Raw genomic sequence first — 137,114 nt, forward strand, 5'->3', positions numbered from 1 at the left:
AGGGTCACAGGTTCGATTTCCAGTCGGGGCACATGCCTGGGTTGCGGGCCAGGTACCCAGTAGGGGGTGTGTGGGAGGCAACCGCACATTGATACTTCTCCCCCTTTTCTTCTCCCTCCCTTCCCTTCTCTTAAAAAAAAAAAAAGTTAGATGCCTGAGGTGTGACTACCCACCAGGGCCCACCCAGTCAGGGATTTATGATCAGATCACCCTGTGAGGTTACTATCCATAGAAGCCCTTTTTTGGTCCACAAATTCTACTGCCTCCTTTTGTAGGAAAACTTTATGATTAAAGCATATTCACCCACATAATCTAGGGTGATCTCCGCTCTGCAAAGTCCCTTTTGACATGTCGGATAACACAGTCACAGGCTCTGGGGACTGGGACATGGACATCTTTGGGGGCCTTTATGCAGCCTACTGAAAATAGTGAAGTCACGTCGGTGTAGGTACGGCAGTGGCTCAGTTGTCCAGGCACAGCTGGGGGCTCAGTTCTCATGCCTAACACCTGCCCTGACTCTCGGGGAGGTGGGCGCAGCTCAGCAACGTCTGCCCCCTGTGGAGGTCCCGCCAGGTGCCCCGTTTTGCGGCACCCCCCCCAGCTGGAAGGCGTGGCCACACGTCCCCATTTTACAGACCGGGGCTGTTAAAGAGCAAACCACAGGCCCGATATGGCATCACTTGTGCTAAAAGGTCATGATACCAAACCTGGATTTAATACCGGAAGGAATCGCGGCTTAAGCGTCTCTCTTAATCAACCAGCCAAGAGTGCTCTGGGTGCTCTGGTCGAGCGCCGGCGACATGTCCTGTGGGCCCGCTCCACCCCCCGCGGCCCCCATTAGGAAGAAGAGGCACCATCATGATGAAAATGCTTTCCCCTCCCTTCCCCCCAAAGATTTCTGGGCTTCAAAATCAGCCCTTCTTTTCTTTCACACTTAGTTCCCTTGTCCTTCCCGACCCCCCTTCCTATAAACACCTTCAATTTTGTACGCCCCTTGGAGCACCCTCCTAGTTGCTAGCCAGCCTGATGACCGACCCATGAATCCCTTCATAAAGCCAATTAGAAATTCAGATTTAGCCCTGGCTGGTGTGGCTCAGTGGATTGAGCGCCAGCCTGTGAACCAAAAGGTTGCTGGTTCGACTCCCAGTCGGGACATGCCTGGGTTGCAGGCCAGGTCCCCAGTAGGGGGCATGCGAGAGACAACCATATTAATGTTTCTCTCGCTCTTTTTCCTGTTTAAAAATACATAAAATCTAAAAAAAAAAAAAAATTCACATTGACTCCAGTGAATCTTGTTTTATAAACAGGAAAAGATTAAAAAGTGGGAAGGGTTTGCCGGGGAGGGGTGGACAGGGGACTCCCCCAGGCCGCGAGCTCCCCCAAGCACCTGGGGTGAGAAGCGCCTTCCGCGGCTGGGAGGGGGCGGTGCCGGGCGCAGCCGGGCCTCCTCGCCGCTCTCCCCGCCCCTCTGGCCCCAGAGGCAGCTACAGCACAGCCGCGAGCTCGCCGGCGTCTTCGCAGAGCTCCCGGGCCGTCGCGATGCCTCCGTCCGTCCTGGCGATGGTCAGCGGCCAGGCGCTCCCGGCCTTCCTGCTGTGCGGCACGCTGCTCGTCCTCAAGATGTACGTGCTGGCGGTCATCACCGGCCAAGTGCGGCTGCGGAAGAAGGTACGTGCCGCCCGTGGGCTCCCTGTCCCGCTGCCAATGGGGTCTCAGCGCTGGGATGCGGGGGGGCCGGTGCCTCGCCCAGTCCGCAGGGACAGCTCCTCTGGGCCCCGGGGTTCAGCAGGATCCGCACCGCCCTGTCCTCTGTTTCAAGAACTTTCCTCCCTCGCTCGCTCGCTGTGCCACCAGCTCAGTTGCAGGCACGACGAGACTCGACGAGCGCGCCTGAGCTCCCGAGACACGGGCCCCCGGGGTGGCGCGAGAGAGCAGGAACGCTGCCCCGACCTGGCGGCCTCCCAGCACAGGAGAGCGGGGTTTGGGTGGAGTGGGAACCGGCGAAACAGGACCCAAGAGCTCCCAGTGGAAATTCCCCGCTCGCCGGCCGGGCTGCTTACAAACCCCCCGCGGCCTCCGGAGGCCGGGCCGGCTCTCAGCTGAACTGAGCTGGGGCTTTTAGAGAGGAATTTCGCCCTCCAGTCCGAACCTCCGAGCCCCTGAGTCCCAACAACGAAGTGGCTGAGCTCTGAGCCAGGGCGAGTGGGTGCAAGCGGAAGCCGCTCTCCCGGCCGCCAGAGAGAAGCTGGGGGCCAGGCTCGTTAGAAGCAGAGAGTCCCCGGGGGAACCGGCTGGTTACCCTCCCTGCGATTTCAGCAGAGGAATCATTCAGGAACGTGTGCCCCTTCATCGAGTTCAAAGCAAGGTGGGGCTGGCTCTGGCACACCCCGCCCCACTCCTGGGGTCGCAGGTGGGCACTGGGGAGCCGGGCCCAGCCTCCTGGAGGCACCTCACCCCCTCCCTCCCTCGGCGCACCGCGGCTGCGGGGTGCGGGCGCCCAGCAGGGACAGCTGCTCCCACTCACCCAGGCCGTTCTCAGAGCCCAGCACCAATAACCCCCACCAGGGCCTTGGGGTGGGCGGGAGGAGCTGTATGCACCTGTTTTCCAGGTAAGGCATCTGGACTGGAGGGGAGATGCTCATGAGTCAGAAGGGCGCACAGCTGGGTTTGAACTCAGGTGTCCGGCGGCAGGGCTGGCCCCGGGCTGCAGGGGGATGGGGCCTCGACAGTGAGGAGCAGGGCGGAGTTCTTCCTCTGACCGTGAACTCAGGGAAGGGAGGAGACATATCCATCTGAGTGCCTGTCAGCCTGGTCAGAGGGGAGTGGCAGAAGGAAATGTCCCCTCAGACTGACCTAGTCCACCAATTTCTCTCTCCTCGATGCTTGGGGAGGTGACTGTCGCAGGCGTTGGCTCCGCTGCCCACCGGTCTCGAACCCTGACAGGTCTGGGAGCCCGGTGTCCTGCGCTGCACACGCAGGATGGTGGTCGCAGGGCCAGGTGGATCCAGCGCCTGGTACAGAGTGAATGCTCCCACAGTGCACTCGCTCCTTGTAACTCGATCCCTGCGCGGGTGTGCCCCTGGGGCCTGCTGCGCCCCAGCTTCCATCTGCCCCACGGCTGACCCCTGGCTGGGCTGACTTGTATTCCAGTTGTCTTCCGGGTGACCAACCCCATGAACCACGAACTCTAAAGGCAGCTGCCTGCTGAATGCCGAGACCCCTTACAGGGTGTCACAAGTCACAGGCTGTGCAGAGCCATCAGGGTTGGTGATTCCATGACTTAGGGCCAGTGGAGAGAAGAATTCTGGGTGTGGGGCTCTGATCCCAAGACAGGCGTCAAGCCTGGGCCACATTCACCTCTGGGGGACGGCACAGAGGCAGGCCCACCAGGCAGGGCACACCAGTGCTTGGGGACAGATGCCACAAGGGCTCTTGAGTCAGAAGCAGCAGGGCTGGCCATTGGGTGGACAATCCAGGAAACCTGGTGGTGAGGCCGGGACTGCTGTGAGTGGGCGGGGGGGGGGGCAGGGGAGAAGGGGAGCTGGGTCACCCAGATGCCGGCAGGGAAAGCAGAGCGTGAGGACAGGCATGGGTCTTTGAAGACCCGAGCATGACCTTAAATCTTTGCTTTCCGTTGACGATTTGTTGAATGCTCATCTCGTTCTGATCCCAGGGCCTTTGCACATGCTGTTCCTCTGCCTTGATTGCTGGTGCTCCAGCCCTCCTTTCCTCTGGTTAATGTTGATGCATCCTTCAAGCCTCAGCTTTCCTCTCACTGCCTTGGAGAAGCCTTCTTGATCCCCAGGCTTGGGCGGGTCTTTTGTGAACGTTCTCAAGGCCAACCGTGTTTTCTCTTGCTTAACACGCACCACCTGGTCTTTCCTGGTTTATTAGGCTGTGAGTGTCCCACGAGCAGGGACCAGAGAGCCTTTGCCTCTGTGTGTTCAGCCAGCTATAACAAAATACTATAGGCTGGGCAGTTCACAAACAACAGAAATTCATTTCTGACAGCTCTGCAGCCTGGAAGTCCAAGGTCAGACCCCTGGCAGACGCTGTGTCTGGTGAGGGCCTGCTTTCTGGTTCTTAGATGGCTGTCTTCTCCCTTGTGCTCACCTGTAGGAAGGGCTGGGGAGCTGTCTGGGGTGCTTTTTAAAATAAGGGTACCAATTCCTTTCAGGGGGACCGCACCCTCATGACCTAATTCCCTTCCAAAGGCCCCACCTCCAAATACCGTCCCACCGGGGGTTAGGTTTCAACGCCTGAGTCCACAGCAGGGGCCCCGGACATTCAGCCCATAGCAGCCTTGTTAACCAAGAGTCCCAGCACTTCACACAGAGTAGGAGTTCACGGAGGCTGGGGAATGGGTGTGACCAGGCTGCCCCTTGCACGGACAGTAATTCTCAGCGGCCGCCTTGCAGGCTTTCGCCAACCCCGAGGACGCCCTGAGGCACGGAGGCCTCCAGTACTGCCGGAGCGACCCGGACGTGGACCGCTGCCTCAGGTGAGTGCCGCCGGGCCGTCTGAGCGCCGGGGCGTGGAGGGTCCCGCGGCCCAGGTCTTCTGCCTTCCTGACCCCTCACACTGCTCTACCCTGTTCATTGGTTTGATTTCTAATTGTGGAAAAGTAAGACATGCTGAAGGCCCAGGACTGCAGAGCTAGGAAAGGGTATTTCAGGGAATGGTCTCCCTGGCTGCTCTGACCATCGCGTCCCAGCCTGGCCTGCTCTCCAGGGCGGACGCTGTCACCCGTGTCCCCTGCACTTACAAACACAGGTGTTACGCTTTGTCCTGCGGACCCTCCAAGGGTCAGCCTCCGCTCACCGGTCTGCGCTGTGCGTTTTTCTCACGCAACAGAGACCATTTCCCATCAGCCCCCAGAGGGCCCCTTCAGCACCTCGGGGCTGCAGTGTTGATGTCATCGCCCTGCCGAAGGGACCCTCTTTGATGCGCCTAATTCCTCTCTGATGGGCACTGAGGCTGTTCTTTCTGTTATGGACAGAGCGCGTCAGGCCTCTCATGTGCCCCTGTGAGCGTGTGTGCGTGTGTGTGTGTGTGAGCGAAGCTGCAGGATGCAATCACGTGGCAGAAAGCACCGCCAAACGGAGCTCTGGTGCGGCTGCTCCCCTGGGGACGCATCAGCGCATCCGCTTCTGGGTGGACGCGTTGCCAACGTGACAGGTGGACATTTATGTCACCTCCTGGTTTTATTTTGCATGTCTTTTATTCCAAGAGAAAGTGAACATCTTTTCCTCTGCTTAACATTCCCCCTACTCAATCAAAAGCAATTTTTCTTATACAAAAACCAGAACTACTCATCGCGGACAACGCGCGTGATGTTGACAATACGGAGACAGAAAAAGGAAAACCACTCACGATTCTAATCCCTATTAACAGTTCCTTCTATCTCCTAGGTCTAAATAATTTTTATATTCTCTATAAACTTAAGCATGCATTGTATACCCAGTTTTGGGGGGGAGGTGGTTCTGATTTTTTTCAGTTAACATTATTTCATGAGCATTTTCCATGTCACTAAATATTACTCAAAAATAATTCTTTAAAAATGGCCGTGTAAAAATTCCATCAGAGACTAAGGGTTAATATCACGTCACCAGCCTCAGTGTAGGACTTCTGGGTAGCCTCCTCTCTGCCCTTTTACACCCGGGCCTGGAGAGTGGCGGCTGGCCGTCCCAGGGGCTGGGGGCTGTCCACGGGGTCCGTGGAGAGGTGGGGAGGGTGGGCAGTGGGACAGGAGCGAGGCAGGAGACAGACCCTCCCATGGGGTTCCTGCATCACAGGCCGAAAATGGGGAGATACTGCGCTCTTAGTAGCACAGAGTGTTTCCGTAGAAGAAAGTCTGTTGCTTTTTTTTTCAATTTTCTTGGTTACTGAAAATAACATACACACTTCTAGCTTTTACCTATTACAGAAATGTTTATGTAAGAAATGAAATTCCTGGCTGGTTCACCTTTTCTAATATAACTGCGGTATGTGGTCCTTCATGGGAGGCCCATCCATCTGTCCGTCATCCCGTTAGCATTTAATGAGCACCTACTATGTACAAGACACTTTGCTAAGACTCAGTTGTGCTTCAGTGAACAAAATCCTTACCCACATGCGAATCCATACTGGGGACCCTGTCCCACCCTCACCCTGGGTCAGCTTCCCTCCCTGGACAGTGGTGGACAAGGATAGTCGAGGCAGCAGCTGCCCAAACCGGGCAGCCTGAGCCGGCCCACAGCCGCCACTAGGGTGTTCAGCTTCTCCCAGGGCCACACTTACCTGTGGCACAGGAGTGGTTACGTGGGTTTGCAAACACTTGGTTTATTTTTACTGGCTGTAACCGTGTCCGTGACGGACATATCCGCCACCCAATTCAGTTTTTTAAAAAATCGATAGAGAGAGAGAGAGAGAGAGAAAGACATCGTTTTTTGTTGTTGTTGTTGTTGTTAGTTCTACTTATTTATGCATTCATCGTTTGATTCTTATATGTGCCCTGACCGGGGATGGAACCCGCAACTTTGGTGTATCGGGACAACGCTCTCACCAACTGAGCCACCCGGCCAGGGTCAGTTTTTTCTTCTGATCACAATTACCCACCACCTGCAACAGTAGTGATGTTAAAACGGTCGAGATTCAGTTCAGCACTTTCTGAGCACCTCTTATCTACTAATGTCTTATATCCATTTGGTGAGTATTTATGGAGGACCTTCCATGCCAGACCTGGGGTCCCTGGACCCCGGGCTCCTCCTCCTCCGGGCTTCCCATAACATCACAAACTTGAGGAGGGTGCAGAACTCAGAATCACATCCTGGCGTCCGCTCCTCGAGAGCTGGCTGGAACCGGTTTGGGGGCGGGGAATGCCCTGGAAGTGGAAACTAGTTAAATATTAGACCAGCGCTCACAGGGGGCTGGGCCCCCTTCTGCACAAGCAGGAAAGCCCTCAGGTCTCGGTTCTGGGAGGGTAGATCTGCCTTGCAGAGGAGCGCATGCCGGAGCCCAAACGCGAGCCCCGCTCAGCAGGTCAGGAGCCAGTTCTCAAGGGAAACCGTGAAGGCCACCTTCTAGGCGGCCCACCCAAGTCTCTGGCATCAGGCATTTTGGCCAAACCTGAGTCTGTGTGTATGAACCTGCAGTGAGGGGGAAACCAGAAAAGTCGGCGTGCGTGCTGGCTGTCACCACCAGACCCAGTAGGCAGCAGCAGGGATTGAATCTCGATGGGCACTTTACCCAGGTGGCCGGCAACCTGAGGAGCTGTCAGGTTATGTGCCCTAAGGGACCGTCTCACGTCTCCTTTCAAGCCAGCCTTTTTATAAGGGGGAAAGAGTGGAGGTGAGGGATTTGGAATTCAGGAGAGAGGTTAATCAGATAAAAGCTGCAACCCAGCAATTTCCCTAACATCCTTTCATCTGTTGATGGGTGATCTTCTCTCTGCGTCCTGTGTCCTGGGTGATTTTCTTTACCTGTGTACTGAGTGGTGGGATGCCTCTCCCTGGAACACAATGGTTCAGATACCTTCTTTTCTTAGATTTTATTTTTAGAGAGAGGGGAAGGAGGGAGAGGGGAGAGAGAGAGAAAGAAACAGTGATCGGTTGCCTTTCTTACACACCCCCCAATCAGGGACCTGGCCTGCAACCCAGGCACGTGCCCTGACTGGGAATCGAACCAGCAACCATTCAGTCCTCAGGCCAGTGCTCAGTCCACTGAGCCACACCAGCCAGGGCTCCGGTACTACCTCGATGGCTTTATGGTCTCTCTTGGAACACAAAGGTCAAATTGCTTGTGGTCTCCTGGAGTCAGGGTGGGCCAAACCTTCAGTTCCTGAAACAAGAGCTTTGTCCATGCATTGACCACTATGCTTATTAACTGTTCCCTAAAGCGAGCATTTTCCCACCCTGGAGTTCTCCCATCAAGGGGGCTGTCTGGGTGGTCCCAAAGAAGGGAGACAAATGCTTGACCAGGCCCTGAACTGTTTCTGACCATTTGGAGTGTGTTGACTTTATCTGAGTGACAGGAGATCGGGTCCCCAAATCTCAGCCCTGAGACATCAGCCTCTATTGCTTTTGGGGATGGTGAGTGGAGCCCCCGGAGGGAGGGAGGGAGCCGTGCCCGAGGCCAGGAAGCGAATCAGCGCCCGGGCAGGACGCAGGCTCCTGGCCCAGCCCTGCCTCTCTGCCGCTCCGCCCAGTGGTTTTTATTAATTTCGCCAAGGCGGCTGAGGGCGGTCAGGGGTCTGGCAAAGCCAGGGTGAAATTAGCTTCCACAGGCAGAGCAGGGGATGGTGCTGACGTTGACAGCAAAGAAGGCAACTAAGTGCTCCTACTCAGCGGCAGGTGGCGGTCTAAGCCCTTTTTTTAAGCTTAAATTTTATTTTATTGTATATGCTATTGTAGATGTCCCGTGTCCCCCCTTTGTCCCTCTCCACCCAGCCCCCCTCTTCCATGGAAGTCCCTACACCCATGTCCACGGGCATGGACCCTTCATGTGTGTCCTTGGACTAATCCCTTCGCCTTCTTTCAAGAAGTCCCACCTTCCCCTCCCGTGCAACAGTTCTCAGTCTGTTCCATGTGTCCATGCCTCTTGGTTCTACTTTGCTCATTAGTTTATTTGTTCACTAGATTCTTTTTATTTTTTACATTTTTATTTATTTTTGGAGGGGAAGGGTGGGAGTGAAACGTCAGGGTGTTGTACACCCTGAGCTGGGGACCTGGCCCACAACCCAGGCATGTGCCCTGACTGGGAATCGAACCAATGACCTTTCAGTTCACAGGCCAGCGCTCAGTCCACTGAGCCACACCAGCCGGGGTAAGATTCCCTGTGAAAATCATAGGGTATTTGTCTTTCACTGACTGACTGACTTCACTTAGCATAATAGTCTCCAGTTCCATCTAAGTACTTAATAGGCACCAAGCCCCTGGGCTCCCCCAGGGGCCTTCCCAGGAGGGAACTCTCGCCTACAGAGGGAGAAACAGGTTTGCTGAGTCCAGGAGGCCACCGTCTGCACAAAGGCGATTTTACTCTCTTTTACACCTGCCTGTAAAAGTAGGCAGCCTTCCTGATGTCCCAAACCCGATTTCCAGGGAATCGCCACCGTGTGTGCGGAGAGCAGGCGCGGGGAGAGACCTATGCTGCCTCCAGCTTTGCCTCCGGGGTAGCTAGGTCTCCCTCTCCCACCTCGCCCGATGCTGTAAAATGCTGCTGGTGTGGCAGCGGCTGTTTGCGGGGGATGGAGGACAGGGGGATGCAGGGAGCGGGCCCGAAGCCACAGGAAGCCCGCAGGAAGCCACAGGAAGTCCAGTCTAGCGGGGCCGCTTTGGATGACTCCTACATTAGGACCGTGGTGGTTATCGGAATGACACGTTTTGCCCAAGTGTCTCTCCATCCAGATCTTGGGCGGCGGGGAGGGGGGAATATGTTTTCTTGCATCATCCCTAATTTCCCCACGTCTCGCTGTCCGGGACACCGCTGTGGAGTGACACACAGCAGAGGGGAGGCGGGGCCTGGCCAGACCCCAGGGCCAAGCGCGCGAGCTCCTGGCGCTGCTCAACCCCTGGCCCCCCTCCGTCCTCACCGGTGGCCTCTGAGTCTTCTGCTCCCAAAGGCTGACGCCAAGACCTGGGGCTCTGCTCCCCTGCTTGGTTTCCTGCAGGGTCCCCTCCCACCTCGGGCAGGGCAGGCGCCCAAGCCTGCGGGGACTGTCCCCTCCCTTATCTTCTTCCCCTTACCTGCTCTTTGCGGTTTGGCCAACTAGTCTCTTAACTGTTTCATTTTTCCTGAAAAAGGACTCACTCTAAAACCCAAATAGATACTTGAAGGAAAAGTGAATGAATGGGTTTCCCAGGCTAGTTATGGTTTTCTTGAAGATTTTAGATAAAAATATGTAGCTATGACAAAAATTACATATTTACCTAAAAGCTTCAGGAGACGCGTAACCAGCCTGTGAAAACCATTCATTCATCCATCCATCTACCCATTCATTCATTCATTCATTCACTCACTTTTCCTTAATGTACGTCCCTGTGCCAACAACACCTGAAACCGCTGGAGGCAAAACTGCAGCTACCCTGTCCGAGAAGGCAGGGGACTTTGCAAAGGAGAGTCATGCCGGGGAACTAGAGGCCGCGGGAAAGGAGGGCCGACCGGGAGATGGGCTGACTCCACACACAAGCCACAGGCAGGAGTCTGCAGGCGCCGAGCAGGGCTGCTGAGGATGCTGTGGGTGTCACTCACTCACACGTGTGACACCCACGACAGAAATACTTCTCTCCAGGTGGCTTCACCTCGTGGGAGGGCAGACACATTCTGGAACACACTGACTGAACCTAAAACAGGTTTTCTGAATGCGTCCCTCTAAGAGCAGATGGGGGTGTTGGCACCACAGGTCCGTTCCCACAGGGTGGGGCGGTTTTAGAGGCGCGCTTGCCGCCGCCTCCCTGTAACTCACAGGTGAGGAAGGGACTTGCTTGATTAGAGAACTGGAAAGGTCCTTGTCCTCAGTTTCCCTCTCTACCTCTTCCCTGTGGCCAGGGTCCAGCCAGGGCCTCCTCTCTCTGGTCTGGGAGGCAGCAGCCCCGACCCTACCCCCACTGGGTGACCCCTGCCCAGCTGGAGACCGACTTTCCATGTGGCTGCGTCCCAAGGTTGAGATTCCAGGGAAAAGAAGAAAGGTTTATGTGGGCTCTAAGATACAGGGACAGAGACACCAACTGCTGTGTCCTGAGTCTGACCTAAGAAAGACCCAGGCCCCGCCAGGTTCACGGGAGCTTTCGTACGCTCAGGTTGAATTCCAGGCTCCTCACCTTGCTTCTCAGGCCCCCTCCGCACTCTTCCCCGGCCCTGCTTCCTCCCCTGCACCCTGCTCCAGCCACACGGGCCACTTTCCTAGGCCTCGAATACACTGTGCTCCTCCCACCTCAGAGCCTTTGCTCGGGCCAAACCTGCTCCCCCTGCGGGGATAGCCCCTCCTCGTTCAGGCTTCAGTGCAAACCTCCCCATCCCCGGCCACACCCACCCTGCAGAGACCCCTCTAGCACTGGATTGCCGGGGGCTCCAGGTCCCTTTCCTGCCGCGCCCAGCCCAGTTCCTTTCTGTCTGGCCACATACCACAGCCCTCACCTGAGGCTGTGCGGCGGGTCACCACCCAGGGGTGCTGGGCTGGGGCGTTCCAGCCGCAAGGCCTGGAGAAGGGGCTTCTGCTCCAGCGGAGTCCCTGTGCCTCATGCATGTGGCCTCTCCTGAGGGGGCGTTCCGGCCTGGGCACAGGGCTCCTGAGCTTCCAATGCGCCATCTGTGGCTTCGGTCCCTTGCTCAGTCTCTAATTAATGGGACCAACCTCCGCACCCCCTGTAAAGAAAGCAGCCCATCAGCAGGAGTCATGGAAAATGTGACCCGGCCCTTAGCTGAAGTGGGAGAGTTTGCTTTCTTGGTCATTTGTTTATGGCAGAGTTATACACAGGCCGCCCTGTGCCCCGCCCCCACCCGCCCTGTGCTCACACACTCGATTACTTTAAACAAAACAAAAAAAAACAGGACAGCACCGATGGAACAAAGAGCTTCGCCAGGGTCCGCAGTGGGTGGGTTCCAGTGAAGGGAAGCTGTTTTGTTATTTTCCCCGAAAGCGTGAGGGGATCCGCTTTTGTTTGGAGGCAGACAGAGAAGCAGGCACGGATTCCAGACGCAGGCTCCTACGCTCCAGCCCGCCACACCCAGGAGGGCCCAGAGACCTGCGCTGGGAAAGAGGGCGGCCTCTGGGACGCCGGGCCTTGCTGGTGAAGAGCGTGAACTCGAGGCAGACCCAGTCCACCCGGCTCTCTCTCGGCCCCTCGGAGCCCCGCTCTTCCCACGCAGGGTCCAAGGCCAGAGGACGAGGTTGGGGAGACTGGCAGGGACCCGGTCCCCGTGAGCCCCTGGGCTTGGTAAGACCACCCCAGCCCACCACCCACAGCTCCTCCCCTGGTGGTAGGGCTGCTCCCCCAGCTGCTGGCGGGGCCGCTGGGGAGCTGCCACCCCTCCCACCTCGGGGTACCTCTTGTCCTGTCCACAAAGGGACTTGAGTCTGGAGCCCTTGAGACGACTTCCAGTGATGCAGGGCCTTTCAGGGCAGAGGGCCCCAGCTTCTGTGACATTCTCAGAGCCGCCACCCACTGACTGCCTGCTCTTGCCTCCCCAGAGCCCACCGCAACGACATGGAGAACATCTACCCCTTCCTGTTCCTGGGCTTTGTCTACTCCTTCCTGGAGCCCAACCCTTTCGTGGCCTGGATCCACTTCCTCCTCGTCTTCCTGGGCCGCATGGTGCACACCGTGGCCTACCTGGGGAAGCTGCGGGCGCCCACCCGGTCCCTGGCCTACACGGTGGCCCAGCTCCCCTGCGTCTCCATGGCCCTGCAGATCGTCTGGGAAGCAGCCCGCCACCTGTGACCAGCAGCTGACACCTCGGCCGCCAGACTGCTGGCCACCATCCACGGGGCCGTACTTGGGGAACTGGGTGTCCTCTCGAGATTGGGATAGGCCCGGGGCCTGGTTTCCTAGCAACCTGCAGAGTGTGGGTTCCTGGGCCGGCTGGCCTGTGCACGTGCGCACCCTGGATGCCTGGGTGAAGTGGCCGATGGGAACCGCTCAGAGACGGGTCGTCAGGATTGAGAGACAATCCCTGCACTTGGGTGACAGCACCAAAAACACCACCCCGTCTCTCCTCCTGCCTGAGAACAGGCCGAGCGCGCGGAGACTCACCCAGGTCCCTACACCTACCGGCCGTTGGGGTCCAGAGCTATAATAAACGCAGCCTTCTCAGACCGCCCTGGGGGTTCTGGTTCGGCCAGCCTGGAGGGGAACCTGGGCATCCGCATTTTGAGTAAGCTGCCCCGTGAGTCCCGGCCAGGCTCAGGCCTGGGAGTGACCGCCAGCCCCTGCAGAGGCCCAGGGTCAGCCGGGGTGTGGTTTTGCGGTTTCTCTAAAAGTGGGAGTTTGGCGGGGTGGGGTGGGGTTTCTCACTTTTGTGTCCCAGTGACACCTCCCTGTGCTCCCCATATTTCTTGGCTGGATCCCTCCTCCTCGGAGCAGGTGCTGAAGGGAAGGGCTGAGGTGAGGTTAGCCCCCTCTCCCTGAGGCTTTAGTCGCTCCTAAGGGCTATTGGTCCAGGACCATGGGCTTTGAATGACCCGCCACTTAGACACTCCTGGCTCCTTCAGTCTCTGCAAGGTTTGAAAATCGCCAGTGTGCACCAGGGAATTGTGGGCCTCTCCTAGACTCTCACTGTGGGACACATGTGGCTGCGTCCTAACCACTCCATCCTACTGTCTGGCTCTCCCTACCACCACCCCTCCACCCCGGCCCTGCCCTTTACCCCAGGATCTGGGCAGCCGCCTCTCCCAGCGTTCTGCAGCCTCTGAACTCCTGCCCTCCCCCGGACTGATGGAGTGGGAGGGGGGTCATTGGAAATCCGGATGAGCCCCCTACCCCCCCGGAGCCCGGACCGCGGAGCAGGCGCGGATAGCACTGCCCCCTGGTGGTGAGACAGCCTCCACGCTTAGGCTGCCGCTGCCCGCGAGCAATCGAGCCTGCCTACCCTCTGGGTCTCCTGTCTAGTGCCTGCTGTTTGCCGAACACCTGCTGGGCACGGTCCAAGACTTTTTTCACTCCTTAAACCGGTCCCAGGAGGAAGGGGATGTAGATATGGAAGTAAGGCTCAGAGAAGCAGACGTCGCGTGTGTTTTTATATTTCTATAGTTTTCCTCCTAGGGGAAGGGGCTGAGAGGGCAACATGCCCAGCCTGGACCCAGAGGAGGAGGGCATCGGATGCCACTGGGACCCAGGTGGAGGGGGCGGGGCCACAGGGATGCTGAGCTCCGTGTGCCGCGGCCCATCATTCACTAGTGTGGCACCTTCTCCTATGCTGTGCCCAGCCTGAGGGCAGGGACAGCTGTGGGCAGTGGGACAACAGACAGTGACACCTCATAGTGCTCAGCACCTTAAAGGGGGAGATGGTGCAGCCGGGGTACAGGGAGGGCCCTCCAACCGCTGTTTGCGGGGAGCTTCTCAAGTGAGACGGAAACTCCCCTGAGATGCAGGGTGACTCACACTGGTTTGGGGGGGTGTCCAAAGATGGGCAGAGTCTGGGCCCCTGGGGTCTTGTTGCTGAGAAGCGGAGGGGCGGTGTGGGGGGTGTGGAGGGGCATGAGGCTAAAGGGTCCGTGGGGGCTCACTTGGGGCTTTGGGCTTGCTGGGAGTTCAGAGCCTCGGAGAAGGGTCGAGGAGTCGGGCTGGGACAACGTGCCTGTGTCCTCAGCGGACATCTGAGACGGCAGCGAGGACAGCGGCTACGTGGGGCCAGCAGTGGGCAGTGGGCACGGCGGGTGTGGTACAGCCCTTCTCCCAAGCAGCATGGACAGAGCGCTGGCTGCCTGCCCGGGAGCTGGAGGGCCTGGGGGGAGGCAGGCACGGCCCCGGGCATGAGGGGGTGCGGCCCAGGGGCACTGGCAGGGGGCAGCCGGCAGGAGCTGAGTGCTGTTCCCCCACCATGTCCGAGGCAGACCCAGCCCTCCAGGACGGGGAAGGGCAGGGGACTGCCTCCCAAACGCAGCAGTCCCTATGCCTGGACACTGGACCCAGGAGACACAACGCCTATCTCCCCCAGCAGCCGCAGAGTGAGCACAGCAAGTGACCCCACTCGGATAGGCGGCCTGGAGGTCAGGCCTGCTGACCCGGCCGGAGGCGGCCATCCTCAGCTGCCCTCTGAGGTCACAGCGGGCACTGCCAGCCCTCGGAGCAGCTCCTCCCTGCTGACCCACGGTTAGGGCTGCTGTGATGTAGGGGAGGGTGCTGGGCAGTGGCCTGGGGGCCTTGGGGCCACAGCCCCGGGCAGGAGGCCTGGATTTGCAGGCTGAGCCCGTGCCTGAGACGCTGCAGCCGCCCCTGGTTGGGGCGGTGGGGGGTGCTCATGTCTGGGGAGGCCAGAGACAGGCTGGAGGGTCATGCAGACCCCAGGGTCAGGGCGCTGGGCTGTGAGTGGGGTCCATCTCCCTGACACGCTGCCAGTTTGGTCTAATGCTGTAGACCCTATTGTGCCCACCCTGGTACACATACCCAAGGAGGAAGCCGGAGACAGGTACTGGCTGGTGCGCCCTGTCCACCCCAGCTCCCCAGCCTCCCATTGGGGCCCCTCCGAGGAACCCCTGGGGCTCCCTCCTTTCATGAATTTCTTGGCTTGAGGCTCTCAAGAGCGTCCCTCCTGTGTGAGGGACTGGGAGGCACAGACAGAAGTAAGGGAACAAAGGGGCCCAGTCTGCACAGTCTGGAGGCAGGGACAGAACCTGGGGACTCCCCGGGGAGGCAGAGCCCATTTCCCGCCTAAAATCCGGGGACCCTGGGGCCGCTGCCTGTCTGTCCCCAGGAGGCCACTGCTCTTGGGAGTGGCCTCGCAGACCGGCCAGGGCAGTCACAGGAGAGGGAGTGTCGGTCGGGGCAGGTGGAACTCCAGGCAGGCTTCCCGGGAGAGGCGGGCTGGAGCTGGAACCTGAAAGGTGGGTGGGCTTTTCAAAAATTGTTAATTACATGCGCTCACACATCATGGCCAGTGTCAAAGGGTTAGCACAGACAAGCTCAAAGAAGGAAGTGCAAACCTCCGGGACTCGCTCCATGCAGAGGCTGTCCTGTGTCACACTCTGGGGCTCAGGGACACCTGTTCACACATGAGGTCACAAAGGCTTGTGTCACCGCAGCAGCTTCATGATTAGCTCCCCACTCCATCCCTCCCACGGCCCCCCCCTGCCCCTCCCACCCCTCTCCAGCCAGAGGCGCCACTGCTGGCTGAGCAGGTGGCTTCTCCCCTCAGAGGGAGGCCCCGTGCTCCCTCCCCCACCCAATTCGCTGCCGCTCTCTTCCTCTGGCATGTGCTCCCCCGGGGACAGGGATGTGGGTCTGTTGTTCCCCGTGGTGCCGTGTCCCTGGATCTGGGACAAGCACCTGGCTCCTGGGGTGTTTCTATTCAGTGACTGAATGGCGTGTAACGTGAATGTGCATGTGTGTGTGGTACAGAGATGGGGCCTTGGGGCTGTTTTTCTCCAGGACGGAATTTCACAGCAAAAAATATTGATTGAGGGTTTCTTGGCACTGGGAGACACCGGCGTGTCGCAGACGGCCTCTGGGTTCAGGGCTCTGTCTCGCCTTTCGTCATGGGTTGAGACTTTCCTTAATAATGGTATGTCTGCCCTTTCTCCCAGGGCCCCTTCGGTCAACGTCCTGAATTCGAAGAGCTCCCTGGCCTTCGGTCACCCCGGACACGCTCCTCATTTATATGACCCGCCCTTGTTGTTGGTAATCGACTTCCCAGGCTGCCTCAGCATAGGCCGGGCTTTCTCGGGTGTTTTCGAACACACACCTCCGTGCACACCCACTTCTCTGAGGTACGTTTCTAGAAGGAAACTCGTGGGGCCGCAAGGCATGCCTATCCGTAAAGCTTGTGGTACGTGTCCTCCTCCAAAAAAGATCGCTCTGATTTGGACTGGATTTTTAAAACAATATGGGGGGGGCGGGGCACGAAAGCAGGCTTACAGTTGTTCTTACGGAATATAATACAGGAATTAATAAATAATAACACATGCATAAACTGTTTCATGTACTTGCAGTTATACACCGGCTTTGCCCCGCCCTGCCTTGTCCATTTGTAGCCCCAGCTGGGACATTTACATGGGCCTGTATCAGGAATAGAGACCACCCACAATCCTGCGTTCCTGAGAAAATCGCTGTTCCTGTTAGGGTTTGAGTTTCCAGACTTTTCCACGAGGCGTAGTAAATATATATGCATATTATATGTAATGAGCATAATATATTTATAGACGTGCATATTAAGGATCTATTATTTTGTACTAATTATAGGATAGGGATATATACACCCACAGTGTCTGTGTCTCCAAGGAGAGGGAGGCAGAGGTGGGTCCCGTTTCTCGCCTCTGCCCCCAGGAGACCCTGCCACGCCACCACCTGTGTGAGACCATGGATGCTCCTCTTGGTGCCACACTAGCCAAGGCTTTGAGTAGCTTTGCTTTTTAAAGTTTGAATTAGAAACACAGTAGAATTTTCCTTTCCATTTTCCAAACATAAAATTACCACATTGAATTCCTCTTTCACCTGGACCCATCTCCCCCAACGTGCTGCCGTATCTGCTGACGGCCGGAAGTTCACTTGGTTTGCTCAAAAGCTGACACTATTGTATCCCTGGTTGGAATGGGTTTTCACTGGCAGAGGGGCTGGGTGGGGGCTGCTGGGGGACCGTGGCGGGAGGGAGTGTGATGGGGGGAGGGGGCTGAGAGGTTGTGCTTGTCTGGAGAATCTGGGGCAGGGGACAGGGGGTGTAAGGCTGGGAGAGCAGGGCTGTGCGGCGCCTGGCCTGGGGGAGGGAGCGCTCCTGGGAGGGCCCTGGGGAGCCACCGGAGGCTCTGGGTGCGGGAGGGACATGGTTGAGGCTGTGTTCAGAGCAATTAGGCTGTCGGCTTGTGCAGAGTGGTCTGCAGGGAGTTACGACAGGAGGCCGTTGCTACAGCCTGGCAGGTCATCTGGGGCTCTGGGGGTACCACAGGCAGAGCAAGGCCCACCTCGAGGTGGGATTTCTGAGCTCCGTGTCCACCTGTGTTAGTTTTCTATGCTGTGGGACACGTTGCCTCAAACATAGCTTAAAACACCATTTTTGACCTTACAGTTTCTGTAGGTCAGGAGTCTGGGCACAACTTACCTGGGTCCTCTGCTCGGGGTCTCACAAGGCCGCCGTCAAGGGGTCCCCCAGGCTGAGGTCTCCCTGGAGCTCAGCGTCTCCTTGCACACTCGTTCAGGCTGCAGGCAGAGTTCGGTCCCGTGTGACGGAAGACGAGGCCCCACCGCCACGGGTGGCTCTCAGCACGGCCGCTGGCTCTCCGGGGCCGGCGGGGCAGCTCCTCCTGCTTTGAATATCTTCTTTCAGGAAACACCTGGATCCTCTTTTAAGGGCTCACCTGGTTAGGTCAGGCCCACCCAGGGTAACCTCTTCTTTGATTAAGTCTAAGTCAACTGACTAGGGACTTAATGACATCTGCTCAGACCCTTCGTCTTTACCATGTCCTCTTGCTTGGAAACATGTCAGAGGTTCCACCTCCACTCGGCCCGGGAGCCACTGAGGCGCGGCTGCCTCGGTGGGGACCCCAGGACCGCCGTGGCCTCAGCCGCCACACCACCTCTGCTTTCGGTTCTTCCGATTCCCAGGTGCTCCCTGCTGCCCCCCATACCCCAAGCTCAGCCCCTTCCCACTTCCAAGATGTGGACTAAGACTTGAGGAGCTGTCAGCCCTGGCTGGTGTGGCCCAATGCATTGAGTGCTGGCCTTTAAACCACAAGGTCGCCAGTTCGATTCCCAGCCAGGGCACATACCTGGGTTGCGGGCCAGGTCCCCGGTTGGTGGCGTGTTAGAGACAACCAATCTATGTTTCTTTCACACACTGATGTATCTCTCCATTTCTTTCTCCCTTCCCCTCTCTCTAAAAATAAATAAATCTTTTAAAACAAAACAAGAAAAAAAAGAAGCAGCTCTCAAACCCATTCTTTCCAGCACTTGCAATGTAAAAGTGGGGTTGGGGGGTACTGACCACAAAGCTTCCAGACCAGAGAACTGACTGTGCAGTAAGAGTTGAGCTTGGGACGGGGCTGTTCACTCACCAACAGGTATTGAAAAGATACGTCCAGCTCTGACTGAGGCACCAAGGGGGACAGAAACAGGAAGCCAGTGCATTTTGTCATCTTCAAAGGGCTCCTTATATAGTCGACACGGGTTATTCGTCCCATTGCAGAAAATACGGAGACAAGTGGGTGGTGAACCACTATAAAATTTAAGCGATTTCCCTTTTGGTGTGTGTCTTCCGAGATTTTTGGTGTTGCGTGTGTGAAAGGTGTGATAAACATCTTGGCACACGTTGTCCTCCACCCCCACCCCGTTTTGGAGTATTTCTCCACGTGGGCTTAGAGATGAAATCACTGAGCGAGTGTGCGCACATTTTCATGGTGGTTGGTGCATTTTTCGTTAGGCTCGCGTTGGTTTTCACGCTGGGACCCCTGCTGGTGGTTGGGCATTTGCGGGTTTCTTTGTCTTCCGAGAGCAGGAAGGCTGGTCAGGAGCCTGCTGGAAGCCCCGCGATCTGAGAGGGGAGGGGGCGGTGTCCTCTCGGCTCTGTGCCTGGTAGTGGCCCCACAGCGCCCTCCAGGGGTGGGTGGCGGGAGTGCAGGAGCTGGGGACAACGGTTTGCTTTTGGTTCCATTTGGCGCTCGACGGTTCCAGGGCGCCTGCACGGCATGTGCTGGGTTCCCTGGGCAGGGAAAGTGCCCGTCCCCCCCAGGATGAGGAGGATTCTGATTTCCTCAGCCTCCCCCTTCACTGTGCTCCTTCACCACAAACACCCAAGCACCCATTTCTGGAGGGCGATGTGCCAGCAGCCCTGGGAAGCGGCCTCCGTAATTACCCCCGTTCACAGCAGAGGAAACCGAGGTCCAGAGCAGTGCCTTGCCCAACATAAAACCCTGGGTTTTATTTCTCAGGTTTGGGGGTTCCCAAGAGCCTGACTGCCTTTCTTTCCATTTCTCTCTCAGTTTAAGTTCCTTTATTAAAAAAAAAAAAAAAAAAAAAAAAAAAAGCCGCTACAAAGGGAGACAGAGCGGCTTCGAGCTCTCCCAGCCTGGGATGGGGCCTTGGGTACCTTCCCTCGCGGAAAATTATATCCCGGGACTGGTGCCCAGGAAGCTCCCACGCGGCCCTGTAATTAGGGCCTGCAATACGACAGCAATGTTTGAATGTATTTTCTTTTACAGGGAGGGCCCCTGCGCCCCCTCCCTCAGCGCCCCGGAGCAACATGTGTAAACAATTAAGCCGGTTTGTTTTTTCTAGAGCGCTTGGGAGGAAGTGCCATCGACATACTGCACCCCACCGCAGGGCCAGCGCCTCTGTGGGAACCAGGCTCCGGCTCTTGCCGAAGCTGGCATTTCTGGGACCTGCCTCCCAGGCCCTCAGGCGGCGCCCCTCCCCCAGCCCCGCCCCGCGCCCCGCGCTGCAGGGCACCCTCCCTTCGGATCGCACTCAGCAAGACCAGCGGGCCTGCATCTGAGCTAGCGCCGGCGGCGCCCGGGTGCTGGGCGCCCAGCCCCTTGCTTGCTTCGCTTGCTGCCTGTTCAGCGCTTCCGGGGAGGAAGGAGGCACTCTGGCTGCCTAGGAGCTCGCTGCTCTGGGCCCCTGTGTCAGCCCTTGGCTGGGGCGAATCCCCTGCCCAAGGAGGGAGGGGTCAGCTCCTTGTGAGGGAAGACTCTGCTCACACCAGGACGGCCCCAGCTCTTGTCTGGGTGGAAGGGCAAGCCAGCGTTTTCCAGAGACTTCCAGCAGGCAGGATTCTTTCCCAGGGTTTCTTCCTCCTGGCACTTCCGTGGGCCTAAGCCAGATCCGGGTACCCTGGCCTCCGCCCTCTCCCCGGCCTGTCATCTAGTCATCAGCCTCTGACCCTGCTGTGTCCAGAACACCTCCCCGGCCTGCCCATCTGTCCCCAGCTGGCCCAGGATGCTGTTGCTCCTGCCTGGACCCCAGCCCCGGCCTCCCCGGGGATCTCTCTCCCTCCACACAGGGCCCAGGGTGCAGTTTCCTCCCCCATGCAAATCCCCTCCGTGGCTCCCCAATGCCAGGATGACATCCACATTTTTTGGTCTGGCCACACAAGTCCCGCTTGAGCTGGCTCCTGCTTCTCTTCACCCCACACCAGGGGATCCAGCCCTGGAACCAATGCAAAGAAACAGCTTCTGGCTTTCCCCAGGGCCTTCACATTTGCTGTTTCCTTAGCTAGAAACACTGTTCTCCCTCTCCTCTCTGTTTGGTGAGCTCTTCATCCTGCCAGGACACCTCCTCCAGGAAGTCTGCCTGGGTTAGACTAAGTTTGGGGCCCCACGTGCTAGGTGTGGTCTCTGTAGCCTAGGACCCTATGTCAGTTCTCTGCTCTCTTCTCAGGGCCTGGCACACAGTGAGTGCTTCATAATATTCATTCAGTGATAAATGGCAAATGAAGGCCCAGAAGACACTTCTCTACCCTAGGCAGAGGCCAAACTGAGTGACAAAACACGGCTCTAGCTGCATCCACCATCCCTGTCCAGGTGCAGGTCTCTCCCTTGTTCCGGCCTCGCCCTCACACTCAGGTGGGCCTGAGGCAGCTCAAGGCATCAGCAGCATGTCCCCTCCCACTGCTTCAGCCCGAGCCTGTGCCTTCCTGGCCCCCATTGGTGCCCCACGCTCTCCTGCTGACAGAGCCCCAACCACCCAGACACCACAGCACGCACCCCCACGCACGCCTGCACACGTGAGGAAGGCCAGGCTCCGCTCACAAGGACCGGGAGGAGTTCCAGGTTGAGAACAAGAAAGGCCTTCAAGGCGCGAATGCGGGGACACCCGGGGCGGGGTCCTCACCTCGCTCATGAGTGTAGTCACCATACCGTCTAACACAAAAATGGGGACCCTCCCTCAAGCAAGGCTTGGTCGTGTGGCTTCAACCTGTTCGAGGTCATCTAGATGTCGCTGTGGGTGGTAACGCTCGCACTTTGGGGGTACTCTGAGGCCGTTTGGGCCGGCAGATTAGGGAATATCAGCCCTACCAGGGTGTGGCCACTAGGTCACTGTGAGGGTCACCCGTACAAAGGGGCTGATCACCTTTGCACCCCTGGGGGTCAGGGAGTGCTGCCCTGCCTCCTGGGCACTGGCTGAGGTTTCAGAAGTGACCTTTTCAGTTCCTGGAGGACGTGCCCCTCAAAGCAGCGGCAGAAGGCCAGGTAGAGGGGGCTGGCTTCCGACCACTGCCCTCCCCCAGGTTTCCGCAGCTCCTCATCATTGGTGTCACTGGCTGGTGGCACACACGTCCTCTGTCACCCCCACTTACCACCTGCAAAAGGGTGGCTCGGGGGACCTTGGAGAAGGCCTTCTGGTGGCCTTGGCCATTGGGACCACTCCTCTGTCCTGGGAGCCTGCCTGGGACCTCTACTCTGCACCCATACTTTGTGGGCCATTTGCTCAGGCCCCTCCGCAGCCCAACCCTCAGAGGGGCCCCCCCGCTTTTTGTATGTGCAAAGCAGGGGATTTAATTTCAGCGTCTGCCCCGTACACCCTCTGGCCAGCCCACGGTCACCCACCCTGCCCCCGCCCCTGCCCCCTGCCATAAGGGTCACTTCCTGACCAGACGGGGAGGGCCCTCCTGCCCAGTCGCTCAGACACCTGCGTGTCCGTGGGGTGTGGGCAGGCCTCTGTCCTCCCGTCCCACCCCACCCTGCGGCTCTGTGGGGCGAGGGAGGCCTCCATCCGGAGAAGACAGCTGCAAGGGCGGCTGGCCCGGCCGGCTGTGGGCCCGAGCCGGGCCCGGGCAGCCTCCGGGGGCCCTGGACGGCCGCCCCCCGATTGGGTCGCTGCCCGTATCTGCCCTCCCACAACCTTTTTGGGCTTAAACAATTTTTTATTTCTTAAAGACAAAAGCTATTTGGTTTTAATACACAAAGTAAATGAGGTCCTTGGTTAGCTCCTGCTCCACCTTCCGGCCCGACCGCTCCAAGGGTCACGGGCCGGAGTCTCCAGCCGGGCTCGGGCGTCTCAGCAGCTTCCCCGGCCCAGGAGTCAGGGCTGGAGAGAAGGGCCAGGAGAGCCCCGCCCCCCGCCCCAGCCTCTCCTGGGGACAGGGACAGGAGAAGGTCACTTTCCTGCGTGTCTGCCCTCTTTCCTGTTGTTGTAGGCCAGGGAGGCAGCTGGGTCCCGACGGGGCGGGCTGTCAGTTCACGGTGGGCACCTGGCTGTGGTGCAGGCTGAACTCCTTGGCCTTGAGACGGAGGCTGGCGATGCTGTTGGCCATGTTGACCCCCGGGGTCGCAGGGCTTGAGCCTCCAGGGCTGTAGGGCGGCACCGTACTGGGGGCGACAGAAGACACAGGACATATTTGGCATGGCCGGAGCCCCTCTGGCTGTCAGTCCTGGACCCAGCCTCTGACCGCCCCGCCTCCTCTGCTCAGCTTGCTCTCCTGGGAAGCTTCCCCTGGGGGTGGAGGTGACAGCGGGGGCGGGGGGCTGCAAGATTTGGGGAGGAATCAGAAACACCCACGGCCAGCACAGGGACACGGGGCCTCTCTGGACCAGGAATTCCTGAGAGCAGGGCCTGGGTCCTGTTCACCCCAGCACCCGCGTGGGATACAGGTGAGTGGGCACACACCTGTATGTAAGGGTGCCTCTCAGGGGCGCCCAACCTTTGGGCATCTGTGGGCCACACTAGAAGAAGAAGAGTTGTCTTGCGCCGCACATTAAATACATTGCGACACGTAATCACAAAAAAAGTCTCATAATGTTTTAAGTAAATTTATGATTTTGTGTACAGCCATCCTGGGCTGCATCTGGCCCCAAGGCTGCAGGTCAGACATGTCTAGGTGATTCTCCTGCCCCAGGTAAGGACAGGGCGGGGGAAGCTGGGAGAGACGCCAGGCATCACGAGGACTCCAGTCCCATGAGCTGACCTGCTGGACCTCACCTTCGAGGAGACCAGGGCTCTAGCGGAGCTGCTCACAGACTAAGGAGCGGAGCGCACCCCCTGGAGTTGCGGGGACCAGGAACCCCATCCCTAGCACCCCTCCCTCTTCTGCCTCGCCCTGCAACCTCAGAGCCTTTTCCCCCAGCTTTGGCCAGGGGGAAACTGCCCCAGAACTTGGCTCTGGACCCCTGCCAGGGCCTCAGGACAAGGAGGCCACCCTTTCTGGCCTCCTGGCCTCTGTTTCTGTCCGGGAGGGTGGACACGGGTGCTGGGGCTCTCGCACCAGCCATCCTACAGGTTTCAACCACCTGAGAGTGACGTGGGTCCTCCCCTTCCCGTCCAGACTGGCCTCGCCCTCTCACCCTTCTGCACACTCATGTGCACATGCATGCATGCGCACACGCACACCCCTGTGCATGCACACAGGCCCAGGTGTGCGCGCTCACACTCATGCAACTCGCACGCATACTCCTGCAAGGCCCACGCGGGCACACTCATGAGCACACACTCGCACACTTGCCCACGCACCACCTGGTGGGCCCCAGGTCCCAGGGGCTCATGGGCGCCGTTCACAGGTGTCTCCAGATGCTCAAGAAACCTGTGCCCTAGCAGGCGCCCTGGGATGCCCCGGCTGTGCCCCTCCTGGCCGGAAAGGGTTCTGGCTCTCACCTGTAGGGGGACGAGGCTGTCCAGGAGAGATAATCTGGGCTCAGGGCGGTGGGCCGGGGGGCCACGGGCTGCTCGATGGCGGCCTCCTGGCTGTAGGACTTGAGCAGCGAGGCGGAGCGGTTGGCCAGCATGGCCCGCTCATTGCGGCGGAACTTGGCCCGGCGGTTCTGAAACCAGACCTGAGGGCGGGAGGGTGGGGAGCAGGGTACAGCCAGCTGCAAAGGGGACCCAAGTCCCTCTGAACCCAGGGTGTGCCTGCTGTGCTCTCAGCCCTGGACTGGCAGCTTCACCTCTCTGAGCCCCTTTTCTTGCCCCTGTAAAGTAGGGGTGAGAGAGTGTGCTGGAGAACAGAGGCGTGAATGGATGAACCGCGAATGAATGACCCCTCGCTGCTGTGACGTTATCACCGGGAAGCTGCATGGTGAGCGCTCAGCTCAGGGCTCAAAACTCTCTGTGGCAGGCACGGCTCTAAGCACTTCACAAATATATTAGCTCCTGTAATTCTCAGAAGAACGCTATAAAATAAACCCATGTTATCCTCATTTTACAGGGAGGTCCCTAAGGCACAGAGAGGTTAAGTAACTTGCTGCAAGTCACACAGCTAGTAAGTGGCAGGGCTTGGATTTGAACCTCAGCCCTGCTGGTCTCAGATGTTACTGCTCTTAAACACCTCACGTGGGCCACTCCCTAACCCAGAGCGAATGGTGGTGGCATGGCCCCACGGGTGGCCCACAGACCGGCCGCGCTCACCTGGACGCGTGCCTCGCTGAGGTTGACGCGCCGGGCCAGCTCCTCCCGCACGAAGGCGTCGGGGTAGTGCGTGCGCTCGAACACGCGCTCCAGCGCTTGCAGTTGGCTACTGTTGAACGTGGTGCGATTCCGCCTCTGCTTCTTCTTCCGCTTGGTGGCGCCACCGCGGCCGGGACTGGGACACTCACCTGCGGCGAAAGAACCCGAGGGTCAGCAGGGCGGAGGCCAGTGCGTGGTGGGTGCCCGCAGCGCCCCCACACCGGCCAGGCCGCCCCTGCACCCGGAGGTGCCGACAAAGGCACGCAGCCATCTACCTGCTCAGCAGTTGCCCTGAGCTCTCTACTTGGGTCTCCCTCCACAGATGGATGGCGCGGCCCTGAGAGCAGGAGCGCCTCCTTCCGTTCACTCCTTCAATCCTTCGTCCATTCATTTCATTCTTCAACACATACTCGCCCAGCACCTACTATGTGGCGGACTCAGGACCAGGGCCCTGGAATATGTAATGGTGAACAAGAGCAACCAGGCTCCTATCCTATGGAGCCAGGGGACAGGCACCTGCTGCCATGAGGGACAACAGACCTGGCCAGGGAGGGTCCAGGAGACACGGGGGTGTCCTTAGCACCTGCTCCAGGCCTTAGGGCATGGTAAGCCCTCCATCAATATTTGTTGTTTAATTATAATGATACACAATAAAGAGCAGCAAGAGTGGCAGTTCAAAGGGCCCACCACACCCAGGCTCCTTGGCACCTGCAGACCATCAGGTGCTCAGAGGATCCGACAGACAGGTGCTGTTACCCCATCATTCCCACTCTGCAGAGGGGCAGGAAGGAGGATGTTCAGTTACTATATCCACATTGAAATTTTATCCAGGGGCAGAAATGCTGACCCTTCCTCCCCCAGGGCCGGGCGGCTCACTGCCCCCACCTCCAGGGAGCCCTCCCTGACCAGCTGAAACCCCCGCCCCTTCACTGTGCTTGCCTGGCCCTTAGAACCAACACTGCCCCGTTCAGCACTACCTTCTGGGTCTGATTTCCTTACTACAAATATACATTTTAATAACAAGTAATGTCACTGCTTGTCACAGTAACAGCTTCAAACAACACAGAAGGGTATAAAGCAAAACCAAATACTTTCCTCTCCCTGGCTCCACTCCCTACACTTTATAAGACTACAAATATGCATTTAAAAAATGTACAAGCAACCTTGACCATTTGGCCCAAGGGGTTGGACGTTGTCCCACAAATGGAAGGTCACCAGTTCGATTCCCGGTCAGGACACATGCCTGGGTTCCGGGCCAGGTCCTTAGTTGGGAACATGAGAGAGAGAGGCAACCGATCAATGTTCCTCTTGCACATCACATAGATGCTTCTCTCCCTCTCCCTCCCTTTCCCTGTCTCTAAAAATAAATAAAATCCTTAAAAAATTATTTTCAAAAAATGTACAAGCATGAGATCATGCTGAACACATGGGTGCTTCAACTGGCCTATTTTTATTTAATAATATTCCAGGTACCATTTCATTCAGGAAAACAAAACTCACGCTTTTCTTTTTTTAAAAAATCACCTTTTAAATTATATTTTATTGGTTATGCTATTACAGTTGTCCCGATTTTTCCCCTTTTGCCCCCCTCCACCAAGCTCCCCCCACTACCTCAGGCAGTCCCCACAGCATTGTTCATGGGTCATATGTACAAGTTCTTTGGCTGCTCCATTTCCTATGCTGTCCTTTACATCCACACGGCTATTCCGTAACTACCTATTTGTGCTTCTTAACTCCCTCAACTCTTCACCCATTTCCCCACAACCCCCTCCCATCTGGCAACCATCAAAACACTCTCCGTATCCATGATTCTGTCTCTGTTCTTTCTGTTTGCTTAGTTTGTTTTTAAGATTCAATTGTTGATAGATGTGTGTTTATCGCTATTTTATTGTTCACAGTTTTGATCTTTTTCTTAAATAAGTCCCTTTGACATTTCATGTACTAATGGTTTGGTGATGATGAACTCCTTTAGTTTTTTTCTTGTCCGGGAAGCTCTCATCTGTCCTCTGACTCTGAATGATATGTTTGATGGGTAGAGCAATCTTGGCTGTAGGTCCCTGCTCTTCATGACTGAGTATTTCTTGCCAATCCCTCTAGGCTGCAAAGTTTCTTTTGAGAAATCGTCTGACAGTCTTATGGGAATTCCACTGTAGGTAACTAACTTCTTTTCTCTTGCTGCTTTTAAGGTTCTCTCTTTATCTTTAACCTTTGGCATTTTAATCAGGCTGTGTCTTAGAGTGGGACTCTGCATCCATCTTGTTTGGGACTCTCTGGGCTTCCTGGACTTGCATGTTTATTTCATTGGCCAAATTAGCAAAGTTTTCTTTCATTATTTTTTCAAATAGATTTCCAATTTCTTGCTTTTTCTCTTTGCCTTTGGGCACCCCTATGATGTGAATGTTGGAATGCTTGAAGTTGTCCCAGAGGCTGCTTACCCTATCCTCATTTTTCTTTTGGATTCTTTTTTCTTCTTGTTGTTCTGATTGGTTGTTTTTTGCTTCCTTATGTTCCAAATCATTGATTTGATCATTGAGTTCATTCACTCTACTGTTGTTTCCCTGTAAATTTTTCTTTTTTTCAATCAGTGTATCCTTCGTTTCTGACTGGATTTTTTTTATGCTACTGAGGTCCTCTAAATTCCCTGAGCATCCTTATAACTAGTGTTTTGAACTCTGCATCTGATACATTGCTTATCTCCATTTTGTTTAGTTCTTTTTCTGGAGTTTTGATCTATTCTTTCATTTGTACCATGTTTCCTTGTCTCCTCGTTTTGGCAGCCTCCCTGTGTTTGTTTCTATGTATTAGGTAGAGCTGCTATGACTCCCTGTCTTGGTTGTGTGGCCTAATGTACTAGGTGTCCTGTAGGGTCCAGTGGCACAGCCTCCCCTGCCACCCAAGCTATACCCTTTTCTTTGGGTTATTTTCCATATTCACTGTCCCTTCTTGTTCTCTTCCTCCACATGTAGGGACCCGGTTTTTAAATCAGTTTGGCTGTATGTTTCTAGCATTGCTTTTTGCAAATAAAATAAACTGCATATGACATTTTCTCCCCGTCTTCTATCAAAAGGCAGCATTCCAGGTACTGTTCTGCACTCACTTTTTCCTCCTTCATGGCCTGTCCCCGGATTCCTCCACCCAGTGCACAGACATTTTTCTGGTTCTTCTTCACAGCTCCGGAGCGCTCGGGTGTGTGACTCACGGCGGGTTATTTACCAGAGCCCTGGGGACAGTCACTCGGTGCGTTTCCAGTCTTTTGCAACCAGAAGAATGCCACAGGGCATCTCTGTACACACATAGTTTTCTGGTTTTGCCAGTGCATATTTGGGACAGAGCCTGAGAAGTGAAAATGTTGGGCCAGTGAGTACGATGCTCGATGTGGCCAAACGCACCGGCCGACGGGAGGCCTGCTCTGTCCAGCTTGGCTAACGGAGCATGGGTCAACCTTTTGGATTTTAATCCATACTTGTATTTTTGCTTCTCCAGTGACATTCCCTTTGTGTCCTATGTTCTTCTCACAGTGCTGTCCATTTGTTCAGCTGAGCCTCTAGAACATTCCAGATCCTGTAATGGACACCACTCAATCTCTGCTCTCAAACAAGCTCCCAGGTCAGCCAGGTTTACTGACTGTTGAGCAACCGGCTGATTCAGTCTGAGGCTAAATTGCTCCATGAGGCGGGTTAGTGCCTGTGGGAGGGAAGCGGGATGGGGGGTGGGGGGCGGTGTTGTCAGACCGGAACCAGGGAGGGCGCCTGGGAAAAGAGGACCTTACAGCTGGGTCTGGACCAGTGGCAATTTTGCCTTTAGGAGCTATTTGGCAATGTCTGGAGACATTTTTTTTTTCTTAAGATGTATTTATTTTTAGAGAGAGGGGAAGGGAGGGAGGAAGAGACGGAGAGAAACTTCAGTGTGAGAAACATCGATCGGTTGCCTCTCATATGGGGACCACACTCGGGACTCCAGGACGTGCCCTGACCGGAAATCAACCCTGCGACCTTTCGCTTTGTGGAATGACACCCAACCCGATGAGTCACACTGGCAAGGGTGAGACATTTTGGATTGTCAGGATTCGGATGGAATGGGTACAGGCTGGATGCTGCTAAATGCCCTTCCAGACGCGGGACAGGCCCCACATCGAAGAATCATCTGGTCCCCCATGTCCACCTCGCTGAGGGCGAGAAGCCCTGGTGGAGACCCATCCCCCGGGGTTCCGCTCAGGGCCTTTTCCCCTGTGGGGAGCCCGTGCTTGCAAACCCATGGACACATGTGGGGGTGGGCAGGCAGTGGCAGGGAGCACGGGGTGGCCCGTGAGCCAGGCTCCCCTCCTGGACTGTCTCCGTCTTCACTCCTCACCCCTTCCCTCCAAGAAAAGGCGAAGATGGATGAGGACGTCTGGTGCCTGTGAATGTCTCTCGGGCGCCCGCCCCCCACCCCCGTGAGCGGGAAGAAACCTTAAACCAAAACAACAAGGGCCCATGTGCTGAAAACTGGGTGGTGATCAATAGCCCCAGCCCGACAGAAGCTTCTGGAACACCAGCCATTGCAGAGTCAAGGTCCGCCCCGCTTCAGGCAATGCTGCTTGGGCACACACCCAACGCAGGAGGCGTTTCAGCCAAAAAAGGAGACTTTTTCGGGAAGTTTCCGAGCAATTCAAAACGGAGGGTGTTTAAATGAAAACCATTCTGCAGCGCTCGCCCCGCCAAGTGGGCGCCGGAAGAAACAGCTCGGCTTTTCTGCCAAACCGTGCAGGGACTTGGAGCCGGAACCTTCCCCCCAAAGCACTGACTGTCCCCCACCCACCCCAGAGCCTCCCACCCGTGACGACAGCAGGCCCCACGCGGTGGGCGCGGCCCTCGCGGGGTTCCCACTGAGGCGGCTAGGACGGGATGCGCCCAGCAGAAGTCGGTTTGGGCAGGAGTGCGGCCCCGCGCGCTTCCGTCCACTCGCGCCTGCCCACTTCACACACAGGGAGACTGAGGCTCCGGGGGGGGGGCGCCCAGGGTCCTGCGGCTGGGGTTGAAATTCACGTCAGCCTGCAAGACTGTGAGCCTCTGTCCGTGGAGGTCTCCTCCCTCATCCACCTTGCAACTAGGGGACGTGCCGAGGGGGTCTGGCACGCTCTCAGTCCCTGCTCTGGGGGACACCGTGGGGAGGGGTCTCCAGGTTCACCTCATCTCGCCGCAGTGCCCCCGAGCCTCCATCCTTGCGGGGGAGCGCCCTGGGCACCTCTTTGTTCCAAGGAAGACCTCACCTCTGGGAGCCAGGAGGGACAGTGGCTCGCCCCAGACCACACGAAGTCCCCTGGGGGGCTGGGTTCAACTGAGCGTCAGGAGCACAGTCTCAGCCGATCACTGCCCGCCGCCCTTAGTTAGCAGTGCCGCTCGTGTGCAAGCAGCCTGGGCGTCAAGACAAGCTCTTCTTCTGTCACCCCAGCCCACAGCACAAAGAGGGTGTCGGTCCCTGCGGCGGGCGGGAGAGAGGCGACGGGCGTGAGGAAATCCAGGCAGCATCTCGGAGGCGACCTAGGACTCGAACCCAGGGCCCGGGACTCAGCACGGACTCCTGGGCAGCCCCCCGCTCCCGGTGGATGTGCTGTCGCTGTGAGTTTCTGAATCCCCTCCTGAGAACTGGACTGCAGAGGGCGAGGACGGCCCCCTGGGGCTGGAAAACAAACAGACTGAGCCTCGGGCCAGGGAGCCTGGGGCCTGCTCCGTCCCTGCCAGGCTGGGCCCCAAGTTCCCTTTCCTTCTGTGAAAGCTCTGCTTTTCTCTAGGATTAAAAACAAAGCTGGAAACCGCCTCCACTTACCCTGGCCATTTAGATACCGTTGTGAGGGGTTGGATCGGGGAAGGGAGGGACAGATTCGGAGGGGGGAGGCCCGCCACACTCTCTCTGCCTTAAAACCAAAATTACTTCGTCCCCGATTATATTACAATGGAAAAAAAATGACTGGTGCGCAGCTCTCTGCCATTAAATTATTTCACACGTACCATTTATTTGGCTGACTGTGGGCCAAAGACATTTAAAAACCCTGCTCTCAGCCAAATGATCAAGTGTTCCTGGCCCCTCTCCCCAGCACCCATGGTTTTTCTTATTCCGTGTAATTTAAGGGCCTAAATAGTCTGGAGGGAATTAACTGCAAATTCTTCCCAAGACAAATAAACCCAGCCTCTTCGTTCCTGCCTTTCTCAAGCTGTCGGGAGACACTCTCTATTTGTTTTTGCTTCAAATAGTCAGTTTGCGCCTGACCCCAGGGCCGCCGTGAGCTCCAACCCAAATAAATAACTTTTATTAATTAGCATTTATTCTGACCGAATCAGCAGCCTCCCCGCCCCCCCCATGTGATCTCTGCCAACACGTTCACAAAAATAAACAACGGGTCCCCAGGACCTTGATGTGGATTTAACAAATTAACACTGGGCCTTGGTCAAAGGAGCTCCGGAGCTGCGGAGCTGCTGCGGAGCGCTTACAGACAGGGAAGCCTGAGGAAGGAAGTGGAGGTGGGGGGCGTGGAGAGGCCAGCAAAGGCTTTGCCTCTCCCCACACCCCCGGCTCTCTCGGGAGAGTTTTGGGTTCCTTTGCAGGGCCGCTGGGAGAAGAGCTCACCCAGGAATTCTGGGAACTGCCTGAGCATCTCTGAGGACGCAGGTGCTACTAGAGGAGACATGAGGGGGGATCTCTCCCAGGAAGTGAGAGGCAAAGCAGCCTCGCGGTTAAGGATGCAGGAGGCCTGGTGCGGGCAGGTGGAGGTGGGAGAACCCTTTAACCTCGCCCAGCCTCAGGGATTCGCTGAAAAAAAAAATGGGAATAATGTGAATCACCTTGTTGAACCCTCTTACCAGCCCTGAATGGGGGGGCTCTTAGCCCTATTTTGCAGGTGAGGAAACCAAGGCCCAGGGTTTGAGCAGCACACTAAGGCCACGTGGCTCCTGGAGGCGGGAGCGGGACTTTGACTCTGTGAATCGGCATGGTGCCCAGGCTCTGGGCGACTGTGGCCCCGCACCCTGGTCCTCATGCACGAACTTCTGAGCATCTCTCCAGCGTCTCAGGGCAGGGGAACAACCGCGAGGAGGGACGCTAAAGGCCACAGAAGCGCAGGAGCGGGGGTATGTGCTGGAGTTCCTAGGCATGCAGGCCAGGGGGACTTCCAGGAGGGGGAGGCGAGCAGGCCACCCAGCCTGTGAGACTTACCAGGGCAGGACCAGTGATATTTAAAGAAAGGAAGGGCCGGCAGAAAGGAGGGGGAGGAAAAGGAACATGGCTCCCAGGGGCCTCTAGAGAAGGGAGCCCGGGCTTCCGGGGGCTTCTCCCGGAGGCCGGCCCCACCCAGCCGGGATCCCTTGCAAGGGGCCCAAGGGCTGGTTTCATCTCCAGCCAAACTGGCCTCAGTCCCGGACACGCAGGGGCTGGGGACGAGTCGCAGAGGAGGGCTCGCTGCCCCGGTGACAGCGCACAGGCCCAGCCTCGCCCCCTGGGAGGTCCCAGCAGGCTCTGGAGGGGCAGGCAGGGCCGCCTCCCCAGGTCACCCCGCGAACTGGGGCCTTCGGCCTGCAAACTCCGGGCCTTTTCTTTTCTTGCCACACGCCTGGTGGCCACTCTGTGGCCAGGGATAACGGGGGGGCCGGGGGCCGGGGCGGGGGTGCTGCCCTGGCCCCCAGCCCAGCCCTGGGCAAAGCGTCAGTGAACGCGACAGGCGGGTGCAGCCCTCCTCCTGAGGGTCTTTCTGGCTCTATTCGTACTCAGGTCGCCCCAGTGGCAGAGGCAGGACCTGGGCCCTTGAGCTGCCTCAGGGCAGCTGTCCAGGGTCACTGCCTCCCTGACATCAGTGCTCACAACTCAACATGCCCACCCTCTTCCCGTGGACCCTGCTCAATCCATTCCCAGGCTGGCAACTTCTCTCCCTCCCTGGCTCACCTTCCGGTCTCACCAGCTGCACCACCTCCTCCAGGAAGCCTTCCCGCCCCCCACCCCCAATCATAGCCCTGTACCTACAGGGTAAGTGTGGGGTCACTTGTCAAGCAGGAACTGGAACTTACTGTTTTCTGTCTCTCTGGGACCTGTCATAAGGCCTGGCCCAAGGTCTTCACAACCATATTTCAAGTGTGACATGAATGAATGAGTGAACGAACGAACGAACGAACGAACAAATGAACGAACAAGGAGGCACTGGAAGGGTGCAGAGAACCAACAGGGCCTGCCCTCTGGCCTGGGCTGTCTCTGGAGTCCAGGGTCCTCCCTGAGGAGCCGTAAAGGCCCGGTGAGCACGGTCACGTGAGATCACCTCCTCAGGGCCTGGGGGTGGGGTCAGCCCCTGCCAGCCACCGCCCCTCCTCCTTCCAAGGATGTTTCACCTCATTAATTTTGAACAAAACCCAAGGTGCTGACACGTTTTTATAGCTACCAGTCTGGAGAAGGAGCCAGCGTTTCAGGAAGGAAGGTGAGGAGGGACGGTGCCGCGGGCGGAGGAGTCAGAGAGCTCCCGGGAACGCCCCCCCCCCCCCCCCCGTCCCCACAGCCTCACCAGCCTCCGTGCAGCGCGTGAGAAGCCAGGGCCTGGCCGCTGCAGCCTGGGAGGGCCGCCCCCCCGCCCCCCCAGCCCCGGGGCCAGTAGCCAGTGTGGCTACGAAGGTCTCGGCAGGCTTGAGCCAACCCTGGAGCCCAGAGGAGGCTGGCAAGGCTCCCACGTGGCCCCTAGAAACCTGGGCAGCACCCCGGAGGCAGATGGGTCTCTTTGGGGGCCAGGGCCTCCCTTACAAAGGACATGGCTTGCCTCCCACACTTCCTCCAGAGGGACTGGTGGGCCAAGGAGATCTGCCTCACCAGATGGCACAGGCGCCCACCTGCCTCAGGGCCTTTGCACGTGCCGCCTGCAGTGCTGCACCCCTTTTGCCTGGCGAATGCTTACCCACCTTTAACCTGAGCCTGACTTTTCTGCCCCGCGAGGCCTTTCCAGCCCCCAGACCAGGACGGGTCTCCTTGTGGGAAGCTCCTGGGCCCTGGCCCGTCCTGAGCGTCTGTAATTAAGCCGTTACCCTGCTGTGGCTGCCTGCCTCCGCCGTCTCTTCCATGCGAGTCTAAACCCCGGCAAGGTGGGGGCTGGCTTTGCCTTGTCGCGGCTGTATCCTCTGGACTGACCAAAAAGTTTGGTTTTGAACATATTTCTGAATGGATGACTATATAAGTAAAGGGAAGCCTCACTCCAGAGAAAGGGCTGAAGTCTCCACTTCCCCTCCAGGGATTTCTGAGGTGCATCACCCAAAGCAGGAGCCACTGAAGACAAAAGAGAAGCCTGACATCATCGAAATCAAAAGCTTCCATGAATGCCATCAAGAAAGTGAAAAGACAAGCCACAGAATGGGAAAAATACTTACAAATCATATATCTGATAACTGTATATAGAGAGCAAAGAACTCAGAGCTCTACAGTAAAAAGGTAAATAATGTAACTTAAAAATGAGCAAAGGAGCGGAATAGCCATTTCTCCAAAGAAAGTGAACAAATGCCCGATAAGCACACGAGAAGATGCTCAGCGTCATTCGCCATCAGGGAAACACAAATCACACTCACAGAGAGATCCCACCAGACCCACCAGGGCGGCTGGTATCTAAAGTCGGACAATGACAAGTGTCGGCAAGAATGTGAGACACTGGAATCCTGCTACGCCGCTGGTGGGGATGGGAAGCCGTGAAACCACTTCGAAAACAGTATGGCAGTTCCTCAAACGTTAAACGCAGAGTTACCCTCTGAGCCAGCAATTCCTCTACCCAAGAGAATCGGAAACATACGTCCGCCCAAACACTTGTACACAAATGTTCACAGCCGCATCGTTCATTAGAGCCGGAAAGTGGAAGCAACCCACACACCCATCAACTGATGAACAGATAAACCAAATGTAGTGTATCCACACAAGGGAATGTTATTCGGCTCTACAAACGGCCAAAGCACTGGTCCACAGAACACCGTGGACAGACTTCGAAGACGTGAAGCTGAGTCGAAGAAGTCGGCGCCACCTACGAGATCACACCTACTGTGCGATTCCACTTACAAGCAACGTCCTGAAGAGGCAAACCCACAGAAACAGAAGGCAGATGAGTGGTTGCCAGGGGCTGGGGAGGGGCCGCAGGGATTGGACGGTGGCAACTAAAGGGTACAGGTTTCTTTGGGGGTGATGAAAATGTCCTAGAGTTGACTGTGGTGATGGTTGTACAAGCAAATGTATTAAAAATCACTGACTTGCACACTTTAAGTGGGTGAATTGTATGGCATGTGCATTATAGCTCAATAAAGTTGTTATTAAAAAAACACAGGAAAGGGGGAGAGAAACATGGAGATCGGCAGAGACTGGCAAGAAAAGGGGATCCCCTGAAAGCCTGAGGAGACATCAGGAGGGAAGTGGCAGGGCGCGGGAGACAAGTGGCCAAGGCCCAGGCGGTGGTGGCTCAGCACTGCTCGGGACCCCGAAGCTGCCCTGGGGGGGCGCTGGGGACACTCCCCATGCAAGAAGTCGCAGGGGGAGGCTGCCACAGCAGGCCCGCGTGGGGAAGCTGGGGGCAGGGCGGGCGAGGGCAGGGCTAAGGCGCCTGAGCCCAGGGGGGGAACAGGCGAGAAGCTACTGAGCAGAGAACACACGTGTCTTATGGTCAGACGCAGAAGAGGACAGGAGGGCAAAGGCCAGAGATATTGACCAGCTCAAAGCCCAGGGATGGAGGAGGGGGTCTCTGGAAGCTTCCACCCTCCAGGCTTGACTGCTTTCTGCCTCCGCGCTCCACGAGCCAGGGGTCGCCTCTCCCGGCTCCCCTGGTCACGTCGGTGGTCAGCCCAGTCGTCTCCGCTCCAGAGGCCCCAAAGCCACACTCCGGAGGGAAGGGTCGCCTGGAGGAGCCGGGTGCAGGGAGGGGGGCCGGGAGCCACTGAGGAGGATGACAGCAACTCTCTGCTCAAAATTTGGTCTAGGAAGGGGGTCAGCGTCTGGTTTTAATCTAAGGTTGGTGGCCAAATGCCAAATTTATTGTAAAACCTACCTTTTAATAAGGGGCTGGTATCTGGAGGGAAGCTGCCCTCATTAACCACTTCCAGACCAGGCGGAGGTCGCCACTCAGGCTCCGTGCGGGTTTCCTCTCCCAGTTAAGAGCCGCCGGGCCCCTCAAAGCCCACAGCCAGCACCTGCGAGCCGGGGAGAGGCCTGGTGGCTGGGAACAGAGACGTTTCACCTCCTGTGGCTGGTTCTGACCCCAACCTGCAAACGGCTCGGGGCTTTCAAGCCCATCACTGTCTTCTCAAGGACTCAGACTCGAAAGGACCTTACAGGTCCTCTGTCAAAGCCCTTCACTTTTGCAGGTGGGGCAGCTGAGGCCCAGGGAGAGGCAATAAGTTGGCCAAGCGCTTGCGGCAAGAAAACACACGTCCCCAGGTCCCTCCACTGAGATTCGAACCTTGAGAACACATATTTTCCTCTTTCCTGCTCCCACTCTGTTCTTGGGTTCCGTGGAGGTGGGGGAAGGGGCTAGGGGAGCATATCCCTGACCCAGCAATTGGCCATGGTTGGGGGGACAACCGGCTGCCCACCCAGAGAATAAGTAATTGTCCCCCAAGCTGCTAAGAATGACGAAAGCATCTCCCCCCACCCCCCGCCCCAACTGTGCAAAAGTCAGGAGAGTTCTGGTCCTGGCCCTCCGCTTCACCCTCTGTGCACTGGGGTAAGAGTGGAATCGGTGCAAACCTCCTCGGGAGGCGCAGAGAGGGCGGGACAGCCCAGAGCTTCCCTCGGGGCCTGTTCCTCACGGCGGGCTACACAGATGATCTTAGCCCCATTACTATTGTGCGCAAGTAAAATTTAGGCCCTGGCTCAGTGGTTCCTCCCTGTTTTGATCATGAACTCCTTAGATATTCTGACAGGTTCTGTGGACCCTTCCCCAGAAAAACACAGGTGCACACAAAAGTTGGCGTGCAACTCGGGGGGGGGGGGTTGGTATAGACTCTGCATCTTGTCCGCTGACGCCACCCTGAAAAGTCAGCTTGATGGAGAGTCAGGCTTTTTAGCCCCAGAAAAATCCACCCGTCAGCCCTGTGCCACCTTGAGGTGCCACCTTGGGGTCCCCTGCCCAGGAAGCAGCCAAGATGAAGGCCATGCCCTCTGGCCCCTCTCTGAGGCTGACAGGCCCCCGTGCCCATGGCTCTGCTCTCGGAGAGCATCTGACCCCCCCAGGCTTCGCTGGAGGTTTTTGTGACCCACCCGCGGGCCCAGGCAGGCTGGAAAATGTGAGCGGCGGGCTCGGCTCTGCGAGGCTCCCAGCGTGTCTAGGGCGTCCTGCCTCTCTCCTGACCGCAGCTCGGGCCTGTGGGCTGGAGAGGTGGGCTCTTCCTTCCCCACCCACACCCCCCTTATTTGTTTGGCTTCAATTTCCCATAACCCAGTGCCAGGCACTGGGTTGCAAAGCCCTGCCTCCTAAAATGTGAAAGGCCCTGCGATGAAGCTTTGTTCTCAGCTGGGGACTGGGCCGGGGTCTGGGGGCGGGGGGCGCGGGGGGAGGTTGGGGGGGGCGGGCGGAGGCGGTTCCTGAGAGGTGAAGCAGCGACCCCTGTCCTACAGCCAGACAAGCTGACACCAGGATTCATGCCCAGGCTGTCTGTCCCCAAAGCGGCTGATATCTGGAGGAAAGCGGCCCTTGTTAACCATTTACCAAAGAAGGTGACGTTGCTGCCCAGGACCCAGGTGGGGCTCCTGTCCCGCCGCAGAGGCCCTGGGCCTCTCGAAGCCGGTAGCCGACCCCTGCTGGGCTCAGGGTGCGCGCTGGCTCTGGGCGCAGAGGCTGCTCCCATTTCGCACAGCTTAGCTGACCGCCCCTCGCTCCTTAAACCAATCAGAGAGCTCTGTCCGCACCCACACATCAGGGGTCCTGGTGCCAAGTCTGCCAGTCCTTTGCTGTGTCCCAGCCTCACCAGCGAGGCACTCCCTCAGAGCCTGGGCTGGAGCCAACCGCGGTGTCCCCAAGGAATCCGGGTCACGCCCTCAAGCTACAACCAACCCTGGCTCTAAAAAATCCCCCATTCCAGCCGGCGGTAATCCCTCTCCCTGGGGGTGCCCCTGCTTGTCCCAGGGTCACATGTGGAGCAGCACGTGGGGACTCTTCCCAGCACCTCCTTCCTAACGTTTGACAGCAGTTTTTCAACAGCTTCAGCCATAACTCTGAGAAGCTGCCCTGTCCCCCTCGCCGCCCGGTGACGCTGGGGGAGGGGCTGACAGAGGTTTTCCAGATCTCTCAAGGGGGAGTCCACTGCCAGCTTCCTTTGGAACTCGCTGGGAAGCTTGTTTGAAAGAGATGGCTGGTGTGGCTCAGTGGGTTGAGCGTCGGCCTGGGAACCGAAACCCCAGTTCGATTCCTGGCCGGGTGTTACGGTGGAATGAGAGGCCAGAGGGGAAATAAAGGCAGGGCCCTCACCATTGCAGTCTAACAAAGAACTTCATCCTGGAGGCTAAAAGCAGGGGGAGACACGTCTCTCCCGTTGGCCCAGGTCCTGAGCCTGGTCCAACAAGGCTGCCAGGCCTTCCGAACAACACAAGTAAACATGATGGTGCAGGGGGGTGGGGGGAGCCCCTGAAAGTCTGTGGGTATCGTCTCCACTAGCTGGGAAATGGGAAAGCTTGAGACTGTGTGTTCATCCCAAGGCCTGGAAGGGAGGCGGGGAGGGGTCCGCAGTGCCCAGAGAAAGGGCTCATAAGCGACTTTGGTTAACTGCCTGGCCTCTGTCCCGAAGGCAAAATGAGCAAACAGAGTCTGCAGCGAGACAAGGGTTCGGGCTAACAGACCCCCGCCCATACCTACTTTGGGTAGCCACACGCCCCCCGCCCCCGACCCGCCCCCGAAAGCTGGCACCACCTTTATCCGTCAGTCAGTAGGTAACTCCCTCACCCCAGTCCCGCCAACTACAGAAGTCAAGTCCTCAGGACAACGGACTCGCTCTCGGCCCTCCTGACCCTTTGTTGGCCGCCCAGCCTCTGGCTACCACCCTTGCTTTTGCTCTCCCATAGAACTTAGCACTAATAAATTTTGCTTGCCGCTAATAGGCTCGCCGACCCGTCATTCTTTACTGCGCGAGAAGAACCCGGCTTTCTCCGGTAACAGGGGCACGTGACTGGGTTGAGGCCACGTCCCCCGTTGTGGGCGTGGGAGAGGCAATCGATAGATGTTTATCTCACACGCGGTGTTTCTCTCCATCTCTTCCTCCTTCCTGCTCCCTCTCTCTAAAAAAAAAATAAAATCTTTTTTAAAAAGAGAGAGATGTTCTGATACGCGCAGTGCGTGTGTTGGGGGCGGGGCACCTGCCCTTCACTGACGCTTCAGGAGAAGCTAGGAAGCCCTGCTGGGTCACAGACTGGACTCACCTCTTTATTCTCAGCACCTGGCACGGGGTCTGACCCATAGTAGATGCTCATCCAGTAAATACTGGATGACTATCTGAATGAATGAATGGAAGGGTCCCAGTGGGGAAATACGCCCAATTACCTGTCTGTGCAAACAGGGGAAGACTCTCATGCACTCTCCATTGGTATAAACTGTTAAAAATCTGCCTGCTTTCCTGACCCTTCCCTCTGCGGAAACGAATTTCTTTATTGGTTTTTTAAATTGAAGGGTCAGGGCATGAGCCAGAGAAATCCCCTCCCAAAGGAGCAGGCTTTGCTCAAGGCCAGGGGAACAGGGGCGTCATCTTCCTGTAGGGGAGGGGAGACAGAAGGAGGCCCTGGGGCCGGTCTGCTGAGCCTGCCCTGCAGGGCAGGGACGGCCGGACTGGCCGGGGGTCAGGCGCTGGCCATCCGATGTCCTCTCCACTGGACCCTTCCTCTACCTCCTAAAGGTTTGGAACAAACGGCCTTGTTCTTTGAGCCTCCAAATGCAAAGGGGGTTTGATCTCAAGCCCCAGGCTGGTTCTCTGGCAGCTGAGCTGGGACCCTTCCTCCTCCTGGAGCCTGTCCCTGCCCCACCCCCCGGCCCTCCGTTTTCTCAGAATGCGACGGTTCCAACAAGATGACCGCGGTGCGAGGGGCAGCAGCCACGCGGCAGTGACACGTGGCCAGAGCCTCGGTCGCACAGTTCTCCCCTTCCCTCCCCACCCCCACCCAGCCTGAGCCCTGGAGACCCTGCAGACTTTGACCCCCGCCACAGGCACCTAAGAGAGGATTCATCTCTCCGTGATGATGCTTATGGAGCCGACACCCCCTGCCCCCCACTCAGCATCCCAGCCCCCCCATTTCCAGAACAGGGAAGGCAGCAAGGCTGGGAAATCCACTCTTTCCACACGTCTTCCAAGGTTTTCCACGAATCTCTCTTGGAGAGCCCGGCGGAAGGGCTGCCAACCCAGGGACCGCCCAACCCCAGAGGCCTCGGTGAGGCCAGCCTCAGGGCAGCCCTGTCTGTGTCCTACCCCTCCTCTCTGCTCTTAACGCGCCTCCATCTTCGTGGGACCAAAGCGTATCCTCCTCACCCACCCCCTCCCCACCTTCCTAACCTCCCCTGCTGGACGGGTCCTGCCAGGGCACCGAGGCCGGGCGGTGAGACCTGGGGGCCTCAGGGGTCAGTCCCCCTCACTGCGCAGGACCCCAGAGGAGGTCCAGAGAGAGAAGCAGCTGGTCCTGAGGAGCGCAGCACCCCAAGGCAGCTGCGGGGGCTGGGGGGCTCTGCTGACCGGCCACCAGGACTGAGGACCATCCTGTGGTTGAAGCAGATTTTGGTGCCAGGCTGGGACAGTCCTCAATGCAATCCTTGTATTTCCCCGGTGGGTGAAAAGTCCCCTTCCGACTCCGTGCGTTTCAAAGCCATCAACTCCTACGTTTCCTTCGCCCAATTTCCTGTGCCCCTCCCCCGTTTCTGGCATTTCTCAGTATGGTCCAAACTCTTCATCTTAGAGGAAGCTCTGACTCAGAACTTTAAAAAATTTTACACACAAACTTAAGAAAACAAACTTGGGGGCGGGGGATTGCGGGAACAGTCCCTAGCCCTTGTAAGGGGACGTCGCAGAGGCTGGGCTTTCTGAGGGGCCACCCTTCCCTCCCCCGGGACGGGGCCTGTGGGCTGGGAGGGCACCACCCGGGGATCCCAGTTTGCCCGGGGTTACATTTACATCTGGGCGGGACTCTGTCGGCCCGCGGTTGGTGGGTGGGGGAAGGGGTCTCTTTAACGCACAAGCGGGTCTAGGGTCGACCCCGAAACCCAGGGGGTGCCCGGCTCGGCGCGCCAGCCGCCGCCCACCCCGCCCGGCCATGTGCGCGCCAGCCCGTGCGTGCGAGCGCGCCGCGCCGGTGGCGGCCAGAGCGGCGCCGCGGCACATCTGGTTCCAGGCGAGCCCCTGGCGCCTGCCTCGCCGCAGACCCGCGGCCCAGACACACAGACGTTAATAGATCGGCGCGCCCAGCCCCGCGCGGCCCGCGCCCGCCGCCGCCCAGCCGCCCAGTGTGAGTGCGGGGTGGGAGAGGCGCGCAGGGTTGGGCGCGCGCGGAGGAGGGGCGCAAGGCACGGCGCCCACCCCCCCTTCCCTGACGCCTGACATCCCCCCCCCCGCCCCACGACACCTCTTTCCCCACCCTTGCTCCCCACTCTCCACTAGGTCCCGAGTTGTAGCTAGGACTGCCCCTTCTCATCCTGGGAAACCAAATTCCCGGAAATCCAACCGCGGTTAGTAACAGGCGGTTCCCACGTGCCCTGCGCGTCCCGCGGGCCAAGGGTTGGGCTGGGCGTGTCACGCGTTCTTCTCCGCACAGAATCACCCTAGGAGTCAGGTACCCTGCTACCCTCGCCCATCCTCATATCCTGGTCGGGGAAACTGAGGCTGGCGGGATCACTGGCTCGAGTCCACACAGCGATAAGGTCGTAGAGCTGGCCTGTAGGACCCCAGGCCCCAGGCAACTCCTCAACTCCTAACGCTCGCACTTGGAACCCAAGGTCACCTGAAGTAGGCCCTAACGCGTGCCCTCACCTGGGGCGACCCTCCCCTCCTCTCCCCCTTTCAGAGAACCTCTCTTCAGCTGCACCCTACCCCCCTGGCTGAGGTCTTTCCACCCGAGCACGGGGCGGGGGGTGGGGGTGGGGGGGAGCGGGCAGTGATGCGCCGTGGGGGACGCTGTGGGGGAATCCTTGTCCTTGGCAAGGTTCCAACAGGGCTGCTCACACAGAACTTCACTCTATATCAAACCTTGAACTTGGAGAGTACATGCTGGGCCCACTCTTGCTCCGAAAGAAATGTTCTGCTTTAGCAGCTCCTTTTTATTATTCAAGGATGTCTGGTGCGTTTTGCTTTGGAGAGGTGGCTGTGAGCTTTAGGAAGAGTCTCCATACTGGAGTTAAGGCACCAATCCGAGCGGGCCAGAGCGGGCCAGAGTGGGCAAGGTTTTACTTTCTCCCTCCTACCCTCTGTCCCTCCTGCTCTCGCTGTATCTCGCCCTCCCTGTCTGCCCCTACCTTAGGTATGTATATGTTATGTATTCATTCATTCATTCATTTCTACTCCGGCCTTCAGCCCCTATGGACAGAGCATGTGTGCTTGCAAATTGCAAGTAATTTGTTGGCTCCAGGTGAAGTTTTTGCTCCCCTCTTAAGTGTTCGCTTCCCCCTCCTCTGAGGGGACTATAAGGAAATGGGCCCACATCAAAATGCCACACTCACCCTTAAACGAGGGGAGAGCATTTTTTCTGAGCTGCTTTAGGACGGGGAAGGAATTCTGTGTAGAACCTTCCCATTAGCGCCCTCTGAATCCACTTGGAGGGCTTATTAACTCTGGCTGTCAGAAACTCGGGGGTTTAGAACAAAACCGCACTTTTAAACAGCTCCCAGCCTGGAGGTAATAAGCTCCGTAATGGCCTCGGTGAACGTGCCCGGGCGCTGGAAACCGACCGGCACAGTCTCTTTTCCTTTCCAGCCAAGTCCCACATGAAAGCTTCCCTGCTGGTGCGGCCCCGTCCCCCACCCCCAAGCATGTGGGGTCTAGAGGGGCACAGAATGGGGCGGGAAGCAGACCAGGGGCTCCTGACCTAGCTCAGCCCCCCACCCAGGGTAAGAGGGGCCTCTTTGCCCGCGGGCTTGGGAGGAGCGAAGGCCAGGCCACGGACCAGGACCAACCCACGCTGGCTCGGGTGTCATAACCAAACCAACGAGCGAGCTGCTCACATGGAACCTGGAGCAAGTGACAGAGCATTTGGAGGGAAGCCGTCCTGACAAGGCATCGGCCACCCCTGCCTCCAGTCTCTCCGCAAAGGCAGTTTCTGCTGGCACCAGACAGAGCCGGTGGCAGTTTCCAGTCCCCTTGCCTCCCCTCTCTCCCCTGTAGCCAGAAGACCCTGCAGGGGAGCTGATTGCAGGCACCTGTCCGCGCTCCAGGGCCCCGGGGTGGGGCGGGGGTCCTGGACCTGCCAGAACAGCCCCGATCTCCAGCCACGGTGGGGTGCCGGGTTTCGCCCTGGCTGGCTGGGTAACCACAAAAGATGAGCAGTGGGCGCTGTGGCCCTGCCTCTAGACTCTGTGACCAGCCAGTAGCGTGCCCCGTTTTCTGTGTAGTGGTCCCCTTTCGTCTGGATCCTGCAGATGGGATGGCGCTCATGAGGGGAGGGGCACTGAACTTCCAGGGCCAGAGGCCCCGCCCAGCCAGGAGGCCTTTGCTTGGCCACCAGGGCCACGTGTAGACACCATGGTGGCTATCATGATCCGGAGAGGGCGCCCCAGCTGCCCTCCGTGGAGCCCCCCGTGTGCCAGGCACGGAGCGCACGGAATCCTCCCACCTGCAGCCGTAGGAAACAGCTGTCATTATCCCCCGTCCTGCAGACAAGGGAAGAGGACCTGGGAGGTCTGGTAACTTCTCTAAGGCCACACAGCCTGTGAGTGGAAGAACGGGGACTCGCCGCCCACCCCGCACGTTGACGCCCCTACCCACTGAGATAACGCCGCCTTCTTACTGAGCCTTGGTGGGTCTGCGCCCAGCTCCTCCCCAGGCAGCGGCCTGCACGGACTGTGCCAGGGGCAGGGAGTTTTCGGGGCGCTCAGGCCAGGGCTGGCTCGCGCCGTCGTCCCTCCGGCACCTCTCCTCACCCGGGAGTAGCTGCTGGGAGCACGGCGTTGGGGAGGATGCCGAGGAGCGCTGGTTGGTCAGCTTTGGGCGCTGCGGACTCAGAAGGGGGTTCTGACAAGGAAGCAAACATTTTCCAGCCCTGAGCCTGGTTCTGTAGGTGCAGAGAGGGCGACTTGCCCGAGGGCACAGGGACAGGTCCGGACAAAGCCAGAGAGGGGACATGGGTGTCACTTCCCGCTCTTTTCATCTCACTACACCTTGGCCGGGGACACGTTCATTAGGAGGTCCCACAAAAGTCCTGGAAGTACATTGGACGGAAGCCATGCTCGGCTCTGGCTCCTTGAAGCAAACAGGTGAGCAGCAGTTGGGCATTCCCAGGTGTAAACCCGTGTCCAGGGCCTCGGCAGTGGTAGGTATTTAAAATAGGCACAATATTCCACTTCTTGCAGAGAAGTGCCACTTTGCTAGGTGACATCAGCAAGTTTGGCCCCAAGAGAACAGTTGTTTTTAACACAATCTACCATGTGAAAACATTTTTACAAAACTTAATTATAAACAACCTGATTTTAAAAATGGACCAAAGACCTTAACAGACATATCACCAAAGCAGCTATACAGATGGTAAGCAGGCATACGAAAAGACACTCCGTGTCACATGTTACATGGGAAACGCCAATCAGGCAACAGCGAGATACCTCCGTGCACCCATTAGAACGGCCGGAACCCAGAACACCGCCACCGCCGAAGGCTGGCAAGGACACAGAGTGACAGAAACCATCTCATTCATTGCTGGTGGGAATGCAAAGTGGCCCCGACACTTTGAAAGGCAATTTGGAGATGTCTCACAAAACTAAATCAACTCTTCCCAGGAACCCCACTTCTTGGTATTCACCCAAGGGAGCCGAAAACTGACGTCCACCCAAAGAGCCACACGTGGGTATTTATAGCAGCTCATTCACCACTGCTCGGCCCCGGACGCAGCCGACCGGTCCTTCGGTAGGTAAGTGGATAAGCAAACTCTGGTCCATCTGGACAATGGAATATTATTCAACAATAAGAAATAAACTATGAAGCCATGGAAAGATACGGAGGAGCTTGAAGTGAAAGGAGCCAGTCAGGTGAGGCTGCACGCGGTGTGATTCAGCTAGGTGACATTCTGGAAAAGGCAGAACTATGCAGACAGTAAAAAGATAAATGGATACCCGGGGCGAGGGGGGGGCCGGGGTGGGATGAACAGGCGCGACAGAGGATCCTTCGGGCAGTGCAACCGCCCTGTGTGATGCTATCATGGTGTATATCTGTCATCACAGATTTGTCCAAACCCTATGGACTTGGGGTGACACGGATGTGTCCGTTCAGGTTTATAGATTGTAACACACGTGCGGCGCTGGGACAAAGGGGAGGGGAATGTGGAAACTCTCTGTGCTCCCTGCTCAGTGAACCTGAGACTTCTCTAAAAAAATAGCATCTATTTGAAAGAGAAAAAATACTGGTTCCCTGGAAGGAGGGACTCTTAATTTATAATGTTTGCCAACGTCTGGGGTGTCAACATTTCCACCAAGGCCGATTTCTAGCTACAATGTGACAGCAACGAAGGCAAAATTGGGACGAGCTGAGCAGCACAGCAGGACACAGTATCTCCACCGCCCGGAAGCCTCAGACGAAACCTCCGGAACATAAACACTGATAGTAACAGTGAAAGGCTGTCACGTGACTGGAAAGAGGGGCGTTCTGAGACTATATTGCCCTTCTTTTAAATGTAATTTTAAATGTAATTACAACTTAAATGCAATACTAAGTTTACATTATACTCTAACTTTTGATAGCATCCATAGACGACAACCAGCTTTCAAAATTCTGACAACTTAACGGTTGCCTGTCTCGAGCCGAGGGAGCAGGGCAAGGACACCGCTACGATGTCTGGCCCATCTAAGGGCGGCGGGCTTGGTGTCACCGCTTCCCTCTTGTCCTTCTCCACAGGCAGGCATGTTTTGTCAGAGCCGGCATCGCGGTGAGCGGCCCACTCTGGATTTGGAAGCCAGGTCCTGTTGTGATGGTGACAGCGGTGTCTGCCCCAGGACCAGCCACCCCTGCCCTCGGGAGGGCCTGTCGGGTCCCCAGATCCTGCCCACCTTGTCACCAGGGTTCAGATTCTTCCCAGCACCTTGATGCAACATGTGTGTCTACAAACATCACCTGCCCTGAGCCCTGGGGGCCTTTCTAAGGTGAGGTGTTCCCTGAAAAGTCCCGCCAGTGAAAACAGGGCTGAAGGTTTCACGCCAACCCTCACGAAAAGGTGAGGCACCCCCCAAACCAGAGGCCAAGGGCAAAGGAGGAGGGGCTGAGGAAGGGGCGAGGGACAGGGGCAGCAGGGTGGAACTGGGGTCCTCAGCTCTGACTGCTCAATGCCGTCACTGGGAGGGGGGGTTGTGTGGGGCAGGCGGAGAGTTTAAAAATCAGATGCCAAGCGCCAGCCCCCTCCTCTCTCAGAGACTGACTCACCAGGTTTGGGGTGGGCTCTGGCCGTTGGTGTTCACGGAGTGCTCTCCAGGCAGTGCGATCACGCCGCCAGGGTGGGAGAGCACTCATGGGCAAGGCCAAGTGCATGGCCTTGGGGATCAGACCAGCTTAGAGCCACGACCACAGGCCATTTACCCCAAATGAGCCGCAGTTTCTTCCTCTGCGAATGGCGATCTCCCTACAGGGTTATCACCGGTGACAACACAGATAAGCAGGCACAGTGCCCGGTGCACGGCGGGAGGATGGGAAGTGAGGAACGTGAGGAGCGATTCCTGTGCGCCCGGCCCTGAGCCGAGCGCACTACCCAGGAGATAACACTGTCCCTCTTCCAGGTGAGGAAGCCAGGACTCAGAGAGACTGAGGGCTTCCCTGAGGTCACCCACCTGGCCAGTGGCAGTGCCAGGGACCAGACAAAAGCGGGCAGTGCATTACGGAAGACACGTGAGCTCCAGGAGCTCAGAGAAGAGCTGGGAGTGGACAGGGCAGGGGAGCTTGAAAGAGGAGATATGGGAGAGGAGGTGGGAGTATATGCTGAGGGCACAGGAGTGTCTCCCTGTGTGGGGACCAGCATCCCTAAGCCACGGGCCTCTTGGAAACCAACAGCATGAACGTCCCTGGCCTTGCATGTGCTTCGCCTTCTTCTGGTGAGACCCTCCGTGCTCACAACTTCTGGAGTCTCAACAGAGCAGACCCTTCGCATTCCATACTATGAATGAGAAGGAGGGTGAGTATGGAAGCCCAAAGCCACACAGGCAGGGGGTAGTACAGCAGGAACTGGTGAACGGTGGGCTCCTACTCATCCTACAAAACCCTGCTTGAAAAGCCCCTCCCCCATGCCCAGAACTCCTTGTGCACATGTCTGCTTCACTCATCACACTGGCTTCCAGGCTTGGTCCCCTGTCTCAAGCCCACTAGGCCGTGAGCTCCCAGGGGCCCCTTTGGACTCAGAGTACTTGAATGGTTCTAGACAGGACAACAGAAGTGTGGACCCAGGGAGCCCCTCCTGGTCTTTTTCCTTCTGTCAACTGGACCTTGTTCTGCCATTGATGGTGCTTCTTGGAAAAACGTGAGATTGATGTGCTCTTGCACATGTTCGGGGTGGCGGAGGGGGTGGACGCAGAGAGAAGGACAAGGACTGAGGGGGCAGCTCACAGTCAGTGCCCACGCCACGGAGCCCAGGGCCAGGGTGGCTCTTTATATGACCCCTCTTTGCACGGTCAGGGGACCCGCGAGTCCTCAAAGCCCTTTCTCCTCTGCCCTCAGTAACGGTGCCGGGGGACTACACTGTCACGTCCGAGCGCTGCTGGGGTCTGCCCGGCATGGCCCGCTGTGGCGCAAGCGGCAGCCTGTCTGCCTGCCCTCACCTCCTGGGCCGCGCCACGTGTCGGTTCCCCGCAGGTGGCAGGTGTATGGAGTACCCGGCCCCGGCATGTTGTCATGATTCCTGGGACTCAGGCACAGTGACCAAAAGGGGCTGTGAGTCGGGCTTCTGGTTCTGTGGCCTTGGCAAGTCATTTTGCCGTGCCGTGCCTCAGTTTCCCTTTCGGCACCGCACATCGCTCACAGGTTGCTATGAGAGTTCCATAGGATGATGTCTGGAAGGAGGTCAAGACATGGGACCCACAGGTGTCCCTGTGGCTGACCAGCACGAATGTGGCTCACCCAAGAAGGTGACCTAGACAGGCCAAGCTCCCTGCCAAGCCACAGGCTCCGTCCTTGTCCCTTCCCTCCCACGAAGTGCCCCTGAAGGCCTGGTGCAGCCCGCCTCACAGGCTCCCAGGGATGAAGAAGCAACCTGCCCCCTGTCACCCCAACCCCACCCCCGTCCCTCACTGCAAGAGACCGCCCCCCGGGGCTGTGCCTCAGCCGGCACCAATCAAATACGGAAAAGAGTCAGCCACGGGGTGGGCGACTCTGCTTCATCCTCCCCTAATGGGTGTCTGGTCCCGACGTGGGCACCTCTCGTTTCACTAACCTTCTGCTGAGGTCCCCCCCACCAGGCCCACCAGGACCCCCCACTCAAAGTATCAGGACATCGAAGGTTTTTTCACTGACGAGGGGAAGGGTGCTGGGGAGAGGAGGGGCAGCTGGCCAATTCCAAGCTGAGCAAGGAGGAGTTAGGGAGGTGCCATCTCAGGCGCGCCCCCGCCCCCCGCACTTGCAGGGCCCTGAGGGCGGCAGTGGCGGGCGCCTGCTTACCCTACGCCTCCCTGGCACCTCGCCCCCTCCCGCTGGCCCTGACCCTTGGCCCCCCGAGCAAGACCCAGAGAGGAGCCAGCGTGCCAGACCAGAGCCCAGATCCCAGCTTCGGGCGGGACCTCTCCCTCCAGCCTCAGCTGGATCCCCTGCCCCCCACGAGTCTCCCCCAGCCACACCGGACGCTTCTTGTCTTCGCACACACTATGCCCTCGGGCTGGAATCCTCCCACTTCATCAGGAAACCCAACCCAGTCTTCACGTCCTACCACTTCCTGTAGGAACCCTCTCCTCACCGCCCCAGAACGGCTTGGGGGCCCATCTGCCCCGCCCCTTCACTATCACTGATGAAACCTGCTTGGCCTGTTTTCCTCTGTCCTTCTCCAGGGCTGTCTGTGTCGATAGTGGAGCCTGGTACAACATAGGTGCTCAGTAAACACTGGGTGGACGGATGGAAGGGCAGATGGACGGGTGGATGACTGGCTCACATTTAGCCTCAGGCCCACAACGCCTAAGGCCCAGGAACGTCATCAAAGGCCCAGGAAAATGGGAGCCATGAAGTACAGCTTTTTACTGCTTCCAACATGCACTGCAGAGGGGCGATTAACAAGTGGCTGATGACACGTCGATTGCACATGTTGCCCATCTCCTGTTGGCTGGAAGCTCCTACGGCCTGATGGGGCGGATGTCTGCCCAGTGTCCGCTCATACTAGGGGCTCAGGAAATACACGCCGAGCGGAGGGGCCCCCGCTGCTCACCTGGGAAATGGGACCGCTGAGAGCCTGGGAGGACGGGGGAGCACAAGGCTTAGGCTGCAGCGGGGGCCCCGTCAGGAGGGACAATTGGCTCCCGTTAGAAAGGGGGTTCCAGCAGGGCCTCCCTGTGGACAGTGACTTCACCCAACGAAGTGACCGTGATAATGGCATGGCAGGCACTGGCACAGCGGGGAGGAGGGCAGGATGGGGACCATAGTCCGAGGCCTCCACGGTGGAGCTGGAAGCCAGGGCCCCTCCCTGGGGGGTCCCGACCCTGCCCTGGTGGCCCGGCTTTTGTCTGCTGTGTCCAAGGCTGAGTAGCACTGAAGACACCCAGGCAGCCCCCCAGATGGACGTGGCCCTGCTGAGAGAGGCATGGGGACACAGCCCGCACCCCCTGCCCCCTCCATTCTCACCCAGATGTGCCAACAGACAGTGGAAATAGACAAGCCCCAGCCCACACTGCCCCGCCCTGGGGTGGGGCCGGGGTAGAGGGAGACTCTTGCCTTAACCTGGAGCTAGTTTGGGCTGGAACCCTTCGCCGTGCGGGGAGAGGAGGGACCTGGGGACCAGCCGCTGCCAGGGTGCGGCCGGGTCTTCCGCCCGCCCGCGCCGAGGAAACTGCCCATGAGCTGCCATAACAGCGACAGCAGCAGTGGGCCAGGCACGGGGACTGTGCCAAGTGCCGCCTCTGTCTGCTTCCTCCCAACCCACGTGTCATGGTCTCCACTTTACAGGTGAAGAAACCGAGACCCAGAAAGGGGAAGCCCCTTGCCCCAGGGAACAAACTAGGGTGAGTCGGACTCACTGGCCCAGCTTGGGCCCTCCTCTCCCTGGGGTCCCTCTGGCCCATGAGGGGGTGCCAGCCCTTGGCCACACTCCCCAGAGCTGCTGCCTTTCTGACCAGGACCGTGCCTCCTCCTCAGGGACTGGCCTGTCCCTGAGGTCCCCACAGGGCAGCCTTGCTCTCCCAACCTTGGCCATTGATCCCGATTTGAAGGAAGCAGCAAATAGTGGCCATGACGCCCCCAGAGCCCGAGAAGCTGCCATGGAACTCTGCGGCGCCCCGGGATCCCCTGCAGGGCCCTGAGCTGCCCCGGGGTGCCGGAGGCGGAGCACGCCGCCTCGGGCCTCTCTGGTCTGGGTGATGGCTTTCCCCTCTCCTCCCTGACTGGGCTTCATCCCACGCGGTCCACAAACTGACATTTCCAGCGGGTCCCAGTTCTGGGCCAGGAGGTGGGGAAGCAGCGAGCTGGCACCCGTGGCGGTGGACCCAATAGGCTTGCTTGTTTCCCTGGCACCTCAAGCTGCATGCACTTCCTTGCCACCTGCCTCCACACACGCTGGGCTACCTGATCTTCCTGGACCCTGCTTCCAGTGGCCGCTTGGACACGGGCGTCCTGGGCAGAGGAAGAAGCCCGCACGGGGCGGGGGAGCCAGCGTCAAGATCAGCTCTCCCGCGAGTGCGGACCCCATGCGGAATGGGCTTTGCTGGAGCCCAGGATCGGCTGAGTTCAAGATGTGTGCATGTTTGTGTGTGCATGAGTGTACTGGTGCATTGTGTGTGTGATGCACATGTAGGCATGTATAAGTGAGCATGTATGTGTGTGCACACATATGTGTGTTGTAGACAGGTGGCGAGAACCCGTCTGTGGTCCCTGAGGGAGCATATCTGAATATCTCAGCCTTCCTCCCTGAGCCATATTATCCATAGACCTCCTAGAAGTTGCAATTAACCACTAATTTGAATTTTTAACCTCAAGTACCACATTATAAAAATAACTGTGTTGTGTTTTATAGGCGGCATTTGTCATGAAATTATGCATGGTTACTATTTGTGCCACAGAAAATAAAGCAAGATGCTCCTCTGTCACGGGAGGGGTCGGCGGTCCCTCCAGGCTGGGCTGCAGTGAGCCAACGCCGGCTGTCCTGAGCATGAGGGGCCGCAGGTCTCCGCACGCAGCTGCGCGGGCACGGGGCTGGGTCTTGCGCGTGCGCGCGGGGTTCGGGGCGGGGCGCGGGGGGGCGGTGCAGATGGCGACCGGGGCTGGAGAGCCTGTCTCTGTTGGGAACGCCTAGGTATCAGCAGAGGCCACTGGGGCCAGCTCCCGGAACCCAGAACCCGTCCCGATCTCAGCTCCGCCTCCCGGGGGGCCTCGGGAAGCTCTCCCGCTGCGGTTTCCCCATCTGTGAAGAGGGCTTCACAGTCTTAACCAGTGCACCTGCCTCTCCCGTTCAAGTGTCAAGGAGAGTGAAACGGAGAACAAACCGGTGCTGAGAGGGCGCCCCCCGGGGCCAGGCGGGTGAAGAGCCGAGCCCCCACTCACGTGATGTCGTCAGCTCCTCTGAACCACCCAGGACCCTGGGTCTCTCACTTACCCACTTTGCAGAGAAGGAATTGAGGCTCAGAGAAGTGAGACCTCTTCTCTTTTCCAAGATCACCCACTAAGTGGAGGTGAGGCCGGAGCCAGGATCCCACAGCTAAGCCAGGCCGCTCCCAGCCACATGACCTGCCGCGAGAAGGCCTGGAGCCCCTGGACCTGACTCTCTGCTTCCATGCCTGAGTCACCCTCCAGCTGCCTGGGGGGCGTGGGGGTGACCCTGTCCCAGCCGGCCTGGGTCGGGGAGACGCCTGGTGTCTGCCCAGCACCTCGGCTCTGCTGGGAGCACATCTCTCCCCCCACCCTTCCTAAACCAGCCTGGAGGGTCGGGGTGAGGTCGGAGTGAGCACAGTGCAGGGTCCAGGCCACCGGGGTGAGAGCCACACAGGGGACGAGGGCCTAAGGCCCAGCGCCCCCACGCCTTCAGTACACAGCCCGTCTTCCTGGGCCTCAGCTGCCTCACCGGGAAAACGGGGCCACAGGCTGCTGACCACCGAGAGTGTCCGAGAGGGATTCCGAGATGATCCCCGCACAGGGCGTAGCACACAGCAGGTGCACAATAAATGGTCTGCCACTTGGTGACAATGCTGACGATGACACTGATGAAGATGAGCATGCCCAAACGCCACTCCCACCCCAGGCTCTCAGCTGCAAGCAGCCCGAACTCCCTCCGTCCCTCCAGGGAAGCGGCCCTGCCGTGGGGCCGCCGGGGCCTGCCGTCCTCATCCTGCAGCGGGTCTGCCAGCGAAGCCCCGTCTCGGGGCTGCTGTGCACCCGTGGAACGAGCCCTAGCGTTGGGCCCGTGACGCCGGCACAGCCGCCCTGCGACAGATTGGCGAGCACGGCACTGGGCACGGGGCCTGCTTGGGCCCTCGTTCTGAGCGGCCCCAGAGCCTCCCCTCCCCGACCTGGAACCCCAGACCTCAGGGCGGCCGGGCTGGGGGCAGCCAGCTGGGGCTGGCGGTCAGCTTCTTTGGAGAGGAAGAAACCCCAGGAGACACCGGGCAGTCGGGACACAACCGCCGTCCCCAGTTAGCCATTCACTTCCCAAGTGACCGGGAACACTTGCTCACCAAGGGCACTGTGGGGAGGGCCTGGGTGCTCCGGGAGCCCCAAACACCCACGGGCACACAGGACGCATTCTCAGTGTTCTCAGTACAGAGTCTGCGAGGCTGGAACCAGCCCTCGGCCCTCGGGCCTCCCCCACCGTGCACCCACCCAGCCCTCCGCTCCTGGGACAGCCAAGTCCTCGCTCCCCTCTGAGCCTCTAAGGCTACTGCTCCCTCCCGCTGGAGCAGCGTCCCAGCCTCTCCCTCTGGCTAACACCACTTATCTTTCCAGTCTCTCTTGAAAGTCTGCTTCCTCCAGGAAGCCTTCCCTGAAGCCCAGGCTAGGTAAGGAGGCCTATTATCTGTTCTCCTAGCAGCCAGGACGTCTTCTTAGCAGGAGCCACACCTCCCTTGCTCCCTGCTGGGCTCCCAGTATTCAGCCCTCAGCCTGGCACTGAGTGGGTGCTTAACAACTACTTGCGGAAGGAAAGAGGAAAGGGCTCATGGGGTGCCACCCCTTTGTTCCTCCCTAGAGGCAGAGGCCAGTCCTTGAAAAGGCAGCCTCCCACCCCCAGCTCTGTTTGGCCTCAGATCTGAAGTCACTGCAATATCAGCGGTTGCCTGTAACCAACAGTCCCGCATTTGGCTGCATTAGACCTTCGCCTTCTCTCTTTTCCTTCCCAGAGAAACCAGAGCAGCCGTTTCTACTTCTTGTCTCCATCAATTTCCCGCTTGCAGCCCTGACACTCTCCTCGCCCGCCCGGTGTGGTGGCCATCGTAGTGGCCGGGCAGCGGACTCTGCCGGAGAGACCGGCCTTCCAATTAAAGTATGAGGTCTCTCGGAAACACGAGACCCCCGAAGGCACGGGCCCCTCCCCGGCCGCCGCCCCAGTCCCTCCGTCCCGGCACAGCCCCCTGCCCTTCTGCTCGGGGTCAAGCTTTGCACAGGGTGTCCCTGGAAACGTGGCACCTTCCTCAGGGCACCGCAGAGGTTTCCAGGTGAGAACCAGGCAGGCAGGAGGCACAGTCCCCCCCCGGCAGGACACAGTGGCTTCTGGCAAGAGGGCACCGAGCAGCGCCTTGAGCATCTGGGGACCCTGCACAGGGTGGCCGGTGTTACCTGGGCTCTGGGGATCATTGCATGTTTCCTGGGTGACCTTGGACAAGTCATTTCGCCTTTCTGAGCCTCAGTTCCCTCATCCGTAAGATGGGGATAATGCTCTTCCTGCTCCGCACCCTGCTTAGGGGCTGGGCCTCACCTGCCCACACCTGGGCACGGAACGGACAAATGAATGAATGAATGAATGGGTGAATGAATGAACCCCATGCAGTTTTCTTGGAATAAAAAAAAAAACAAGACATATGTTGGAAGGGGAGAAGCAGGCAGAATTTCACACGCCGTCTCTTTAGGGAAGACAAAAAGGCCAGTTTTCTGTAGCTTTATCGAAAGAGAGAAACTGGGAACAAAGTACCAGTTGGTCCTTTCCCCCACCTCTGGGGTGTTTTTCTGGACATCCCTCCCTAGTCTGGGATGCCCTTCTTTCTCCCGGCCAGGCCCCCCCGAGCTGTGGGTGGTGGTTCGGGCCCCCCAGGCTCCCAAGCCCGGGGGTAGTGGTGGGGGCTTCCTGGCCCCAGCGAGGGACAGAGCAGCCCGCCCGCCGTCTCTCGAAGGCGAGCTCACCCTCTGCCGCCGGCCAGGGCCGGGCCGTGCAGACCCATTCCTGTGTCCGCCCACTCGGCATGCCGCTGCCCTCTGCTCCTCTCTGCTCTGCTCCTCTCAGGATCAGGAAAGGGGGTTGAATCTGGGGGTTCCCTGCCTGCTGTGCCACCCTGGGCAAGTGCTTAACCTCTCTGAGCCTCAGCTTCCCCATCTCTAATCATAACAGCAGAAACCCTTTCTGAGCACTTCTCATGTGTTCAGCTACTCTGCTCCCGTCACCTCTTACAATCCTTAAAACCGCCCTGCAAGCAGGCACGGGAAATCTTCTCAGGTGACAAACAAGACTCGGAGAGAAGAAACTGTCAAGGTCCCACAGCTGGTCAGGTGGTGGCCGAGATGCCACCGTCCAGGGCACGGTCCCTGCACAAACAGGCGCTAGCTGACTGGATCACGTCCGCGAGAAGAGGGGGCTGAGTGACTCAGAGTGAGTCAGAGGAGGGGGACCCCCAGGTCCCACCGGGTGCCGGGGGAGGCCCAGGAGAGGGGGGGTGCCAGCCTCTCCCGAGGGCCCTGCACCCCCTGGGGTGGGGGCGGGCAAACCCTGAGCCCTGCCTGGCCGGGCTGCCCGCTGGCTGGACCAGCTGCCCACGGCACCATCTTGAGAGCATTAGGGGCTGCTGTGAACAGCTGTTTTCTGTTACGTGTTATTTGTTAGTCTAATGAAAGGAGGTGCACTCGCTTTCAAGACCTCTGCGTTCTGCGGGCTTTTATATGGGAGGCCGGCGCGGAGCTCTGGCGGCCAGAGGAGGCCCGCGGCCCCTGCCAGGCGCGCCCGGCGGCTCGGCTTTGATTCCGAGGTTTGCAGCCATCCGCGTGGTAATTCCAGCTCTGGTTAAATGTCATTTTTAATAACGCCATCCCTGGCGTGTAAACGTCTGTGCCCACGGCAAGAGGGAAGGCCAGGAGGGGAGGCCAGCGGTGGGGGAGGACAGCCGGGGAGGCGTGGGGGGAGGCTGAGGACAATACCTGGGCGAGGTGACCGCCCCCCTGGGGGCCGTGGGCGCCCCACCCCAGGGAACCGCTTCCAGGGGAGCCTGCAGGGTGTGGGGGGCAGGGCGAATGGGAGGGCAGGGCGGGTGAGGGGCCAGAGAGGAGCAGGCAGACAGGATGCTGGGAGGGGGCTTTCCAGTGACAGGAGTGACAGGGAACCTCACCCAGCAGCGAGGCTTCTGACCACCCCCACCGCCGCCACCCTGGCAGCTAGAGGGTGTCAGGATGCTTGGGGGGACAGAGAGAGATCTTCCCTAATGAACACCCACTTCGTTCCAACTCTCTAGGCTCCTGTGGTGTGGCTGGTACTCAGTAGGCACCCAATGAATGCGGGTGGATGGCCAAGAACCATTGCCCTCTCCTAGACCGACCCAGCAGGGCAGCTTCCTGCACGAAGGCAGGCCTCTGGGAACGCTGGCGGGGACACCGAGGCTCGGACCAGTGACTGAGTCACAGTGGCGGGGACACCGAGGCTCGGACCAGTGACTGAGTCACAGGGCAGGACGAGTTGCAGTTTCCTGACTCCACGTGGGAGCCCCTCCCACTGTCTCCTGGGCAGCAACGTCCCGGGAGGTGCCATACTCCCGCCTTGTCAGTTTTCAAGTAATCGAGGCTCTTGCTCAGCTCCGGGACAGAGGGGCCCTCTGCGGAAGCTTCCAGGTCTCCAGTCCCTAGGCCTCCTGCGTTTCATTGCCCCACACCCAGGACCTCCTCCAAAGGCTGCCAGGCAGCCCCCGTGCACCTCTCGGGCCTCGGGGTCCCAGCTCCTTGGCTGCTCTTAACTCGTCGCCCCCGCTCCCTCCCAACCCCTTCCACTGCCCCCCAAACCGGAAGGCCCCCATCCCACGCACAGAAAAGCAGAGCGATCACCAAGAGGGACCAAAAATAATGTCTTCCAGAGCCTGCTTCATTTTTAGGATGCAATAAAAGTTATCATTAGCCCTAAAAGGCCCCCTGTGAACGGTGTCCTCTCATCGTGGTGGCCCCTCGGAGCCAGGCTGGGAACAAGAGCTTCCCAGATGTGGAGGGAACACGGGGCAAAGAGGCAGCAAGAGCACTCGGGCCTTTTTAACGACTTTCATTCCCAGGACATCTTGAGATTCCACTCCGGGTTCTGGCTGGGCAGGCTCTGCCCTGAGCTCTGGGGAGGCCCCGCCTCTTCCTGGCAGCGGCTTTCTCCCTGCTCCTCTCCTCGTGGGCCAGAGAGCGCCCTGCCACAGGCCCCTGCCCTGCGTCCCCTCACCTAGCTTCTGGAGGCTGGCGGGCACCCTGTCTCCTGGCCTGTGCTCAGCATGGGAGCCGGCTGAGACAACTTTCCCCAGCTCCCCCTGTCTAAACAGGAAGCTCCCACGGCGCTCTCCGACTCACCACCTCACCAGAGGCACTTAACCCTTGGCCCCGGCCACCGTGATGTGGCAGCTCATCCAGGCATTAGCTGCCTGCGGCCACTCTGGCCATTAAAAGCTTGGCCTTGATTTTGGGGCCAGGCGGGAGCCCTCATGATGCAGAGTGTGTGTGTGTGTGTGTGTGTGTGGGGGGGGTTGTGTGTGTCTGTGAGCCTGGGAAAGCCAGTCCACCATGTGTTCCCCAAATGCCAGCCCACGACAAGCTCTCACCGACCTACCACGAAATGAGAAAAATCGGGGCGACATGCGAGTTTTGTTTTGTTAAGCTGAATTAAGTCAGTTTTGAGCACCATTCTTGACTCTGAGATGAAGATGCTAAAAGGTTCTTTCTTGCATAAACAGATGGGGCCACAAGATGGTAGCTGTTGTGAGTGAATGCTTTTCTTGGCAACTTTTGTCACTGCCCACTCTCTGCCAGTTCCCCTAAGTGCCGGGGAATTTCACCCGGGCCTGAAATCTGGAAGTGTGGGAAGGAGGTAGGAGCTCAAGGCCTGACACATAGTCGGCTTAAAAAGTGATGGATGAATGAATGAATGGACGGATGGATGAGGGGGGATGGGCTGGGGGGGCTGGGAAAGGGGGCCTGTCCTAGAGATGCCCTTCAGAGTCAGGGACCCTCCACAGGTCTCCCATGTCAGCTTGCAGAGAATGAGAGAGGCCATTCGGATGTTTCTGGGTGGAAGAAGATCAGAACTTGCCTCATACTCATACTTTTCAATGCGCCCAAAGTCTGGCAGTCCCCAGGCCATCCCTCACAGGCCTGTGACCCAGGCAGGGACCTCAAGGAGACCCCTCCCCTGGCTGCCTCATGGTGCCCCGGTGCGGGCGTGGGTATCGCTGGCCAGGCCACCCAGCACGTGGGCGGGGCTTGCAGGGCGGCTTCGGACGGTGCTGGAGAGTGAGCGCTTCAGAGCAGGACGGGCCCGGGAACGTGTGACCCTGGCAAGTGGCTCAACTCTGACCCGTCCTTTCCCTCTTCATAAAATGGGGACAATAAAAGGACCGGCTCCCGTGGTTAGAGGCGGGACAAGGAGGGGTGAGGCCTGGGGCGTCCCGGCCAGCTCGAAGTGAGCGCTTGGCCTGCGAGGGCTGTGGTCACGGTCACCCTGCCGCTTTTCGTCCCCCAAACCAACCTTGGCTCAAGTCAAGTCTCCCAACGAAGTGGAGAGGCTTCCCCCCGCCCCCCACTCCCCCACCTAAATGCGGAGCTGTGCACGAGGAAGCGGCCTGGCCTTGGGAGCCTTCCGTCTTTCCCAGCTGGTGGGACCTTGGGCAAGTTGCTTTGCTTCCCCGGGCCTCCCCAAAAGTAGGGGTGTTAATCCCTAACCCTGCCCGACTGCCAGGGCTGCTGTGAGCACCTCTCTCCAAGAGCTGCCACGAGCACCTGCTGTGTGGTAGGCACGGTCTCCCGCGCCCACTCAAGGCTCGCCACGCCGGTGAGAGACTTCGCTGTGCAGTGGTCCCATTTCATAGAGAGCAACACAGAGCCTTAAGGTGTTTTTCAGGTCTCAAGGGTGGTGTGTAAGCATGGTGTCAGCATGACCACCACTGCTCCAAAGTGACTTTCCCAGAGTCTCCCGGGAGGGATAGTGGCAGCTCCAGCTCTGCTGAGCTCCGGCCCACAGGGAAGGGTGTTGGAGGGGTGCTCGCTCATCCCGGACTCCTGTGCCAGGCCCCCAAGCTCTGCCCAAATGATCCATCGGCTGGAGATGCAAGATCACCCTGGAACCCTGAACAGACAGCAGAGAAGCAGGCCAGTGGCCCCTCTCCCACCAGCCCCGGGAGCCAGCCGTTCTTCGCTAATCAGCTTCTAGGCCCGCTTCCTGGGCCTCTCACTCACCAACCCCCTTGCTCTGCACAGGAGCTGAGGGACACCCAGTCACCTGTCGGAAGGTCCACACCCCCCTCAGGACCCATCACAGGGCATTTTCTGAACCTGGATCAGCTTGTGACGAGGGACAGGAAGCAGCTCCCAAACAGCGGTGCACTGTGTGGCACGGTTTTGGGGGCGGGGGTGGGGTGGGGACTGAGAAGCGATTGACATGCCCAAAGTCACACATAGAGAGGACAGCGAAAGCCAGGACCAGAACTGGGAGGTCCTGATTCCCCATCCGCGGCTCCTTCACTGCAGATGGCTCTGCCCACCCCACTGCTCCCCCACCCCCTGAAAATGGGTAACGGGGAAGGAAGGAGGGAAGAAGGTGGAGGCAAGGAAAGCAGGTGTGTCATTAAAAGGCTCGGTTCTGAAGAAACCCTTTTGTCTTTCCCCCACCAGCCCCGCTCCTGTCTGGCCTGCCAGCCTCCTCCCGTCTGCCTCCCGTCTCCCTCCTCCACAGCCCCGCGGGCGCCCGCCTTAAATCTGAAGTCCGCTATGGAAACCAGTATAGAGGCTCCTTTAAAAATTAAGCAACAGAATTACCATAGGATCCGGCACTTCTGCTTCTGGGTATGTGTGTACCCAAAAGCACCGACAGTGGATCGGACAGATGCCTGTACACCCGTGTGCCCAGCAACAGCATTCACAATCGTCAACGGTGGAAACAACCCAGGCGTCCGCCAACCGGTGATGGGTGAACAAAATGTGGCTGTGCACACAACGGGGTGCCGTTCGTTTTAAAAAGGAAGGCAATCCCGACACCTGCTACCACACGGATGACCCCTGAGGACATGATGCTGTGAAATAAGCCAGAAGGACAAATACTGTGTGAGTCCACATATATGAGGTCCCTAAAGTGTCACCTAGAGCATCAAATTCATAGGGACAGAAAGAAGAATCGGCCGGGGGGGGGGAGTGGGGGCGCCAGGGAGTGGAGGAGGGGAATCAGTGGTTAATGGGGACAGAGTTTAGGGAAATGAAAGTTTTTGGAGATGAATGCTGGTGACGGTAGCGCAACAACGTGAGTGCATTTAAATGCCCCCGAGCTGTACGCTTAAAAAGGATAACTCTTAATTTAACTCTCTTTTACCACTATAAAAAATTTAAAAATTGAAAGCAAGTCTCCCAGTCTTTGGAACTCAGTGGTCCCTTCAGGTCCACTACACAGACACCAAGCCCTGCCCGCCGGCCCCTGGGAGCGGGGGAGGTCTGCACCCCCAAGCGACCCACCCTTGGCTTCCCGTCATCAGGTGGCAGATGTGGCTCAGGGGGCGGGTCCTCCAAGGGACCCCAACCAGCCTCCCGAGCCCACCCCCTGCTCAGCCATGCCCTCGGGCCGCAGGCAGGCTCCCCGCTGTCCTGAGTCTCAGGCAGGCAGGCAGGCAGGCAGGCGGACCTGCTAGGTTTTCTGAAACAGGTACCAGCCCTGCTCTGGGGCGGCCCCTCCGCCTGGGCTGGGGGCTGCTCCCCGCTGGCTCCCCGGCTTTGTTTATTTTCTCAGTGTGTCTGCATCTCTGTTTCCGCCCTGCCCACAGGAGGGAATGCTTTCAAGAAAATCTCCGTTATTAATGTGGTTTCTTTTGTTGTAAGTCATTGCAAAGGCAGCAAACGAGGGTTTATTTTCCTAACGTGCTTGGCATAGCTCAGCGCCCCGGCGCAGACCTCAGCGTTTGACTTGGGAGGAACCCGAGACCCCGGTTTGCTCTGAGTCACCGGCGAAGCCACAGCCTTCCCGGCCAGTGCTGGGGGAGCCTGGTCTGGGAAAACCATTGGTAAGAATACGCTGTATCTACCGTGGGCTTTGTGAAAACAAAAGAGTAAGAAATATGTTTAAAAAATGTTTGGGCCTGCTAACCTGGCAGGTTGAAAATATATCAATTTTCTAACTCATTAGCTTCCCTATTGGTTCTTATTTTTCCAATAGGAGACACCCCTTCTCTTTGGTGGCAGTCTCTTTCTTTAGGCTGGAAATATCTCCAGAAGCCACAAGATATCCCACTTGCAAGCTTGTCCAAATCCCCAGTGAGGGGCCAGGGCTCCCTGAGGGCCCAGGACTCGGGGACAAAGTCACAGCCCAGGGCCCACGCCTTCTGGCCTGGGGTCCAGGGTCCTGGCAGGTGCCCCAGGGGTTGGCTGCCTACTTGGGGTCCAGTGATGCTGGCTGGGCCCATCAGGAAGCGGTCCCTGCTCCCCGGCCATTGGAGGCATCTGGACTGGGAATTCAGTCAATGGCAGGAGAGGGGACAGGGGGCACCTGAGAGGGAAGGACCGCAGGCAGCTGGCGCCTCCCGGCCCACCTTCTGTCTGCAGGCCTGGACCCAGGGGACCAGCCCGGGACTCTCGCAGGCCTGGAACAGCCACGGGGCACCCTGCCCCTGCCCCAGGGTCTCTCTCCTGGCAGCGGGCACCCCTGGAATGCGCCCAGCTGGCCTCTGGAGGTGCTTGACTCTACATTAAACATTTGGGTTTCATGGGCTAGTGATTTGTTTTCAATCTGATGCATGAGTATAGCATTACCTCCTTTTAATTTTGCCAAGGCATTAACATAAAACAATCTGCAGTTATTATCTCCATTTCTTAAAAAGGTGTGTCTTAACACTAACAATGAGTAGGAAAGATAGAACCCTAGTAATGCAACAGTATCCTTTAAACTGGAGTTTTTAGCTTCCTGGACAAGTCCTCATGTTGCCCAGGTTGCTTCAATTTGCAGGGGCTTGGAAAGGCTGCGTCCGCTGCGCGGGGCCGGGCCAGGCCTACAAGGCCAGAGCTGGACGTAAGCGCCTTGCGGACCTGGCTCCGCCTGTGGCCCCCAGGCTCTGACCTCCGGGGCAGGCCGGCTGCTGCCCTGGGGCCCGTCCCACCTGACTGTGTACCCAGCGTGTCCGCTGTCCCCAGCACCTGGGTATTCCCAGTGTGCGCAAGCTCGTCCTCAGGGAAAGGCTGGGAAGCCCCCCAGATGCTCGCAGAGGGTTGCCCAGCCGCAGGGGCTGTAGAGAAGGCCCGCCACCCAACCTGGTACCTGGGCGCTGCTGTGGCCCCGGCCACGCACCTGTGTCCCCAGGCGACATGGGCCGTTCTCCCCAGGAAAACCCTCCATGGGAGACTGCCTGTGATGTGTCCAGGAGAAGCAAAGCCTGGCCCCGTGGCCAGGGGCCGGGGTGGACATGCGCACCGGTCCCCTGGCCAGGCCTCCTTCCAGCCTTCCAATCACTCCCGCGCCCTTCTCTTCTCCTCTCCCCTCCCTTTCCTCCCTTCCTTCTTGGGTTTATCTTCCATTTGCTCTCCTCTTCACTCCCCTGGGGCCCCCCATTCATCAGGGTGAAACCAGTGACCAGCTGCCCTCCAACGAGACCTGCGATCGTGGGACAAACTGAGGATGGCAGCGTGCCCCCTTCCATGCCAGAGGGCACCCCGCTTTACCCCTGGCCCAAACCAGACACCTCCCTTCCACTCTTCCATCAGGGTGCCCTTAGCTCCCAGGGATGGGTCTGTCCGCTTCATGTTTACTCCAGAGGGTGAAGAGAGGGGTCAGCCCGCTGTGGCTGGTGGGCGGCGAATGCCACCGAGAGGGAGCCAGCGGCCGCCGGACACAGCTGGCACCAGCCGGGCACTCCCTGAGCCGCAGGCACGCTCCAGGTGACCCCCACCCCCAACGCGCACACACATGCCCCCAACCAGGGTTCAGAAGAGGCTGCAGGCCCCGCCGCACTCCCCGCACCTCCTGTCATCTGAGGAGCAGGGCATGCTGCCAGCCAGCGGGGCTCCCCTGAGACCTGGAGGCTGGCGCAGGAAGTGGGGGTCCCCGGGAGGCCAGTGGGAGGGCGGCTGGAATCTGGTGGTGGGTGACTCTTAAAGGCCCAGAGCGTCCCACAGGCTAGCCTGTGCTCCAGAGCTGGGGGACGGGACAGGGGTCCCAGCCCGCCCCACCTCCTCTTCAGCGTGTGGGTGAGCGGTGGGGACTTGGGTGCCCCCATTCATGACACTGCCCAGGGCTGGATCTTTGCTTTATCTTCCTTTTCTGCCCTTGCTGCCCCTCCCACTTCTTACCAAGGACTCAGGGCCCTTCCAACCAGTGTGACTTTTTTGAAAAAAGCCACTTGGGTGGGTTGTTTGTTTTTAAAGCCCCTTCCTGATGACCTTTAACCTTATCAGGAAAAAAGAGGCCTAGCTGGCTCTTTAGGGCTGGGACATTCCGCCCAGGGAACTGCTAGTGGGCCAGGCTGGAGGTGGGGGCAGGCCCCCGCACCCCGCCAAGGAACCCGAGTCTTAAGGAGACCTAGGAGCAGCTGGGGTGGCGTCACGGAGGGAGGGGGGCAGAGTCTGAACGCCGATTGTGTGGCTTGGTCTCTTTGCTCCTTGGAAGCCTCAGTTTCCCCAGCTGTTTAATCACATCCACTTTCCCAGGCTGCTTGGGAGTGGGGGACCGCGGGGGCTGCTCCGGGGCTGGGCCCAAAGGCAGCCAACCTCCTCCCCAACCCCCTTGACTTGAGAGGGCTGTGGCCAAAGGGCGGCCCCTCCCGAATGTAAAGCCCTGGTCACCGCAGCCCACCCCATCCCGAAAGACAACCTCCGCTGTGGCCGCGGGGCCGCCAGTCCCACGGCGCCCGCGGGGCGCCCGAACCCCCGGGAGGTCCCGCCACACGCAGCGTCTCCGCCAGTGCCCTGCTCCTTCGCAGCCTGGGATCCGGCAGCCCGCACGCCCCGCATCGCTGCCTGCCGCGTGCGCGCTCCTGGGGCCCCGCGAGCCCCCGGCCTCGGCCCCCGCGGGCCCGGGGCCCCGCGTCCCGCTCCCACGCCCCCGGGCCGCGCCCGCCAGGCCCGCACTCACCGTCCTGCGGCGCCGCCTCGCTGCCGCTGCTGCCCCCGGACGGTTCCCGCGCCGCGCCCTCCCGCGCCTCGGCCCCCGCGGGACGCGCCGCCAGCCGCCCGGCCGCCGCCACCTCCTCCAGGTCCAGGAGGTGGCTCACCGTGAAGTTCTTGCGCGCCTGGGCGCAGTCGCCGGGCCCCAGCGCGGAGGGCGGCGGCGGCCCCGGGCCCAGCGCCGGCTTGTCCACGGCGAAGGCGGCGGCCGCGCTGTCCATGCCCGCGAGCCGCCCCGGGGTCGCCGGCCGGGTCGCCGGCGGGGTCGCAGCCAGCGCGCCCCGCCGCCCCGCGCTCTGCCCGGCTCCGGCCGCCTCCTGGCTCCGTGGCCACCCGGCCCGCCCGGCGCTGACGTCGGGGGAACCAACTTTCCTCCCTCCCCTCCTCTGCCTCCTCGCTCTCTCCCGAGTTGCTAACACACGAGCTGCTCCGGCCACACGCCCCTTCTTGAAGCAAACCTCGCCCGGCCTCTCCTCCTGCCCCTCCCCCCCGCCCCTCGGGCTGCGGGCAGGGAGGGGGTCCCGCGCGAGTCCGGCTGGCGGCTGGGGGCGGGGAGAGGGGGCAGGAGAAAGGGTGTCGCCCTTCCCACCCACATTTCAAGGAGCGGGAAACTTCAGTGTTGTGTTGTTGTTGTTGTTGTTGTTGTTGTTTTTAACCCCCCAACAAGTGTGGGGGGGCGATAGTGGAGGGGTTAGCAGCCTCCCCCTCCATTTACAGATTCCTCCGCAGGGGTGCGGGGAGCGACTCGGAGAGCGGACAGGGAAGATCCGGACCCCCCAGCTCCACCCTCACCGCCCCACCCCCCGGCGCCCCCACACGGTCCCTGGCTTGACAGAAAGACTCGGAGGCCCGCCGCGCCCGCCTCGCCCGGCACTAGGCGCTCTTCCCCAGAAAGCCCCGCACTCTCAAGCTCCCGGCGCATGCACCGCCCCACCCAACACCCCTCGGAGCCCACCCCCACGAGGCCCCAGGCCCTCCCCAAGGAGAACCAAGCTGGGCACGAAGCGGGTCCCTGCTGAATTCCTAGAGGATAGACAGCCAGACGACAGCCAGACTGACAGATGGGTGACAGGGAGAGAGAGGGGCGGGCTCTGGCCTCTGCTCCTGTTTTTGTTTTTAGAGGGAAGCTCAGAAAAGTGGCCCCTGGTGGCCGAGCTGACTCTGTGCTCTCCGGATGCCACAGGTCTTCCCCCAGGAGGGGGCCGGTGGCCCTGTCCGCCTGCAGAGCCCTAATGTCACCGCATGGAAAAGAAGGCCGCCAGGAGGACTTCAGCATTTCCTTTCTGGGCTCCCGCACAGACACCCGCCCCGCAGGCAAGCCTGAAGTCCTGCAGGCCGGCCGCATGGGGTCAGTTTTCCCCGCACAGGAATACCCCCCGCGGTGAGGCCGAGTGTCCCCCCCCCCGCAAGTGACAGGCCGCAGCAGTCCGTGGGGGCACACGGGTGGGGAGGTTGTGGGTCCTTCGGGGAAAGCTGCCCCAAAGAGCCAGCCTGGGTGCCGGCACCTCCCCAGCGCTCCTGCCCGCGGTTCGTGTGGCCGGACAGCCCCCCGCGGGACTGGGCAGGGTGGGCCCACGACTCGGCCCGGGGACTGTCTGGGGGGGCCTCGCCCCTGGCAGAGCACCCAGCAAGCCCAGAGCAGGGGCTTTTGTCCCGGTGTTCAGGACAGCTTTGGTGCCGGAGACAAGGTTCCGGGCCCCACTCTGTCCTGCATGGCTGGGGGACCCCAAACACGTCACCTTCCCTTTCGGACCCCAGCTTCTCCCTTAGAGAACAGACCAATAAAGTACTATCTCCCGGGCACGTGGGGACTCTGTCCCTGGGGAACCCCTGGGCCCATGGCCGAGCGCATAGAGCGGGTACTGTCAGCATAGGCCTGTGGAGCAGGAAAGGGCCCGAGAGATCCTGTGCGTCCCATTCCCATGGAGGACAGATGGAGAAACTGAGGCCGAAAGGCAGAGGCTCCTTCTAGAGCCGGGGAGGGCCATTGAAAAGGCTTGGCCCAAGCCTTTTCATTGTACAGGCTGGTAAAGCGAGGCCCAGAGCTGGAGAACAGGGTGCCGGGGTCCGTCGCCGAGACTAGCGGCCGCAGCGGCCTCCTCCGTCCATTCAGGCATTCGCTGGTCTGCGTGTGGGATGAGGGGATACCCTGCTCCTCTGTGGGGTGACGGGGCTCTGGCTCCGGCCTCCTGGGTTCCAATCCAGACCTCGCAGCTCCGAGCTGTGGACCGTAGCCACCCACTTAGCTTCTGCCCCTCTCGGTGTCTCCTCTGCACAATGGGCAGGTAGGCGGATGAAGTAAGTTGACACATGCGGGCACTTGGTGCTTAGTGAGCACTCAGTAAGTGTTCGTTAGCATTTTTAAACATCTGTTTCCAAGAAACAGCGCAGGGCAGTGATGGGAAACTTAGACTTCAGAGCTGGTGAGGTGGGTTTGAAGGAGTTCACTGCCATTTCCTAGCTGTGTGGTCCTGGGGGGCTGCGGAGGGGGGCCACTCGCTGGTCACTTCTGAGTCTGACCTATCCTCTGTGCAACGGGATGACAAAGAGACCCACCCAAAAGGATTCCTGCGAATTTGGCTCTGTAATTATTGTTGTTATTATTGAGTTGTTACCATCCTTGCCAGCCCCAGGTTGGGGGCGGGGTGGTGCAGGGATGGCCGGTGGGGACAACAGGCTGAGACCGCGGTACCAAAACTCAGCCCTTGACGAAGAGCCTGGCCCCTCACAGCCTGGAAACGCACCCAGCACAACTCCAGGGAACCCAAGGATGAGAGGACTCGCTACCCCAAAGGGAGGCAGCTAAAAACTGAGTAACTGGCTCTGGGGTTTAGGTAAACCGTACGATGCTAACCCCATGTGGGGAATGAAGGGAAAATAGGGTCCTAGTTTGGAACCTCTCAGTTCAACAAATGTTTATGGGACGGAGTCCCGCTCTAGGTCGGGGGTGGGGGAGTGGAACAGAGGGGGCCGAGAGGGCCCCTGTTCCCCGGAGGGAAGTCCATGCATGGGTGGCCCCGTTGGAGATTGGGCACTGGAAGTGACCGTGGGTGCATATTTGCTCTAGTCTCAAACACAGCCTGCTAAGCAATAAGAGAAAACAAGCAAAATAAGGCAAAAAGTGAACTTTTCTTTTGACAGAAGCAATATGGTTGTTGTGGATTTTAGAAAACATAGTAAAATTACAAAAATAAAACTCACACATCCCACTCCCAGAGATCTCTGACACATAGTAGGTATTCTGTACATTTTTAAAACTTGGTTCAATGCCAGAGATGGAAGAGAATCATCCATTCATTCAATATTGAATTAAAGACCTGAAAAAGCAATAATGCAAGAAAGAGGGCTTTTAGAACATATCGTTCAATTCTGGAGTGTATCTTCCTAGCTTATATCTATATTCTAGAGATACAGATATTAGAATGGAGAGATAGCCACAAGTATTACAAGCTGAAGCATGTTGTACCAACTTTTTAATAATTGCTTCCTGCGTCATTGGTCTTGTCCACCACTGCTTTTAATGAAAGCCTAGTGATACACCACTCCCTATTGCTATTCAGCCATAGTTATTTTCTTGATAATAAATAACTATAAGTAGGGTATCTGGATGCGGTAGGCAAATGAAAGCCTCCCAAAGATGTCCACCACATAAGCCCCAGGACAGGTGAACATGCCAAAGCAGAAGTTGGGTAGCAGATGGAATCAAGGCTGCCTGTCAGGCGCCGCTAAGAGCGGGAGACCGCGCCCTGGCGGGTGTGGCTCAGAGGGTTGAGTGTTGTCTTGCAAACTAAAGGGTCGCCGGGTCGATTTCCGGTCAGGGCACATGCCTCGATTGCGGGCCAGGCCCCTGGTTGGAGGTGTGCAAGAGGCAACCAATTGATGTTTCATTGCCTGTCTTTCCTTGTCCCTCCCTCTCCCTCTCTCTTTAAAAATAAAGCAGAAATAGAGGACCAGTGGGTCTGAGCAACAGAAAGTTAAAAAAGAAAAGAATAGGAGATCATTTTAGATGAACTGGGGGGGTGGCCAGTGTAATCACAAGCGTCCTTAAAAGTGGAAGAGAGAGGGACATCAGGGTGAGAAAGACGTTGCCGGCTTTGAAGGTGGAGGAAGGTGAGAAATGCGGGCAGCCTCGAGAAGCTGGAAAAGGCAAGAAAACAGATTCTTCCCTAGAGCCTCAGACAGAAATGCAGGCTGCCCACGCCCCATTGGAGGAGGGGGGGTGTTCTGATCTCCAGCACCCTGAGATAATGCATTTGTGTTGTTTTGAAACATTAGCTTTGTGATAATTTGTTACAGCAGTAAAAAGACAACAAACACACTGGGTCAAAGATTCTGCAAAAGATTTGAGACTTTTGATGATGTTGTGGTAGAGCCTCCAGAAATGTATCCATTTCTACCTCTGGCAGGGCCTCCGCCAGCTTACTAGTAGGAGCTCCTTTGTTTATGTGTGTATTTCTACTGACAGCATTTTTATGCTTTTATTTAGCACAAATAAAAGAGCACTTGACAGTGCACATGAGCGTCTACAGGCTTTCATCATTAGCCTGGCATTGGGACCGGTGACTGATGGCGGGTGGGCTGCCCTTCAGAGAGCTTTGCAGTTCTTAGAGGATACATTGAGAGCCATCCCACAGCATAAGATTTGTTGCACAGCAGCGACTTTGTTACTTCCTGCTCCTTGACATTGCAATTCTTAGAGGAAACATTGTAGCAACATTGGGAGCAATTGCACAGAGTAAGATTTGTTGCACATCAATGGCATTGTCACTTCCTGCTCCTTGACATTGTGGACCAGGAACTTCCGGAAGGCAATGGGTAGCATGTGTTTTGTTTTCTTATTACTCCCGTCACCACCGTTAGACATGGAGAACAGGCCCTTGAGTCTTCTCGGCACCCTGTTGTCAGTGCCTCTGGGTCTCTGCCAGTTAGGCTTAATTTTGATCTTCTTGGTTCTCTCCGTGACGATCTGAGGCTGCGTGGGGGCTCTAAAGGCGGTGTGACGCCGAGTTGGGGCTGGCTGCTGTCTCCGCAGGCAGCGCAGACGAGGAATGGTAATAACGATTGATTTTTAATTTCAAAAGGCATTTCCTTGTCCTAATCTCCATACCTTGAATTATATCTGAAGGGTTTTTTTTTTTTTTGTATTTCATAGTCACTTGCATTTCTTATTTGTAAAAGTCTATGTACATTCACTACCCATTTCTGTGCTAGAATGGTCCTCTTCTCTTTATTTCTTATGGAGTTATAGTAGCATCGGTCTTTTTTCTTTCTTTCTTTTAATTTTTTGGAGAGAAGGGAACAGAGGGAGAAAAAGAGGGAGAGAAACATTGATTGGTTACCTCTCGCACACGTCCTGACCGGGGGACAAACCCACAACCCAGGCATGCGTCCTGACCAGGAATTGAACCAGCAACCTTCTGCTTTGCAGGACGATGCCCAACCCACAGAGCTACACCTGTCAGGGCTACATTAGTGCCCTTCTTTAGCCATGACAACTTCTGCAAGACACTTGACTGCCAGTCACTCGAGGACCAGGCCCGCTTCACAGATGCAGAGACCGAGACCAAGCGCACCATGGAACCCTGCAGCCGCTCCGGGCCACCCCCGCAGCCACCGTGGCCGCACACCCAAGAGCCCCTATGGAAGGGGACAGGTAAGCAGGGGTAGCAACTGAGGCACACCGGCCAAACTGTGTTCACTACCGCTTGTCTGGGGAATTACGTCTGGGAAACACCGAGACCAAGGCGACTCAGACGTTACCCGGCAAGACCGTGACAGATCACAGGGTTCTGTAAATATTGTGTCAGGCTGCGGTCACAGCGGGGTGCCCCGCTCATCCCAGACCCCGGTCCACCCTGTGGGAAGCAGAGATGGGCCCGACAGGGCAGGGCATCTGTCTCTCTCCCTCAGCTTGCTGCCCCAAAGTGTCCCAGCCTCAGTTTCCTTTCTGAGCATCTCTTGCGGAAGTGACTGGCTCTCAGCTCTTGGCAAGGGGTGAAATATCATACCCCTTTGAAAAATGTTTCAGAGCAGGGGCTCATGTTTAATGAGCCTTACTGTAGGCTAGGCGATGCACGGAACCACATTGTCTCACAGCGTCTTCACAATTACCCTGCGAGACGGAGGAACTGAGACTCGGAGAGCTTAAGCTCTGTGCCCCGGTAAGTTTTCCAGGCTCCTAACCACCACACCAAGCTGTTCCATGAGAATTTAGGGCTGGGAAGTTATTTGTTTCTCCTGAAGAATTACAGTCTCTCCGAAAAAATTAAATAAAGAATGAAATGAGATTTGGGCAACCCATTGCATTTCCCTTTTTGCCTTGGCTACCAGGAAACCCACAGCTAATGTTAAGACATAATCACAGTAACTCTGTATCTGTCCCGGTGGCAAGCCTGTGTGTTAGCTTCTCTTTTCTTCTCCTATCATGTGACTTTTTGTTTTCCTGGGTTTTGTTTTCACTCTTTTTGAGGCCATAGCTCTGCGTTGGCACTTTTCCGGCAGCGACATTGACTGGGTCACTTAACCCAGCTGGGTTTCCCTCTCTGGAAATTGGACATAACAATGGCACCAACCTCGCAGAGTTGTCATGAGACTCAAGCAAAGTGATTCATGTGAACAAAAAGCCTAGCACAAGCTCAGCACATTGGAAATAGTCAATACACATCATCTAGGGGTGTGAAAAAGGCTTCGGTAAAGCCAGAGCAGAGAGAGCCTGTCCCCCGTGGGAAGACTCAGCTGGCTTTGTGGCTGGCCCTGCTGTGGACCTACTGTGGGACTCTGGGCCATGAGCTTCCCTCTCTGAGCCTCGGCTTCCCACCTGTAAGCTGCCTGCTCTGTCCTTTCCCCTCTGTGTCCTAAAGCCTGCACAGGAGGAGAGAAGAGCGGTGAGGCAGGCCCTGCCCTGCGCATAGCAGGGCTCCCTGTACATGCCGAATGGCTGTGATCAGATTCCCCTTTGCTCAGGAAACGCCGAGCCTGCATGGTGACCTGTTCCTGGGCCAGTGCCAGGATGACATGAAGGCAAATCTGGGGTCCTGAAGAGGCAGAAGGGCTGGACAGGCCTGGATCCGCGTCCCAGCCGAACGACAAGCCCCTGTGGAGACCTACTGTGTGCAGGGCTTCCGGCCGGCGGAGCTTGGTGTCCATGGGTATGTTACGTTCTAGACACGTGCTTCCCCGTTGCTGTCCTCAGGGGCTCAGGCTTCGCAGGGAGGCGGTCCTGAACGACTCACTCCACAGCTACCGATTGAGCGCCCGCTGTGTACTGAGGCACCGTGGGTGAGCGCCAGGCCCCAAACCCTGAGAGGACTGTCCGAGGAGAGGCTGTGATCCTGCCACGACAGCCGGGACCCCAGAGTCTAACCTCGAAAGGGCTGCTCCCTCTGGTGCATCAAAGACGTCCAAGCTGTGGGCGTCGGGTTCCCGGGACTGACGTGACTCCCGAGACGACCCTTGTTGAACTGCCTCCTGTGACAGGTGGAGAGACTGAGGCCCAAAGGGAAAAGGACCAGGCCCTCTATAGCTGTCCAGGATTTTCTGGGGAACTGCTCTCTTGTCCTGCCTTCCCCGGGAATCAGAGGGAGGGTCGGCGGGTGAGGGTGCTGGTTGGGCCCAGGGGAGCTTCGCGGCCCTGCCGTAGCCCCTCCAGGCCGGCGGCATCTTCCCCCAGTTCCTCTGCGGTGAGTGGCGGGAGCCGTGCGCCCTCCGAGGCTCTTGCTGTACGCACTGTACGGCACGGGGCACGGGTGATGGGCACAAGGGTGGCTGAGGACCAGGCAGGGCTGAGGGGCGGGGACGAGGCTTTCAGCTCACCGGTTTAATTGGGGATGTAATCGTTATTATTATCTATAACTTGCTCTTGAACCCGTGCCAGGAGAGTGTGTTCACAGCCTGCGCAATCCAGGCAGGCGTTAAATAATTAAACCGAGGTCCTAATCGGCGGCGAAACTCCCCCTGGGCTCCCACTTCCTTAGTTCGCTGATTGCTGATATTTTGGGGGTGAAATATGACCATTTTTACGATCAAAGAGATCAGAGCTCCAAAGGAAAGAAACGGAAAAAAGGAGGGGGGGGGTGGCCTCTTCCAGGTTTCTTTCCCTCTGACTTCGTGGTCTGGTAAAGTTTCTTTAGACACGCAAAGATTTACACACCGACCTGTAGGGAGCCTTAAATTACTCCCGATTCCTCACACGTTCCCCGAGCCCAGGAACAGTAAGTCATTCAGAAACGGGCGGGCTGCCTCGTAATCGCTCCGGCGGCCTTTGAGAGGGAGAATGTCTAATGACTTTTTTTTGAAGTGGAGGTCAAGGTTTTTTAAATAAAACAATCTGTGTTAATGCAATTTCCTTTTTCGCTGTAGCATTGGGTTTTATTTTATTTTATTTTTTTGGAAACAGGAGGCAGAGGTGGGGAGGCGCATCGTTTTTCTGCCGCCAGACAACGCGTCCCTAATGAGATACATTTATTTAAAACTCTGCATATCATCACCCTGTCAGGGCCTCCGAGGGAGACCCCGCGTCTCCCTCTCGGTCTGCTTCGGATGAGCCGGCGTGCGCGCGGCCCTGCAGCCTGGCTGGCTCTCGCTGCCACCGGTCGCCCCGCTGCCGCCCTCGCAGCCACCTGCTCTATGGCGCCCTGTGCCCCCGTCCCTCCCGGGAGCCCAGGTCTTAGCACAGGCCTTCGGCTTCCGTCCTCACCTTCCCGCCCCACCTGCCCCCGGCTCCGTGCATTCCTAGCATCTGCCCAGTCCTGGCCACAGACGCAGACGGCACATCCGCAGACGGCAGTGGCCGTGGTCACTGTCATTACTGCTTCCCCAGACCTAGAGCCAGAGGACAGGACCCGTGCTGTTTCCTCTCCCTTCGCCAGCTCACACGCTGGCTGTCCCCGAATGCAGAGCTCCCCAGTGCTAGGTCCCGGCTGGGGCACTGGGGATCGAGCGGTGACTCAGCCCCGTCCTGCATAGACATCAGCAAGACGAGGGGACCGTGGGGGAATGGGCTAGGGGAGGTGTATCAGGGAGGGCTTCCCTAAGGAAGGGGCATCAAGCTATTCTTGAAGCCGAGCAGGATTTAGCAGGTGACAGAGGGCAGGGTCCCAGGGTGGCCAGGCAAGGGCCACTGCAATATTTAAAGAGCCTCCAAGCCTTATGTGTTCTGAGAGGTGGGGCCTGGCGGTGGCCTCCCTGTTGGCCTCTCTGGGCCTCCCTTTCCCCTCTGGGCCAAGAGCTTGGGCTGCATTTTTAAACTGCTCTGCATGCCCCAAGGCTATGAGACGCCCAGTCCACAAATGTGTGCCTTGCTCCTTCCTGGGCTGGCTCTGGCCGGGCCTGGGACCACCCTGGGGACCAGGTTGGCACTGGCTCCTGCCCTCAGGGCTCCCCGAGGAAGAATGAAAATAGAGGTTCAGCTCAGGCCTGGGCTGCGGCCATGCCAGGCTGGGGGTGTCACGGATGGGCCCCCAGGCTGGGTGGGCAGGAGGAGGGCAGGCGTTGGGGTTTGGAGGACAGGAAATTACCCCAGAGGTTGTGTGCCCAGAGCAGGGACCACAGTCTTCCCTTGGTTTGTGGGCTCTTGGGAGCCTTGCTGGGGACCGGGGGCTCTGGGCCCTGGGTAAGCTTGAAAGCCAGGGCAGGGTTACTCACGTGCAGGGATGACCCGGCCCTGGGGGTTAAGGCTAGGGGGCCGCCTACCCATTCCCAAGCCCATGAGCAAGCACCCGGGGCCTGGAGGGTCCTGCATGGCTGGGCGAAAGCGGCCCCAGTGCCTCGGTCCGCACCTGGGCAGGTGTAGGGCCCACTTTACCCACCGCCGACCGCCTGGCGAGGTCGGCCCGTCCAGCTTGGGCGCCGCTGGGGGCTACCCACCGGCCTTCCACACCCACGCCCCGAGGGCCTAGCTCCGGCACCCGCGGGCACAAAGCAAATGGCTGCCGCGTGACGTGACCGCAACGTCAGTGACCCAGGCAGGCCTGGGACCCGACCCCCGGCACTGCCACTCACGGCTCTGTGACCTTGGGCGAGTCACTTCCCCGCTCCTCTGTCACGGAGCTAACAACAGTATCTGCACCTCAGGGGTGTCAGGAGGGGTCACCCCGTGATGAGCTGGGACTTAACACATGCTGGCGCCCCACGGGGCTCTTGGCCAGGGGCATCCATTTCTGGAACGCTCTGAGGCATCTCTCTGAGTCTGCGAAGTGGGCCTTTCCTGCTTGTCACCACGAAAACCTCCTCAGCCAATTCCCAGAGCACAGCCCGGCCACACCCCCTCCTCCTCCCGGGCTCTCTGTCCATCCGTCTGTCTGTTCGGTCCTCGGGGTTCGCCCATCTCTGCTCTCCCGCCTCTGCCTCCAGCAGGGTGCCAGCGCCCTGGCCCCCCTCCGTCCCGTCTGCCAGTTCTGTCCCTGAGGAGCCGACTCTCCGGGGTCTCCCGGGCTCCCTCTCACAGCAGTGAGATGGGAAGAAGGAGGGAGGGAGGGAGGGGGGAGGAGGGAAAAAAATCAAAGCCCACATATTGGTTCCAGATGTGGTCCTCTCTCACAGCCCTCTCCAGCAATTTAATTAAATTCCCCCAGACAGCCAGGAGGGTTTCTTAATGATCAAATTTCCCGGCTCCCCTCCTCGAACGGCTCACTCTGTCTCCCTGACGGATGGCCGACGGGGTTCTTCCTGCCGTCAGCTTTGCCAAGCAGGGCCCGTGGGGGTGGAGTGGGGGCGGGGGGGGGTGCTTCCCGGGGAGCACAAAGGACCCTGCCCTGTGCCGCCAGCCCTCCCTCCTTCCCTGAGGGGTGTGAGCTCTCCCGAGCCCTCCCTTGCCAGGGCCCACTGGGCCTCGCGGCAGCGGTTGGAAGGGGCCCAGTGGACCCCTCCCCAAGCTCTGCCTCGGGGCTGGCCTGCCAGGGACCCATGCCAGCGGGGGCCAGCGGGGCCCCGGTGGGAAGGACTCTGGGCTCACAGACCAGCCAGAGACGAGGCAGGCTCAGACCTCCTCGGCACCCTCCCCCGCCCATGTGGCAGCCAGATAGGCCAAGGCTCAGAGAGGGCAAGACACGGGCCAAGATCACACAGATCAGCTTGCCAGGAATGGGCCGTGTGAGCACGCAGCGGAGGCGGGCTGGCGGGCGCGGAGGCGGGGAGGGTCTGCGACGGAGGGGCTGGGCATTATTTCCGGAAACAGCTCTCCCACGTGAAGCTGCGGGTCACTCTCTGTAGAGCCCTGGCTTCTGGAGTGGGAAGGAAACTAGGGGAGCCTTGAAATCAACCTCTGCTTGTGTGGCTGGTGCAGTGAGGCTGAGACCAGCTCCACCTCCCTCCCATCTTGGGGTGAAGGGTCAGAGGGTCTCTGTAGGGACTGAATGTTTGTGTCCCCCTCCCGCCAAGTTCACACGTTGAAGCCCTAACTCCTAATGTGATGGTATTAGGAGGAGGGGCCTTTGGGATATGATTACTTTAGATGGGGTCGTGAGGGTGGGGCCCCCAGCATGGGATTAGTGCCCTCATTAGAAGAGGAAGCATCTCTGGAACCCGCCCCCTCTGTGCATGTGCAGGAGGAAGAGGTCACGTGAGCACACAGAGAGATGGCAGTGTCCTGTAAGCCAAGAAAAGGGGCCTCAGAATGAAACCTGCTTTCAAGCACCTTGATCTTGACTTTCCCGCCCCCTAGAACTACGGGGAATAAATGCCTGGTGCTTAAGCCGTCCACCTGTGATAATTTGTGGTAGTGGCCCGAGCTGACTAAGGCGGACGCTCAGCACCGTCTCAGCCTGTTCTCTGGAGCTTCTGGGGGCCCCGAGGACCCACCTCACCTGGAAGAGGCTGGGGGTCAGGTAGGGCCCCTGAGTTGGACACACAGAGATGGTAGAGAAAGAGAGGTCCCTCGGGGACCCATTGGAAGTTCTGGGCGGCCCACCTGGGGCATAGCTGGCTCTCACAGGCCCCACACCATGGCCAGGCACGGGGACTGGCTGGCACGGCCTAGGTGTGCGGTGGGGGGAAGGGGGCGGTGTCAGGGAGGAGGCTGCCCTCAGAGCAGGGGGCTCTGGCCAGCAGGGGCAGTTTTTCTGGAGGGGGCAGATGGCATGGGAGGAGCGGGACAGGCCTCTGGGAGCGCCGAGGCCTGGGGTTTGGTCCCTAAGTGTCAGGATCCCTGAAATGGGGCCGAGAGCTTCTCAGGAGAGCAAGTGGGATGAGGGAGGGGACAGGAAAGTCTGTCCCTGGCCCAGCCGATGTCCTACTGCCGCCCCTGCTCCCAGCTTCCTGGCCACGCAGTCCCCCACTGAGCCCCTGGCAGTGAGCAGTCGGGGCCCTACCCTTCAGTGTGGGGACTGGAGGCCAAACAGGCTGGGTCTCCCAGGCAGCAACACACTGGGGTCATGAGGGTAGGAGGTCAGGGTGGGGTCGGGGTGAGGGGAGGGAAAGGGAAGGAAAGGGAGCTGGCCTGAGGAGGAGGAGTCAGGAGGAAGCCGCAGGGCGATGGGCCGATGACCACCCTTCAGAACTATGCCCAGCCCTGCGCCCTGGGCCCCCGGGCCCCGGGTCCTGCCGGGGCTGAAGCCGCAGGCCCCCAAGAAGGGAAATAATGCCTCTCGTGGCAGGTCACCATGCTTTCCAAAGGTCTCACTTTATGGGGACTGCCAAATCAAAAAAGGAGACATTAAAAGGGGGCTTTTCACCCCGGGAGCCTCCGGGTCTTATAAAGGGCAGACCCGGCCTGGGAAGAGGGGCCCGGGGAGGTGAAGGTGCCGGGATGGGGCCAGCGACACCACCCCTGCCAGGAGCCACCGCCCTGGGCACGTGCGTGAGTGTGTGTGTGAGGGTGTGTATGTGTGTGAGGAGTGTGCAGGGCATGAGGCCCTGCCTCGGGCTGCGTTGCATTTTGAATCTCGTGCAAGAAGATACACTTATTGGTAAAAAGGTAGAAAATATATAAAAGTGCAAAGAAGATAAAAGCACCCAGAAACAACCCCGGTACCACCTCTGCATGGGGTCAGCAAGAACGAACCCTGGTCACATACCCATGCGCACATGCGCTCAAGCACACCCCCCCCCCGCCCACCTTTTCCTGAATGGGATCACACGGTGCCTGCTCTTCTGTAACTTGTTTCACTGAGCTGCTGTAGGGCCTGGTCTAGCAGGTGGTAAGTCCTCTATGTCAGCCATTGTCACCGTTGGTGTTGGGCCACTAGAAAGGCTAAACTTCTCACCTTATGTTTGTTGACGGTTCTCATCCTTTCTGACTCGCCTATGCATGTCCTTTGCCCTTTTTTCTCCTGGTGTTTTTGCCTTCTTGTTGGTTTTTAGCAGTTCTTTACATATTAAGGTTACCATACTCTGGACATTGGATAGTCAGAGTGACTCCCAGCCTCCTTGGAGCATAGAAAACAGGGAGAGACGCTGACAGGGTCTGAGCACTGGGTGGCTGGCCCCAGGACCCCAGCCTGCTGAGGAGCCCTGGGCTCGGGCAGCAGGAAGTGCCTGGGCTGGCAGGGCAGTGAGGGACAGCGGCAAAGAAAGAAACAGAGACGGCTCGGAGTTGAAATCAGAGGCTCTGAGTGACAGAGGTCTAATGGGAGGCAGATGGAGGAAACTAGGTTACCCTTGCTGACAGGAGGGAGGTCAAGGGGCACGGAGCTTGCTAAAGATAGGAGCCCGCGCGACAGGCAGGCGGCAGGGCCTGGCTCCAAACTCTGGTGCCCAAGGGCTGTGACAGAGCAGGGGTCAGCTCCTCCCTCCCGCACGTCTGGACCCCCTTGGGCCCAGAACCCAAGGAACAGCAGGACACCCGCCCCCCAGAAGCCAGACCTGGCCATGCCGCGCTGGACAAGCAGCCAGACCTCTCCGAGCCTCAGTTTCCTCGTTTGTGAAACGGCCTGATGCTCTCCCCTACTTCATAGGATTTCTTGAGATTAGTGTGTCAGGCATTTAGCACAGTGCCTGGCACTTTGAAAGGACTCGGTAGATGAAAGTAAACTCCTGTTGTTACTGTACTGATCACAAGACAATCCCAGTTTTCTTTTTGGCGGAGACCTTTCTTGGCTCCAAGACTGTCCGTGTGGAAGCCTTCCAGCTTGCAGGTGAGGAAACTGAGGCCCAGAGACCCCAAGGCTCATGCTTGGCATCATGCATTCCAATGGCTTCAACTGTGTCCTACAGAGAGATGTAAAGAGCCTTTGCAAATGTAATCAAGTTATGAAGAGGTCATGCTGGATTCGGGTGGGCCCTGAATCCCATGCCTGGTGCCATTCTGAAAGGAGTGGGGGGTTTGGACAGAGACACAGATACAGGGAAGAAGGCAGTGCGGTCAGAGAGGGAGGCTGATATTGGGGTGATGCTGTCTTTGGCCTGGGAGTGCTTGGGACTGCCCAGAGCTGGAACGGCTGAGAAAGGAACCTTTTCCAGACTCTCTAGAGGGAGCATGGCTCCGCCAGGACCTTGATATCAGAATTCTGACCCCAAGAAATGAGAGAGGATGCGTTTCTGTTGTTTTGAGCCACCTTGTTTGTGGTGCTTTGTTCTGATGACCTTAGGAAACTAACGGAGCCAGGGAAGAAGTGGGCGGAGAGGCAGACCAGACTGTCCCCCAGGCTCTGCTCTGGACCCCATACTAGATGGGCCTCCCCCACTTATGTACTGCATCCCTTGGGCAACTCAGGCCCCTCCAGGCACTTCGGTCTTCTCACCTGTGCTGTGGAGCAAGTGACCCTGGACCAAAGGAGAGAAGGGCTGTGTGGCGTCTGGGTCCCCTGTGGGCTGCTGCGCCATTCAGATCTTTGGGATCAGTTGGGGGTGGGTGGACCCTGAAAACAGAGGCAGATGTTCCCGATGCCCCAGGGTGACCCCTGGGGAGACTGAGGCATATCGAGCAAGTGCCCCATCCAGATGCTCGTTGTTACCAGGTGGGAATTTGAGCCCAGGTGACCGATCTTCTGATTTTACAAGACAAGCTGGAAATCTCCATTTCTGTGTTGGCAAAATTTCCCAGTTTCAGTCATGGGGAAGATCCTTCTTTTCTGGAGCAAGAACCAAGGCAGGAGTGTGCTGAGAACTTGCGGTTCCACGCTGGCTCAGCCTAAAGAGGCTTAAACCAGGCTGCCCACCCCACGCTCTGTCTTGCTCTTCTAGGCAATGGAAGGGGAGGCAAAATGAGGCGTTTTGGGTGACAAAGGGGGGTTTTAATAGCTTGTCATTTGATCTGCAAAACAACTTTGTAAACTTAACGGCAATTATCCAGCCCTTGCTGCATACTTGAACCCACTTGGTCCCCAGAGCTGAGCCTGGGTATGTTTTGGATGGGTTTTTCTTGTGAACTATTTTGCTCTTGTTGGAGAAGGCTTATTTTGTCCATTTTTAACGTTTAATGTCTTCACATGTGACTCTAAACTGATTTCCTCCCCTTCACAACTCTTGCCTCTGGCAGGTGCCAAGTGGGAGAGACTCCCAAACCCACATGGCTGGGGCGGTGGGAGGCCAAGACTGGGATCGCACAGCTCTTCATAACGGATTTCCCAGGATCATGAAGCCGTCAGGGTCCCACTCTGGGGCTCGAGGTTGGGGAGGTTCAAACACATGACCCAAAGGAAGATACCGAAAAGTGGTCCTAGGCTTGGGGGCGCCAGGGCTCGAGTCACGGACGGCTTCGGCCGGCCCGTGCAAGGGGCGGAGCTCGGACGGCGCCCAGCGGCCGCGGGCGGGATCGCAGGGCGGAGCAGGGCCAGACCGGGAAGGGGCGAGAGCGCCTCCGGCTGCGATGAAGCTTAGCTGTGGGTCCGCGCCCTTCACTCCCCGGTCGGTCCGCCAGACACCGTGCTCGCGCGCGGGGACGAGACGCGGTCCTCCGAGCCCGCAGGGGCCGCTGTCGCCAGTGCTCGTTTCCGGGGTCGACACGAACCGGAAGTCAGAGTGATTTCCGGCGCGGAGCAGCGGGTGCGGCGGCGGACCTGGTGGGAGTGGGGGGGCTTAGACCAGCACAGTCCCGGCCAGGCCCGCAGCTACTCCTTGCGCCCAGTTGGGGTCCCGGTCTCGGCAGAAAGTGTGGCCGCCCTGCCGCGCCCGGGGCCGCCGCGATGCCGTTCCTGCACGGCTTCCGGAGGATCATCTTCGAGTACCAGCCGCTGGTGGATGCGATCCTGAGCTCCCTCGGGATCCAGGACCCCGAGCGGCAGGAGCCCCTGGATGGGTAACTCGCTTCCTTCCTGCCGGCCGGGGCCGCTCCGACCTGGCACTGCTTCCTGTTAATTGCCACTACAAGCGAGGCGGGGAGCGGGGTATCTGTGTCCCCACGGTACAGATAAAAGACTGAGGTGGGGGTCGGAGTCGCGCCGCTTCGAGTGCGAGCTGCCCTGTGCTGGCTCCTGCCTTGCCCGGTGCAGCGTTCCCGCGCAGGGAGGCCTGGGGGGCGGGTGTCAGCAGGGCCCCTGCCTCAGTGCGCACCCTGTGCCCTACACCCGGAGTTGCAAAGGAGTAAGGTGGCATCGATGAAGGCCTCAATTTTTACCCCAGGGCAGGGCCAAAATGAGCTTTCTGTGGCTGAGTTGGCATTTTATATAGACAGCAGTAGGTCTCTCCGTGAACCCGAGGGGAAGGTGTCAGAAAATGTGTCATTCAGGGCTATGTCCGGGAGCTAAATAAGACCCCTAGCCTTCCTGATGCTCAATCGCCGCCAGAGGAGAGAGACTGACAATCAGGAGAAGTATGAGGATTTCTGAGGACAGGGAGGATCAGGTGTGTGTCAGGGGGGATCAGTTGGAATTTCAAACAGTGGTGGTCACGCCTCTCTCCTGGGACTTCGGTGGAATCACAGGCTTTCATCAGCGCTGTTCACTGAGGCTTGTTCTGAAAATGCAGTGCAAGGTGTTGCCTTAACTCGGAGGCTGTTCTGGGTGGGGCTAGGGCAGCAAAGGATGGCTGTGCGGCCTTATATTTTTATAGTCCTATAATGTTTGCGCCCGTGGGGCACTGGGCACCCTCCAGGGACCTGCCCAGGCAGCAAGGATGGAGCCTTGATCCCAACAATTGGAGGGGTGCAGATGGGTGAAGTGGAGGGGGAGCTGGGAGCGGAGGTAGGGGACGCCTGTGGGAAGGGAAGGTGCAGCAAGAGGAGGCGACAGCGGCCTGTGAAGGAGCTACATGCAAGGTCATGGACTGTCCACGGGCCTGCGCTTCTGGGGAAAGCATGGTGGTTCCTGTGGTCTGTGCTGCTGGGGGAGGTAGCGGGGGCGGGGGCTGGGGAGCGAAGAGCCTTGCACGTACCCGGCCGTCGGAAGGCCGTGGGGCTAACTGTCCTCGTGAGTGTGAGCAGGGAAGGAGGTCGCCCACTGCCTGGGCTGGCCGGCTACCCTCCGCAGCTCAGGGACAGCCAGTATCAGAGGAACACGTGTCCGTGTCTGGCTCTTGCTCCTGGCCGCAGGAATTCCCCTCAGGCCCAACAGCCCAGGTGTGAGACCTTGTCCCCAGATCGGGGACCAGATTCTCTGCAACTTGGAAGGTGGCTGGAGACATCCCCAGTCCTCTCCCAGCAAACCTGAGGCATCTGCTCCAGTTAAAACATCCAGTTTGACCCCATCTCTACTACACATTTTTTTTTTTTTTTAATTTGCACTCAAGGATGTGCTTATTGATTTTAGAGAAAGGGAAAGGGAGGGAGAAAGAGAGGAAAAGACATTGATTGGTTGCCTTTCATATGTGCCCTGACCAGGGACCAAACCCACAACCCAGGCATGTGCCCTGACTGGGAATCGAACCCGTGACCTTCTGGTTTGCGGGACGACACCTAGCCCACTGAGCCACACTGGCAAGGGCACTGCAAATCTTTTCCAAAGAGGCTTTCGACCCACAGACCCAGGGCTCTGCCGGGGCGGGGGGGGGCAGGGATGACGACAGCAGGACACCAGAGGCCCCTCACCCACAGGGCGCCCGGGCCCGCTGGTCCCGCAGCTGTCCTCACACTCAGCTGGTCCGCCCCTCTCTTGTGCCAGGCCCAGTTACGTCCCCAGTGAGGAGAGCCGACTCCTTGTTCTCACCGAACTTCTGGAGAGAAAGGCCCACTCTCCATTCTACCAGGAAGGTGTGAGCAATGCCCTGCTGAAGATGGCTGAGCTGGGGCTGACCCAGGCAGCCGACGTTCTCCTGCGGAACGGGGCCAACCTCAACTTTGAAGGTCAGACAGAGCCCCGGGGGGCTGGAGGGGATGGGTGGCTTCAGTGCAGCCCTGCGCGGGGTGGGCAGCCAGTCCTGTGGGCTCTGCCTGGCTGTTCTCTTAGAAGCTGCTCCCCTCGTTTATTTCATGGGTGATGGCTAGGAAGCCCACACTGGGTGGCCTCCCATCCCTCCCCCACCCACTGGGCTTTAAATGGCCCTCACCACCTCTGGTCCAAGAGCAAATTTGCTGCTGCTTCTGCCAGGGGATTGATTTAGCAAATCTTCCCAGCTCCCAGCTAATTCCCTGCTTCCATTAACGTGAAAATGCAGCTGCTGGCACAATGCCCAGAGCTAAGGGAAGGTAATTTCCTGCCTCTTACTCTGAGCCATCTTGCATTTTTGTTCTTGCCACAGGGTGAAGGGAAAACAGGTCGCACCGGACATAAATCACAGCAGGGGGCGGGGGCGGGAGGCTGTGTTGGCTTTTGGCTTGTAGGTGCAGGCGGAGGGGCGAGGGAGCCATGTTCCCGTCCTTTTTGGCTCTCCCCCGGGCAGGCCAGGGTCAGCGAGGAGACCGCAGGGCCGACTTAGCACCCAGTGGGGTCTGTGTGCCGACCCCGGATGTGGCAGGCGCGTCTCCTCTCCCCCTGTGAGGACAGGCTCTGGGGCTGCCAGGCTCCTGGAGGGTCAAGGAGCTGACACCCACCATTGAGAACACGTTGCCAGGCTTGAGAAGCTGCCCCTCTGGGTATCCCCCCAATAGCACGGGAGGAGATGCCCTGCTGTATGGCCCCATTTTACAGAAGAGGAAACCAAAGCCCAGGCAGACTGAGGACAGCGCCCACGAGAACACCCCAGGACCCGAACGTAGGCCTGACCCCAGAGCCTGTGCTGTAGCATCCGATGAGGACAGCTGTGTGTTGCGACCCCTCAGGGTGACAGAGCCTGGGCCCCCTCCACTGGGAGTGCCAGGCCCAGGCCGCTGGCCAGGTCCTGGGGTCCTGGAGGAATGTGCCGACAGGCAGGACTGATTGAGCTGTGTCTGCGCCCTTAGACCCGGTCACCTACTACACGGCCCTGCACATCGCTGTCCTGCGAAACCAGCCCGACATGGTGGAGCTGCTGGTGCGCCACGGAGCCGACATCAACCGGAGGGACCGGGTGAGAGCCAGGTCCTGCCTACCAGGGGCGGGGGTCCCTGAGAAGCGCCCCTGCGCTAACCTGGCCGTGCTTTCTTTGCTCAGATCCACGAGAGCAGCCCCCTGGACCTGGCCAGCGAGGAGCCCGAGCGCCTGCCCTGCCTGCAGCGCCTCCTGGACCTCGGAGCGGACGTCAATGCAGCCGACAAGCATGGTGGGCATTCTCGGGGGAAAGCAGCACGGGCCCGGGCCCCAGCGCCTTGCAGGGGGAGCAGGGTATCCCAGGACAACAGGTGGGCGGGCACAGCATGGCCCGGGGTGCGCGTCAGTGCACCTCGCTGACTGGCAGAGGCTCTAGGGAGAGCATGGTCATTGGCCCAGTCCAGAAAAACTACCCCTCCTGGCCTCTCTGCCCCGTTGTGTGTGGGTGGAGAGAGGATGGCCAGAAAGCGGTGGCCCCCAGCCCGAGCTGAGGTCAGTCCTGTCCAAGGTCATTTGCTCATCTCCCTCCGCCTCTGGGCGTGCCCCGCCCGGGCTCCCTGGCCTGCCGCCCTCACTGCCTCCCCCTCCCCAGGGAAGACGGCTCTGCTCCACGCTCTGGCCAGCAGCGACGGGGTGCAGATCCACAACACCGAGAACATCCGCCTGCTGCTGGAAGGAGGTGAGCTGCTCCCCGGGCTGTCCCGGGCCTCGCCCTTTCACAGGGCACTTCTGGTCCTGCAGGCTCTCCCCGCCCCCTAAACATTGAGCGTTACTTTAAAGGCGTTAGGCCTTCTCCCACCTTCTTGTTGCTCTCCTGTTGGCTCTTCCAGGGGCAGATGTCAAGGCGACCACCAAAGATGGGGACACCGTGTTCACCTGCATCATCTTCCTGCTCGGTGAGACAGTGGGAGGGGACAAAGAGGAAGCCCAGATGATCAACCGCTTCTGCTTCCAAGTCACGCAGCTGCTGCTGGCTCACGGGGCTGACCCCAGCGAGTGCCCGGCCCACGAGTCCCTCACACACATCTGCCTCAAGAGCTTCAAAGTGCACTTCCCGCTGCTGCGCTTCCTGCTGGAGTCAGGTGCCGCCTACAATTGCTCTCTCCACGGGGCGTCCTGCTGGTCTGGCTTCCACATCGTCTTCGACAGGCTCTGCTCCCACCCAGGCTGCGCCGAAGACGAGAGCCACGTGGACCTCCTGCGCAAAGCTGAGACCGTCCTGGACCTCATGGTGACGAATTCCCAGAAACTCCAGCTGCCTGAAAACTTCGACATCCATCCTGTGGGCAGCCTGGCAGAAAAGATCCAGGCCCTTCACTTCTCCCTGAGGCAGCTGGAGAGCTATCCCCCTTCCCTCAAGCATCTGTGTCGCGTTTACATCCGGCTCTACCTCCAGCCATGGCCTGTGGATGCGAAAGTCAAAGCCCTCCCTCTGCCGGACAGGCTGAAGTGGTACCTCCTCAGTGAGCACAGCAGCTCCATCGAAGGTGACATCTGACCACGCCTGGACTGAAGGGAACAGCGTCCAGGCCCATTGGCGGCCTGCTGGTGGATCTAAGTACCTGTGACAGCCTCAGAGAGAACCTTCGGTCCTGCCCATCAAGATGCCATTGGTAATGAGACTTGAACCTTAGTACAGACAGAGCCCGGCAGCCGCAGTCACTCCAGTGGGTAAAGGCTGCGTGTCTTTCAGGGAGACCACCCCATCCCTTCAGCAGCACCCCCAGGTTCCTGTCTCCCGTTGGAAAACACGACAGGGCGCAGGTTTGGGACATGTTTGAAGGAAGTGGCGGGCGTCCCCAGGAGCAGGGCAGCCCTGAGCCTAGGTCCTCGGCCGGGAGCTGCAGACAGGGCTGAAGCCAGGAGGAAGCTGGGGGCCCGTGGGGGGTGGCCCAGCCAAGGCCCTTTCCTCCACAGAAGTGCATTTGGGGGGCTTGGGGGGGAAGCCGAGTGGCTTCCTGCCGGCGTCTGCAGCTCTGGGGCCAGGTCACCTGCGGCCCCGCTCACCAAGACTCGGGGCTGTCCTCTGGTGCCACTCTGTCCGTGCCAAAACCAGAGTCTTGGGGACTGTACCTTCTGCTAAAAGCAGCAATCATGCATGAGCAGGGACAGCCCTTTCCAAACGGCCCCGTCTGATGGAGACCGCTGCCCACCCGGTACTGAGCCCTGGCAAAGCTGTCACGTCGGTGGGTATGAATTGTGTGGATGCCTCGGAAGTGAGCTGAGGCAACGAAACGACATATTTATATTATCAAATTAAACATATTTCTCTTGGCCTTACAGGTCCTTGACAGCGCTTCCGCCCCCCAGCTCCCCCAGCTCAGGGTGAGGGGCCCCATAGCAGCCTGGAAGGGAGGTGGTCGGCAGGAGCAGGCACTGCCTTAGGCTACAGCACCCGGCGCTCGTCCCAGTGGAAGGGAAGCACCACTCCAGGCTGGCAGGGCCTTCACAGCACGGGGACTCGCCCTTTTTACTTTTAAAGGTTTATTTTGTTCTCATTCAAGGTGGGGGCGGGGGGTGAGAAACACCAATGTGAGACAGAAGCACCAGCAGGCCATCCCCTGCACACGCCCAGACCCGGGATTGGGCCTGCAACATGGGCATGTGCCCTGCCTGAGAATCGAACCAGCAACCTTTCTGTTATGGGTCGACGCTCCAACCAAGCCACACAGGCCAGGGCAGTCACCCTTTCTTGAGAGGAAAACCCTGGCCAAGGAGGAGCCACAAGGCATAGCCAAGATGAGGCTATAGGCCTCTCCCCCCGCAGGCTGCTGTGACCACCACCAGGGCCGGCACCTCAGGCTCGGGCCGTGAACTTCCCGACGGCTGCAGGTGCCGCAGGGCTGCCTGCTCCAGCAGCCCACCCCTCCCCTGAGGTAGTGTCCTCAGCCAAGTCAAGGGGGCTCTTCTCCTCTGAAGGCAGCCGGGCCTGTGCCTAGAAGGTGCGGTGGTGGCGGCAGACATCCGAGGGACTCCACTTCCAATGGGTTGCCGCATCCCCACAGGCTGGCTCTGCCAAGTCCCCGCCTAGGGCACCAGGGCTGGGCTCCTGCCTCACTGCCCAGTCATCTGTTCTCCCTGTTGGGTCCTATTATATTTCATAAGAGCCTGTGTAGTGAGTGGGTGACAGGCAGGTGTATTTAGCGGCTTCATTCAACACTTGGGAACCATCGATGTGGAGCTGCCGGGTGGCACCTGGCCGCCAGCCCCCCGCCCCCACACGGGTCCCTCTTCCTCCTGTCCACCCCGATCATCTCAGGGCGAGGCTGTACACGTGGTAGATCTCGTCCGGGAGGTTCTCCTGCCGCTCCTGGGCCAGGAGGCTGAGGCCCGCGCTGCGGATGATCCTGTGGACAACCTCGAGGTCCCGGCACACACTGCTGTCCACGTCGTCCAGGATCACGCCCTCCTGGGCCATGTTGTCTTTGATGACAATGATGCCGTTGGGGCGCAGGCCCCGCTTGCAGCGCCGCAGGAACTCGGCCAGGTGCTGATCCGTCAGGTGGCCTGGGGAGGGCAGAGGTGGGTGCTGGGGACGGGGCAGGTGCGGACACCCCGCTGGATGCTCCTCTCAGCCACCCCTTCCTGACTTAACTGAGCACTGGCTTTAGGCTTCACGCCAGGGCCTCACTGCTCTCAACAGTCCGGAGGGGTTTACTGAACCCCACTTGCTGGAAGACAAAACTGGCTCAGAAGTCACCTACCCAGGGGCAACCGTGAAGTATGCAGCTGGGATTTCACCCTCACTGGGTGGCTTCCAGGCCATGCCTGACACCTAACAGCACATGGCACCCACCCCTCCTAGGCTGGGACCAGTGAAGGGTACCAGAGTTCCTTCCCGACATTAAAACTCCACACAGCCTTTCTGGGACCACTAAATACGGGGCCAGACCCAGCAGGTCCCCAGCAGGGCAGTGCCGCCCGCCTTGGAGGGGGCGGCCTGCCTCTGGGCCAGCTCCTGCTCCCAGGTCAGTGGCCCAGGAGGAACGCCCCGGATGTGGTGTCAGGCCGAGGGTGCAGGACAGGGCGGCAAGGCCGGGCTCCTCGCTGCCAACAGCAGGCCCGCCAGGGCTTCAGCTCTTCCCCTTGTTAAGAAACCTCTTTTATTGAAACTCCTGTCCATGCTCTTCGTAAGGTAGTTAATGGGTCATTTAAATTTTTTCAACAAAAATCTACCGCCCCGTGGGCTGCTGCAGGTGCTGAGTTAAACGAAACGTGGAAGGGGAGGTGCTTTCGGGAGGCGAGCCCCAGGGTCCTGGGAGCGCAGGGCAGCCCGGAGGAGCCCCCGCTGCCCGCCTGCTGCGGGAGCACCGGCCCGCGGACCTCGGGGGCCTCCGGGCTCTGAGGTGGGAGACGCGCAGGGCCATGGAGGCGGGAAGCGGGACGCTCACCTATCACCCACTGGATCCAGATGACATCGTAGGAGTCGGGCTCGGGGCTGAAGTCCTGGAGGCCACAGCAGAAGTAGTTCCTCACCCTCTGGCCCTCCTCACCCAGGTAGGTCTTCGCTTTAACCAGAAAGTCCTCCGTCACATCCACCATGTCCACCACTCGGAAGAGGGGCAGGAGCAGCCTCTTCGTGATCCTCCCGATACCGGCGCCGCAGTCCAGGGCGCAGGAGGTCCCCGTCTTGTTCGGGCCTTCCTGAAATGCAGGGAAGGGAGGCGGAGACGCCCTCAGGAACGGCAAGAAAACCAGAGGGTCCCGTCACTGCCCAGGGGCCCCTGGGATTACTCAGATCTAAACTGGGCACAGGCTGGTAGCCGGCACCAGCAGGGACGTCAGTGGCTGCGAGCATGACGTGATTTTCCTGGGTCACAGATTTCTAAAATAAAAGCCAATTTCCACTTCAAGGTGCTGACTTGAACAGGGGCATTCATCTCTCTCTCCTGATGCCCCGCTAAAATGTCAGCACAGCAAATAAAAAGAATCCAATCAGTGAAGGAACAGAAGAGGGCAATCAGTGAGCCCAGGGTTTTGGCAAACTCAGGAAGACGGCAAGTGGATGGAGGAGAGACACCGGGTAGATTGGTGGGGGTGGGCGGCAGCCTCCAGTGCTCGCTCAGGGAGACACAAGGGGGCGGGACCAGGGAGACCCCAGCCCCAGAGATGCCCGCCCAGGATGAGGGAAGGTGGGGCCTGCCTTTGGCAGAACAGCCAACATCCACGGCCCAGATGCCCGCAAACGGCCCCAGAACGAAGTTCCGTCCCTGGAAAAACTGGACAACTTAGAGGGAGACTGCTCAGTTCTGGCACCAAGCGCCAGGGCCAGCTCCCGCCCGGTGACCCTGCGGCGCGTCCACAGTCCACCAGCCGCCCCCCGCCCTTCGTCCGAGGCCTGGGTGGCAGACAGCGACAGACAACGGCAGACCCTGCCACAGGACTCAGGAGACATGGCGCCAGCCACACCCTCTCCTCCTGGAGAGCACCCAGACCGGCCTACCCTCAAAAACCTCTGCAGGAACTTCCGGGAGCTGTTGATGTCGATGCTGGAGATGTGGCCATACCCGCCGAGCATGCCGTCCACGGTCGGCGGGACTTCTTTCCAGTACGTCTTGGCCTTCGAATAGAATTGTTTCTCATCTTCTATCACCTCGCTGGTCATGCTGTCCCCAATCACGTCTCTGCTCAGACACAAGCTCAGCGGTGGGCTTCCTGAGTAAACGAGAGAGAATCAGGCCGGTTGAGGGCCCTAGTCTCTCACCCGCTTCACTGGCCACACAGCCCGGGCTAACACACAGGGACGTCCAGTGGCCCCCGATCTGCTGCTTCCCCTTGGAGGATAGTGCCTTCTGTCTCTTGCATTCAGGTCACTTTACGAGGCGATCTTCATGACAGAGCAAGAGACCCAGGGCCCTGGCTTCTAGTGTTTCCTTTACAGGACACCTGGCTCCATGGCTTCTGATCCAGGGGACAGTGAACCCGACCTACACATAAGAGAGAGGACAGCGGGGCCCAAGCCTGCCACAGTGGATGTTCGGGCTGACCCTGGGCGGGGTCTGAGCTGTCCCCACACCTCCTGTCCTTTCACTTGTCAGCAGAGAAGCAGGCTCACTCTGGGGTCCAGTCCTTCGTCAATGCCCCACCAGGACTCTGCCAGGCACCGAGCTGTGAGCAGGGAGACCAAAAACAGCCAGACACAGTCCCAACTGTGAGGGCCACGGGGCCCAGGACACTAGAAGAGCACACCCTGGAGGGAAGAGCTCCGCTGGGGTCAGGGAAGCACCCCTGGGGTGAGGAAGCAACCGAGGATGAGGAAGCGTTTGCTGAGCGAGCAGGGCAAGAAGACAGCAGCTCCAGGAGAAAAGAGGTCCTATGGATACATTCAGTAGTTTACATTTCACCCCAAAGGGCAACGAGCTTGCACTACTTTGCATTACGCAGGGAGTGACAAGAGAAGATGTGTGTTTCTAGAAGGCAGCGTTGGCAACCATGTGAACTGCCAGGGCAAGAGCAAAAGCGGACGCTGATAGGAGCGTTACCAGGTGGACGGAGGGGGACCAGCGAGCAACAGCAGGGCACTGGCAGGGAGCTCAGGCCCCCCATGCCGCCAGAGGATGGTTCAGCAGCTCCACACGCAGCCTGCCAGACCACATCATGTCCCAGAGGGACCCAGGATCCCCTCCCTACGCTGGGGCACTGACACATGCTCCCCCGAGCAGGCGCTGTTCTACTTGCTATGAGGCTTGTCGACTTCAAGTCCAGCCCCCTCCCCATCTCCCCCTCCATCCCGCCCCAGCTTGTAGTCCAGTAAGAGAGACAAGGCAAAAATGAAACCGACTAAAACACGGGGAGAAACCATGAGGCCTCTCACTGAGGCAGAAAGTGCCGTGGAAACTCAACAGATGGAGAAGTCCTTTCAGAACGACTGACAGGGCAGCAGCCGAGAGAGGGTGATGCCGAGAGGTATCACTATTTCTCTGGCACCCCATGTGGGATGTGCGTGTCAACAAAACATTCACTTCCCATCAAATGAACAGAATAAACCTGCAGCCACTCACTCACTCACTGGCTTTACTCTCTCTGCCTACCTGTCTGCCTCGCCTTTCCTCCCCAGATGGAGGCCTCCCGGGGACAGGGACATTACTGTGGACTCCGCTAGCCCAGCACCTGGTACAAGGTGTTTGCTAACTGGTTGTGGAAGGAATCAAAGAATGAGCTTCGTGCAGCTACAGCCAGTTTCCATTTCTCAGAAAATCCCAGATAAAAACCCAACCATTCGAAATTGGTAACACTGGAGCCATTACTGACAAGGTAATTTTTTGCTTTACCAAAAAGCCTTAACACATGATTCCTTTAAATGTCAGGGCCCCCTGAATAATCTAATTTACAAGAATTCTACTTACAGGCAGATTCTAGGAACAAGCCAGGGAGGCACATCTACGCCGGGAAATGGCAAGTATATCTTTGACATTTGTTCTAAGAACTGATTCATTAGTAAACGTGGCTCCCAGAGCCCTGTCTAGACTTTGCTTCTTCTGGTGGGGGGGGGGGGGGGCAGCTGCAGGGTCACCAGCCAAACAGCAGGCAGTCCTCTGCCCGGGTCGCGGTGAGGAGCCACACAGCTGTAGGACCTACGCCGCCCGGGGCGGGGCTGGAGCACAGCCCGGCTGGCATATGCGCTCCCGGCTGGCTCCCAGGGGCGGAGAGAGGGACCCTTTGCTTACAGTAAACTTCTGCTCCTCGGTGGGCAGGCTATGTCTGCCCACCCTTCATGGTCACCTGGCCACCTCCTCCTCCCCCGCCAAGGTGTTTAAGGCAACACCTGGGTAGCTGCCCCAGCTGCTACTCCTTTCCAGGGACCCACGGAAGAGAAGGGTGTTTGTCCCTGTCAGTGCCTGGCAGAGTCATCTCAGTCACTAAGAGAAAGCCTGGAAGCAGCAGGGGGCCAGGACCTGCCTGAAGTTACCTCCTCCTCCTCCTCCTCGCAGTCTGCTGGACGGGGCCTGTTCTCCCTGGCTCTGTGTGTCTGCAGCTGGACATAGGAGAATGGCAGGATGCTCTATGAAAAGGCAAGGGAAGGAGGGAGGGAGGAAGGAAAAAAGTCAGGGGAAAATGTTACAAAACAAACGAAGGCTCTCATGGCATCAGGTGAACCAGGTCTGAATCATGCCTCTGCTTCTCCCCGGCTGTGTAAGCTCAGAAGAGACACTCAACCTCAGGGACAGAAAGTCCTTCATCTATAAAATGGGAGCAGCAAAGCTGACTTTATGGGGAGGCTGTGATGATGAAAGGCATCAAGTGACCCACACAGTGCTGGGCGCCTACTATCTCTGGTTTAGGAATCTGTCAAATGCGAGTCTCATCAATTATCTCTGCCAAGTGTGAAGGTCAAAGAGAAAGACGCACTGAAGTGCCCTGTGCGCTGTAGGGTGTTGGACACACGGGAGTATCGCCCTTGCGCTGGGTGGTGGGTCAGTCCAGCAGCCTCGGACAGCGCTGACCCTGCGCGGGGAGGCCGGTGCGGGGGGCGGTTGGGGGGAGGTTTCTGAGACGCTGTCTTCGTGACTCTGGCTTCTGGTCGCCACCAAAGCATCCCGCATGTACTCTCTGGCCCCCCCACAGCCGCCAGTTTACAGACGGAAGACCCTTTCCACGGAAGGAGCGACGTGCCTCACTCACACACAGGAGACCAGGAACAGAATTAAGGAGGGGGCCCAAATGGCTCAGCGCCCTCAGGGCCCGAGTCCTCCCAGGGGTCACACCGCCCCAGGCAATGATCGGTGCGTCCAGACCGCCGGCACCGCCGCGCCACCCCCCGGCAGCAGGGCCCCGGTCGGCCACCCGCCGTTCCTTTCCACCCCCATCAGACAGCCGGAGCAACGAGGGTCCGGAGCGGGGTCACACGGGGCCGGGTAGCAAAGCCTGGCTTTGCGGTGCCACAGCCTCTCCGCACACAGGCTGACCTTGGCTCCAAGGTCTCCGGCGGCGAATTGTCTTTTGCGCGGCACCTGTGTCGGGCCACCCCGGGGGCTGGGTCCAGGGTGAAACATGAGAGCGACTCCCAGGCCACGGACACTGCCTCGCGCCCGGCTCCGAGGTGAGCAAGCTACTGAACCCTGGCCCCTCCCTCCGAGTGGGTGCCGTCCTTATCTCCGTTTCTCACGGGGACACCGAGGCTGAGAGAAGGGAAGAGACTTGCCGCGGCCCGGGGACCGGCGTGCGGGATGCGCGGCCCAGGCTTTGGTGCCCCGACCTGCCTCCGCTCCCCTCACCCGTGGCCTGCATACCTTCCCCGAGCGCGCACGTGCGGCCTGGGCCATCTAGCGCCGGGTCACGTAACGAGCCGAGGCACCAAGGCAGTTGGGGGTCGGGGCCTCCCCTCACCCGGCGGCCGCCGCCCCTACTCCGCCTAGCGCTACTCACCCCGGGCGGGGGGGCTCCCGGGGCCCGGAAGAAGAGGATGGGGTTAGAGAAAGAGAGGGCGGCGGCAGCAAAGAGCCCCGAAGCCCACAGCCACCTCGGTCAGACCTCGGCCAGACACGACACCTCGCGGCGCGCGCTGCCTTTGTCCTCTCACGTCAGTTCCGGGTGCCGGAGGGGCGGGGGCCAGGCTGGCTCCGCCCCGCGCCGGCTTGCCCCGCCCCTTGGGTTCCTGACCTAACTTGACTTCTGCGTGCTCTTGGGAAGGACGTCCCACAGAGAAGAGCCGCAGCCTGCGCCCACCCTCTCCGGTCTCCAGCACTTGCACCAGTTCACTTGGAGGGCTCAAGGCTGGACTTTTAAGAACGAGGGTTCTGTAAGCTTCCCACTGGGTAAAGTGAGGGGGGGAGCTTTTCCTCTCAAATCCCACCCCTAACAATTAGCATCTTAATACAGATTCAAAAAGGAAAGAAGAAATACCTTGGCATTGCCAAGGGGTTGCTACCTCAATTGAGCAGAACAAGTCCACGAAGATTCCATTCGAAAAAGATTGCCCTTCTTTAGGTTTCTCCCATATAATAGAAATTGTGGAATTTCAGGCAGCCTTGATGGAAATATGAGTTTGCACGTAGCTAGGCCTGGTGAAGCTCCCCTGGCCTCAGTTCCCTCTTCTGCCGGACAGAGGTAAGAATTGCTCACCTGCCAACGCTCGGAGGGTTAAACGTGTGGGACATTACAGTTGCAGCTGTTATAATGACAATATTCATCCTAAGTTCCTTTTTCCTGAACTGACATCCTGATCTTAGATTGTCAGTGTCTGCACACAGGAGGCGCTTAAAGTGTGTTTGCTCTAACGAAGTGAAAACACTGTGGGGGAAGGGGTGCGGAAAAGCCCCACCTGTGGAGTCCCTCAAGCCTGTTTCTGTCCCTGTTATTTGGCATCCGCCCTAGAGCAGTCCGGGTCAGACCGGGATCCCCTTTCAGGCCTCAAGGAAAGGGGATGAGTCCTGGGTAATGTCAATTGCTGGGGATGTCTCTAATCTTATTTTGGGGGCAGGTCTGAGGTTAGCTGTCTTGTAGGTTCCTAAAAATCCACTCCTACCTTTATTTCCTGTCAATAGAAAAGGACATCCCTTTCCGACGCCCTGACTCCAAGGCCTTTCAAGGTCTGGCCAGCCCCCTGACCTGAAAGCCTCTTGCATTTCTGAATTCCCAGATCTTGAACAAAGTAGTTGCTCAAGCAATGTTTACAGCAAGCAGCGGCTGGAGGACTCCTTAGAAGTCATTTAGTCAGCCCTGGCTGGATTGTGCACCAGACTGCAAACCAAAGGGTTGCCAGTTCAATTCCCAGTCATGGCACAAGCCTGGGTTGTGGGCCAGGTCCCCAGTAGGGGGCGTGCAAGAGGCTACCACACATGGATGTTTCCCTCTTTCTCCCTCCCTTCCCCTCTCTCTAAAAATAAAGTATTTTTTTAAAAAGTCATTAGTTAGCCCGATGTCCCTCATTCATTTTTTTAAAAACTCACATATCCTTAAAAGAAATGTAAAACTTTCTCACCTTCCCCACTCAATATTCTAACTTCCCAAGGAGGCATTTCCTTCCATCCCTGGCTAAGCAGTATTTGCAGAAATACAATACACAGTCTGGGATGCCTCCTCCAGGCAGATACCTTCTAAATCGATTTACAAAGTCATTTTCTTTATTTTCAAATTGTAAAATTATACCACGCCAGTGAAATTACTGGTCCCAATTACCCTTGTCCCCTACTCAAATTTCACAATTTAAGCCTTTCCCCAACAGTCTGTTTTCCCATAGAGCCCTGACAAAGGAGAGACTGGTCCAGCATCACGCAGCACACAGAGGCAGAACATGGACCTGAAGTGGATTTTCTGAGGTTCCAGGCCAACTGCCTTGCTGCTGCCCAGCCTCTTGCTGGAAGTTCTCCTCCCAGAGCCGCCAGCCCCAGCATGACCTACCTGGGCCTCCCTGATCAGGGATGGAGGGGGTGGCTGAACCCTGGGCCCTCCCTCCCTGGTACAGGCCTGGCTGCCCTGGTCAGGAGGTCCCCTACCCCTTGTGACTGCAGCCTTGGGATCCCGAACACAACAGCCCCGCCCTCTGCCCCCAGGCCTCAGTGCCCACTGTTCCTCACAGGGCTTTGGGGGAGGGGCAGATCACAATGACCCTGAAGAGCCCCTGAAGGCAGCAGGGAAAGCCCCTCAGAGGGACAGGGCTGGGAAGATGGGCTCGCCCAAGCACCAGCCACCTGTAGGGGGCTCTCAACTCCCTGGGACCTGTTCTGCCTCCATCCTGAAGGCCTGCTAGCGTGAGTGGCACCACTAGGGGCCAGCTCAGAGCTGACAGGCTCTGGGAGCAGAGGGGATGGTGGGCGGGGGGTGCTGAGGAGGGAGCAGGCTCTGAGACCCCCAGTGTCAGAATCTGGGGGCAAGTCTGGGCTTCTGTCTCCTAAAGAGAGAGGTTGTTAAAAATATGTGTCTTGGCCCCACCCAGACCTATTACCATATTTTTCCACATATGTGCACCCCTGTGTATAATGTGCACCTACTTTTTTGGCCCAAACAAAAAAACCTTTCGTTTTAATTTTTTAATTCAATTTTTCATTCATTTATATTGAGGAACAAAACAAATTATGATATTCCAGGGTATGATTTTGCATACAGATCTCATTGCTTCCTAGAGTTACACTTTTAACAATTAAGCATAAATAAAAATATTAAACATTTATATAGATATGGAATTAGTACTACCCATGTATAATGTGTATCCTTATTCTCCTCTCAAAAATTTGGGCCAAAAAATAGTGTGCATTCTACACAGCAAAATATGGTCAGTCAGAATCTGGGGTTTCTGCAGTTCAACTCGCTCCCACGCCGGGGCGGAGGTGAGGGAGGCCCCAGCAGGAGGCAGGTGCTGAGCAGTTCTCTCCTTTCAGGCTGGTTCCAGGTTTCCTCCTTCCTTGCAGGGCGAGAGTTAATAACAGTGACAGCCTCCAGGACTTGACGCTCCCACGTGGCCCGAGACTATTTCACTCACAGAGGGGCAGGTGCTCAGTTACCCGGTTCCACTGAGAGGCCGCTGAGAGTAGAGGAGTCCCTCAGTTGGCTTGCTCCAGGCCACAAAGCCAATAAGTAGTGGAGCTGAGACTAAATTCTAAATAATAATCCTTTTTCCAACATCATCACAATAGCAGCTAGTGTTTGCTGAGCACGGGCGAAGTGCCCGCCACTAGGCTGAGCCATTTACGTCTGCTCGCTTATTTGAACGTCACAGCAACTCAAAAAAAGGTGGGTACTCTTACCGTCGTCATCTTTCAGGTGAGGAAACAGAGGTTGGGCGAGCTCTAGTTTGAAGCCACTCAGTGCCTGGCGAGCCCGCGATGTTACCCGCAAACCACGCTGCCTCGCGCTGGGCACCATGGCCTGGGGGCTGGTCTACGCCCTCCTCCCCACTTCACCCGGCAACCCCCGCCCCACTGGTGTGAGGATGCCCTGAGCTGATTACAGGGCCAGATATGCCTTGGCGTCATTCCTACCCCTGGGCCCAGCAGGTGGCGCCCAAGGGGTTCCCCGGGGAGGGCGCTCGCCGAATGAGAGACCCGCTACTGCCTAATCTGCCTCCGCGTGAGCTCCGATCACGCCCTGGCGCGGGGAGATCGGGGAGCTCGAGGGGCGGCGCCGAGTGGTGGCAGCCCTCCAGCGGCGAGTCCTCGCCCGCAGAGCCGGGGCTGGACTTTTGGAGTCCCCAGCTGCGCCTGCCCCGTCTGCCCAGCAGGGCGCCGCGGGCAGCACGAAGCAGGACAGGGCTTAGGTCGCCGCTGCTGCCGTCCCTGCTTCTGGATGGTGCTTCCCGGACGCCGGCGCCCCCGCACTCCAGGCCTGGAGAGTGCGAGGATTTCTGGAGGGGCTCGGCCAGGAAGCCCCCGCCCTCCTTGGGTGCCCTCCTAGGAGAGTTCCTCCCTAGCAGGTTCCGGGAGTTCCTGCGCCAGCTCGGGGCAGAGTGGGTTTCTCAGCCACAGCCACCGAGTGAGGCCCTGCTGGGTCCCCAGGGGGCTGGGCCACGGGGCTGAGTCTTTTCCAGTGGGGAGGCTGCACCACCTTCCTAGGAATGATGCTCATGCTAGTTGAGTTCCTGGCAGAGCTCTGGCAACCACCCTTAGGGGCGGGTCTCCCATTGCCCATCCTTTAGGAATGAGGAAACTGAGGCCCAAGGCCATAGAACTAGGAAGATCCTTGTAAGGGCGGGTCCCAAGCAAAGGCTCATAACTATTTCCACCTTCTCCTGGCTCCCAGCATCTTCAGAATCGCCACACCAAAGGGGTGTGTCAGAGCGCTGGCAGGGACTTTCTCCTCAGTGTCCCAACTGCTCCTTCCTCCCAGACCTGCGGTAAGTGTCATGGACCTGCTGGGGGGGTGGGGGGCGGTGGGACAGGGTTGCCATCGTTGATACTCCGAGGGTGGGGACCTTGACCACTCATGCCAGGTGTGGGCCATTTGTCTTCAAGGGGCCAGTCATCGAAGAGTCTGAAGAAGATTTTGCTCGATCAGATACCTACTCCAGGGCCACTGAGGAGAGATCCAGAACGATCCGCCAAGGTCAAGAAGGCCAACAAGTGAGCTCTGGCGGGAGCGTGGGGGGAGAGCACTTCTTCCCTTCCTTTCTTTCCTTTGTCTTTCCCCCATGAATTTACCTATCTAGCCATCCATGCATCCACCCGTGTGTGCATCCATGAATCAGGTCTTCTGCCAAAGCATTCATAATCCATCTGTGAGTCCAGCTATCCTCCCAGCCATCCACCCAACCATCCACTCACTCATCATTACATAGGTCTATCCTTGAATCAGGTTTCTCCCAACATATTCAAGAATCTTCTGTCAACATCTCTCCATCTATCCACCCATTAATCAGGTCTTCTACCAACACATTCATAATTCATCCATGAATCCATTCATATATTCATTCTTCCCTTCCCCCATCCATCCTATCTGTGAACTAACTCTTCTACAACCTACTCAGGAATCCATCCATCCATCCATCCATTTGCCCATCTAGTCAGTCAGCCATTTATCTATTCACAAACTCCCACAATTTTATCCATGAACACAATTTGTAGGTCAATCATCTACAAATCCTTCCATCCACTTATAAATCCAGGGTACTATCCATCTCTAATCTAGTTTTGAAGCCATCCACAAGTCAACATACCGATCTACATAATTATTCACCCACCCACCCATATATCCACCCATCCTCCTGAAATCTAGTTCTTCCATTCAGACCTTTTCATGAATTCATCCATCAGTCCGTCCATCCACCTACCCACCCACCAGTCTTCCGTCCTTTCATCCATTCCACTCTTCATTCATCCATTTCTTCCTCTAACATTTATTAGGGTTTATTATGGGTCAAATATTGGATGAAATAAAATAAGAGACGGAGGCAGGAGAAGAAACCATAGCTCTAGTGGAGGGGGAAAAATGCAGGAAAAATTCCTCCAGCTTAAACAGGCTTAAACAGGGGTGAAGGCTGAAGAGTGTTGTACGTGAGTTTAAAGACCAGCGAGAGTGAATACATGACATACGCACCATTCCTTCTAATCCTGGGCCCATGGCAGACAGTACTAGTTGATCACAGCACTTTTCCCCACTGACACCCTGCTCCAGGCAGACACCACCAATGCATCAGGGTAGGTGCCGGAAACGAAACGCATTTGCCAGCCCGGGAACTTTAAAACACGCAGGCCAGATAAACACGCCATTTCTCATAAGACATAGTAAAGAAACACCTGGCACTCAAGGTCTCAAATGTGAGTACAGCAGGGAAGCCCACGCCCACCGTGTTCCGTAGACAAGAGCTAATACTTGAGCACCTTCAGTGTGGAAGATCCCCTGGTGGGCCCTGGAGGTGGGGGGTGGGAATGCTGGGGTGCATTAGAACAGGCTACAGTGGCCTTTGAGAGGAGAAGCGGAGATTCCGGAGTGTGGGCAGAGCTGCGTGTGCAGAGCTGCGTGTGCCTTGGCCTGGCCCCGAGGCCAGCAAGGAGCGGTGCGGATATGCCGACGACTGTCGTCGGAGGAGCAGGTGCAATGCCTGCAGCCAGGCGCTGTCTTGGACGCCTCCTGCCTGCCTGGCTCTTCAGTGGGCTGATGGAGAGCGCCCCTTCTGGGTCCACACAGACGTGAAGACGTGGTCAGATGAGCAGATGCAGATGTAGCGATTCGTCTGTACTTACGGTTGAACATGGCCTTTCTGAATAACAGATCCATGGATGGATCAGGCAGGCCCTCGTGCGGCCTTGGCCTTGAGGACAAAATTATTAACAATACATGTAACAATAACAGGCCCCCTTTATTGAGCACAGAGCCTGGACTAGATGCCTCACATAAGCTATTTGATACTCACCAAACTCTTACAAGGATGCTATCATTATGCCTATAATAGATAATACATCACTGAAAGGGGAAAACTGCAGGGGGAGGCTTGAGGGCTGCCCCGCTAAGAGCATGCAGCTCAGAAGGGGTATATTGAGGCTGGTAGTTACAATAAGAGCGGTTCCCAGTTAGAGGTGGTTGCCTCTGGCGCCGCAGACTGTCGGCAGGGTGCTTTGCCGTTCACTTCACCCCCTCGCAGCCCTGGGCGGTGGGCAGGACCGGGATCCACGGTCCAGATTAAAGAACCAAAACTCAAAGAGTTGGGATTGAAGTCCAGGACTGCCTGACTCCCGAGCTCCTATCCTCGTTCTCTCTGCTGAAATGCCTGATACAAACCGGGATTCAAACCTCGGTGCCATCCCTCACCAGCTGTGCTTCCTTGAGCAAATTGCAAAACATCTCTGTGCCTTAGTTTCCTCATCTGTGAACTGGGAATAGGGGCCGTGTGTCACGGAGTTGCGTGGGCTGGGTAGGGGGCTGCGTGCTGCGTGCCAGGGAGGCTGGCAGCGCTCGGGAAAGGCCGGCAGCCGTGACCAGCAGGATCACACAGCGGACACCAGTTTGGTGGATGTGAGTTGCTGGGGTGAGTGTGGTCCGGGGGGTCGGGCCTCAGCCCTCCCCTCTTGCTCTCGCCTCTCTCTGCAGGCCTCGTGGTCTCCAGGCGCCCAAGCCCAAGGCCAAGTTCACCTGCAGCTCCTCAGAGGAAGGCTCAGGGCACCATAGGCGGTGCCCTCCCTTCCGAGTGCGATTCGCTGACGAGACCCTGTGGGACTCGGTGCTCCGCTACTGGGAGCGCAGATGTGCATGTAAGCAGACGGCACAGGGAGCCCCAAACTCCAGGAAGTGCCAGCCTGGACCTGGGAGAGCGGACGCCATGGCCCTGGGTGCTGGGAGTAAGGCACCGGCCTGAAAAGGCCAAAAGGCTGCTGACGCCACAGAGGAGGCGCCTGAGCTGGCCTCTCGGGAGGATGTCAGGGTGACCTTCAAGAACGAAGTCGAGGGTCCGAGGTCCAGTAGAAGTGTCCCAAAGCAGGTGGCACCCAGCAGCAGCCGCAGTGTGGGCCCAGGAAACAATGGGTGCCCAGGCCTCACCACCGCTGAAGGGCTTCTTGCTGCCAAGGGTTCCCACAGGCCGCAGGTGCCCACTCGGGACCAGAGCCCACAGCCTCCTGACCCATACCTGGCTCACCACATGGCCTGCAGGGGCTGGAGACAGTGGGAAGGTGCCAGAAGCATCTTCTTCCCTTATTTGCAAAAGCAGGGTTGGATGAGGAGGAGCCCAGAAAGGTCCAGAAGGTTGGGAAAGACCGGCACCACCGGGACCGGCAAAGAAGCAGGGAGCCAGCAGGCCCGGGTCCACAGCAGACGTCTGCTCTGGGCCCCCCCAGGATGAAGGGGGCAGTGTCTGTCTGTTGGGACGTGGTTTCCGGTGTTTTCTGGGGTCAAGAGGCCGGCAGGAAGATCACTCATCTTTGCCCGGGTGTAACCATCATCGAAGTCCCCTGTGTCCGTCTGCCTGGCCCCTTCTCAGGGCCCAGCAGCAACCCTGGGGACCATAACCTCCAACCAACAGCCTGCGTCTACTTTTCTGAGCACATACTACTGGGTGCAGTTTCAGGGAATAGCTGCCCCAGAGCCTAGCTGTAGGGAAAGCCCTAAACATCAGGACTGTCCTCAATTTAGGAGGATCCCTGGGGGTCCCAGGAAGTCGCAGATAGAAGCTGTGATTTTGCCCAACTTCTGGTTGTTCGATGGGGAAGCCCAGGGCCTGAGGGCAGATGGCACAGCTGCCAAGAAGAGACGCCAGAGGGGCCCCGGCCACTCCGGGCATCAAGGGGAAGGAGGCGCCTGGGGAAACAGCTTCATGCAAATGGCAGTTGGCTGGTGCAGGAGAGCTTCCTGGTCGGCCACAGGAGCTGTGGTCGCGTCCCAGGGCGCCGGGGTGGGGGGCTCTGTGGGTGTTTCCCAGCCACGTCCATCCTCCGGATCCCTGACCAGTTGGAAGGGCCGCAGTTGGTTGGGCAGGAAGGACTCCCAGCCCCCAGAACCCCCTCCGCCCTCGCGGGAGTGTCAGCGCCCTCTCCTGGACTTCCATGGCGGGGCGGCTGGCCTTCCCACTGTAGAAAAGGGGGGCCATTTGGGGCTGGAGCAGGAGTGGTATGTGGGACGGGGCGCGGATTGGGTAATAAAGGCAGAAACAGTCACACAAGAGAGTTTTAAAACCTGAGCCTTCTCTGGAGGCAGCCAGAAGGCGCTGGGGAGGCTTGGGTTTCCATGGAGACTGGCTCTGCCTGCCTGGCCTGCCAGGGGGAGGAGGCGGGAGCTGGGGGGGAGTGCCCCCTCCCCCGGTAGAGCTCTCACAGTGCTCTGTCTCCTCCAGTCCAGCAGGACATCACCGAGGACAGCCCAGACATGCAGTCGGCTCCATTGGAACGTGTACTTGGGAGCGTTGGGCGATGGCTAGAGAGTGTGCCCAAAGGCCTGGACTCCACATCCAAGGAGGAGGCCCCAGCCAGCTCCGCGTTCAGCTGGGACAGCCCTGGCCTGTGAGGCTTCGGGGAAGGGCTGGGGTTCCCATGCATAGCCAGGGCTCCCCCTCCTTGCCATCCGCCAGCCGCCCAGCAGTGGGCAGGCCAAGGGCCTGGGCCCTTAGAGGGCCCTGCCAGCCATGGATGGACCTGGGACCTGGGCTCCATGCAGCTCACAGGCTACTGCCCCCCTCAGGCCCATCCCAGAGCTGCAAGACTACCTCTCTGAAGACATCTCCGTGAACAGCAGCCTGCCCTACATCCCCAGGGCCACCACCCAGAGGCAGCAAAGAGACTGCAAAACCTTTCTGGGTGCCCACAGCATTCTCGACCAGGTCGACAAATCGCCCTACTCCTGGAGCCAGGAACTGGTGAGTACCTGCGGGCAGCCAGCCACCTGGAGGGCCCTGACTGGTGGGCGGGGCGGCTGGGGTGCTCCAGGTGCTGCCGGGTTCAGAGCTCAGCTCCATACGTGCAGGCTGCCTTGCATCACAGTTTCCTCATCTCTCAAACGGGGCTGAATGCCAGCCCCCTAACGCTGAGGCCCCGGGAGCCCTGTCTCCTGCCCAGGGCCCCCCAGCCCCACCCCCCAGCCCCAAGCTGGTCTTTTCTCACTCTAGGAGTCCTTCTTGCCCCGCCTGGAGCTGCACAGGAAGCGAGGCCGCCCTAAGGGGTACCAGCCCTTCTTCCTTCAGTAATACGGCAGCAGGCTCAGCAGCAAGCAACTTCCGGAGCCCGGGCCCAGGCGTGGACATGGGCCAGGGATGAGGAGAGGCCTTCCTTGCCCCACAAATAAATGAGCATCCCAGGTGCCTGGGGCCCCCACCCTGCAAGACTCTCCCAGTGCCTGGTGTTGCTGGTCTCTTGGGTTCCCGGACCATGGGGAGGGTGGGGGTGGGGTCATAGCTGAGATGAGGCTGATGGGTGGGGGCGAGGCATCCACAGGTTTGTTCCAAGCAAATCCCTGTTCTGGCAGGTGGGAGACCCCACCGCACACCTTACACCTGGGACCCGGCCTCTGGCAATCCGAATCAGCCCCCTCCCTGAAACAGACACCTCGCCTGACCTCTGCGCCCAGCCTCCATCTCGGGTGGAACTGAAGGCTGCTCACGCTCTGTCGTGAGGATGTCCAGACGGAGGCTGAGGGAAAAGAGCCCCGTGTGTGTTCATCTTCTGTGTCCCCCAGGCTAGGCTCACACCATCTGGTCCCTGGTCACGGCATCTGGGTGGGCCTCTGCCAGATGTTCCTCTCCTACTCATGGGGGGCGGGGTGGGTGGTGTTCAGAACCATCTCAGGAGGTGATGAAAGATGAGGTGGCAGGTACTGCCTGGCGTTTATCTGACTGCTGCACTGACTCAGCAGTGCCACCCTCTATGCCTGTCTTCCTGCCATAACTGTGTTCCAAACCCCAAGCGAAGTTCGAGCCCCCTCCGCTCCTTGAAGCCCAGGTTGGACCCCAACCCTCGTCCAGACCCAGGATCCGGGTCTTTATCGCCACCTACTGGCCAGTAAGGAAACTGCTGAGGAATCCACTCCTGAGCACCCTGTTGAATACGAAAAGGGTGGGATTTGGGCTGGACGGGCAGTTGGGATCTTAGGGCCAGGACGGCTTGTGGATGGAGGATCCTTGTTCTGAAGAGGTGCCCTGGCTCCAGAAGAAAGGCGGCAGATCTAGGCACAGTTGGGACAAATCTTGTGGGAGATTGGTTGGGGGCAGTGCTACCACCTCCCTTGGGTGAGGGGTGGGGAGGTGGGACTGGAGTGGGATTTCATCCCTGGGACCAATTCTCCCCTCCACGCCATTTTCTGGACGTTCACGCCCCCCTCCGGCACAGTATTTCTATTTCCTAGAGAGTCTGCGGGTCTCAGAGGAGGCCTGCTTCTACCGCACCTCTTCCCAGGGACCTTGGGAGGCCATGTCGCTGGTTCCCAGCCTCAGTTTCCCCGGCCCGGCCTCCGGCTGCCGCGCCGCGCCGCGTCCACGCGGGGGCAGTGTTGGCCTGGCTTTGGCGCCGCCCGGCGCGGCCGAAACTTCTCCGCCTCTCGCCAGAGGGTCGGAAACTTTTCCCCTCGCGCCGCTCTGCGCCTCCCGCCCCCGCGCCGCCTCCCTCCCCGTGCTACGCTGCGGCCCGAGCGGGCCTCCTGCCACCTGCCCGACTGCGAGAGCTTGGTGGCCGACGGCCCCCGAACTTCTCTTTCTCGCCTTTTGTCGATTAACCAAAAATTGCTAAGCTTGCGACAGCCCTGTCAGCAGTGAGCCCTCGAAATTGAGTCCCGCGTGCAGCGCACAGGGGCGGTGAGGCCCCTGGAAAATCTTTACCGGCGTCCGGGGTGCGGGGGCCGGGGGCCAAAGTCAGGTACTTGCCCCGCAGGCGGCCTGGGGCAGAGGAAAGGAGCACCGGCAGGGACTTGCCCAAGGGGTGGGGGTAGGGGGCACTCTCCGCCTCCCCTTCCCCTCGCCCGCCCCCCCCCGCCGCGCCACAGCCTCGGGCTGGCGGGGCTGAGGATTAGGGGGGCCGCCCCAGGCAAGTGAGGGCCCTCTGCCCCTCCGCGCTTCCCTCCGCCCCCCACTTCCGTCCGCCTTGCGCCCCTTCCCCAGCCTTTCATTCCTTCTTTCCCTCACCCACGACTCTCCCCTCGCCTCCCTTCTCTTCCTCTTTCCTCTTCGACAAACATGGATTCTGTGTCAAGAGGACCTTGAGCATCAGCTCCGAGCCTCACATCCCACTCACAGCGCAAGCAGACACACAGGGACACCCACAGGCACACACACGCGCACCACACACACCAAGACGCCAGACCAACCCACAGATGCCACATGTAGCAGACACACTACACACACACAGACGCCAGACACACATGCACATACTTCAAAGACATCACGCATGGACACACTCATGCATGGACCCACACCACGCATGCTAGCAACACCACAGATGGCACACACACATACCCCCCCCAGTTCGGGTCTCCCAGTGACAACAGCCCCCCATTCTCAGGCCCACCTGCTGACTGGGGGGCCCCAGATGCCCCCCAACCCCTCCCCATCCTCTGTAGCTCTAGTCACCACCCCACTCCCACTTGCCCCCCTCCCCCACTGCCGCAGTGCCGACAGACCCCTCCCCGGCTGTGCCCAGGTCCCCAGCTCTCACCCTTTCCCAGGGCTCCCATCCGGGTCCTTTACCCTGGTACATTTCCACTCAGGCTGGCTGGTGGCCAGCCCCTCCTGGGGCTCCAGAGAGCAGCGTGGCTGGAGGGCCGGCTTGTGGCCTTCCATGGCTGGAGCTGGAGGCCCTGCTCCTGCTCCCCACCACTCCAGAATCTCTGGGGGTCAGGCAGGTGTACCCCCACACAGGTCTCTTCTGCCTTCTCATTCTGAGCAAACCTAGTCCCCACCCCATTCCACTCCCCCCCACCCTAGTCCATGGGAGGACCTGAGACAAGACCATGGGTGAGGGGGCAGGGGGAGCTGGGTCTGGCTGGTGGTGGGGGAGAGGAAAGAATGACCCCCCCCACAGAAAGGAGAGAGGAAAATTGCTGCTCCTCCCCTGAGCCCGCCCTCCTCAAGGGCCCTCCCACCCGCTGGGCTGGCCAGAGCATCTCCTAGTCCCTTTGCAGGTAAGGAAACTGAAGCTCAGAGAAAGTGGGGGGAATGGCCAGGCTACGTCCTATACCAGTGCCCGGCCTTCAGCCGCACACACAGGTGTTCTCAGTACGCCCATTCGCTGCTGGGGAAACTGAGGCCCAGAGAGGTTCGACTTTTTTTTTTTTTTTCTGGTTGCCTCTCGTATGTGCCCCTATCAGGGACCGAACCCGCCACCCAGACAAGTGCAGGATGACGCCCAACCAACTGAGCCACACCAGTCGGGGCAGGTTCACCTCCTTCTTAAGGTCACACAGTTTTGAAGTGTCAGAGTAAGGATTGAAGTTCAGCAGAAAGAGACGCCAACGTACAACGATGCCTCTTAGCAGAGGCCCGCATCTCCCACTGAAAGGCAAGCAAGGCCACCTGGTCCTGCCCTGCCCCGGCCCATTGTCCTGCCCATGGCACCTCCGTGGCAGGGAGGAGCAGGGCCAGGTCAGAGAGGGACAGAGTTATCTGGAGAAAGTGGAATTGGGGGAGGGTGTACAGACTGGAAGCAGAGCGGCAAGAACAAAGGGTCATGAGGGCAGGAGGATTCAAGTTTCCTGGGGGCGTGGGGCCGTGGCGGCTGGACCCCAGGAGGCAGGGCAGCGCTGACTGTAGGTGGGGGCTGGGCGGAGAGGGGCCTGGTGCCCCTTGCCGTGGGGAGCCGCTGAAGATGTGGAACCCGGGAGAAGCCAGCCAGGCAGGGCTCCGGGGACATCGGCTGCCCCACGGGCTCATCTGCTTTCATTCTGCAGGCAGTTCATTGAGCACCTACTGTGTGCTGCATGCACGCTGGGCCCTGGGCACACCGTGGGCACTGGAATGACCAGCCCTGTCCTCAAGCTACAGTCTAATGGGGGACAAGGACTCAAACAGGCAATTCCAGGTCACAGTGACTAGTGCTATGACGGGAGCCTGGGCTTTGGGGGACACAGAGGGGCATCCCACCCATTGCACGGGGCATGGGGCGGACACCTGGGCCTTTCCACGGCCATGAGGTGGGGGCGTGGGCAGGCCTTGACAGAGGAGCAGGAAGTGGCGGGGGGAGGCAGCTGCCACAAGGCTGGTGTGACAGTTCTTATCCTGGGCCTGGGTGAGCAAGGGGTCCAAGAAGGCCATTGACAGGCAGGGGGAACAGATACTGTCCCCATAGCCAACACACACACGCGCGCGTGCCCTGTGCCTCAGCTGCGTGGGCTGCCCACTGCTCAGTCCAGTCCCTCTGCCTTCGGCAGCCACTTTACCTAACTCCCACGCCGGGTCCTCCCCCTCCCCAGCATTTCTGCCTCTTTGTGTCCTGTTGTCACTCCCTCCCAATACGCCCTAAATGGCAGAGGGTCTGCACTGTCCAGGGGCTCTTATTGAAAACCATCAAAGCCCTTTCTATGGCGGCACGGTACACGGCTACCTCCAGGCAGCCTTGCGAGCCTTGACATTTCCTTAGACAGGAGAGGCAGCGGCACTGGAGGTGTTCATTGTGCCATCTGGGCCCCTTGGAGCCAGGAGCAGGGGCTGAACCCACCAGGTTGGGCTCTGGAACCCTCCTGAACGGTGGCACTTTGTCCCCAAGAGCAGCAGCCAGAGCAGCTCATTTGCCATCTCCCGTCACAAGGCCTTGGGGAACCGTTAACTCACCCGCCAGGGTCTCCCTCGTTTATTGTCTGTACCTGGCAGCCCTGGGGACTGCGGTGCCACCCCCCAGCTCCCAGGGAGCCCCCCAGCTGCCCGGGCACCTCGAGGTCCTTGCTGTGTTCTCCAGGGAAGGGCACTTCCCGGCTGGCTCATGAGTCACTTCCAATAGCCTGCAGCCATTCTGGAATGTCAACGAGGGTGGCCAGGAGTCCACTGAGCAAGACGGACCTCAGCCCTGCCCCTCCAGAGCTCGGAGTCCTCTGGAAATCAGAGGAATAATGACCGATGCCAGCACCATGAGCAGAGACATTGGTCTAAAGGCCGCTATGCTTAGAGCAAAACTCTGTGAAGTAGGCACTGCCCCAGCCCCGTATTACAGTTGAAGAAACCAGGGCACAGAGAGGCTAAGTCACTTCCCCGGGGTCACACAGCTGAGCTCCAGATGAAAAGCCATGAGAAGCGCTGTGATGGGAGAACCACAGGGCAGCAGCCTCCGCTGAGGTTGGGGTTCGCTCCTCCAGAAAACTGGCCAGATTTCCCCTCCAGCCCAGACGGCAGGGCTGAGAGAGCGCGGCCACAGCCAGGGTCTACGGGCTCGCTGCTGATGGTAAACCCTGCGCACACCTCTGTTCTGTTCCTCCTCTTTCATTCATTCCCCAAACATGTTTACTGAGCATCTACCGGGTAGCAGGCTGTGCGCTGGGCCCTGTGAACAAGACCAGCAGCGCTCCTGACTGAGGGAGCCATGTCCTGGTGAGGAGGGTAGAGTTGGGACTGGCCTTCAGGTGTGTGGCCGCTGTGGTCTGTCACGCACGGCCCCTCGCCTAGAAGGGCTCTCACTGGGTTTAATGCTCTGCTGTTGTCGTCTTGAAATTCTTCATTGACTGTGAACAAGGGCCCTGTGCTTTCATTTTTCCCTGAGCCCTTGCAAATTGTATAGCTGGTCCTGGACACAGACACTAAACTGTGATCAGCGCTGGGCCGGGCCCTCTGGAAGGCTGGCCGGAGGGCCCAGGGGGGTGCTCAGAGGCAGTACCAGATTGGCCTAGGAGTGGGCTTTGTCCTGACCCCACGTCCTGTCATGGGTCCCCGCATCCCTCAGGGCAGCTCCCTGGGAGCTGGGTCAGTGTTGAGCATGAGGTCAGGACCAGCAGAGCCCCAAAAGGACTTTAAAAATACCCTTGTATGTGTGTATTGACTAGATAATGCACGCGTGCAGCACAGTGTGGGCGGGCACAAGCCGGAAAGCAGGGAGAAGAAGCCCCTCCCAGCCGCCTCCACCAGGCCCGCAGCCCTGATCCCTCCTACTCCGTACCCCTGTTTCTGGGCACCTTCCAGAGATATTGCGTGCACATACAAGGAAGTACGCACATGCGTGCATTTTTGTACTGTAAGATCGATAATGCATGCATTCTGTATTGTACACAGTTCTTCGCACTTAGAGTCCTCATTTCACGATCTAACTGGGGAATCGGAGAAGGCTCCTTCAAGGTCACTTAGGCACGGCGAAAACAGCCACCCATGCATGGCACCTGGCCTTGGCCCAGTATGGTCTACAGCCCCTCTGGGTGTTCGCCATGTACCCAGGCCTCCCTCATAGCCTCTCTCCTGCCCCAACTGCAAAGACTGCTATGGAGGGACCCAAAGTTCTATCCCATGAAGGAGGTACTGTGATGACCCCCGATTCTACACTAGGCTCAGAGAGGTGCAGCTACCATCCTGGGGTCACACAGTGGATCCAAGCTTGGAACATAGGAAGAAGCTGTGCTACCTCTCTGCAGCAGGTTCATGTTCCCCGGGTGGGGTGGGGGGGTTCACTGTCTCTTGCAATATATTCACAGCCTCCCTGATGCCAGATGGGAAAGCAGGTGAGAATTGGGCAAAAAACCTTTCCAGCCTGACAGAGCCACCAGGATGGAGCTGGCAGGAGTCCCAGCAAGGCCTGGAGGGCGGGGCGGGGCCAGGTGGCCTGCTGGGGATGGGGCAGGTGTGGGTGCCTGGGCCACCTAAGCCCCAGCTGCACAGAGGCTCCTGGCACGCCCCTAAGTGGCCTGTTCCTGTCACCAGGGAGGGCTGGCATCAGCTGGTTGAATGTGCCTGGGGCTGTGATTCAGCATTTGGGTTCAGGGCGTTATTTTTATTGGGCTTTGTTTATTCAAAGCTCTGCCTTTGAAATTTGTCTTCACGCCTCCCCATCCCGGAGAAGAGAGTTGGTTTGCGTACCACCAGGCGGTGTCGTCTCAGCCTGAGAAATCATCCCCTGGAATGGGGGCTCATTGTCCCTGAGCACACGTAGCCCCCCACGTGGGGTGTCTGTGGTGGCTCTGCAGGACCGCCGACACCCATCGGCCCTGGCCTGGCCGGGGTGGCACCAAGCAGCACTCCAAGCCCTGGGGCGCCCGCCCCGCTGGCTCAAGGAGGCTTGGCTTTGGGGGTTACGGGGCCCTGTGACAAGAGCTAAGAACCTGCTCTGTTCAGAAAAATTCTCAAAGCGTCTAGGACTTCTGAGGCCCATCACAGACCCTTCCCTCCCATTAGGAGCCCCTTCCTGGAGGAATCCCGCAGACAGCCTTTCTGGAATAATGATCCTCATAGCTAAAATCAAGCCCCTCAATTAACTCTGTTCCAGGGGCTGTAGTGTGGGGTTTCTGGGATTAACTCATCTACTCCTCGTAACTTAGGCGCAGAGAAGTTGGGTCACTCACCCAAGGTCACACAGCTGGGAGGTGGCTACGCCCGGATCTAAGCCCAGCCAGCCAGCTCGGTGGTTGTACTCTTAAGGTGACATAAGCTTATGCACGCGCACGCATACACGCATGTGCACAGTGCCTGGCGCCCGCCCTGTGCAGCTGGGGTGGGGGCCAGGGGGAGGCCCGGGGGGGAGAGACGCACGCAGCAGGTGCATGCTCAGTGCCAGGGGTTGGGGTCTGGCTGAGTGGGATGACAGGGCCCAGTCCTTTGTGAAGGTCGGCTGAGACCCACCTGGGGATTCTCCTGCCCCAAGGCCATCACAGGGCCTCCTCCATAGGGAGCTGATATCCTTGTAGGAGATGGGACAGAGAGCGGGGATTCCCACAGCGCAGACACCCCTGACAGTGACTGCAGTCAGCACAGACAGACGCCTCCTCTTCCTTCTCCCCTTCCTCCTACCCACTCATTTCCCTCTCCTTTCCTTCTTGCCCTTCCTCCTTCCTTTCCTTCCCTCCCTCCTGTCTCTCCTCCTCTTCCATCCTCTCTCTTCTCTTTGCCCTTCTCCCTCCTTCTCCCTCCCGCCACACCGCCCACACACAGACGAGGAGAAGGCCTGCTGAGCCCCGGATGGCGGAGATGCTGTCCACAGCACACGTCTGAGAAGCCCAAACCACACATGGGGACCCACTGATTCCAGCGGCCTCCTGTTTGGCTGCTTGCTGAGCCCACAGTCCGGGCCAGGCAGCCCAGTCCCGGGCCTCTGGCTGCTCGCTCCTTCTCCATCACAGGGAGGACAGGCAATGTTCCCATGGGCCTTCCAGGCTGGGATTTCCAGCATTTGTGGCGTTAAGACCCTTATACTAGTTTCCAGCAGCTTTTGGTGGTTTAATAGAATTGAGGATAAATCTAACTTGCAAATGTTCCCTTTTGATCTCACTCTTTTTTTTTTTTTTTTTTAATTTTAGTAGCTCAACAGGACAGGGTTTAGAACAGGACTGGAGATATCCCCTTCTCTCTCCTGTTTCCAGCCAGGGTCTCCTGAAGTTTGAAGTCCTGGGATGCCTGTGAGGTGGCCTCTGCAGGCTAGATTCCTGATCTGCCCCGTCCCCGCCCCCCCCCAGCCGCTTGCCTCCTTGCCCTCTTCCCAGCACTGACCTGGCCTAGAGAGGCTCTTCCTCTAGGAGCCCCAAGATTCTGTCCCCTCTGCTCCCTCCCTCTATGCTCCCCCTCACTCTGCAACAGGCTTCTGGTTTCTTCCTTAATCTTCTGAGCCAAAGTCCTTCATGCCCCAGGGCCTTTGCACATGCTTTCCCCTCTGCCTGAAATGTGCTTCCCACCAGCTTCAGAGACTCCTACTTAACATCAGGTCTCGGCCTAGATGTCCCCTCCTCCAGGAAGCCCTCCTGAATCAGAATTGAGCGACGGTACCACAGTGGCGCACAGAGGACCCTTCTCAGCAGACCTTGAATTCCAGGTGCACAGGGACTGAACAGATGCTGACACAGGACCTGCCACACAGGAGGCCCTCAATAAATGCTGGGCAAGGGGGCAGGCAGGATGCCGTGTGCAAACCTCCTTGCAGTGTCCTGTGCCTCGGTTTCCCTGCCTGTGAGGCGAGGGGGTGAGTGACACGCCTGCACTTGGCTTGTGATGATCCTCTGATGTTCCCTCTGGGTTTCTGGCAAGGATCACACTCATTTCACGGTATTTGACTTCCTTGATTATCTGATTTTCCAGGGAGGAATGTTAAATCTCTAGGTTGGGGTGGCATCTGCCTGATACCCAGGCACCAGTCCCATCCCACCAGCCTGAGTGCACCTGGCACCCTGGGGGGCCCATTAGAATGGCCCCCTCTTGGCAGACACAGCCCGGCACAGAGAAAGTTTGCACTGCCCATGGTGGTCCCGTCCTCTGCAGCCAAAGCTATCAATCAAGTCGGCCCCTGGGGCTCGGAGCCAGACGGGCTGGGTTCCAACTCTGACTTGGTCACTTTCTGGGAGGCTGAGGCCTGCCATCACTTGCCCGTGCCTCAGTCCTCAGTAGTGCAGGGGGCATAACAAACAACAGCGTTCCCTGCCGGGGCCCCTGGGTGCACTGCGACAGTTCCTTGCCTGGGCTCTGGGGGCCCAGGGCCTGCCCTTCTCATCCCAGGCGCAGTGGCTCAGCCTCAAGTCTCTGGAGCCAAAAATAACCCATGTCAATACCTAGCTCGACGACTTAGCTGGTTGTGTGACCTCCTAGTGCCTCTGTTTTCCCGTCTATAAAATGGGGGTGACAGGGGCACCTGCCTCTTCTGGTGGCTGCCCGCACTCAGTTGCATATCAGTGTCTGCTTTCACTAGTCCCAGCCTGGCCACCCGCCACCCCACCCCACCCCACCCCACCCCACCATTGTCTTCTGATCGATATGGGGGCCGCAGGCATGAACAGCACAGGAAAGAATCCATGGGAACCACGTGCATCCTCTCCCCGGGCTCGCGTCTGGTCCCACTTTTCCAGCCATGTGACTTGGAGTGAGTCCCCTCTCTGAGCCCTAGGCTCTTCGCCTGAGAAAGGAGGGCCAGGTTTGACCACATAGGGCACTGTGAGGCTTTATGCCGACTGATGTGCAGCCATTGTCGTTTTAACTGTTGTATCAGAAAGTGGAGTCAGCTCCCTCCACCTCCACGTTAATTAGGACGGGAAACAGACCTGCAAGAAGGAGTGTTCAGTCTCAGCAGCCGGGAAGGGCGCTCCCTGTCCACCCCCTCAAGCTTCTGAGTAACTGAGTCCCACGGTGGGGAAGGCTGGGCAGTGGGTTACACGGGGCGGGGCCCCGGAGACAAACGGTAGTTCCTGAGACTCCCCCCCCCCGCGCCCCCCCCCCCCGCCCCCCGGGGAAGGATGGTGAGATACGTGCTGCGGGGCTGCATCGAGTGCCCATGGTAAGCCCTGGCTTCCTGCTCGGGTCTCAAGAGCTCAAACGCCCCGGAATTCCCGAATGTCCCTCCCAAGAAGCCCCCCTCCCCACGAAGGCCTGGAGCTAAGGCTTCCAGGGCAATGAGAACAGCCAAGACCCTGAGAAGCGCAAGGCCTGGCCTGAGGTCACACAGCTCAGAAGCGCTGCCTTGTGGCCCCCAAGCCCGTGCCTTCCCGGCAGCTCCGCCCTGCAGGGACGGGCAGCGCCTCTCCGAGGAGGCGGGTGGGGCCGTGGGATGAAAGCGGATCCGCCGAAATCCACCTCCCTGCGGGCCTCTCCCGCCCCTTCCGCCACGGGATCGGGCTGGGGGCGCGGGCTGGGGGCGCGGGCTTTGAAGTCCCACGGTGGCGGCCTGCTCCTCCCTCCTGGCGGCCTACTTGAAAGGGCAGCTGACAACGACGGCCCAGTCTCCCTGGGACCCGCCGCAGGGAGAAGTCCGCAGCACCCGGCCGCGCCCAAGGAGCAAGGAAGCGGGCTGTTCCAGCATCCCAGGCCCTGCACTGGGTGCCCTGCCTCTGCCGCCCACTGCCCCTCAGCCCCTGGGCCAGATGGAATCATTGTGGTTGCCAGGTATGGCCCTTTCTCGGGCCCTAGCACATGCTGTTCCTCCTGCCTGGAACACCCTTCCCATCCTTTTCTCTGGCCCTGAGCCCAGCTCCTTACTTAGCTTCATCTCTTCCTGTGGACCTTCCCGGAAACAGCTCTATCTCTGTTCCCAGGAGCTCTCCGACCTAGCCCTCCGACCTGGAGACAGGTCAACTGGGAGTCTAGAAACCCAGTCCCCCACGGCCTCTGGCTCTGAGCTCCAGGAGGGCCTCCTTGCGCCTCAGTGCGGACAGCTGTGGATGGGTGCGCACGTGGGGGGAATTCAATACTAGCTATCACAGGCCAGTCTAGGAGGGTTCCACACTCCTAGACCCCAGGTTCCTGGGGTGCTACAGCCTCAGATCACAAAGCTGGGTGACCCTTCTCCTCCCAACCCCAGCCCAGGCCTTGCCCTCTATGTGCAGCCCCGCCCCCACTGCCCACTGCTGCCCCAGTGAGGAGAGAGCCTCAGCCTCAGATTCCCTGCTCTGCAGTAGCCTCCTCGAACCCTCTCCTCTGGGGATCAGCTGATTTCCCGGCCTCTCCCAGAGCCCAGGCCAGTAGACTGGGGACAGGGTTTCAGTTCTGAGTTGCAGTCGGGAACACTGAGTTCCAGAGCTAGTGGGACAGAGCTGGCAGTGTTTGGCCTCAGGAAAGAGACGCCCACCCAGGCCAGCTTCCAGCCTAGGACTCTGTTCAACCAAGGCCTCCTGGGAGGGTGAGTGCGCCCAGGCACCGTCCTTAGCGGGGAGGGGCTTCCGTAAATTAAACAAGGGAGCAAATTGGCCACAAGCCTCAAGGTGGGTTCCAATGTCCTGTCTCAGGAACGGATGTTCCGATGCACGCACAGTGCCCTATAAGTGGTGGTACACGCCTCACAATCCAAGAGCAGCCCTGAGCCAGGCCCTTTCCTGTCTCCCGGGGAAGGGAAGAGGCGGGGCTGTAGGCGGGGCGGAGGGGGTGGTATCCAGGCAGAGACGGGCTTGCAGCCGGCAGGAGCTTCACCCTGGGTGGCCAAAGCCAGATGTGAGCTTCAGCCCCACCCCCAGCTCCAGCTTTCTTGCCGCTGCCTCCCCCGGGTACTCTGCCTACCGCCCCCCCCCCAAGCCATTCCTACTGTCCCCACCCCACCCTCTGCCCTGTTGGGTTCAGCAGGCAGGGCAGGGAGGGGAGAGGGAATGGAGGGCTCACCCTGGGACAGCAGGCAGGAGACCTGCCCCCTGGGCCAAGCTTCTCAGCCCGTTTTCTCATCGATCCCGGAGGGCTGGACTAATTTTCCTTCTTCTTTCCTTTAACAAATGTTTACTGGGCACCTGCTATGTGCTGACCCTGTGCTAGAAGGACACTGTGCTAAGCGTGCAGATGCCTCTGTGGACAGAACAGTCATCATTTAGTGAGGGAAAGAGACATAGGTCAAACAGACCCACAAATAGGGTCTATCCTGGTGGAATTCCAGGCAGCTTAGAGAAAAGGCCCTGGCCCAGCTACAGACAGCAGGGAAGGCTTCCTGGAGGAAGTGGCATGGGTGAATTGAAAGCAAAGGCCAGAGTGAGGAGAGTGAGTAGTGGGAGGGGAAGAGGGTGGAGGCAGATGAGCGTGTGGCCCGGACCGAGCGAGTGGGAGAGAGGAGGGAAGAGCAGGCTGGTGGGGCAGAGCCCGGGGACGGCAAGGGGTCTGGTTGAGCAGGGCCTTGCAGGACCTGGGAACCCACAGAATGCAGAGACAGGTTGAGGGAACTCAGTGGGTGGGACCACTGAGGAGCAGGAGAGAAGTTGGGGTTAGGAGAAAATTCCAGCCTGGATTTCAGACCCCACCTGGAATAGACTGGCCAGGGGCTGAGCTGGAGAAAGCGAGCTGGGTCCTGAGAGGGCGGGACGGGTGGGGCTGGCCCACAAGTGGATGGCGGGTAGAAAGGGCCTGCCACCCGCTCTCCTAGAGTACCCTTTGTTCCCACTACCTTGGTCAAACTCCTGTGTCGCTAGGGACCCAATCCCTCTACTTGTGAAGACCTCCCAGATCCCCCCAGGCTCTGTTCCCTTTATGATTTCAAGATCTTTAGAAAGCCCTTCTCAAAGAGCCCTTCATGGAACACCTACTGTGTGTCAGGCACTTGCTGAGCGCTTTGCCTCAGAGACAGAAACAGCTCCCACTGCTGGGAAGGGGCAGGGCCAAGCTAGGAGCCCAGGGCCACCTACTGCACCCCAGCCTCCCTCTGTGGCTCCTGACAGGGCAGGGTCCTCCTTCCTTCCCTGTGGGGACACTCTTCCCTGCTCCTCCACTGTCAGATATCAGCTCCGTGGTCCCCTCCTCCCAGTCCCTCTGCCCCACCTTCCCTGTCACGCTCTCCAGGCCCTCATTTCATTTCCTCCGAGCGCTGCATTTCCTTTTTCATTTACGTGGGTATGGACTCTCCCCCCTGACCCCCCAGTAGACGGAGGTTCCTGGAAGACAGGGCCTGTTCATCTTGCTCACATCTGTGTTCCTGTGTTGAAAAGGGTTTGGTTGTGCTTGAAACAGGGCAGGCTTCACAGGACAGTAGTTTAAACAAGAAAAGGGTTTCTTTCTTGCTGAAGTAAGTGCAGGCAGTCAGGGCTGGTAGGGAGCTCCATGGCTGCTGGGGACCTGAGCTCCTAAGGCCGTCTTCAACAAGCAGCTTCAACCTCACAGTGCACAGTGGCTGCTCCAGCTCCAGCCACTGTGTTCATATTCTGGTCTGTAGAAAGGAGATGAAGGGACAAAGTATCTGGCCCTGTCCTTTAAGGAAACTCCCAGGAAGTGATGTAAACCACTTCTATCAATATCCTATTGGCCAGAACTTGGTCACATGGCCATATCTAGCTGCAAGGGAAGCTGGGAAATGTAGTTTCTAAGCCAAACAGCCATGTGTTCAGCTAAGGATTGATGGTTGCTAGTCTTGTAGAAGAGGAAAAAAGAGGCCTAATAGCCTGTGTCACAATCTCTACCTCCTGGCTCATCATCATCATCATCATAAATAGTAATAATAATAATAATAATAGCTGACACGTATTCAGTACTGTGTAGGCATTCATTTAATCCTCACAATAACCCTAACCCTCAAGGTATGGAAACTGAGGGACAGTATTGGTTGAATTACCTGCCCAAGGCCACCCAGCTGGTAAGTAGCAGAGCTGGGATTTGGATGTAGGGCCACCTGGCTCCAGAGCTGACGAGTCTACATCTCTGCAGAGACCACTAAATTGCTGTGGAATGAATGACCGACTCTACTGCATTTGCTTTTGTCTCCCTATACATGGGCTGTGTGCCCCTCAGTGTGGGCTCCTCGCCTGCTCCTTGGGCTGGCTCAGGGCCTGGGCTGATGCATGGGCACTCAGAGATGCCGCCTCCTGGATGGGGCAAAGGTTTTTTGCCACCGGAGGGGAAGGAGGGGCAGGGGCAGCTGTGACCTGGAGGCAGTCTCGGGTGTGCTTCAAAAACTGTGAAAAGAAGACCTTCCCAGGCAGTATGGAGCTGGGGTGGCTCTACCCAAGTTTCTGGCTGCTGGGGTGACCCGACCCTGGTGGAGGGCAGGCAGGAGAAACGGGGGGCACGGTAGGCTCTTGCCTGGCCCTGCAGGAGCCCAGAGGTGTTGGGTAGCAAGCCAGCATGCTGCTGTCCCTTGGAAGGCGGCTTCCTTCCCCCCGGGTATCTCTGCTAAGGAGCTCTTCCTGGGGACACTTTCTTAGTCAATCCACCCGGATTTGGTGCAAAGAGAGGTGGCCATAAGGACCTTGAAAAGTCCTGGCCTCAACTTTGTGGCAGCTTCCCTCAAGGAGAGGGGCCCAGACAGCCAGAGGGTGACGGTTTCTCCCCGTCCAGGCTCACCTGGACACTGGTCGCCTGCCAGGCCATGGCCTGTGGGCTTCCCAGCTGTCCTCCAGGCCTTGCTTCCCACCCATGTATCCAACGTCCCAACTCCTTCCCCCGGAGTGGGCTGGGGTCATGGTTTTTTCTGTGCCACGGACCACATGGTATTTGGTGACACTTCCATACCCTGTCTTGTTTGTAAATGCATATGAAATACCTAGAGTTACACCGGGAGCCAATTTGAAATACAGCTAACAAGATTTTTCTAAAACCACACTGTGATGTCATAATAAGCGTGCTTCTTTATTAAGCATTAACAAGACCCAGCAGGAGGTCTAAAACGAAGTTGTGATGAGAGAGTTTCTGAGGAATCAGGATCCACTTTGATGTGACCTGCAGCGGTCAGTGCTTTCGGCTGGGAACAGAGCGCAAGTACTGCGGCCCGCAGCGGGTGCTGGGTAGTTCATCCCTGAAGGAAATGCTCAACTGAAGTTAGAGGGCAGGGAAAGTGACGATGTCATTTTTTTCCCCATCCAAGTTCACGAATGCCCTGAATTCTGTCCATGCCACACCCTAGGTTAAGGACCCGTTCTCTGCTCCAATATCTGGGGCACAGGCAGGACACTCACCAAGCAAGGAGTTCTGGGAGGGTAACGAAGGGAGGGTGGGGCACGGCTGTGGGAGGAGCCAGTAGCTAAGGGGCAAGAATCCCTGGACTCTTGGTAGAATCACCCAGCCCCAGTAACCAATGAAATGTGAATATTGAGGAAGGGGGAGGAGCCAGCTTGCTTGCTGTTTTCTTCAGCCCGGGGTTCCGGGCTCTAGGGTCCCTAGGGTCCCGCATGGAAGAGGGCAGTCAGAAAGAGGGCGGAGGATGAGGATATCAGCTGGAATTGGATCCAGCTTGGCGGGGAGAGTGAATCGGTCAGCTCTTGATTGGTTATGCTGTAGTAACAACCTGTCTCCACCTTACGAGTCTCGAAACTGAAAAGATCCATTTCCTGCAAAGGTTGGATGAGGACTGGGCTGCGTGAGGACAGCAGCTCTACTTTCCTGTCACCCTCTCTCCAAATCCAGACCCAGACGTTGCTGCTTTCACGGGAGTGTGAAGGCCCCACGAAGGCCCGTGTCTGGCTCTCTCACAAGCTTGTCCTCAACATCTGGGACCATTTTTAATACCCAGTATGTGCTCAGCATCTTGCACTGAGTCTCCACCCAGCCCAGGAGAGGGATCCATGGATATGCTGCTGAATGAATGAATGAATGAATGAATGCACGAGCAAGGAGGCGCGATCGCGTGCACGTGCATGCTTGCTCAGTGCGGGAGGGGCACGCAGCACACCGTGTTCCCGAAGTTAGTGACGAGGGGACAGGGACTTAGCCACGGCTGTGCCTTGGAGCAGGGCTGGAACAGGGGGAGGCCACAGTGCTCACTTCCCCACCCCAGTCTGCGCTCCTCTGCCCAGACTGTGGACTTCCTGAGGCTGCTTTGTTGTTGGAGGAGGAGGGGAGAGCTGAGAGGGAGGGGGCGGGACTGCGGAGGCCTGCAGCGTGCAGCCTGCAGCCTTTGGTACTGACATACTCGGCTCCTTCCTTCCTCTCTGACCTCCCTGTGACCTCCAGCGCCCAGCCTGGGCCCCTCCATGGAAGGGGGGAAGGGACAGAGACCTCCCAATGTCATCAGGGCATGTCCAGCCCAGCTGGGCTTCTGCCCCTCACCCCCAGTGGGCCATCCCCCCAGCTCCTGCCTGGGCCCCGGGGGGGGAACCTGGCCAGGCCAGAGGAGGCCAGGCCATGGCATGGCTCCCGGGGAATGTGGGACAAGGGCCTGCCCTGTCCCTCACTCCTGCTGGGGGAGACAGGTCACTCTGCCTCTCTGACCCTTCTGCCTGAGGTCTGTGAAATGGCCCCACAGCACTTCCTTGCAGCCGGTGGCAGTTATGAGAGCGTGCTGACAGAAGGCTTGACACCAAGTCCCAAGTCGGGCCATGGAAAATGCTCAGTTAGTGTAATTTTGTCAAACTCGTGGTCATATCTCCCCCCGCCCCCCGTCTGCCCTCTTCCGGTCGGGACCATGCAGGCTTGGCCCCACCCTGCTGGCCCATTGGGGCAGATCTGTCAGCTTGGCTCTAAGCCCCCAGCCTCTGGCCCATCTCCTGGCACCTGCCACCGAGTAGGTGCAACATTTGTCTGTTGAACGAATGAACCAGCAGAGTTACTCATGGGTAAAGTCCTTCCTCTCTCCTCACCTCAGTGTCCTCATGTGTGAAATTATATCCACGAACTAGGAATCTCCGAGGACCCTCCTGTTCTGAAGTCAGGACTGTATGTGATTGTCATTGCTGTGCTGTTTATATATAAAAATGTGTATGTGTGTGTGTGTGTGTAATATTCATGTCGTAACACATCCCCAAGCCCTCTCATCTCATCCAGGCACCAGCCAACCTTTTGCTTTCGTACCTGCTCCTGTGCTTTGACGTTATTCTCCATCACGCAGAGCTAGTGCAGGTGTTTTCAAAACAGATCTCCGCAGCGTGAGACAAGAGTCTTTAACATGGCTCCCAGGGCCCTGCTCAGCCCAACCCTTGGGAGCCTTCCCAGCCTCTTCCAAAAGGCTCCGCCAGCTCCAGTGCGTGGGCCTTCTCTTTGCTCCTTCTTCTTCCTCTGCAGGCCCTTTGCACATGCTGTTCCCTGAAGCTGCAATGCTGCTCCCTCCTTCTTCACCTGGGTAGCTCCTACTCATTCTCCAGAACCCGGCTCTAGGGCCACCCCCTCTGGGAAGGCTTCCCCAACCTCTCCTTACACTGGGTCAAATCGCCCCTGTCACTGCCTGCCGTAGCCCTGTGCCCTCCCCCAGTGTCTGGGCCCTGGGCCTGCGCATGTGAAATGCAGACAATGCTAGTTCCCCTGCAGGGCGTATGAGCCAGCGAGACCGTCTGTGCACAGTTCCCGGCCTGGCGCTCAGCACAGCGCCTTGCTGGAGCGGGGGGTCGCTCGCCTGGGCAACAGGGGCACAGGGGCAGATGGGGCATGGCCTTCAGGGAGCATCCCCAAAGCCACTCTACGGCTGGTCTTCAACAGGCATTAGGGAAGATGGTAGAGCGCCCCAGACTAGCTGTGAAAGGAGGGTGAGGGCTGAGAGAGAGAGAGACAGAGAGAGAGAGAGAGAGAGAGAGAGAGAGTGTGTGTGTGTGTGTGTGTGTGTGTGTGTGTGGAGCCGGCAGGGAGGAGCGTCTAGCAGAGGGGAGGAGAGGAGGGAGGAGGAGGGGAGCAAGCTGAAAGTCCAGCGCAGCAGCAGAGGCAGGACGCGAGAGGGGAGGTGGGCCTGGGTGGGGCTCCCCAGACCTGCGAGAGGAGACTGGGGGATTCTGGACCCTAGGTCTGAAGACTTGCTTGGTCCCCTGGCCTTCCTGGTGTCCTGGTGTCAAGGGCTTGCATGCTGCCACTCCCAGACCCCTGTTTGAATTGGGGCTCTGCTGCTTATGAGCTGCATGACCTGGGTGAGTCCTCTGCCCCTCAAAGCTTCAGTTTCTTTGTTTGTAAGATGGGTATGATAACACGTCAGCCCGCTAGGGCTGCCGTAACAGAGAGCCACCGGCCAAGTGGCTTCAACACGGAAATGTCTTTCCTCACAGTTCTGGAGGCTGGACGTCCAAGATCGAGGTGTGGGCAGGTTTGGTTTCTTCTGAGGCCTCTCTCCTTGGCTTGTACACAGCTGACTTCTCCCTGTGTCTCACAGGCCTCTTCCACTGTGTGTCTGTGTCCTAATTTCCTCTTCCTAAAAGGACGCCAGTTCTATTGGGTTACAGACCACTCTAACGACCTCATTTCACCTTAATCACCTTTTTAAAGACCCTATATCCAAACTTGGTCACATTCTGAGGTACTGAGGGTTAAGACTCCAATATATGAACTGGGGGACACAGTTCGGCCCCTGACACCTGTTTTGCTTTCCCCGAAAAGAGGCTACACTGAAGGCTGATATACATGAAGTTCGTTTGGGAGAGCATCCTCAGGTGCAAGAGTGGGAGATGGAGCAGGGAGGAGAGCAAAACAGGAAAGAGCCAGCGCAAACACGAATTACTGAGTTCACCGCGATGGAAGTCTGGGTGCCCAGGGCCCTGAGATTGTCTGAGATGCCTTGTGAAATGTGTCTCAGGACCCTCCGCTCATGGTTGCTTCTCCCCTGGATCAAGGACTTGGCCAACAGCGTGTTATGGTTGAGTGCAGGTGACTGGCGGGTGAGTTCCTGGGGTGGGGAAGGGTATCTTATACTGGGCATCACAGAAGCCCCAGGGTGGGAGGCGAGATGCCCCGCAGGCCTAGCGCGAGGCTCTATCAGGCTGGGCCTGGAACCAGCTAGAACCTGCAGCTGTTCACGCCGCGGGCCCTGGATGGAGTGCAGGTGAGGTGTCCGGTGCAGCCCGCCCCTTGCGGCACTCCGCCCTGCGCCTACCCTCCTCTGGGCCCATCCCACCAGAGTCCCTTCAAGTCTGGCCGCCTGACGTCACAGGAGATAGTGACGTGCAGTGGTTACCAAGGTGGTTACCCTGTGGCCCCTGCAGCCACATCTGGGGTGGATTACACACCCCTGAACAGGAACCCCTTTCCTTGCCTACTGTTTCCTGCCATAGCGACCCCAAGGAGATCAGATGGATTCCCAGCTTTGAGTTCAGTGGGGTCCAAACTCTCACAGGTAACCAGGGCCCCTTATCTGACAAGACCTAAGGTTGCAGGGACGAGAAACACGATTCACAAGCGGGGCACTGGAAGTGACAGGGAGGGGATCCTATTTCCACAACTTGTTTGTGGGCCTTGTCCCAGCTGCTTGGGACACAGCACCGTTGACTGGCTGGCTGTGAGCTCTGCACACAGGGTGTCAGGACATCAAAGCCCAGAGAGGGCAAAGGACCTGCCTAGCCACTCCGTGCGCCTGTGTCCAGCCTTGACCCCCAATCCAGTGCTCCTTTGACCGTAACCCCAAGAGAACATGTGGGGGTCACGGGGAGAAGAGGACGGGAGAGGCGAGGCTCACTCCCCTCCGGAGTGCCTCGCATACTGTGGGCACTTACTACCAGGTAAGTATTTGCTGAACAGATGTCTGAGTGGGTAGATAGATGGACACATGGACAAACAGGTGGGTAAGACCTAGCTCTGTATCGCTCCAAGTCCCAGCCACCAATCCGGTCCTTCCCTCCTCTTTCTACCTCATTTGGCTGCTCGCAGGCTCGCTCTCATTCCTGCCAAGTCACGGCTCTGAGCCCGTGACGAGGCTGCTGGGTGTGCCAGGAGTCCGGAGCGGGGACGGACTGACAGAGCCTCAGGCCTCCACCACCAGCTCTGTTTTCCAGATGAGAAAACAGACTCAGGGGAGCCCTGAGGTTTGCTCGGCCCCCGATGTCCCTGCTGGGTGCCTGGCTCACTGGCCACCGCGGGCAGATAGATGTTGGTCAATGGTGGGGGGGAGGTCTGGTCAGCAGACTGGATTCCCTGAGGCCCGCCGGTCACTCTGAGCCCCCCTGAAGGTGTGCTAACACAACCCATGAAGCCCCAAGGAAACTCCCGCGGGCCTCTGGGAGGCACAGGGGGGTTCCCCAGCCCCCTGACCCAGGGAGTAGGCTGCCCTAACACCGCTCCCTCTGCCCCAGACTCCCTCCTCTCTGCTCTCTTTCTTTCCTCCCTGGCACGTCTCACCCTTCTCCAAGGTGTGGAAGGAGGACTCAGGATCCCGCCTCTGCCCCCGACATGTCCTGTGGTCTTGGGCAGGTCTCTGCCCCTCTCTAAGCCTCAGTGACCCAGCTGGGGCAGGCCGGCTACCTGAGTCCCTTCTGCCCCTGACCCTCCAGGACTCCTTGACCATCAGAGATCTGCCCTCCCTTCTCCCTGTCTTCACCCCTCCTTTCTCTCTGCACCCCCTCCAGCCTGACTATGGCCGCTCCCTCTGGCCCTCTGTGGATGCCCCCTACCCCACATCTTGCCTTCCCCCTCCTCCTGCTCCCCCTCCTCCTGGCCACCCTCTTCAGAGAATGCCAAGTCTGCAGGTTTCCTGCGACCTTGAACAGCCAGCAGGTTGGAAGCAGACCTGGCAGCTCAGAGCTTTGCGATGCGTTCCTGGGGGCCGCACCATCTCTGCACCCCCTCTTTCCCCACACCCGGCCCCCTTGCCTCCTTTATTTTTCCCCACAGCATCTCTCCTCTTCACACCACTTCTGTCACTTATGTGCTATCTGATTGTCCCCCCCCCCTCATTCGAATGTCCTTTCCACAAGGGTAGGGGTTCCTGCTGTGATCCCTGCTCTGTCCCCAACTCCTGGAACAGTGCCTGGCCTGTAGGTGCTCCGTGAGTCACTGATGGATGAAGATGTCCTTCGCTGTCTAAGGAAGGCCACCATTTACAGCATCTACTTGTGCGCCACTGCAATGTCCCCAGCAACAGGTCTCTTTGGCCATGACTATGCTCCTTCGGGAATATGGGGAAACAGGCTCGGGTAGAGCCCTGAGAGAAGAATGAGTCCAAGGTCACGCATCGGTAGTTGGTGGAGATGGGATTCGAACCAACACGTCCAGACCGTGGCGCCTGTGCTCTCGGCCCTTCCTCCCAGGAGCCAGGGGTGGCCTTGTGCTCCGCAGGGAGAAAATCAAGGGGGCGGGGCCAGCCAGCCCAGGGGCCTTCGGCCACGCCCCAACTAGTGGACTGGAGAAACTGAGGTACCCAGCTTCCTGGGATTCCCTGAAGCCCTCTTACCAGACCCGAGTCAGTCCCGGAACCCGCTCGCACTCCCTTGCTGGCCCCGCCCCCTCCCCAGCTCCGGGCCCGAGGCGGAGCTTCAGCCCGCGCCCACCGGGAGCCGGGGAGGGAGAGAAAAATGAGTTTTCCTGCCGCCCGGTGGCGGTGTCAATTGATCGGGAGCAGGCGGGGGCCGCGCGCCGGGCTGGGGGCTTCGCTCGCAGCTGCCGGCGCACAATTATCGGGAAAAAACTGGGGCGGCTGCTGCGGTGAAATTAGTTATCGATCCCTTGGCGGGGCCGCGGGGCCGCGCTCGGCACAGACAGCTGCAGACCCAGGCCGGCCCCGCTGGGCGGGGGCGCGGGTAGTGGGGAAGGGGGCGCGGAGCCGCCTCCCTCCCCCCACACCCCCGCAGTCCTACGCCTCCTCCCCGCGCCCTCGCTGCCGCTGCTCTCTCTCCATTCAACCCCTCGCGGTATCGACCCGCGGCTGACCCCGCGCGCACCTGCGCCTCCTCCCACTCGTCCTCCTTCTCCCCAGCTCGGGCCCCTGCGCGCTGGTCGCCTCGCCCGCGGGCCTGGCACCGGGCGCCCCGCACGGCGCGGGAGTGCCCCGGGGGAACCCACGAGCTGGTAGGGAGCGACAACCGCGAGGCGGCGGGGCGGCGGGGCGGCGCCCAAGGAGGCGGGGCAGCTGGTGCCGGGGTGGGAGCCAGCCCTGCCCCTAGTAGACAGGGTTTGGAGCCCTGCTGCCTGGGAAGGTGCGTGACCTCTCCCGATCCTCAGTTTCCTCATCTGTAAACGGGGTAGTTCCTACCTCTTGCTTGTGGAAGGGTAAAACGAGAGGGTTCATGAGAAGTGCCTGTTCTTGTCGCTGCCTGGCAGCGTGTTGGGATTACTGCGTGTTTGTATCACCGATTCTTCCCAGCGGTCCTTAGGAGCTGTGCCATATCCCCGTTTTACAGATGAATAAACTAATCGTGGAGAGGGGAGTCACCTTATGCAGGGCCACACAGTGAGGGAGTGGCTTTGCGACTCCAGAAGTCAGCTCTCAGAGGGGACGCTGGAGAGGGTCTTCCCAGTGGGGTGCTGACATACTGCAGGGTCTAGGTTGCTGAGTTGGTCAGGAAGGGAGGTCAGGGCAGCGACCCCCAGCCGGCCTGGCTTAGGGCGGCTTGGCTCTGCAGCTTCCACAGAGGAGTTTGGAAAGAGGCGGGGAAGGGAGGGAGGGAGGGAAAGAGGAGGAATGGCTGGCGGGGCGGGGCTCTCTCCTTTCCCAGCACTAGACTGGGTGAGCCTGGGGGTCCACAGGCCTGAGAGCAGGGGTCACACTCACCAGGGTGTGGCCTTGGGCAAGTCCCTCCCCAGGCCTTTTACAAAGAGGGGTTGGACCTTTGGTCCCTGAGGCTCCTTAAGCCCACCCACCTTCTCTCTGCTGCCCCCACCTGCTGCCAGCCACAGCCTCATTGGTCTCTCCAGCCCCTCTCCATCCAGCGCCGGCTCTGGGCCAGGAACTGTGCTGGGTGCAGAGGACACAGCTGAGAACGAGGCAGCCCCCATGCCTGTCCTTTTGGGGCAAGATGGGTATGGAGCAAACCATTACACACCCATGTAGGAAAACTGGGGTAAGTTCAAGGGACTGTGGCAGGATGTGGCTGAGCCTGGGGGTGGAGTGGTCTGCCAGGAGAAGACCCCCCCAGAGCAGATGACCTGTGAGCTGAAACTGAAGGTAGAGCCTGATGGGTCAGAGTCAGGGAAGGTCAGCCCCTGCAGCGGGGAGAGCATCCGCCAAGGCTGGAGTCCAAAAGAAACTTGGAAGTTAGGGAAACTGGGAAAGGCCAGTGTGCTGGAGGGCGGGGGCAGGGGGCCAGGCCAGGCCCAGGAGGGCTTGGGAGCTGGGACGGAGGGTGGCCTGTGAAGGGCAGCACGCAAGGGCTTCAAGCAGGGAGATGGCAAGGTGCCCTGGGCCTCAGCGCTGGAAGCCTGGCATCCAGAAATCCTGCATTGGAGGCTGGGCTCTGTTCTCAGCCTCCCTGAGCCTCAGTTTCCTCATCTGTAAAATGGAAATAACGATTTCCGTCACCGTAGGTAGGGCTATGGGCTTTGGAGTGAGTCAGTCTTGGGTTTGAGCTTTCCCTTAAAAGTTTGAGGACCTGGGGTGTTGTCAACAACCGCTCAGTCAAAAGGGCGGGCGAGCCCTGGCCGGTGTGGCTCAGTGGACTGAGTGCCAGTCTGCAGACAGAGAGGTCGATGGTTCGAGCCCCAGTCAGGACACAGGCCTGGGTTGTGGGCCAGGTCCCCAGATGGGCGCCTGCGAGAGGCAACCAATTGATGCTTCTTTCGCACATTGATGTTTCCGTCCCTCTCTTCTCTCTAAAAATAAATAAAATCTTTAAAAAAAAAAACAAAACGGGGCAGGCCAGCAAGAACCTCGAGGTATCTGTGTTCCCCCTCCCTGGCTTTTGTGGCTCCCCAAATGGGACCCCAGAGGCTGTGCTCAAGATCCAGAACGCGCTTCGTTAGGCTGTCACAAGCACGCAGGGCCATATGAGAACGTGTATATCCGCACTTACATCTTCGTATGTGTGCATTGTGTGTCCGGGCACAGGAGCATCTGTTGCTGAGTCTGCAGGTACATTGTGTAAGTGCAAGTAGCTCCGTACACGCAGGAATAACTGTGTACATGTTGGTATGCATGTGTGCCTTTATGTCTGTGTGCATCTTTGTGTGTATTTGTTCATTCCCCTTGCACGTGCCTGGGTATATCTGTTTGTACTTGGTTTTCAGTGCACACCTGTATGTGTGGCTGACCGACCATCTCTGTGAATGCTTATAAGCACATGGAACGTGTTAGGCGGTCGGTGACGTGGGCTGTGAAAGAATTCACCGAGAGAAAAAAGTGCAGAGAGTAAGGGTTTATTTTTATTTTCTCAAGGGAGGGAAAGGGCTCGGTGTGGAGAAATGCACCAGCACCAGCACCAGCACCGGCGCTGAGGGGTCGGGGTTGTGAGTTTTCACCGGATAACGCAGTGGTCGCAGAGCAGGATGTTCAGCTGGGCGGCAGCTTGTTTCAATGTTGTCTTTGGGTGCAGGGTCTGGTGGTCGCTGTGGTCTGGTAGGCCCCGTTTCGTGGGTTCCCAGGGCCTCTGCGCCTTCAGAGTATTTCCAGTAATTTTCTGGCCCTGAGGATAAAGGCCCATAAAACAATTAGGGTCAGTCATGCTTTATGGGGTCCAGCCAGCTCTGGGAAAGAGGGCCTGAGAAAGTGGCTTTTGTCCTATTAGAATGGGCCTCTCTGGGTGCAGAGTTGCATGGATATGTACGAAATGGCTGTGTGTGCACATACATCTGATGTATATTTGCATCCTGGTACATAATGTGTGCACACCGACATACCTGGGTATGAGGCGCAGTGTTGCACGCACCTGTCCGAGGGTAACTCCGCGGCGCAGGTGCACTCTGGCGCAGGGAGCTATTCCAAGGGCCCGCCCATTTCTGAGGCTGCTTGTGTTCATGCCTGTGTCGTGTTTGCCTCTACGCACACTCTGAGCATGCACACGGGTGCCCTGGTGTGTGTGGCCCCACGCTCAGGGAGGAAGGCATGCTGCCTGGGGAGGGGGGCGCTTCCCAGGTTGTTTCAGCAGCTCCTGGAAGACGGAGAGCCTGGGCGGGGCCTGGCTGCCGCTGCCCTGGGAGGGGGCTGATGAGGGAGCCAGCTGGGGTCCACGGAAATGGCCTCCTCCCTGCTCCCCCTAGACCTCCTGGGCTGCCTGGGGCAGGGGGGCCGGGACAGCAAGGGGCCTTGCTGGCCAGGCAGAGGCCTCCCCGGGGCCCCTTGCCAAGCAGGCTCTCCTGGAGCTGGGAGCTTACAGAGAGAGGCATGCCACCACCTGCCGCGTCCCTGCGAGGGCCTCACCTCACACCTGCGCCCCGGTGCTCTGCTCAGAGGGTGGGCTCCAGGGGCAGGCTGTGGGGCTTGGCTCCTCGCTGCTCCTTCTCCATCCTGCAGCCCTGGCTTCAGGGCCCAGGGTGGGGCTGGGCCAGGGCTCTCCTCCCCATGGCTGGAGCTGCCTGTGAAGGCAGGATGCGGAGGCGCGTCCATGTCAAGCTGTCCGCTGGGTGGTAGGGGGAGCCCGGGGTGCGGAAAACCAGCCCCTTTTCCTCTGTCTCGCTCCCTTTCTCCGTGATTCCTAACCGAGCCTGCAATGCCCTTCCATCCGCCACAGCTCGCCTCTCCCTGACCCCCACCCTACTCCCTGCGCCCCAGGTGGTTCCGGCACCCAGTTCCTGGGGCCGCCTCCTCAGCCCCGGCACAGCTTTTCTGTTTAGGGCTTCAGGACCTCCAAGAGTCCGCCTCCTCCCATTTAGAGTGTCTCTCCGGGGCACCACGAGGACCCCCTGGCCAACATGCTGCCCTCTTTTCTCCATCCCGGCACCCTCCGGCAGCGACCCTGGCTGGCCCCCGCACCGCCGCCCTAGCGGGGTCATTGCTGGCACGGCCACACCTCTGGGCTCCGAAATGCAGCCATCCCACCCCCACCTTGCTTCCCTCTTCCGAACTCCTGCACAACAATGCCGAGACAGTCCTACACCAGGGACAGGCCGTCCTGACCCGACTTCACCTCGGAGTGACAGCAGTGCCACATTGTGATATTTCGTGTCACAGCCTCTCCACCCAGCACAGCGCTCCTTCAGTCCCCCTGCTTCCTCCCTGTGGCTCCCTTCCCCGGCTCAAACGGGGCTCTCTGGCTCTGCCTCTGCCTCTTGATTAGCCGGTGGCGTGTCTTGGGCCCCCGGCCCTCAGCTCCCCCCACCCCTGGCAGTACCTACCACACCCATGGCCTTCGGTCCATTGCCCTTGAACGCCAGACCTATCACCTTTGCTGCCCTTGGACATCCGTGTCCCCCTGGCCCACACAGGTCCTTCCTACCCCGTTCCACCTGTCCCTTCTCTAGGCCATCCCCTCGGAGAATGGTCCCCAACCATGGTCTCATGGGCCGGAAACTGGGACGTCTCCCTGGTCTGCTGCTTCTGCCTCACCCTCCACCTCCAGTCGGTCACCAAGCATTTGTGCTTGGGGTTCACTGAGCTTCTTGGATACAATTTTCATTATGTTTGAAAAACTTTCAGCCGTTATTTCTTTCCCTAGTTTCTCCATTTCCTTCCTCCTTTCCTCTGGGACTCCAATTATCCGTATGTTATGCTGCTTGGAATTATCTGATAGCTCGCTAGTACTCTTTCCTTTTTTGTAAATTCTTTTTTCTCTACGTTTCATTTTGGACAGTTTTTATTCCTATGCCTTCAAGTTCACTAATCTTTTCTTCAGCCTTGTCTGACCTGCTGTGAGTCCCATTCAGTGTATTTTCATCTCAGGCGTTATGCTTTTCAACTCGAAAAAGTTCATTTTGGACCGTTTTCTTATCTTCCTGTCTCTGGCGTTTTGAAAATATGGAATACAGTTACAAAAAGTGGCTTGGAACTCTTCTCTGCTGATTCTAACATCTGTGTCACTTCCAGGTCAGTTTCCCTTGGTGAGCTGTTCTTTTCTTTACGTGTCGAGTTTTTCTGCCTCTTTGCATGCCTGGTAATTTTAAATGGATGCCAGACAGTATGATTTTTTAGTATTTTTGTATACTTATAAATCTGCTTGAGCTTTATTCTGGGAAGCAGTTTAATTGCTTAGGAACCAATTAATCCTTTCAGGTCTGGGTCTGTGATACGATGGGTGGGTTTCTAGGAATGCTCAGTCTAGGGTTCATTACTCCCCACCTCTGAGGCAGGAGCCCCCTGAGTCCTGTGCCCACTGCCCTGTGAATTATGAGTCTTCCCGTCCGGCTGGTAGGCATAGGCACTATTTTCAGCCCTGTGTGTGTGTGCGCATCAGACACTGTTCCCTCTAATTCTTTCAGATGGTTTTCTCTTGCAAACCACTGCTCTGTGTATTTTTTTTTTCCTGAAATATTTGGTTGTTTCAAGTAGGACGGTAACTCTGGCCTCTTGGCCGGAAGCAGAAGTCAGTCACCACGCTGTGATGATCATGCTTCCTAATAAGTGTTGAAACCCTCAGCCTCTCTCCCACCCCTGCCACCGAGGCAGACCTCATTACCTCTTGCCTGGGTGACATCCATGACCTCTCGGGGCGATGCCTCTGCTCCGTTCGCATCGCTTTGCATGCACAGCCGCCAGGGCGGCCTTTCCAGATTACCCGCTGCCCTGCCCCTCCCCACCTTCCACCCTTCTGCCCCCCATTGTCTGAGTTCATTTTAAACTCCTGTCTGTGGCTCATCAGGTCTTGATGCAGCCAACCAACAACGACTTGCCGTTTTCTCAAGGGGTCCTTCTCTCCGCGGGCCCTTTGCTCGGCTCTTTCCCCTGCCAGGAGCCCCGGCCCCTCCCCTTCTCTCCTGCTCCTCCTGTGGGCCTTGGTGTAAGTGACACCTGTGCTCCGGGAGGGGCAGGTGCCCCTCCCCTCTGCGAACCCGCCCCCCAGCACAGGTTGCTCCTGGCCGTAACTGTGTCCCGGGATTGGGCCTCCCTGAGGGCAGGCCGCTGACCCCGTGCTGAGGCTGCCTCGCGTACCCGCTGAAGAGATGGATGAATGAGAAGAGGGTGGCGGACAGCAGGGAGGGCTGGCCTGAAGGGGCGGGAGGCCGGCCCTGGGGCTCAGGAGACTGCAGCGCCCCGCCAGCCCAGCGCACCTTGCTGTGTGATCGGCCCATCGCAGCATGCGCTGGGGTGGTCGCCGAGGCCTCGTCTGGATCTGACTGTCACGACGCTCGCCATTTCCCCGGCCTCACGGATGGAGCCCAGCCGTGCTGAACCGTCCTGGTTTGACGGATGGGCAGACCAAGGCCCAGTGGCGGGGGAGAGCTGACCCCAGATCGCTCAGCACATCAGTAGCAAAGGCCAGCCGGACGTCCATGTGACAGCTCTCCTTCCTGCAGTTCCAGGCCTTGGCAAAGAGTGTGGAAAACAGCGAGTCCCCCACTCACCATGTCCTTTGCGGGTGATCTCATGGGCGGGCTATGGCCCTCTGGGTTGAGGCCAGGACTCCTCTGTGCCTGAATCCCCGAGATCCAGAACCCAGCGGTAGGGAGAAGGAGGAGAAGGGTCACTCTGAAGTGGCCACACAGCTGAGGAGGGGGAGGACTTGGGGGAGGCTCAAGGTCAGCCCGAGGTCAGACCCTGTCCAGCCTGATTATTCATTAACCAGGCTAGTCTAGGCACTAAGTTAACGACCAGTACAAGGCTGAGGAGGGGGCAAATTCTCCCCCCAAGGGTGGGCATGACCTGCAAGGACAGAGAAGCCTGGAAATGGGCAATTGGAAGAGGTCTTCCTTCCTTCCTTCCTTCCTTCCTTCACTCACAGGAATTCACTTCTCTCTCTGCCTGGTGGAGGGACAGAGCAGTGGGGCAGCACCGTCCGCAGTGGTCAGTGCTGTGGAGGGGCAGCCCCGGGGTCGGGGGGGAGCGCAGAGAAGACCCCCCAGCCGGCTGGGTGAAGTCGATGAAGCTGCCGGAGAGGGTGAGGCCACAGGGCAGACCTGCAGGTCTGGTGTGACTGGCGCATACCCTTCGGTTGCTGTGCGGGGCGGGGCTTGTCAGGCTCTGTGGCATCAACTTCTGTCCCTGCTTTTCTGTCACAGAGTGGCCTCCCCGCTGCCCCCATCCCCAGCACCTGGCCCTCAGGCCATGCTCAAGGGCTGATGTATGAGGAGAGGTCCCTCCCTTCTTAGGGGGCAAGGGGTGCCCAGCTAGGGTGGGGGTCCTACCGGAGGGAGTGCTCTGTGGACAGAGACTTTCCAGGGACCACCTGATGGTCTGGCCCCAGGAGGGCATCGCCGCGGCCTCGGTGGGTCTTGTGTGCTAGGGCCAGGTATGCGTGGAGATTGGAAGGTGGGGGGTTCAGTCGCCAGGGAGCAGGAATGGGGCGCAGGGAGAGGAGGGGGTTGGGAGGCAATGGGTTGGTTCTCAGCGAGGGCAGGGGGGAGACACAGAGGGAAGGGGGACGAGGGAGTGGCCGGGAAGAGCAGGGTGAGGGGCGTGAGGGCGCCAGGCCGGGGTGTCTCCTGGGGATGGGCGGGACACTGTGCGGGGTAGGGGTTCATGGTTGCGACCTACCTGGAAGCTCTCTGGGGGCGCTTGTGTGTGTTCTCACATATGTGTACACATGTGTGTGTCCCTGCATGTGTGTCACGGCACGTGTGTTGCCTGTTCCCCACTGTCATACCTGCCAGATTGTTGGCTTCCCCCAAGGCCCTGACCTCCGAAGGCTCATCCTGTGTCCCTTCCTGCAGAGGTGCACCTATCAGGGACACCCCGCCCCCTTATTCTCTCAGCGGGGTGCTGGGAGGCCTGGGCCCTGCACTGGGCCTGGGCCCGTGCTCACTCCCCTTAGGGGGCTGCCGGAGGCTGTGGGCACAGAGGGCTCTTTTTTGTGGAAACTAAACAAAACCCTTCCGGACACTCACAGTCCAGCCGTCTGGGTTAGAGAACCAGAATCCCAGGCCTCCGCGGGGCGAGCAAGGGAAGCAGTGAGCAGGCGCAGCTCCCCTCAAAGTGGCAGCGGCGCCCCGTGATCTCAGTCTTGGCCTCCCTGGGTGCCTCAACCACTGCGGGGGGGCCCGGGTCCCAGCCTGTGGGGCCCCATCTGTGTTCTGACAGGTGGGCCCCCTGCTGCTGGCGGGGGCAGCTGGGCCTCATGGGTCGCTGGTGGGAGCGGAAACCCCCGCCCAGGGGGCTGCACCCACAGAGGCAGAAGCTGCAGTGGCGCCTCAGGGTGTCTCCCTACACCCCATCCCCACCCCACAAACAGCACAGTAACAACAAAGGCTCAGCCCCCAGAGGAGGGGGCGTGTTTGTTCAGCTCTGGGGGTGGGGGGCCAGGAAGCCGAATTTCAAAGCAGTTTCACCCTTTGTTACCCCTTCCTGGCTCCACCCTCACGCCCCAGACTGCATTCCAGAACCGGAGCGGTCCTGCCCCCTGAGAAATCTGCTGAACCAGGGCTCGGGTTACAGCCTGGCTGCACGGCAGGCTGAGGGGCCGTCCCAGCCTGACAGGGAACATTCTGGAAGGCTGAGCTTTTGGTCCACCCGGTCCCCACCCCGGGCCTCACCCCTCAGGCCCTGGGGCCTCGGCGGGAGGGAGGGGAGAAGGAGCGAGCCCGTGCCCAGCGGATGCTGGGGAGATGGGGCCTGGGTGGTTTCTCGTCAGCAGGGAGCCGGTCCCCAGTGTCCCGCCTGGGGTCTGACCTCAGACCGAGCCAGCAGGGTGACCTTGCTGTGCTGGCTGAGGAGGGAGCTCTCCTTCCAAACAGGGCAAGCTGTATCTATCCCGTGTCCAGTAGTTTCTTCAGGTGCGTTTGACACAATATAAAACACCTAGTCTTTCGTGTGCGACTCCGAGATTCCCTACAGCGGTACCACCGTGTGCCGGCTACTCTGAGTAAGACAAGGGCATCGCCACCGCTCTGGACGCTTCCTCCTGTCCCTTCCCACTCGGGCCCCACCCCGAGGAACCAGGACTCGCCCCCGCCCCCGGGGACAATGGGTCCGCCGCCCCCCCCATACACACAGACTGTCAGCCCTGCTCACAGACACCATCGGAGCCTGCGCTCTTTGGTGCCTGCGTCTTTGAGCATCATATTTCATCCGCGTCATCGTGTGTGTCCCTAGCCGTCCCTGTTCATTGCTCAGTGGTGTTTCTTTGTTTACCCCTCCTGTCATTGGCCACTGAGTCCTTTCTCACCTTGAACTCAGATGAATGAAGCTGCTCTGAACATCCATGTACCTGTCTTGTGTGGAGAGGGAGGGACTGGTTGTGACACTTGGATTTCTTCCTCGATTTGTGACGAGGAACCTACAGGGACACAGGGCCTTTGCGTGTGCTGCTCCCTCTGTGCCGCTGTGCCCCGGTCCTGCGTGACTGGTGCCTTCTCATCGCGGAGGTCGCAGCTTCCACGTCGCTTTCCCAGCGAGCCCCCCCCCCCCCCCCGGTCTAACAATGTCCCCCAGCCCTTCACTCTGGATTTCATTGTTTCCTTTTCATTGTCATCGTGATGTTCACTGCCATCGGCGGCCACCTTATCCCTGTACCTGTACTTGTTTCTTGGGTCCCAGGCCCCTTCCGGAAGGTTCCTGAGCCCTGAAGGCAGCCACTTTGGCCTTGTGTGTCCCGGTGCCTAGCATCCCCGTGGTCAATCAAGCATCTGTGGGTGTGTCTGTAGGCACTGGGAGGTGGGGACTGCGCTGGGCTCAGAAGCCTCCCCTGGGGAGGGGCGCCACCTACAACCATGACCCTTGGCCCGGGAGGCCAGCCGAGGAGCGGTGGGAGCCAAGGAGGGGTGGGAGACCTGCGGGTCACACTCAGCTTTGTTATCTGTGGCTAAAGGTTTGCCAACAGCGTTGCGCTTGGAGGGGTGGGGGAGGGAGCAGCGGGCGCAGAGTCCAGCCTGGCCCCTCACTCCTACCTCCGCCTGAGCTGCTCGGCTGTCAAAGTGGTTTAGAAACAGAGGTAGAGGGAAGTCTCCCTGCTGGAAAGGGAGGCATGGAAACCGCTGCTCTAGGCAATAGGGAGCCATCAGGCGTTTGAGGAGGGACTGATATGCAGGTAGCCAGCAGGGACGATCCCGCCTGAGCTGTAGAAAGAAGCGCTGGCCTCAGTCGCCTTGCCGTCAGCTTTCTGCAGCCTAGGAAACGGCGAGATCTATTGTCAAGGTTGCTTCAGGCCCAGGAGCAGAGTGGGGAGAGACGGCGAGTCCCGGGAACCAGGCTAGTGCAGCAGGTCGGGGTAACGGCCAGGTGCATCTGAACTGGACAGCATGTGTCCCCACGAAAGACATTAGTGCCTTCCAATGGGATACAAGGCCCCTGGGGTTGAGCCCCATTGGATAAAGGGCCAAGGAGCAGGGAAGGAAAACGGGGGTGTCCGTGGTCAGTCCCCGAGCTGGTTAGCGGCAGGAGCAGGGGAGAAGCAGGTATGGAGTTCAAGGTAGAGCTGACTCCCCTTGAACTGCCCTTCCTCAAACCCACCCCTTGCCAGCCCGAGGAGCCAGGCTGGAGTGGGGTTCTCTTTGTGGGCTCTTCCTCTCTTTACCCGCGTCGCTGGGGGGGGCAGTTCCCCGGGCAGGGAGGGTGTAGAGGGCTCCACCTGCATTCCCGCGTGGCATTCAGGAAGGCCATGCTACTCAGGAAGGCCGGCCTGCTTCTGCAGGAAGCGCAGGGAGAGGGCATGGGGCACCCCTGCCCCTACCCCGCTGCCAGAAGCCCTGGGGCGTGCAGAGAGGTCAGCGACATCGTTGGCATGTTCTAGTGTTTACGTGTGCCAGGAATCATGTGACCAGGTGGGGATAATTGGTGGTCGAGATAGGCCTGGGAGAAACTCCAGTGCAGTGTTGTGATGAGGGGCACTACACAGGTGGGCGGGGGCTGACCAAGAAATGAGAGACGGCGGGAGGGGCCAGGAACGGCAGCTGCAAGGCTTCCGGGTTGCGTTGGCCGGTTGGCCGGAGAGCTGGTGAACTCCACAGGCCTGGGTCCGCAAGGCCCCCAAGAGGCTGCCATGAGCCCAGGTGAATTCTTGCCAGTATTTTCTTTCTTTCAAAGATTTTATTTATTTATTTAGACACAGAGGGGAAGGGAGGGAGAGAAACACCAATGTGTGGTTGCCTCTCCTGCGCCCCTACCTGGCCCGCAGCCGAGGCCTCTGTCGAGTGGGAACTGAACCCGCGACCCTTTGGTTTGCAGGCCGGCACTCAATCCACTGAGCCATGCCAGCCAATGTGTTCCAGTGTAGCTCAAGCCAGGGTCACCTTTCTGTCCCAGTGCAGAGCTGCTCACGCTTCACTGTGCAGCAGAGCCGAGCTAGGAGAGGGAGGGGAAGGAAGAGGAAGAGCTGGTTTAAACTGCAGAGTCTCTGGGCTTGCCTGGGCCGGGGGGCTTCTAGATCGCACAGTTTGTGGGTGGAGCCCAGTAATCTGCATTTTAATAACCATCCTTTCTTTGTTCTCAAGGCTGCTGAGACAAATGACCACGAACTGGGTGGCTCAAACCCGCAGAGTTATTCTCTCACAGGGCTGGAGACTTAAATCCAAACTGAGTCTTGCGGGCCTGAAATCAAGCCATTGGTAGGGGTGGTTTCTCCTGGGGGCTGCCATGGAGAACACCTTCTGCCTTCTGGTGGCTGCATCCCTTGGCTCGTGGCCCCATCACTCTAATCTCTGCCTCTGGCTTCCCATCACCTTTCCTCTTCTGTCTCAAATTCCCTCTGCCTTCCTCTCTCAGAACACTTGTGATTACATCCGGGCCCATCCAGGTGATCCAGGAGAATCTCCCCATCTCAAGATTCTTCATTTCAACAATCTGCAACATCCCTTTTGCCATATAAGGTAGCATTCACAGGTTTCAGGGATTAGGACCTGGATATTTTCAGGGGCGTTTATTCAGACCACTCCCTACCCACCTGCCCCTCCAGTGATTCCAATGCAGAGGGTCCAGGTATCCCCCTGAGAAGCCCTAGTTGGAGGACTTGTTTATTTAACGGATGGCCTCTCTCTCCTGATTCTTGGAGCTTGGAGAAACGGGGCACCGTTCAGCAATCGCTTAACGAACCTTGATGGGGTGCCCACTCCGTGCCACACCCCATGCTGGACGCTGCGAACCCCACAGTGAGGCGGACCCAGCCAAAGAGAAGGGGAATTCTGTCTGGGGACAGATCCAAAGATTTCATGAGTTTTTCCAATAAGTCAGTGATTCAGAAAGCTTAAGAATCTGAGACGGAGAGAGGGAGAAATTGGGCTCCTGCCCCTGATCCCAAGGCTGATGGTCTCTATAAAAGACAGAGCCTCCTTTCTGGTGTGTGTGGTGTCCTTTGTCATCCTCCTTACCCTCCCCATTGGGTGGCACCTGCAAGGCCGGCCTTGTCAACTGGTTCTAGAGGTCTGTGATGGAGATCGCGGCTGGCCCAAGCAGTAGGGACGGGGAAACTGAGGTTCAAGAGAGGGTAGGTGAGTCTCCCAAGGTCACCTCTGGGCACAAAGACACAGGATTAGAACTCAGGCCTCCTGGTCCAGACTAGAGTGCTTTCTTATTTATTTATTTATAGAGAGAGGGGGAGGGAGGGAGGAAAAGAGCGAGAGAAACATTGATCGGTTGCCTCTCACACACCCGCAGACGGGAACCTGTTCTGCCCAGTCCTAGAGTACGACGCCAGGCCAGAAGGAATTTCACTTTTCTGAGCCTCAGTTTCCTAACTCATAAAATGGGCACAGTGGTACCCACCTCACAAGGTGGCTGTGAGAATGGCAGAACCTTTTCCGAGACTGTTCCTTCTGCCTGGGACGTTCCTTCTTGGCTCTCCAGGGGACCAGCTCCTTCTCATCCTTTAGTTTTCATCTGGAATGCCCCCTCCTCTGGGATGCCCTCCCTGACCACCCCTCTCTGAAGAAGCTGCCACCCCACCTTGCCCACGGGTGGCTGTCTATCTCATTAGCTTGCTCATTGCATTCTCAGCCCTTGTCACAAGCTGTGCTCAGTTCATTAATTCATTTCTTTGTCTGTCGTCTCTTCTCCACCAGGCTGTGAGCTGCATGAGGGCAAGGAGCCTCCCCGGTGGTCTCTGCCCAGCATGCCCAGCAGTGCCTGGCAAGAGGAAGGGCTCCGTGGACACTTGCGGAAGTGGCA

At 58.6% G+C, this 137,114-nt stretch overlaps 5 protein-coding genes across 12 annotated transcripts; 3 read left to right on the forward strand and 2 right to left on the reverse strand.

Annotated features, from left to right (window-relative positions):
- Positions 1-1,539: 1,539 nt before the first annotated feature.
- Positions 1,540-12,416, forward strand: PTGES (prostaglandin E synthase). The gene is made up of 3 exons (XM_054584845.1): positions 1,540-1,668; positions 4,419-4,501; positions 12,167-12,416. The coding sequence occupies exons 1-3, from the start codon at positions 1,540-1,542 to the stop codon at positions 12,414-12,416; spliced, it is 462 nt and encodes a 153-aa protein (XP_054440820.1).
- A 10,234-nt stretch (positions 12,417-22,650) lies between these two features.
- PRRX2 (paired related homeobox 2) lies at positions 22,651-64,014 on the reverse strand. The gene is made up of 4 exons (XM_054584844.1): positions 63,762-64,014; positions 24,957-25,144; positions 24,207-24,385; positions 22,651-22,927 (listed from the first exon to the last, which is right to left on the reverse strand). Exons 1-4 carry the CDS (start codon positions 64,012-64,014, stop codon positions 22,792-22,794), a joined length of 756 nt encoding a protein of 251 aa, XP_054440819.1. The 3' UTR covers positions 22,651-22,791.
- Positions 64,015-79,702: 15,688 nt separating this feature from the next.
- Positions 79,703-84,908, forward strand: ASB6 (ankyrin repeat and SOCS box containing 6). Of its 2 annotated transcripts, XM_054584847.1 has the most exons (6): positions 79,703-79,964; positions 81,763-81,944; positions 82,980-83,086; positions 83,170-83,278; positions 83,639-83,725; positions 83,877-84,908. In XM_054584847.1, exons 1-6 carry the CDS (start codon positions 79,852-79,854, stop codon positions 84,542-84,544), a joined length of 1,266 nt encoding a protein of 421 aa, XP_054440822.1. In that variant the 5' UTR covers positions 79,703-79,851; the 3' UTR covers positions 84,545-84,908. The 2 variants fall into 2 exon arrangements, with proteins under 2 accessions (XP_054440822.1, XP_054440823.1); XM_054584848.1 differs by lacking the exon at positions 83,170-83,278 and having other exon boundaries at positions 83,877-83,981.
- Positions 84,909-85,542: 634 nt separating this feature from the next.
- On the reverse strand, positions 85,543-92,558 carry NTMT1 (N-terminal Xaa-Pro-Lys N-methyltransferase 1). 7 transcript variants are annotated; one of them, XM_054584850.1, is made up of 6 exons: positions 92,413-92,558; positions 91,953-92,165; positions 90,956-91,048; positions 88,490-88,701; positions 87,438-87,690; positions 85,543-86,553 (listed from the first exon to the last, which is right to left on the reverse strand). In XM_054584850.1, exons 4-6 carry the CDS (start codon positions 88,649-88,651, stop codon positions 86,297-86,299), a joined length of 672 nt encoding a protein of 223 aa, XP_054440825.1. In that variant the 5' UTR covers positions 88,652-88,701; positions 90,956-91,048; positions 91,953-92,165; positions 92,413-92,558; the 3' UTR covers positions 85,543-86,296. The 7 variants fall into 7 exon arrangements, with proteins under 7 accessions (XP_054440825.1, XP_054440824.1, XP_054440829.1 ...); XM_054584849.1 differs by lacking the exon at positions 91,953-92,165; XM_054584854.1 differs by lacking the exon at positions 91,953-92,165 and having other exon boundaries at positions 92,518-92,535.
- Positions 92,559-95,942: 3,384 nt separating this feature from the next.
- On the forward strand, positions 95,943-102,093 carry CUNH9orf50 (chromosome unknown C9orf50 homolog). Its single transcript, XM_054584857.1, has 7 exons — positions 95,943-96,453; positions 96,721-96,814; positions 96,933-97,040; positions 99,505-99,665; positions 101,240-101,405; positions 101,584-101,758; positions 102,008-102,093. Exons 1-7 carry the CDS (start codon positions 95,943-95,945, stop codon positions 102,083-102,085), a joined length of 1,293 nt encoding a protein of 430 aa, XP_054440832.1. The 3' UTR covers positions 102,086-102,093.
- Positions 102,094-137,114: the final 35,021 nt, after the last annotated feature.

The sequence above is a fragment of the Pteronotus mesoamericanus genome, unplaced genomic scaffold (genome assembly GCF_021234165.1).
Source record: "Pteronotus mesoamericanus isolate MK-2021 breed Mesoamerican mustached bat unplaced genomic scaffold, CSHL_Meso_final contig_78, whole genome shotgun sequence".
Classification (NCBI taxonomy): domain Eukaryota; kingdom Metazoa; phylum Chordata; class Mammalia; order Chiroptera; family Mormoopidae; genus Pteronotus; species Pteronotus mesoamericanus.

Coding starts and splice junctions, on each gene's coding strand:
- PTGES (XM_054584845.1), top strand. CDS start 1,540: ATGCCTCCGTCCGTCCTGGCGATGGTCAGCGGCCAGGCGCTCCCGGCC. Junction 1,669..4,418: donor AAGTGCGGCTGCGGAAGAAG/GTACGTGCCGCC, acceptor GCCGCCTTGCAG/GCTTTCGCCAACCCCGAGGA. Junction 4,502..12,166: donor GACGTGGACCGCTGCCTCAG/GTGAGTGCCGCC, acceptor TTGCCTCCCCAG/AGCCCACCGCAACGACATGG.
- ASB6 (XM_054584847.1), top strand. CDS start 79,852: ATGCCGTTCCTGCACGGCTTCCGGAGGATCATCTTCGAGTACCAGCCG. Junction 83,087..83,169: donor ACATCAACCGGAGGGACCGG/GTGAGAGCCAGG, acceptor TTCTTTGCTCAG/ATCCACGAGAGCAGCCCCCT. Junction 83,279..83,638: donor CAATGCAGCCGACAAGCATG/GTGGGCATTCTC, acceptor CCCCCTCCCCAG/GGAAGACGGCTCTGCTCCAC.
- PRRX2 (XM_054584844.1), bottom strand. CDS start 64,014: ATGGACAGCGCGGCCGCCGCCTTCGCCGTGGACAAGCCGGCGCTGGGC. Junction 24,386..24,956: donor TCAGCGAGGCACGCGTCCAG/GTGAGCGCGGCC, acceptor TCCCGCCCTCAG/GTCTGGTTTCAGAACCGCCG. Junction 22,928..24,206: donor ACAGCCTCGTCCCCCTACAG/GTGAGAGCCAGA, acceptor TGTCGCCCCCAG/TACGGTGCCGCCCTACAGCC.
- NTMT1 (XM_054584851.1), bottom strand. CDS start 88,651: ATGACCAGCGAGGTGATAGAAGATGAGAAACAATTCTATTCGAAGGCC. Junction 87,691..88,489: donor TCCTGCAGAGGTTTTTGAGG/GTAGGCCGGTCT, acceptor CCTGCATTTCAG/GAAGGCCCGAACAAGACGGG. Junction 86,554..87,437: donor CTGGATCCAGTGGGTGATAG/GTGAGCGTCCCG, acceptor TGCCCTCCCCAG/GCCACCTGACGGATCAGCAC.
- CUNH9orf50 (XM_054584857.1), top strand. CDS start 95,943: ATGCCTTGGCGTCATTCCTACCCCTGGGCCCAGCAGGTGGCGCCCAAG. Junction 96,454..96,720: donor TTCTCAGCCACAGCCACCGA/GTGAGGCCCTGC, acceptor CCTGGCTCCCAG/CATCTTCAGAATCGCCACAC. Junction 101,406..101,583: donor AGCTGGGACAGCCCTGGCCT/GTGAGGCTTCGG, acceptor TGCCCCCCTCAG/GCCCATCCCAGAGCTGCAAG.